Raw genomic sequence first — 138,737 nt, forward strand, 5'->3', positions numbered from 1 at the left:
GCCCAGAGGACACTCAGTATCCAAGTGTCCATTTTAAGCATCTTTAGAAGATTTTATATATAAGACAAATGCCCTTTCCCGTCTTAGTGCCACCAGTGGCCCATTTCCATGGGCTCTGAATGGAAAAGTGGAGAGTGCCAGTACTTTCCTCGGTCTTCCCTTCGTCTCCTTTGATGTGATTGTCCCTCCACTCCTCCCATCCATTTCACGGCTGTGGATGGATAGCAGAGGGCACCATGCAGTCTGGAGGCAGCCCTGTGTGAATCCGTGGTCAGTTTTTTGCTGTTGTTGGTTTGTTTTTGTGTTTTTTTTTTTTTTTTTTTTTTGGTAACTGTCCTAAACCAGCAGGTGTTTGGAAATTAGGGAAAAAATTAAATTCTCACCAATGGTTGCTGTTACAGTTAAATCAATAAAGATCTTGAGTATCACCTTGCGTTTTATTTGAGTTTGTAAAATTTCAGGTGACCTCCCATTTGGAGGGCCTTGACTGGTGAGGTAGGTGGACCCGGACGGTCAGTCACTTCACGTGTCTGTTCTTAGCATTCGTGGAGCACTTTCTTTGTCTATCTGGCCTTGTATATACAGCGAGTTGACGTGTCCCTTTCCTCAGCAGCTTGGTGGTGAACAGGTGCTTGGTGGAGCCGGACACGCCAGGGAAGGCCCTGTCCAGGAACCAGCCTCGCAGAAGCCCAAACAAGGACTTTTCCTCTTTCTGAAGAGGGCTGCCTGTGCCCCCAGGAGCACTTGTTAAGCATTCATCCCGTCTGGTCTTACACTAGGCTATGCTGCATGAGCATCCGATTCCTTGCTATTATTAATCCAGGAAGTCTCCTATTAATACCGAGAGCAAGAACTCCTGTCGTGTTCTAGGTGTGAACAGAGGTCCGCAGAATAAAACGGTAGACTCGAGGAAGCGTTCTCCCGTCGGGACAGCGTAGTTTCGTTCACAGGCGTCCGAGTGAGACAGCCTTGAATTCCAGGTGAGCTGCTTAGAGGCCTCATCCCTTCCAGCAGGATTCTCTGCTGTAGGCTAGGGTTAGGAACTACAACTTTCCGAGGTGGCTGTGAGGCTCAGCTAGGCTCACGGCAAGCGCTTAGCTTAGCTCAGGGCCTGCTTCGGCAGGAGTTCAGCAAAGGACTGGAGCTCAGCAAGGTTGGCGTGGCGACCAGAGGTAAGCCACTTGGGCCTCCTTTCCCTCAGGAGTGAGCTGAGTCTGGGCGTGGAGCCTGCAGCCACCGCCTAGCCCTGGACCTCTGGAAGGACTAAATCTTGAGGGGAAGATGGGGCCAAACTATTTTGGTAGCACTTCACGCATCCTTTACTTTGTCCAAAGGCAGGTAGGATGTTAACTTCAAAGGCAACTTAAGGGGGCTTTGCCCCTAAGAATGGAAGACTGGAGAAGAAGGAGGCAAACCCCTAATGGTGCTACTGGAGTCACAACCGCTTCCCACATCCTGTGTAGCCCATGCTTCTGCTGCTCTCCCTTTTTGTTGTCCTTCCTTTTCTCCACTCCCACGTGCCACCGGGTCCACCCGCTTCCCCAGCCAAGGAGAGCCAGGCATCCCATTTTCCCCACTCAGCTACCGGCTTAGCACTACTCCAAGTACGGTAGGCCTTTGGCTGGAGAGCAAGTTCAAATCCCTGTTCCTGTAAAGCCCCTCCCTGGCCCCCAGGTTAGGGCTCCGTTCTTAGAGACGGTATTTCCTCTGGTTCAAAGCCTTACTGCAGGGCCCAGAGCATGAAGCAGTGTTTCTAGGCTTGACTCTAAGTGCCTCTGGCCAGGCAGCAGGGTGACCTACTGCGGACAGGCCCAGTGCTGAGCTCCCAGCAGGGGTCAGCAAAACGTAGTCCACTCCTCTGCCTCCATCTACGCGCCTTGTCCCGTGAGGTTTGTTCGGAGTCCGTAAAGCTGCTAACTAAACACTCCCCACAAGCTGTGGCCACAAATAGCTTGAACTTTTGCTCTCCGGGCCCTAGCCGTAGAAGAAATGTTGGGGACCTATCTAGTGAGGAAGATGCTCTAAAGCCTTAGGATGGGATTTTTCCCTCCCAAGAACTTCAGTCTGGTAGCGAAATTGGGTCCAAACATTTGGTTCGAAAGGCCAGGCCTTGACCTAAAGGTAGGGGAGCAAAAACCTCGCGATTCAGGACAGTGTCCCTGGGGCGGCTTCAGAGACCAGAGCTGAGTTCTTGACGCAGCCACTCCTAGCTGTGGTCAGGCCTCTAGGCCGCCGCGGTCTCTCGCTTAGGAAAGCAGTGGGATGAAAGCTGGCCTCGCGAGGCCTCCCCACCTCTACTGCTTTCTGAGTAGAACCCGATGCGGAATCCTACTGTGATTCGGAATTGTGGTGAGGGCTGGTCTACTTCCACTCCAAGGAATGCACAGCTCGATCAGCTTTGTTGCTGAATCAGGGCTTCGAGGTTTCTCAAGCCCAGGCCTGGCTTCAGCTTAGCCAGCCGATGCTTAGGCCAGGATTACTACCTTGACTCCACCAAGGCTGTGGCTGAGTCACGTCTAAAGTCAGGAGGGATTCCCACGCGGTGGGGATCATTCTGGAGCACAGGGGGACAGGCTTCTTGGGAAAGAGCAGCAGAACTACTGTAAACTCCCATCCCCGGTAAAACGCCCCCCCCCCCCATCCCTGCCGAGCAAACAAAAATAGTCCGTTTTGGCAATGCTTAATGAGTCAACTAAAAGAAAAACAGAATCGCTGCCTTTGGGGTCTTTTTATCCAAGAGGCAAAGACACGCTCTGTTGTTTTTGCGGGAGAGCTTCCTATGAGAAAGCTTGGGTTCTTTCTGCTGTGCTGCTAGGCGGAGCCTGAAATTAAGCCAGACTTAGAACCCTGGGCTGATAAAGGTTGGATAAAGGGGGTACAGCAGGCCTCACACGTTGTAGAGGGGGATGGGGATGAGGCCCAGAGGACAGTCCAGGACCTCAGGCCTGTGGCGCTTCTGCACCCACTAACAGACGTTTTACAGGAGTGCATTAGGATCCATCCACTTTGATTTCACAGGAAGAGGTTGGGCAAGGAATTACTCGCCTGAGGTCACACGGCTTCTCAGTGGCTGAGCTGTGTGACCATAAGCCAAGTTCACCCGAGTCTTCGGCTACTTCACCCCTGCCGGATGGGAAGCTCCGGGGCCTCATTAACAGCACACAATGAGAGGCCAAAGTGAATTGTCACCAACTTTAATAGACTCGGATTGTGTCTGCCCGAGCAGGCTGACGGGGATGACTGAGGGCTCCACCACTATAGTCCAGTGTGGCCAGTTCAGAGTTCCTGCCTCTCCCTTCAAAGGCACCAGCTGGCCTAGGAGGATTTCACAATGGCTTTATTGTTTGTGCAACTCATTAGCAGAGACCCACTCCAGGGAGCCTCTGGACAAGGCCGACAGATTGCCACTGGCCAGCCTGAAAGATGCGGGGGCTCCCCTCAACCAGCCGGAGGCAATAAGAGCCAACTCTTTATTATTGTCTTTTAATTTATTTATTTTTTTATTTTTGAAGTAGGCTTCACGCCCAGCGTGGAGCCCAAAGCGGGGCTTGAACTCACAACCCTGAGATTAAGACCTGAGCTGAGATCAAGAGTAGGGCGCTTAGCCAAACCAACTTGAGCCACCCAGGCGCCCCTTGAGCCAACTGTTTTTAATTTAACACAGTGAACTCAATCTTGGCAGGGGTGGTCAAAGACCACTTTTGAGAATACGTAAAAGTTATAGATAATCTGTCCCACCTCAAAAATGAATGCACGTATGCCCCAACGTTTGCATATAATTTCTGGGGGTTCACAGGTTAAAAAGTCAAAGAACCCTTTTTCGCTAGTGCTTTTATTCACCACTGTCTCTTCAGTAAAGAGAAAACCCAACAAGCCTGCTTCCAGAGGCTTGCCCTCTCTCCTGACGGCAGCAACCTTCCTTTACAGAGTGGGCTCCTTCCTCCTCACATCTGGCAGGCAGAGCAAACTTCCCCCCACTCTCCTCATTGGGTTAGACGGCTATTGTGTCTTCTAGGACCTTCCCGAACCTTCTAGAACCTTCCCAGGGTACAGGCAAATCCAGCTCCCACCAGGATCTCCTCAAAGGCACCCACATTCTTCCACAATCATGTCTTTGTGATGGTCTAGAAGGACTCTGCCATTGTCCACGTACAGCATGCTCAACGGCTTGGTCTTCACTGGGGCACAGCAGGTAGAAGGGACTCGGTGGGGCTGGTATCGTTTCAGCAGGCTCTGGCGGGGGGGAAATAAGTTAAAGTCAGTTTCTGGGTACAAAAACAGAAGAAAATGGTTTTCGTAAAGGAATCAGCCTGCTAACACATCATAAAGTCTGACATGCAAAGTCTAACTTTACAGGCTGTTTAAAAAAAAAAAAAAAAAGGAGCTAAACAGAAGATTCTAAAAGCCGTCTCTGGGTAGAGCAGCAGCAAACTTAACATGTCCTTCTATTGTTCTAGCCTAGCGTGCCTACCAATTCCAAGAAACTCCTGGTTTAGTTCCAGAAACATGAAGCAAAAGCTAGTCATGTGGAAATTCTTGTGGGATTTGTTTTGTTGCCCAGAGAAGGGCGAATGGAGTCAATAGGAGAAAAGGTAACAATCCCTTGGCACTCTGGAACTGGGCCCTGTCCCTGTGGTCCAGCAAAGTCTTTTCAGATCCGAGTGTCACCCTCGATTTGCCAGTTGGGACTATCTGGATCTCTCTGCAGGCCCCCTTAATCATGCAGCAGGTAGGTTAGTGGCGAGAAGTCCCGGGAGAGGCTCAGGCCTCCGCCCAGGGAAGGTCCCACAGAGCTCTGGCCCCACCAGTGCTTCCCTTGCATGAGCTCAGCTCACATACTCCCCAGAGCTCTGAATCCAAATATTAGGGTCACGATGTTAGGCCCTCTTCTCTGTTTTCTCCCTCTCATTCTCCCTTTGCTTTCCTCCACCACCTTCTAGACCTTAGGCTGATGAGTGTGGCACCTGGGGGTAGCCTCGGGCCTTCTCTACTGCGAAGAAACCTCCTCTTTCAGGCAGCAAAAGTACAGTGGGTGGAAACAGTATTATGCCAACCATGGCCCCATAAATGTGGCCCCCATTTCATCAGGGAATCACAGACTTCTAGTAATGATAATACAACATCACACGTGCTGATTATCTGCCCACAGATGTACATGGGTATACGTATCGTCTCCTTGAACCCTACGACATTCCTGTGAAACACGGCATTGCCGTCCCCATTTCACAGGTGGTAAAACTGAGGCTCGAAGAGACTAAGCAATTTGGTCAATATCACACAGCTAATCTGTAGGAATCAAATCCAGGTTTATTCCCAAAATCCAGATTCTGAACTCCCTTTCCTAGAAATCCGGGCCGAGGGGAAGCTGAGACCTTCTGGTCTATACCCCGCCACCCCTAATTTTACGAAAAGACAAGGAAGAAGTCCTAAGGGAGGGAAGTGTTCGAGGTTACCCGGTGGGGCATGACTCCTCGTAGGCCCCTCTGAGGCTGGTGCCACAGGCCATCCCTATATCCCAGCACAGCAGCTGGCACACTGGTGGTGCTTGCATAAGTGAATGAATGAACAGCAATGGGATCGCAGAGCTCGAGTCCTGTCCCCCGATCCGGCAGTATGGCCACTTCTCCCGCAGAGCCCGCCGCCTCCCCTCCCCTGGCAGGGCTCCGCACCTGGATGTATGCGTGGTTGGTGGGATGGAACTCCTCCCCCACAGGGTTAGGACACTCGCCCTCACAACGGTAGGCGTTGTACTGCTTGGGGTAGATGATCCAGGAGCCCCATCCGATGAGGTTGAAGTCCACCTGGAACTTGACCTTCCGACACAGCTGGCTTCTGTCCGGCAAGTGGTGCCGGCGGTGCCTCCGGCCCCTCTCCTGGGAGAGCTGTCCCTCTCGGGCCCGCCAGGAGCTCTCCGCCTCCCACAGCAAGGTGGAGCCACCCAGCCGCCTCTGCTCCGGGGAGAGGTTCGAGTAGAGCACGAGGAGCGCACTGGCGACCGGCGGCACGGGAGGCCTCTTCGGACACTCTCTGGCCAAACTGGACGCCTGCTCCGCCAGCTCCCCAGGGTACTTCAGCCACTTGGAGAGAGGCCTGGTCACCTCCAGGACCATGCTGCCTGAGGAAAAGGTCATCTGGGACAGAGGAACAGTGAACGAGTCCATCCGAAGACGCTCCCGGCAGTCGGCTGGGTCCTGCTCCGCATCCGGCTTTAGCTGGTGCAAAATCTCGACGGAGGGCAGCACACCAGGGCGAAGGTCCACAGGGCCGGCCAGCTGCAGCCGGAGCTCGGCCCACACCAGATCCTCCGCTTGGCTCAGGAAGGAGAAGTCAAAAGCAAAGGTCCAGTTCTGCCCATCGGCGTGCACATCTGGGTGGGGAGAAACCAGGAAGGAAGCAGGATGAGTGGGGGCCCCCTGAACGCTCCCCAGAGCTCATGTTGCAGCCTTCACCTGACAGGGACCCTCTCAATCCTCACCACAACCCTACGAGTTGGGAATGTGGAGTCCATTTTAGTCCAATTCAAATCGAGGCTCAGAGAGGTTAAATTACCTGCACGAGGTGGCGGGGCCAAGAACTGACCCAGATTTTCCCAACCGCAAAGCCCACACTCCAAATCCCGGTTTTGCTGTTCCCGCTAAGACACCCCCCAGCCAGAGAACAGCTGGAGAACAGCGTTCTCCCTGCTCTTTGGCCACACCCTGAGCTTTCTGACCTAAACCCTGGGCTTCCCCTCACCCTGTGACCCTGAGCTCCCCAGACTCCATTTTCTCATTGGAAACGGTGGCCTGATTCACGGGCACGTGGAAAGGCCCCGAACCTTCTTGGGAGGCCCAGGCAACAGAAGCCCACGGCCGGCCACCCTCCCCTCCACCTATTCCTAAAGATGGAGGCAGAAACTTCCGGGGTTTTTGACCTCACACATAGGGTTCTGTAGGCATTCTAAGCATGACTTTGCACTGACCTGGCAGTTTTCCAGCCAGTGGGCTTTCCCATCTACCTGCAAGGTGCTCATCACCGCCCCCTGTCAGGTCATTCACACACCTGGGGCAGACACAGCCTGCACACACACAGCCCCCAGCCTGGTCCCAGCCCCCTCCCCAAGATGACAAAACCCAAAATGGATGAAACAGAATGCGGAAGCGTGTTCCATTCATCTTAGTCCCGGACTAATTTGGCCCAATATCTGGGAATAGCATGTATGTGTGCATGCTAAAAGTGACCTTGAACTTGTTTCGAGCCCAGTTTCCTCTCCTTTGCAATGGGAATGGTCATGCCCTGCCCATCTCGGCCTCATCACAAGCTTTCAGGGAATAAAGAGGGTGGACCGTCTGTTGCTAAATAAAAGTCAGGGATTATTCATTCCTTAGAATAAAAACACTGACCCTTTTGCGAACAGATCTCAAGGGTAGTGACGATCTCCGATTTGGGTCCACTCTGGGCAGACCGCACGACAGTTTCCTTTTTTTATTGCCTCCTAGAGCATCTTTGGTGAGATGATGTAAGTGAATTTCCCTGAGAAATCCAGCCTGCATTATTATAAGGAAGCAGTTTCCAGCTTCAGCCTCCTGGCAGCTTCTCCGAGCCCATCCCCAGAGGCTCTTCACTTAATTTCCACTTCCCTCCTCATTAGCACCTGTAGGGGGCAATAACCCGCCCCTGGCTAGCAACTCTCCCTGGAGGTGTGGGGAGGAGGCCTGCATTACCCATTGCCCACTGCAGCACCCCCTAGCCACCTGGGGATTCCGTGGGACGTGTAACAACTCCTGGCCACCTGCACCAGGAGTTAAAGACTTTTCATCTCAAGTATCCACCAATGGCCTTTTAGAGGAAGACATTCCAGCTCAGTGATCAAGAGCAGGGGCTCTCGTGCCTCCTGTGATGGTTCAAATCCTGCCACTTGCTGTTTAACACTGGGCAGGCTAGTTTCCTTCTCTGGGCCTCAGTGCCCCGCTTTGCAAAAGGGAGCCAGTGACAGTATCACCTCACAGAAGTGTTAGGATTCGCTGAGATAATGTGCAGAAAGTGTTTGGCCCAGCACAACCAACGTGCAATAGGTGTCAGCTGTCATCAACCACTTCCTTATTATTGCGGACATCCAAGGTTAGAAACGAAGGTGTCCAGATAGGTAGTGAAAGACCTGGACAGAAGAGCAAAGTCAGCCATTACCAGGATGGACAATGTGTATGGAGCGCTCCTTCCCAGTGGGGCGGAGTCTCTGACTCCATGACCCCACCCCCAGCTAAGGGGTCCTTGGGACACAGTGCTGATAGGTTCTCTTGGATCGGTCTCCGGTTCCTGTTAGGATAGGGGTGCCTAATCTTTTGGGGGTCACCGATGCTTGCTACAAGCCAAGAATGCTCTCCCCAGGAAAGAAAGCATCTCCCACTTCTACAGCAAATGTGATTTGTTGGTATCAGGTATCAGGAAAGGGTTCGTGGACACCCTGAAACCTATCCACGCAACTCAACAGAATCGGCCACACAGGCCCCAGGGATATTCTTGACCCGCGTCCAATTCTAAAGAAGAAAGTGGTTGGGCCCATGCCGTGGGGGTTCCCTCACCCTCAAACAGGATGCTGAGGCCGAGTTAGGATTCCGGGCTCCGTAGGAAAGGAGGGTGTGGGCATGATGCTAAGTGTCCACTCTACATTATTACAAACTAGCAGTTAATTGCCACTCATTGCTTCCCGGGCCAAGCATTGTCTCTTTGGATCCTCCCCACCATTATCACGGTTTCGCAGATGAGAGAAAACTGAAGATCGGAGCTGAGGCTGGCTCCACAGCCACAGACGAAGATGCAAACCCAGTTTGGTTAGACTCCAACACCCCGTTTCCCGCTTTACAGGTGCGGCATGACAGATAAACCCAAGAGGGAAAGGAGCAGTTAGACCATCCCTTCTCCACCTGTGTCCCTCCAGGCAGGCTCCTCTGGCTGCTTTCAAAAACTGAAACCAGTTCACAACACTGTGAATGTACTTAAAGTCACTGTACATTTTAAAAACAGTAAAATGGTAGGTTTTGTCATGTATATTTTGCCGCATTCACACACAAATGAGACAGAAGGAAAGCCAGCCCCCGGTTTTACAAAAGGGGAAACTAGTTCTGCAAGGGATACACCAGGAATTGGGAAGCAGGGTTTGAGGGAACTGAACCCAGTTTTCCAGTCTCCCAGACTCTCAAACCACCACGAACCTTCCGGAACTCTCCAGAAGGAGAGAGTGAACTGAAGAAGGGCACTCTCTGCCCCTTTGCCCAGCCTCCTCCCCACACCAGCTTTCCGGTAGAGGGACTGAGCAGAGCCCTCCAGTAATTTCCAAGCCCCTCAGGTTAGCCTCTCGGGTGTCCCTAAATCTGGCTGATCCCCAGATGACCCTTCAAGAGGGGTCATCGGCTGTCTGACCCCAGACGTGGCAGGCCAGGGAGCTAAGAGCCCCCACCCCCGCACCCGACCAAAGGGCTGGCGGGTGGCCAATTAGGTCAGATGATCGGATGTGGATTGCGCCCCAGCGTGGGGGAGGGCCGTCTGGCCCCAGCCGGCAGAGGGAGGCACAGGCCGGCGCAGGGCGGCAGGGGTCTGTCCCCGACCCCAGGAGTCAGGATGTGGATTGCATGGGGCAAGGGGACCCCGCGGAAGGGGTCCCTCCACTCAGCACCCACCTGTCCGTCGCGCCCGATGCCCAGAACGCCCTGCCCCGACTCCGAGGGTGAAACACCCGCGTCACCAGGGTCGCTGAGCGTTTCCCCCAACCAAATCTAGGCCCCGAACCCGGTACTACTCGGGACACTGGCACCTTCCCAGCCTGGACTCGAGTCCCCAAGCCTGCCTCAGTTCCCGACTTCGGGGCACTCCACCTCTAGTGCCGTATCTCTGAACTATAATCCCTGATGTTTGTTACGCGCTCGGTGCTGGGTTTCGAAGTTCGCGGTCAGCCTCCGGCATCCATTCACCCTGACGCGCGAAAAGAAATTCGACAGAACGTATGTAGCAATAATAACGACCACTTATTACCATGCCTGGTTTTGTGCTAAGCGTTTTATGTGCTTTGTCACCTGGCGCTCGCCACACTTTTATAAGGGAGGGACTGCTGTCCCCATTTCACGGAAGCGCAAACCGAGGCGCCCGGAGGTTACGTAGTTGAACAAGACCGCATCGTCGACTGGCGCAATCGGGCTCCCACCCTCCAGCGCTGCGCTCTACCCACCCTAAACCAAGGCCCAGAACGCAGGGGTCTCCGCCCCGGGGCCCTTCCCGATGCCAGAATCTCCTCCACCCGCCGACCCTGCGCGCCGAGCCAGTGCCGACGCCGGTGCCACCCCAGACCTGGACCCCCGATGCTCCTCCCTCCCAGCGCAGAGCGCCCTCAGCGGCGGGGTCCCCAGCCCGGAGCCACCCTCCCGCAGCATTTCCCAGCGCCCTTCCGGAGTCCCAAGGCGCCCCCGGGGCTCGGCGGGGCTGCGCAGCCTACCTTGCGCCTGCAGGCTGCGGATGATGTCCGCCCGGGGCAGCGGGTCGCGGTAGAGGCTCAGCATGTACGCTAGAGGGGACGGCGACGAGGGCTGCCCCCGCGTACGGAGGGGCGACGGGGCCACGGTGGCGGCGCCCGCCTGGAGCAGGGCCCACCAGGCGTGCAGGAAGAACCAGGGCAGACGGGGGGCTTGCATGGTGGGCTGGCTGGGGCCGGAGCGGCGCCTCCGCCCCTTTTATCCTGGGCCTTCGCTGCCGCCCCGCCCTCTCCCTCCTTCCCTGGGGGAAGCTTTGGGATCCTGTACCTCCCCCCCCCCACCCCATCCAGGGGGGTGGCCCCCAGAGGGACCACCTGCTGCGGGAGGGCCAGACCTGAGCCTGGGAGGGAGGAGACCCGCTGAGCTAGAGGAGCCCTTAGGTCCCGCGACCCTCTAGTTTGCCGCGTTTGAGGACCCTGGCACTCTGCTACTTTAGATACTCCAGGCCGTGTTTCTGAGGCCCTGGTAAACTCCTCACCCTCAAACTGGCAGGTCAGAATTGTGGCTTCCTTGCTCTGCCTTAACGTCGGATCCCTGCCCTTTCCTGTTTCTCCAAGCTCCAAATGGATGTCTGGCTCAACAGCAGCAGGTAGGGAATGACAGTGCATCCTGGAGGCTCTCAGGCCAGGTGAGGCCCCAGGCTGACCTGCGATGCTCCCCCCCCACCCAGCCTGGCCAAGTGCAGCCTTCCGGGCCCTCACCCAGATGGCCTCCTGGAGCACTCCTGGCCTTAACTGGCAAGGCCTGTCTGGATGGCTCTGGGAAACCAGGGGTGACGGTACTGGGAGTTGCTGGAACCAAGAAGGTGAGCTCCAGAGGAAGGCCCCTGGGGACCTGCCTCAGACAGGGATGGAAGTGTTCTCTAGAAGGCAAAGGGCACAAGTGACCAGGATGAAGGACACACTTCTCCATCAGAAAGGGGAAGTGTTTCAGCAGAAGCCGGAGCCCGGGGCATAGCTAACAGGGTGATCCCGGCCCCTGAGAGTGGAGCACGTGTGGTGGGCATCATCCCAGTGATTTCAGGAGAAAGGTGTGTCCTGTGTTGTCCATGGCCTGCAGTCCCTGTCTGGCCTGGCAGTTGCCCCCGGGGGACCCGGGTTTCAGCTCAGGACCTCTCATTTCCCTTTCTCTGGGCCCTGCTTTCCTCAGCTGCTTGGGAGTGATCCTCATGTGGCCTCCCTTCCGGGTGCCGTCACATCAGAGCTGGAACTACCTGTAAAGAAATATAAATCCCTGCCCCAGCTGTTTCCCTCAGCACAGGAGGGCTCCTCCTCCCCACGTCCTTTCTTAGCCTGGGCGACATTTACTGAAATGCTCTGTGCTGGGCCCACGTCCAGGCCTTTCACAGGACGCTCCAGCTCCAAAGAACCACAGGCTCGGCCCGGAGCAGGTACAGACAGTGGGAGGAAGCCCAGCAGGTTCAGCTGGGAGCTCCAAACTTGGGGGGTGGGGGGGAGGCAGGTAGCTGGGGTGGAGCTGGTCCACCCAGCAGGAAGGAACCTCACTGTCACCGGGAAGAGAGTGGGGGAGGGGCGGGGACAGGGAGGGGGAGCGGCAAACCATGGGACCTAGACAGTCTGCTCTACCAGCAGCTTTTAGTTCCGTAAAGCTAAGGACCGCCTTGTTTGTTGTGTTTTCACCATTGTACACATTACAGTTGGGATCCCCTTCGCTAAATGAGTAAATCAGGGAATGGCACTGTGTCCGGACTTGCCCGAAGACAAGTGTCACCCGGGGTGTTTGTTAAACTATTGACTCCTGACCTCTAGAATTAGAATTTGGGGAGAGGGCTTGGCCATCTACATATTTAACAAGCACCCCATGATCCTTACCAGACAACCTTGAGAACCTGGGTGGCCTGGAGTTCTCGTCACAGTTTGGACCCCCGCTCCCTGCGTTCAGGTTCGTCATCTATAAAACATTACTGGAGATCCTCCTTCCATACGGATTAAATGAAACCATTGTGAAAGTGCCTTGCGGACTCCAAACCCTGGTGTATTTGTAAATCCTTATGTGTGTGGATATTATTATGCTCCCTGGCTGTCATTCAAATTTCCCAGCGTGGGAGCTTGCCGGTTCTGGATTGTTGGTCCCAGCCCTCGAGTCAGACCCTTCCCCAGAGGCAGAAGGCAACCCTCCTGCGGGTTGTGAATATACAGATAAAAAAACAATGACAGATTGTGGTTAGTGCAAGGGAAACCCCTGACAAGGACATGGGAACCAAGAATGGCAACACAGGGGAGTGCCTATAGCTAGACAGAGGTACAGGAATCAGCCTCCCCCCCAAATCCAGAGCTCCCCAGTCCCCACGTGACCTAGAATCCAGGTGGTCCCTGTTTCAACAGGGACATTCAGCAGTCTTTACCCACCAAGGTTGGGAAAGGAACAACAAGGAAGATACATCTACTTCTCATAGTGGACCAGGAGCTCCGTGAAATTAAAGAGAACGCTTTATTCATCCTGTGTCCCTTGCACTACGTGACACATGGGAGGTCCTCGATAAACCTTTTAGCTAAAGTGAATGATTACAGCAACAGCTAACATTTATTGAGTGCGCAAAGCACTTGGCACTCCGCTAATCACTGAGCTGATTTTATCATCACCCCCGCTTCCGAGATGAGAAAACAGAGGCTCAGAAGAAACAGGGTAATTGGCTCAAGGCCACAAATTTACAGGTGGGAACAGCCAGTACGTGAAGGGCAGGTCTCTGCTTATCACCTAAACCGGTGCTTTGAGCCTTACTGCTTCCCCGTAGATGAGAGGGTGAATGTGTGCCTTGTACTAGGACTTAAAAAACTCTCAGTCTTACCTTTCCCAGGGTCCAGGAGCGGCAGACAGAGCTCCTTCCTGATGTGTATTGGCCCAGAGCCACGTAGGGTCCTGGAATCGCTCTCTGACCAGCAAGAGCCACTCTGTCAAAGCCCATCCGTCACGGATCTTTCTGCAGCTCCGGCACCCTAGAAGAAACCGAAACTGTCACCTCTTCAGGACAAAGGCTAACGGTCCTCCTTCTCATTTTTAAAGGGTATTTGTCCGTCCAGGATCTGTTTCCTGCAGGAAGGACCAGAACTGCCCTCTTCCCAGGCGGGGAATGACACCTTCTCGCTTCCCCTGCCCCAGACGGACTGGCCGACGGATTACCTGACCTGGGAGATAACCTCTCAGGGTCGTTCCAGCTGCCGGAGGACGGAGAGCAAAGTCCCTCGCGGTTCTTGAATGCTTTCCATCAGGCTGTTCCACACCCTTCCTCTACATGAGTAACATGTGTGGCATGGTTAAGTGCTGGGGCCGTGAGGTCAGGCTGCCAGGAGGCAGAGTCGGGATCCCTCTCTGTCACGATCTGAGTGTGTTAGACCAGTCACTGAGCATCTTGAAGCTTCTGCTTCCTCGGCTATGAAATGGAGATACAGGATAGGTAGTATCTCCTTGACAGGAATGTTGTAAGTAGTAAACGTGAGTAAAGCGCATAGTGCCGGTAGCATCTGGCAGTTTGTGGATTCATTCGTTGAACAAACCTGCTTTTCTTCCAGTGAGTCTACAGCAGGTTAACTGCAAAAGCTAGATTTTCTCGGGGGGCTAGGCAAGAAGGCATTTCAGGTCTGCACATATTTAATGAGCATTTTCTATGTGCCAGTGTGACATTGGCTATCTTACTTTCCCAGCACACCTCTGCATTTCATGTGCCCCTTTTTCTGCATGTATGTTTCTATCGTCCGCCCCTGGTGAACTGCTTAATTACCAACACACCTCTTAAAAATCCCTTCCTCGGGGTGTCTGGGTGGCTCAGTCGGTTAAGCATCTGACCTTGGCTTGGGTCATGATCTCACAGTTCTTGGGTTCAAGCCCCGCGTCGGGCTCTGTGCTGACAGCTCAGAGCCTGGAGCCTGCTTTGGATTGTTTCCTCTCTCTCTCTTTGTCTCTCATGCTTTGTCTCTCTCTCTCCAAAATAAATAGTAAACAATTAAAAAAATTTTTTTCGAAAGTCCCTTCCTCTGCAGACCTCTCACCAACTCCCCAGCAATTGAGCAGAGGACACTTCTAAGTATGACACTGATAGATCAGTTGCCCAAATTCTCTTCGGTGGCTGCCACTGGACTGTGAATTCCCAAGAAGCAGGGATGGCTCCTGACTCACTTCTCCTGAGGCGCTAGCCGCTGGTTCATGGCTGAACTTTGCTTGCTGTGATTTGCGGCATAGATGAATGAATCCAATAGTGGAAATGGTGGCTCTAAACACAGGCTCTTGGCTTCCACTGTGGCTCTCTGTGATCTGGAGATAGAGACCCCACCCTCCCCGCCCCCACAATGCCCTTGTTCCCCAAATGCACTCCAGCCCCATGGAAATACCGACCCTTCCCCCAAAGTACAAAGCCATTCTTCCTCAGTCCAGAGTAATTTTGCCCCTTCTTCATTCACACAAGACACTCCTGTTTATCCCAGTGTCCAGCTTAACGGTTTCCCCTTCCACAAGGGCCTTCTTACGTGGTCTCTCTCCCCCTGCAGGCTCTGATCCGAGCCATTCTCTGTTGAAGGTTGAGGTCCTCGAGCCCTTAGGAGTTTTCCACCAGGGAGCCTGCTGCCTGGCTCACTTTGCATTCTTCATCCTTAGCAAAGGGTTTGACGCTAAGTGGACGTTACAAAGCATGCCTGTGGCCAGCCTTGGCTTATAGCACTCTTTTGTCTACTCCCAACAATGTTTCACAACGTTTTTATTTAAATCGCCAACACAAAAAAATGCTTTAGATTTTGAATAAAATCGTTTTTGCCTCTTTTTAAAGTAATCTGTACACCCAACGTGGGGCTCAAACTCACACCCCTGAGATCAAGAGTCTCATGCTCTACCGACCAAGCTAGCCAGGTGCCCCTGAATAAAATAGTTTTATTTCATCATTTGAGAAATGGAAAGGTCTTGACCCTCATTTCAACGTGGCAAGTGTTCCCTAAAGCTGAACAGTAACTGCTTTCTTTAGGCAGGGTCTGTTCTCTACACGCCACAGTCCCCAGCTCTCCTTAACATACTACACCCATCTGCCCGGCCCCCGGGACATATGAGTTTGAGACCCCTGCTGTAGGTTGGATGAGAAAAAGACACTCTGGAATCAGTTAGGAAACACGGACTCGGGAGTTTTCTCCACAGGGACTAAGCCACAGACTGTGGGTACCCGGCCCAGGCTGGATAAGCTAGAAATAATCTGTTATTTAGTAAGTGCTTACCATAATGTGCTTGCATTATCTAATTTACCCTTCCTATCCCTGTGAAGCATACTGGATATTTACTCCCATTTCACAGGTGAAGAAACTGACATGGAGCTTGCTCGGGACGGAACGCCCAGCAAGTGGTAAAGCTGTGCCGGACCCTCAGTTATTCTGATCCTGGAAGTGATGCTGGACACGACCGCACCCAACACAGTCATTTCCTAGCCCCCTTGCACAGAGAGGCCTCTCCCTGCTTACCCCATCTCAGCTGACCTCCTGCACTCTGTCATGGCACCATGTTCCTTTCTTCCGTGCTCAGAAATTGATTTGTTCGGTGCTGTTCATTTTTGTCTGTTCCCTCCCGCTCTGGGCGTTAAGCCAGATCCACTGTCTGTTCAGTTCACCACTGAACCCCCGGGCTTGGCACAGTTCTGACACATGGAAGTGCTCAGTACGTATTTATTGAGTGAATACATTGAAGCCGATCCCTGGACTGGGGGGCACAGAGGTAAGATGGCAAGGATGGGGAGATGCTGCTTGATCCAGTGGCCACAGGTAAGCCCCACAGGTCACCAGCTTCCTCTGGTTCCAAGTTCATCCATCTCACTGTCCTCAGCATGTGGTGGTGGTGGGGGGGGGGATCATAGTAGATGTTCAATAAATGCTCAGTATCCCTCTCTTAGCATGCTGATGTTTTACATCAGCAACAGAATGCCTCCTTAGTGCTCCTGGCTCCTTAGGGCCACGATTCATGTTAGGGAGTCCTGTATGCCACCCTTTCACTTCCATTCTGTCTCTGGATCCTTTCACGAGCTGCGTGATCTGAGCAAGGCTGGCATCACCCTCGTAGAGGGGGACCAGCCTGACATAGTACAGCTGGTAGGGGCCAGGCCTGTCTGACTCGGAGTCTCATGCTCCCTCCAGCCCTGGCTCTCCTTCCCAACCCCTCCTGGGTAGAGCCCAGACTCAACTTGTGCTTCCCACAGGGTCAGGAGGTGAAGGCTCAGCCCGCCCTGGGAAACAAACAAAGAGACCACCAGGAGGATCCCTCTCCTCCCACTGGGAAGCTTCTCAGAGATTCCCACAGCCCAGCCAGCCACCCCTGCCTCCTGCCTCCCACCTCCCTATGTCCTCCTACTGAGACTCACTGGTGCTGAAATTGGGCTGGAGTTGGATGACACAACCTAGTCTGGGGCTGGAGAGCCTGTGCGAGTGTGTGTGTGTGTGTGTGTGTGTGTGTGTGTGTGTGTGTATGTGTGTGTGTGTGTGTGTGTAGGGCAAGGAAAAGAATCAGAACTAAGGGCAAGCACTCAAGGGAGCACATACTCAAGGGAATAAGGAGTGCTTAGGGAGTGCCCCCCGGGTGCCAGGCATGGGCTACGCTGAGAGATCTATGTGCACTACGACTTGGGGTCTCCCTAAACTGATCGCAGTAATCCCCTGGAGCACTTAGTAAAGATAAAGGGAGCCCCAAGAGTCAGGGTGCACTTTTAGTGCTCTTTGAAATGTTAACCACATCAAAAGTATAAATGATAGAAACTTACAAAAACCATCCGTTGATAAGTGTAATTATTTAAATTCCTCTTGTACTTATTTGGTTTCGTGAATTTTTAATAAGACATTTTAAATTTAATTTTGTCGTTTCAGTCAACATTTGCTATCTTCCAAAAAACACAAAATGAAAATTTCATTATTTGAAATTCAAAACAACCCAAATGTCCATCAGTGGGTGACTGGATAAACAGATTGTAGCGTATCTGTACATCGGAATGCTACTTGACAATTAACTGTTGAAACAGGCAATGAGGATGGCCCTCAAAATAATGATGCTGACTTAGAGAAGCCAGACAAAAGATAGTGTATACTGTTTGATTCCATTTCTGTCCCATTAAAAAAAATTTTTTTAACGTTTATTTATTTTTGAGACAGAGAGAGAGCATGAACAGGGGAGGGTCAGAGAGAGGGAGACACAGAATCTGAAACAGGCTCCAGGCTCTGAGCTGTCAGCACAGAGCCCGACGTGGGACTCGAACTCACGGACCGCGAGATCATGACCTGAGCCGAAGTCGGCCGCTTAACCGACTGAGCCACCCAGGCGCCCCATTTCTGTCCCATTTTAGAAAATGCAAACTAGTGATTGCAGAGAAGTGGTGCAGAATGTGGCTCAGGGGTTGTCTAGGAGGAGAGGAGAGACGGAGAAATTACAAAGGGGCACAAGGGAACTTGTGGGCGTGCTAAATACATTCAGTGTCTTGATTGTAGGGATGGTTGTGTAGTATGTCAAAGCTTACCGAAATGCACACTTCAAATATTTGCAGCTGTTGTGTATCAATCATACCTTACTACAGTTGTAACAATGGGGGCAGCTGGCTGGTTCAGTCACCAGAGCATGTGACTCTTGATCTCCGGGTTGTAAGTTCGAACTCCACGTTGGGTGTAGAGATTACTTAAGAAAATATTTTAAAAAAGGAAAATACGGTTGTGACGATGGACACAAACATAATAAACCTTTGAAATATGAACATTATTATTCAAAATCCGTGAGACTAACTACACATAAAAGAAAATTAAGCTGCAATGTTCTTTGTAAAGTTGTAGCATTTATGGTTCTGGAATAGAAGTGTATGTAACAGACTATACTTCCGCTAAACCTTAAAAGGGCACTAAGACTTTTGGAACATCAAGGTCCGCCAGCTCTATAGACTCACTTGGTGAGTCTTAATAAGTGAGATGGAAAACAGCACCATTTATTTCATTGTCTTTTTTTTTTTTCTTTCTCTCTCTTCTGTCTTTCCAGAAACCCACAAGCGTGGCGCTGCTGTCGGCTTTCTCTCCAATTGAGGGGTCTGAGGCTCAGAGGGGCTGGGTGCATTGTCGTTAAAAGCAGTGCTGGGATCCCGGTCCCGGGAAGTCTGACGTCAAAGCCTGCGCTTGGGGTAACTCAGGCAGGGTGGGGGGACTTGTATTTCCAAACTCCACCAAGCCCTGTGCCCCGTTAGCTGCTGACCACAAGGCTGGCCAAATCCCAGGCTGGTGCCTCCCCCACTCACATCAAAGGGCCCCAGACTTCAAAGGCAAGTTGAGGGGAGATGCACATACCTGGCTTTCCCAGGAGAGCCCAGGAGAGCTAATATGATTAACCAGAGACCCAATGGGGCAGGAAGAGTCTTCACGGAGCAGATAATTCAATGGAAGGAACTCGAAAACATTCTCACCCACCACCCACCCTCAGCATCTTTCATTCTGTGGCTACTAACACTCTAGACACCTGGGAATTAGGGGTGAGGTGGGGGCTGTACCAAATGTGTGTCCATTCCATAGACGGAAAAACATGCTGGAAACCAATTGTTTACCAATTTTGTGCCAGGCATAGTGCTGAGTGTTTTGGACACATGCCTCACATTATAGTCTGTAAGTGTAATTATTCCCATTTTACTGATGGAAAAACTGAGGCTTGGATGGCTTAAACACTTGCCCAAGTTCAAGTCGGTACTAAGCAGCTGAGCTGGTATTGGGGTCCAGGTCCATTTTGACGCTAGCGCTCATTCTCTATCCTATCATTTGGAAGAGGACAAAGAGCTAATGGGGTCTTAGCTTCCCTCCGGTGTCTTTCCTTCCGGTCTTTCCTTCACTCCGGTGCGAGGGCGACAGACACAGGAGGTGGCACTGTGCCTGACTGCTCACTCACCACATTCGCATCTTTGGGGGACAGGGACTGGGTAATCGTCCCCACGATTTGAGATGTTATAAATCTATAAGACCCCTCACATCCCCACCCCATCCCTTGGCTCCCCTTGTCCGTCCTCCCTGTGGACTGCACCCTCAGAACCATGTTCTTTCCCTACTGGGAAGATTTAAGATCCCAGGACCCTGTTTCTGCCTGTACCTGCCTCAGGTGCTGAGCTGCCCTAGCAGGGCTGAAGGGACTGGTAACAGAGACCTACAGGGCCCTGCCCTGGGCGGCATCCCTCCAAGAAACTCACGACCCTCAGGGGGCCTGCACAGGGAGAAGGTTTTGGTTTAAATTAGTACCAATTACACTTGTGGTAGTTTGCGGGGAGGTGAAGGGAGTTGGGACACCTAAGATCTCTCAGCTCAACCCAGACCAACATGGGACCTTGGCCAGGGCACATGGCCTCATGGAGCCTGTTTCTGCATTTGGCCTGGTTCCAGGGCCCTTACATCATGCCCCCTGTTACGCACCTCCTCTTAGGCTACGAGCTGCCAGGGGACCGAAGTCTCCTTTGACCCTGCACCCAGTGCCCTGTGTACAACGGGTGCTATAAATGAGGCCACAAAGGGCACTTTTCTTGTCAGAGAGCTTGCTTTCCCCATGAAGGTTGGTTGGTTGTTGTCATAGGGAGGTGGCCCAGGCAAAGGAAAGGAGCCCCCGCTTTGGAGGAGTCAAACCTGTGCCCATTAGCCTGAGTGCCTGCCTCTGGTTCGCTTCTGTGTTTGTGGAGAGGGTCTTAAAGGGATGTGAGGGGGCGGTCGGCCTCGCACGTCTGGCACTGTGCGGGTACAGCTGACACGCCCAGACGTCACGGCGAAGGCCAGGGAGTGAGGGAGCGCGGGCGCCCTGCGGGACCCGCTCCCGGGGCGGGGGAGGGGGGGAGCATGCCAAGGACCACCCCAGTGACTCTGCCAGCAGGCCCAGCTGCTGCAGTGTGCCAGGGGACAGGAGGCCAGAGGCAGCGGTGAGTGTCCCTCTGGGGCCGTTCTGGCGGGGAACGCTCCCTCCCCAAGTCCCAACCTGAGCCCGCTGGAAGCCGTGGCTGCCCTGTGGGTTCCGCCCAGAACTCGGTGCCCCCCTGGGGCATCTCCCCGGCCCTGCGGGTCCCGGGAGCCCCGCCAAACGGGGGCAGTCTGAGGTGAGCCCCTGCTTGGGCAGCAGGGGGGTCAGGGCTGTGGGGGCAGCTGGATGTGTGCCCCTCCCACTGCCCCATCCCCACCCTGGGCCTCTGTCCAGTAGCCTAATTCTCCTGCTGCTGGCCTGGAGGCGTGGCATGTACCTGCTCTGTGAAATGGGGCCGGCAGGATGAAGTCCTAGTTCAGGGCCATGTGCAGAGCCCCCGCTTGGTGCCAGGCTGGCTCTGGAGTGGGGGCAGGACAGTCAGGGTGGGTCACACACCCCCCACCCCCCTTTTGTCCTCTTCAGTGCTTCCTACCCCAGAAGCTGCTGCCACCCCTGGGCTCAGGGAGAGCAGGGGCCCTCCCCACTGCCCTCCAGCCACAGGGGAACCCAGGCGACAATAGCAGGTGCCGCACCGTGCCCCAGAGCACCGGAGGCTGACCCAGCGACAACGCGGGGTTGTCTCCGCTGGTGCTCACAGCTCTACAGGATGGGCCCTGAGAGGTCAGGCCCCTTGCTTGAGGTTATGGAGTTACCCTGAGGCCAGTGAAGTGTAAGTTTCAGACCTTTCTGAGGCTCCCCCTACCCTCTTTTGTATTTGTGCTTTTGTATTCTTTCTCTTAAAGCCTCCCTCCCCCAACAGTATGAGGCTCAGGCCCCTGCAACAAGTGATCTCTCTTGGGTACCTCCTCGGTCCGCTGGCCACCGTCACGCTGCCCAGGGTGGGTGGGGGTCAGGGACTAATGGAGATGGGGAGCCTGACAAGGAGGGAAGGGCACCCAGACCCGGTCAAGGGGCTTACATGACCTCGCCATGATTCTGGGCTTCCCGTGACTCCAAACATCCTGCCACCGCCTCCCCTCCCCCCCCCCCCGCCCCCTTTGCCGGCTGTGGAAGGAGCCAGCTTGGGCAGAGCCCTCATGTTTTCCTCATCAGAGGGAGGGGCGGGCATGACAGGAGTGGCTGCGGAAACCAGGGTGAAACGGGGTGGAGCAGAAGAAAGAGGTTCTGGAAAGCCGCTGGGTCCCATAGCCCTGCCAACGTCGGCCCCTAATCCCATCAGCGCCCTGACACCCCATCTTCACAGCTGCCCCCCACCCCCTTCCAGATGCTTCATCTTCTCCCCACAGCCAACTTGTTGATGGGTGCTGCCTCCCCACAATCCCTGCCTCCCGGTCACTCCCTCACCCCCAAGAGTGCCTCCCCCCATCACCCCCACCCACCGCGGAACCTGCCAAGCCTGGGCCGTGGGGCACGGTGTAGCCAAATTGGTTCTAGGTCATGATCTCACGGTTCGTGAGTTCGAGCCCCGCGTCAGTAGGACTCTGCTGTCAGTGCAGAGCCTGCTTGGGATCCTCTCTCTCTCTTTCTCTCTGCCCCTCCCCGGCGCATGTGCTCTCTCTCTCTCTCAAAATAAATACACTTAAAGAAATGACCTCCTTAGAGAGGCCTCTCCCCACCACCCTGTCCAAAGATGACTCCCCCTGACACTCCCTCAGATCCTCCTGTATTTTTCCCTCAGAGCCGCTGAGGCTACATCTTGACTCGGGGGGCTATTGGTTTATGTCTGCCTCCTCCCCCAGACTGTAAGTCCACCAGGGCTGGTGGGTTTACTGTCTGTGTTGTTCTGCATCTGTACACTTAGCACGATGTCGAGTTCACAGTGGGCGCCCAGGAAACACCCGTTGTGAGGGAGGCGAGGAGAGGCTGGCTGCTGAGGTTGTACCTCCGCCGTCTGTCCAGCAGGTGGCCTCCCAGGACAGAACATCATCAGCCCTCGCATTCCAGGATGCTCCCTCAGGGCCCAGGGCCCCCCAGGGGGAGATGTAAAAGGCAGGTGTGGGAGCCAGCCTGCCCTCTGTCCTTCTTGGACACTTGTGGCTCTGCATCGTGGTTATTTTTACCCACATCTCCTGCAGGGGGCTGGTGGCAACTTAAGCCAGAGACCAGATCTAACCCATTTTTTTTGCCTTGGTGACCATGCAGAGTTCGGTAAACCAATGACAAGTGGGAAAAGGAGGTGACTCGGTCTTGTGGAGAGGCTCTCCTCCCGATGGTTAACGTTAAGGCATTGGAGCCCAATTGCCTGGGTTCTAATCCTGGCTCTGTTGCTTACTAGCTGTGAGATTTGGGGCAAGCTCATTAACCAATCTGTGCCTCCTTTTCTGCAAAAGTGAGACTTGCACTTGCCACAGAGGGTCATTGTGAGACCAGAACGAGGAAATGCGTAGAAAGTATTTAGAATGGTACCCGGTGTGGAATCAATGCTCGGTGAATGACAGCTTTTATTATTTTTTTTTTGTTTAATTTTTTTTTTTTTTACATTTATTTATTTTTGAGAGACAGAGCGTGAGCAGGGGAGGGGCAGAGAGAGAGGGAGACACAGAATGTGAAGCAGGCTCCAGGCTCCGAGCCGTCAGCACAGAGCCCGATGCTTGGGTACGGCATACCCCCACCCCCCCCACCACGTCCCCCCCCCCCCCCCCCCCACATACACACACACAGGAAAAAATGCAGGAACAGCACTCAGCTCTTCCGGCCACAGTTCAGACAGGCCAAGGTGCCTCCCTTGCCAGGACAGGGGAGCCCAGCAGATGCCCTGTCACCTTCCTGGCACTGTGCCCCTTGCTCTCAGTGCCACTGGCTTGACAGGACAGGTTGCCATGGCAGCGGGTGGTGGGCCTGCAGGGGCACACTGGCTGGCCTTGGTTGAGCTCTCTGGCTTTTTAGAAGGGGCTGGCTTCTTGCCAGAGCACAGGCCCTCCTGCCGCCCAGACATTCATTTAGCTGGCTTGGGCAGCCATGGCCACACCCAGAGCCCATCACGTTTCCCTGCCCTGGAAACTGGGAGGCTGAGCCAGCCTCTCACTCTGGGTGTTTCCCCGGCCCTGGGCGCGGGCCCCTTTTGCCCATCCCTCACACTCTATTAGAAATGTCTGGCACGGGCCTCCTTTCTCTTGTGCTCCATGGTGAGCCCCTCGAGAGTTCAGGTTGTGCCCGGCACATAAAGGCCTGTCTTACAGGTTTGTAGGATGACTGAAAAAACAAAAAATGAATTCCCTCTCAGCACCTTCAAGAGAGTAAAGTTGCAGGACGTAATCTGACCTGCTCTAGAGATGGCCTGTTCGTGCCACAAATATTTATTAAGTGACGACTGCTGTCTGCCAGCCATTGCTGTGGGTGGAGTTAAGATATGAATCCAGATGGGCATGTTTCTGCTCTCAGGGAGCCGACATCCTAGTAGGGTGGGGAAAACATACACAAACAAGCAAACCGAGAAAGAGAAGCATCCGATGGTGATGGGTGCCGTGCTGGGGACGATCCCAGGGTGCATGGCAGCAGGGAGGGAATGAGTGGCGGCTCCAGGTGGAGGCCTCAAGGAGGCCATGTTTGACCCAAGGCCTAAACAGAAGGAAGGAAGTTCTGGAGGAAGAGCATTCTAGAAAGAGGGACCAGCAAGTGCAAAGACCCTGAGGGGGGATCTGCGTTGGCCCGTTTGAGGAACTAAAACAAGTTAGGCTGGAACTCAAGGGGGTGAACAAAAGAACACAATACAACAGATCTTACAGTCCCAAGCTGACGGGTTTTCACGGATGTGTACGTTCCTGTAACAGCGACCTAGATCAACACGTAGAACATGCCCAGTGCCCCCAGAAAGCTCCCTCAGGTCCTGTTCCGGTCAGTGTCACCCCTCACCCAAAGGTGACTACTCCCTGACCTTGACCATCACAGGCTAGTTTTGCCTGTCCTAGGACTTCAGTTCAGTGGAGGAAATCTGCTATGTTCTCATCTCTACCTGGCTTCTCTCCCTCATGGGGCGTCCGGGATTCATCCAGGGTATTGCATGTATGGCTAGTTCATTCATTTTAGTTGCTGGGGAGCTTTCCATTCCGAGATGACACCACGATGTGTTTATCCACTCTCCTCTTGATGGATATTTGAGTTGTTCCCAGGACCTTCTTGGTAGAGGCTGGGTCTCCTAGCTTTCATTGGCCTGACAGGTGCCCCGTGCTCCGGACTGCTACCAGGGAGGAGGAAGGGGCAAAGTGGCTTTGGGATTTTAGGGTCTTTGCCTCCCACACACTGGTCTTCCTGCTCAGAGCTTGGGGAGGCTTTTTGTGTGTGGGAGTGGGGTGTGTGTGATTTGTGATTATTTTCTTCATTCTGTGGGTTGTCTTTTTTAATTTTTATTTATTTTATTTTATTATTTTGTTTTTTGAGAGAGAGAAAGAGACAGAACATGAGTGGGGCAGGGGCAGGGAGACAGGGAGACACAGAATCTGAAGCAGGCTCCAGGCTCCAGGCTCCAGGCTCTGAGCTGTCAGTACAGACAGCCTGATGCGGGGCTCGAACCCACGAACCGCGAGATCATGACCTGAGCCGAAGTCAGACGCTTAGCCGTCTGAGCCACCCAGGCTCCTGGGTTGTCTTTTTTTTAAGTTGTGGTAAAATATACATAATGTAAAATTGGTCATTTTAACTAACCACTTTTAAGTATACAATATAGAGGCAGTAAGGTTATTCGCATCGCACAACCGTCACCGCCATCCATCTCCAGAACTTTCATTATCCTCAGGTGGAATTCTCTACCCATTAAACACTAACTTGCAGAGGCTTTCGGGATAGTGGTTTTCAGAGGGGCGGTGGGGGGTGGTCGTCCCCGAGTAACTTGGGGGAAGCCGAGAGGAAATGACAGAGCATGGGACGAGGGGTTTCTGGGGAAACCAGGGCCCCCGAGTGGGACACTCAACATGCCCACCTCCAAGACCCTGCTGGGGCTTTCCTGACCCCCTGCGCTGGGCTCTTTATTTCCTTCCTGCCTCATCCTGGCTGCTCCCTCTCTGCCCCTACAGAACGGAGGACATTTTAACAGTTGCATTGTCTCCTGCCAATGGCAGGTCAGCAGTGCACCCCCACAGGCCAGGAGGTGGCTGGTGGGCCCAGAAAGAGACTTGTCTACAGGTCTCTAAATGTCAAATGTCAGCCAGGTGTGAAGTCAGAGCCAGGAGACCAGCTTCCTGGGGGGTAGGAAGCCTGCTGAGTGGCGAGAGAAAGAACAGCTTCATTCTCTTCTTGCCCCCGCTTAGAAAGGAGCCTCCTGGGGCCTCTGGAGGTACAATAACACTTAAGGTCTCTCCTGGTTCTGGAGGTTCCCACCGGCTTTTGAAGGCCCCAGGGGTGCTAAGCCGAAGACATCTGGGGCTGGGGGGCATGAGATGGCTATTTCTCAAATATTTGAAAGAAAGAGGTACTTAATGAAATGTGATCCCATTTGTGAATCTGGTGGTCCCAAGGTGGGGGGGGAGCAGGACCAGTGAGGACCGAGGGGAGTGACTGGGAAGTGAGTGTCAGCTTCACATTAGGAGAAAGAAGAAGGACGTCCTGTACCTGTCACAGTTCTGCAGGGAAGGCTCCCTAGGGAGCAAGCCCCCTGTCCCTGGGAGGATTGCAGCCAGGGAGCAGTTTGCTGGCTGGGCACAGAACTCTGGAGTCAGAGGGGGCTAGGGGCCATTGCGTGAGTTCTTCAGTGTCTCTGTGCCTCTGTTTCTTCCGAAAATAAGGATAGTAATGGGATATCCTTTTCATAAGTGAGTAACGGGGTTGTGGGTACGAAGTCTAACACAGTGCTGAGCGTGTGGAATGCACCCAATGAAGGGCCCGGATGTCCTGGGGAGCATTCCGAGGTGAGGTGAGGCGTTTGGTTACATCCTCACCAGTGGTCCTCCAGCCCTGATGTTCCATGGAAGGGGAACCAGGGGGCTCATTCTGACAGCGTTCAGAGTTACCTGGAGTTTGTCCCCTGCCACCAAATGCACAGTCTGTCCACCTACCCACCACAGACCCGGTGTGAGCAAAGGGCTTTGTGTTTATGTATAAGACAAGAATTATTTACTCCACTTTACAGATGAGGCCAGAGAGGTCCCTGGACTTGCCCAGTGTGGACGTGGTGAGGCAGGAGCTAGGTTAGGGGCTCGGGTCTCCGCAAGCCTGGTCAGGAGCCTGAACACCCAACCTGTCTGGTCATGGCCCCCATCAAGCCCGCCCCTTGGTTTTCTGCTTGGTTAGAGGGGCTTGCCAGGGTGAGGGGCACCCGGCAAGGTTTTTAAGGAAGCTTCCTTTCTTTAGGTCTCAAGCGTGGATTTCCCTGTCTTTGTCCCAGGAGGAGCCCCTGCCCGGGAGCATGGCAGAGTCTGGCGTCAGGAGAGCCACCTCGGATGAGAGTCATCACCACCTGAGCCTCAGTGCTTCGGGAGGTGGGAGTGGCACCTACCCTTCAGGTGGGTTGAGCGCAACCAACATGAGAAATTCGAGAAAGCCCTTTGTAACCCCAAAGGCATTTTACAGGCCTTGGCTCCAAGCTTGGCCTATAGTAAGTACATCCAGACTTGATTTTCTTCCTTGTTTCCTCGGCCAGGATCACAGTGGAAGCACCGCTCTGCTGATCGCAGGCTTATATGCCGGTTATGAAGTTCCTAGTCTATGCCATGCCTCGGGCTGGGACGCAGAGATGAACAGAGCTCACGCCCCTGCCCTCGGGGAGGTCCCTGCCCAGGGGTGGAGGGGGCAGGCAGGCCGTGGCCAGTGGGTCAGGCCACGGGTGCCAGCCTTGAGGTGTGCCGCTCGGAGCTCCCTTCCAGAGAACTCGCTGCAGGACGCAGTAAGCTGACTGCCCCTGGCCGCCACACCTTCAGGATCCACAGCCACGTTCACACGGAGGCCACCGTCTCCCTGGGCCGCTCCCGGCCGGTGGCTGAGCCCAGCTGAGGCACCAGCGTGGGCCACGTTTGCCAGATGCAGGACCGCTTTCCTGGGCAGTCTTTGCTCTGGCCGTCCCTCGGCCTGGCCGTGATGCGCAGTGCGCGACGTGCTCGGGGCCTGTGCTGGGTCTTGGGCTCTTCCTCCCCGCCCTCCTTCCTGCGCCTCCTTTCATAGATGGCAGGCCTGCCCTGCGCTCTGAACACGCTCCCTCTTACTCCTGCCCCAGTCTTTCCCACGCCTTCCCCCCCAGGTGAGCTCTTGCATGGCTGACCTGGCCTTGCTGTCTGCTTTCCAGTGGGTCGTTTCTGACGCACAGTATAAAATGGCACATTCTCTTCTGGTAGCAGGCCACGGGGGACATCAGATGTCTCACTCGGTTGCTGGGTCGCGGGGGCCGCCAAGTATTGTGGTGGGGAAAGGCGAGCTTTGAAGCCAGGCTGCCCGGTGAGAAGCCCACTCCGCCCCTTTCCCAGCAGTGTGCCCTGGCCAGCGTAGTTCACCTCCCCGAGCCTCAGTTTCCTCATCTGCTAAAGGAGGCTACTCCTGCCTCCTGGGACGGAGGCAAGCTTGCAGTGAGTTAATATACGTGCTGCCGAGGCGAAGCGAGTTAATGCACACGAACAGTGGCACAGGGTGAACGGTTAGTGTCTATCCTTCCCGGTGGGAGGGAAGACTGTGCGGAGGAGGGGGCAAGATGCCGTCTCTGAATCTGCTGCCTCTAGTTCCAGAAAGCACCGTGGATTTGGGGGGCCGTATGTGCTCCTCTGAGCCTCGGCCGGCACACTCGTAAGGGGAGTTGCCATCACCTGCTGCCCTGTCAGCTGCAGGTGGGAATGTTGCATCCGTGCTAATGGGTGGGGGAAGGCCAAAATCTTCGTGCAAGGGCAGGCGACTAAGAGTTGGAAGGGACTATTGGAGCTGGAAGAGTGCCTCGGAGTTTATTGGCCCAGTGGTTCCCAAACACCAGACTCAACTGCGGCCTCAAAACCAGCCAGGGGGCTTTCCCAGTTGCCAGCCCTGGAAATCCTGGCTTAGGAGGACTGGAGGGGAGCCTAGGGGTCTGAGGTTGAATCTTTCTTGCTGGCGATTCCAACGCGCACACAGGCAGGCTGGGGAACAACTGTCCGGTCCTGGCCCAAGATTTACCCCTGACTGCCAGGGCAGTGAATGCCTGTGTCACATGGCCTGGGCCCCTGGGGGCGGTGGTGGTGATGGTGGAGGGGTGCCTGTCCGGGCCTTCCAAGCCAGCTGAGCTACAGTGGCCTCCAGTTTCTGTGAATATGCACGGTGTGCTTTTATGCTTCTGAGTTTGTTTTGGAGAGGAACAGCCTCTAAGGAGCTGGCCTGTTTCCCTGTGGCTTTGAGCTGCCCATGCCCACTGCCGGGTGCCTCCAAGACAGCAAGGAGACAGTGGGGTGGTGTCTGTCCCTTCTGAGAGGCCAAGTTCTAGGCCATTGTGGACACAGAAGGAGACTGGGACAGGTAGTGAGTTCCTGGTCTCTGGGAGCAGTCAAGCAGAGGCGGGGACCACTGCCTTTGGGGATTTCATACAGGGAGTCCTTCTGCATCCGGCAGGGTGCACTGCTTCACCTCTCAGCCTTTGTTTCTTTAAACCGCATTTATTACATCCATTGTATTCTGACGCGGGTAGGGAGGAAACCGTGTGATATGGAGGGGTTGCTTTAAGATACGCCAACAAGAACACCAAAAGAAAAAAAGAGACAACAGTAGAGGAAGCAAAATCTTGATGGTTGTCTATCTGAATGATGGGTACATAAAATCGAGTATACTAGTCTCCATCTTTGTTCGTATAGAAAATGTTCAAAATAAAAATTAAAAATGACTTAACTATTAGACTATGTCATAGACGGGGCGCCTAGGTGGCTCAGTCTGTGAAGCGTGTGACTTCATTCAGCTCAGGTCACGATCTCATGGTTTGTGGGTTCGGACGCCACGTCAGGCTCTGCTCTGACAGCTCGGAGCCTGGAGCCTGCTTCAGATTCTGTGTCTCCCTGTCTCTCTGACCTCCCCGGCTCACACAGTCTCTCTCTCAAAAATAAATAAACATTTAAAAAAAAAAAAAAAGAACACGTCATAGGTGCATGGGCTGAAAACGTCGGCTGTACCAAAGGCTAATGAGTGGAAGGTGAGTGGGCTTCCCATTTTGAGGCCCCAATTCCCCTGCGAGGGCTAAGCTCTCTCCCTGGAATCTACCATAGCCTGTCAGAGACGGAGCATGTGTATACAAATCTATGAGGTCATTTAAAAAATTATTTTAAAATAGATAGCACACACACACACACATTCATACCCTTTTTTGCAGCTCCTAAGTGCTAGAATATTAGACATTCTGTCCTACAGTTTCTTCTCCTGGCTCCCTCCCTCTTGCCTCCTCTCCTTCCTCCTTAACTCAGCCGCAGAGTTGAGTAAATAATTTTCCTGAACCCTCAGCACCTGATCATGATCGACGTAGGCAAAGCTTTTCTCGTGTGGTTCCCTTTGTTTTATTTTCCCTTTGTGTCATCCTTTTCCTCATAGGCACCCGTGGTAGAGTGTTGGATAGATGTTTTCGTGTGATGTACATATCCTCGCTTAGAGAGGCTACGGTATTTTTCTGTGTATAAGCCTTGTTACTTTCCATCGAGGGTATTTTGCGGCCCGTTGAGCTCTGCTGATGAGTTTGCCCCGGAACGCTGCATTTTCCACGCTCGCTCCGCATTTCTGCGTGTCCCCCTGGATTGTTGGGTGCAACTGTTGTGCAGGATTCCGTGGTTGAAATCCCCGTGGCTTATCCATTCCTCTCGAGACAGGCCCTGCACCGTCACAGACAACACTGCCCTGACCGTCCGTGTCCACGTCCACGTCTGGACTTGGCTCCCAGCTCTTGAGATCCTTTCCCATCGGCCCACATACCTCTGCCTTGTGTTTTAAAACTGCTGCGTGGTATTTTCCGCTTCCGGATGCTTGGTAGTTTATCTAGCCGATCCTCTCTCTGTCCACAGGCTTTTTGGTTGCTCCCAATCTTTCACCACTGCCAAGCGTGAATACCCTTGCACAGTTGTCAGTTGGCGCGTGTGTACAAATGTGGGTGAATTTCCCGCGAATGGAGTTGCTGTGGCAGAGTTTGTACATATTGTCCGACAGTGTGACAGTGCCCCTCTCCTGCCCCGCCACGGAAGCTGTCTTCTAGCCCGACGGTTCTTTGGGGCTCGGAGAGGGTGAGTGACGGGGCTGGGATGACACAGCTGGTGAGTGTTGACACTGAGACTGGAACCCCGGAGGCTGAGTCTCGGCTAGTGATCTTTCCAAGACACGTATTTGGCTGGCTCCTGGGTGTCCCAAGCTGTCCCTGTGTGTCCCAAGGACCTTCCCTGTAAGTCTGGGGGCTTCAGCCCCTCCTGGAACGTGTCTGGTAAGCAAGTGCTGCCCACTGGTCTGGTGAGGGGTCTGCCTAGGCGCTTGCCACATGAAGGCTTCGGGAAGATGCCGTGTCGGGCCTCTCAACCCCCGCCCTGCCCCCACCTCTCAACCCCCGCCCTGCCCCCACCTCCCCTGCAGCATCTTCATAAATGGTTCTGTCAGACTGAGGCATCCTTGGGAGCCTGAGTGGTGTTGCTTGGAGACAACTGGGCAACAGATCTGGGTTATTTAAAGGAGAGAGAGGGAGGGAGGGAAGGGGTGACAGCCTGTTTATTCAGGAATGCATGATCTCCCTGCTGCAGGGTTTGGCAGACCCCCTCTCAGCCTCCCCCTACCTCCTGCCTCATTATTCCCAGTGTGCAGGGCCTGGGATTCTTCAGTAAGACCCAGCAGAAGGCCACTTGGAGCTCCTTTCTGATAGCAGTGGGGGCAGGCGATTCTCTGTGTGTTCTAGGGAGGCACTATGCAGGTGCCGACTAGGGAAGGCGGAGGAGGGAGGAAGTGAAGGCAGACAGACGAGGTCTCAGAGGGAAACTTCTGATGATAACAGTAGCCACAGGGACTGTTATGTATTGGGCTTCCTCTCAGCTAAGTTTTGAGAGCTCTAAAAACCCCGTCAAGGGAGATGTGACTGTCCCCATTTTATACATGTAGAAACAGAGGCTCAGAGGTGCTCAGAGACTTGCCTGAGGTCGCACAGCTAACAAGTGGCAGAAATTGAATTCAAATTTGGGTTTGTCTGATGCCGAGGCCGGGGCAAATCACCTCACGCTGCCAGAGTTGGCAGAGCCCTTGCGGGGCCCCCGCTTTCATCCTAAGCTGAGCTGGGAGGTCATGCTGTGTCCCCCCATCCCCGCTCCCCCAGCATCCTGGTCCCACCTCCCCGTGTTGCAGGAAACACCTCACTCTGAAACGATCGAAGTACCTGTCTGCCTCTCCCTCGGTCTCTGAGCACCTAGGGTGGGGTAGGATCTTGCTTATCTCTGTGCCCTGAACCCAGGGTCAGGCATATCGTAGGTACTTAGAGAACATTGTCACATGGAGCTTGGATGCCTGAGCTCTGAGACAGGGGACAGCTCTCCTTGAGACAGGGTCCTCACCTTCACCCTGACACCTCTGCAGGGACCAGAGCACAGGGACCTCCCCCCACCCAGCTTTCTCTGCCCCGGTTGGACAGATCTGGGCTCTTCAGCATCTGCCTGGGGCTGGGTTTCAGATCTGCAGCCCCTCGCTGTCTTGCTGGGATCCAGCCCCGATGTTCTTGAGCCGGCGTGGTCTCATCAGCTGGGAGCCCTGTGAAGCACAGGGTCGGGTGGTGAAGGCTGCTGGGCGTGGGAGCCTGGGGTATCTGGCCCTATGTGGTCTGGGCCACCCCCCTAGAAAGAAGTTAACTCTTCAGTGCCCTAGCTTTTAGAGAAAGTACAGCTCCAACTGGGCTGTGGTGAGTAGGGAGGTGGGGGCAGAATGGAGAGGGACAAGGCAGGCAGGCTGTGCAGAGGGACGAGTCAATACGCGCGTGAGTCCTGGGCTTGTGCCCTAGCTGGCGTTGACCCCTCAACTTCCTCTGAACCCCAGTGCGAAGCTTTGGGGGACTTCTCGCGGCCCGCCTTCAAATTGGGCTGTAGTTTTCCATCTCACAACGATGGTGAGAAAGGCCACTCTGTGCCAAGGTGGTGCTGTATACTTTGACTTCCTCACCCTGCTTACGTCCAATAACCACCTGCTCAGGTAAGTGTCATCGTCACCCTTTTACAGATAAGGTACTAGAGGCTTTCAGAGGCCCCCATCATTTCTAAAATAGCCCTACCCGTACAGTCTTCGATACCGTTCTCTTGTATTATTTTCTCCATAGCATGAATCCCTCTGAAATGATCTTGCTTCCGGTTTTGTTTACTTGTTTATTGCACCCTTCACCCCCACCTTACTAAAATGTCAGCCCCACGAAGGCAAGATCTCATCTGTCTCATTCCCTGCTCGTGGCCTAGAACGGGGCTTGGCATACAGAAGGGGCTCTGTAAATGTTTGTTGACTGACTGACTGACTGACTGACTGAATGAATGAATGAATGGAATATTTGTTGAATGAATGAGCCAGGATTTCTTCTCCCTTTTCTCTTTTCTTCTGATGGAGAACTCTCTCTGTCGTCCTTGAGGAATGTTCTGGAAACAGAACCACCCTCCTCTCATATGTCCTGGGCAGTCTTCAGTTAGGCACTGAGTGGCACCGGGGGAGGGAAGGGAGGTCCCCCTGCCCTCAGGGGCAGAATTTTCAAACTGTAGGTCACAGGTAAAATCAGTTTTGTGTACTGCAATCAGCAAGAACAGAAACAGGACAGAATGCATGAGAAAGTGTCAGAATGCACCACACACAGGAGGCTATGCATTTTTTTGGTGAAACGCACACATTTTCAAGTCTCTGTAGAGCTGGTGGTCCCAGCGCAAAACATATTTCTTTCTTTGAGTATCAGTCAAAAAAGTCAGAACCCAGCGTATGAATTTCAGTCAGGAGAGATGTCATCGTTGAACCTAGACCCAAAAGAGGGTACAAGCAATAAAATGAATGACCTTGCTGATAACTACGATGCCAATTATTGAACATATATTCTGTGCCGGGTAGGGGTGCTCAGGTCCAGGGCCCTGCACAGAGGTGAGGGGCAAAGAGTCCTGAGCAGACAGAGATCCTGTCAGCAGGGAACGCTGCCTGGAGGAGGCAGAACTCAGTCTTGAAGAAGCCCTCTGCCCTGGCAGGTTCAGGGCTGGGTCAGAGCACGAGTACGGGTGACAATAATGGTAACAATGCCAATAGTTGACATCAGTGAGCTCTGGCTGAATGCCAGACACCCCTTCAGTCCTCCAGACGTTCCTGGGAAGCAGGAACCACTCCTATCATTTTACAAATGAGGAAAATGTGACTCCAAAAACGTGGGAACTTTTAGGTGGTAAAGTTGCTGAGGCTAGACCCAGGGCAAGTGTGCTCTGCCCCAAGCCCATGTCCGTAAGCCCTGGGTCGTGCTCAGAAGGGGCTTGAACGGATGAGGGGTGGGTGCTGGGTCCTGGAGAGGGGGCAGTGGGCCTGGAAGGCCAGGCAGCCACAGCAGGACCCCAGGCAGCCAGGCAGCGGGAAGGGGTCTGTGCTGGGTCTCAGCAGCAGATGCGTGATGCTGGAGGCTCAGAGACCGCCTGGCTCAGGGGGAGGGACCGCAGGCTCCAAGACGCCCAGCGATGCTGGTGGGCCCGTGTGAATCCCAGATCACGACCGTAACAGTGCCACGGGGAGCAAGGCGAGGTCGGCTCCCTGCCCTGACTCTGTCTATTCCCCGGGCCCAGCGTCCCGTGGCCTGCAGTGGGCTTGGCAGGGAGTGAGGAGCAGAGGAGAGCAGGAGGGTCTGTTTCTTGTCTTTCGTCAAGTCTCATCTCTGCTGGTTTGAACTCAGCTCCCCTACCTTCCGGCGAGTCATCTGTGCCTGTCAGGAAATAACTCTTGGCCTGAGTGTTCCCGTGGGGGACCCGGGGCGTCCACAGCTTATGTTTCTGTGCAGGGACTGAACGTGGGAGTTCTCTTCCAAGAGCAGCGGCGCCTCGCTCGCTTGGGCAGAGGGGGAGGCCACGGGCGGTTCTGGAAGTGTGAGTAGTGGCGTTCTTGGCTGTTCTTTGTAGCTTTGGGCTGGGGTAGGTTGGTTTGTGTGTGCGCTACACATATTGGCATGTGGACCCATGCTCACTTGTGTTGGACACTTGTGCAAACGCTTCTTCACATCTCTGCAAACGTGAGCTCACACGTGAGCAACACAAGCATGTACATATGCACGCACGAGTGCATACATTTGTACAGGGCCACCTACTGGGCCCTGCCATTCTCTAGTCGATGAAGTGATGTCTTGGGTGCTTGTGTGTGTGTGTGTGTGTGTGTGTGTGTGTGTGTGACGTGGGGTGGTGGCAGGGCTGGTGGGGGTGCCGGCAGAGTGGGCATAAGTCCAGAGCCCTCTAGTTTCTGAGGTCCTGTTCTGGGACCATCGATCCTTTCTCTGGGACTTTTGGGCTTTTGCTCTGAGCTTCCAGACCTCTCAGGAAGCTTCTGGAGAAGTTTGGGCCAAAAGAGTTGGAACAAGGGATTTTTCCCTTCTGCCTGGGGCTGGGGAGAGAACAGAACACCTTCTCTTGGGCATACCTAGGGCTGCTCTGTGTCCTTTCCTCCTCCTTCAGTGTTAAGCCCTTTCTCCCTCCCAGGCTTAGGATGGGGCAAATCTGGTCCTGAAGGCTTTCTTGTGGTTCCCACCCCCCCCCCCCCCCCCGCCGCCAGCCCCATGATCATCAGTGACTTGGCAGAGCCCCAGGAGCTGGGAGTGAGCTGGCGAGTCTGGGCGCTGTGGTCTGGATACAGTCTGTGGCCTGTCCCTGAAACACCTTTGAGCCCCCAACCCTTTACTTCTGGGGTCTACCAGCTGAGGCTCGAGGCTGTCGATTGCGGCTAGAAGGGCTTTGATTGCTGGCTCTCCTGGGGACACTTCTGCCCTGGGCTTTTCTGATTGATTCAACTAGAACACCTACTGTGTGCATGGTGAATACAAACGAATGAGTCCGGCACTGCGCTGGGGACCAAAGGACGGGTCAGAGCCAGAATTTTGTCTTCCAAGAGCTCAGTCTAGACCACTACAGCCCCCAGCACCTGTTGGACAGCCAGGGAGGAAGAGCAGTGTGTATGCACGTGTGCGTATTTGTGCGCCTGCGTGTATGTTTCTGTGTGCGTTCATGCTAGTGCTGGACCCTTACTTAGTCCTGGCCTCAAGGGGGCGTTATCCAGGAAGGCAGCATCCTCAGGATGGCAGCAGGGGCATCAGTGGGGAATCTGGCAAGGAGTGGGTGAGTTAGGCGCCCCAGCACCCTGGCTTCTCAGCACCTCCTTGAAGGAGAGCAGGCCAGCTTATGGATGAAGAAGTTGGGGATCAGAGAGTTTATGTCATGTTTCCCAGACCACACGGCCAGTAGACTGTGAGCCAGTTTGAGCCTAGCTTTGCTGGACTGTGACGGCTGTCAGATGTGCATCTCTGGCCATGCCTGGACTTTCTCCGCCCTTCTCACACATCTCCGTCGGGGAAAAGGCAGGCCTGGAGCCGAGGGCAAATCTTCCCTGGGCCTCAGTTTCCTCATCCACTAAAATAGGGATAATAACAGTACTTAGCTCATAAAAATCATCCAGGTGAATGAAGCATTTGAAAGGTGCTCGAGACCTGGTAATAGAACGACAAACGACAACCATTTCTTTCATCTTCATTTATTCCCAGGGCGAACTGGGGTGCTCTCTGTTCAGCCCAGCGCCCTCTTGCCTGATTTTGGAAAGAGGTGAAGACAGCGCTGCCTTCCTCCGGGGGAGACCTGGCTCCACCGACTGCGGCTCCAGCCCTGAGTGGGGGCGAGGCAGGTAGTGACAGGTGAGGAAGAAGGATTTCCCGTGGAGAGAGGGAGGAAGTGACTCACTAACCACAACAAAGCTAGTCTCCCGGAGAGGAAGCAGCGGCGGCGGGAGACTGAACGCACGTGGGGACCGGCGGGGGCGCCTGCGAGCCACCGGCCCACGTGGGCTGCTGGGGCATCGGGATGGGAGCGGGGGCACCTAAGGGGCGGGGCTTGTGCGTGTCACTGCCGACAGTCCTGGAATAGGGGCAGAGGGACCCCTTCCCTTCCAAAGTTTCTGCCCCACTCTTCCCTTTAAGCCTCTGGGAACTGAGGGGCGTCCAGGGCTTGGGAAAAAACCCACGACTGAGAGGACAGTCTGCTCTTTACGCCCGTTGACACTGCGGTGGCTGAGGCCCAGAGAGGTCAATCGTCTAGCTCAGGTTGCACAGCACTGTGGGGCATTTATTCAGGCTCCCTGATACTCATCTGGGTCTCACCGAGGCACAGCCTGGCTTTAAAAAGCAGAGAGGGGCGAGGGAAGCCCCGGCCTGCAGATCTCCCGGGGAGCTGGAGTTTGGGAGGGGGTGTGGCCCCGAAAGCCTTTGCTTCTTTCAGCCAGGGAGGCTGGATGGAGGCTTTGGGGATCTTCCAGAAGGAGCCGAACTAATGACAAGGGAAGAGGAACTGGCTTCACAGGCATTCTCCCCCGCCCCAAACTTTTCCTCCTAGCAGAGGGTGGGCGGGCAGAGGGAGGAAGCGGGGCCGGAGAAGGTGGGGCCAGCCGTTCCCTCTCCGCCCGGGAGCTGCGGATGCCAATCCGGACGCGGCTTGGGTGAGTGTGTCTTTAAATCCGAGCCCCCCGCCTCCTCGGCGGCTGGGGCGGGGGCTCGGGCTGGCTGGTGGGGGGGGGGGGGGGCGGCAGGCGCGTTGATTGGCGGCCTGGCCGGGTCCGCCCCTCGGCGTGGGGGGCGCGGGGCGCGCGGGGAACCGAGCTGCGCGCTGGCTCTGGGGCGCGCATCTCCCACCGCAGGCTAGCGCGGGCTGCAGTCCTCCTGGCCTCGCCTCTTGCGCCCGGCCTGCCCGCCTCCGGAGCCGCCTCTGCCCACGGATGGGCTGGGGAAGTTGGGAGGAGCGAGCCGGAGCCCGCGCCGGGCGCGCCCCGCCGCTGCCTGACTCGGCGCCCGCAGTCCGGGCGCAGCGCGCCAGCCGCAGGAGCGCGGATGCCCCCCGGAGCCGCGTGTTGGCAGGTACCGACGCGTCCGCACCCGGGGCTGGCGAGGGGAGGGCAGATCTGGAGTCCCCTGGGCAACCCCGGCCCGGGGGCTGCTCAGACCACCCACGCCCCATCCCCCGGGGCGCATGCCTCCTGGGCTCCCCGGCGGGGAGAGGTTCTGGGCTCCCATCCAAACCCGCACGGAATTAATGCCTGGGAGAGAAGCGGGACCTCAGTAAAGAGTGGGAGGTTACTGAGTCGTTTGCCGGGCGCTGGGCTATCTCCTCCCCCACGGTTTCCCTCGCACCAGGCTAAACGTGGGCTGGCAGCGCCTCCAGCCTTTGGGGCTAGGCCTGGGACACGGCGTCTGAGCCAGGCTCACTGTGCAGTCGGGAGGAGGGAAGCCGCCCCGTGAACTACTCATGGGGTCCCTGGGCTCATCTTTAAGGGGCTTGGGGCCCATGGAACTGGTTAGAAGTAAGAGGTCACAGTGGGCTTTGCTTCTGAGCCCCTTTGGCCCTCTCCCTCGCTAGGCCTGGGTCTCCCAGGAGATCCCCTTTTCATCTTTAGAGATTTTTCCTGAAGAGTCCGTGACTTGGAGGAAAGCAAAGTGGGGTGTGGGAGACCTGCTGCACCTGACTCTAAAGTAGCCAGGATGGCTGGAATGTGTTCTTATCTCCTGGGGAGTCAGAGACGGAAACAAGCTTCCTGGCTTCAAGAAGCTTCTGGGATTCTTTCCTCTCGCAACCAAAGGTCTAGGGACCAACTCTTTGGCTTCGGTGCAGAGCAGCTAGACCCAGTGTCTGAGCGCCTCTTAAATGCCACGCCCCGGGCTCTGCTGGGGAGCATGGGGGGATGGGAGGGTGCTGTCCTCAGGTGGCTCAGCCGTATGGGGAATACAAGACAAACATACAGGAAAGTTTGCTGTTATAGGCTTTCAATACCAGTCCCGGACTAATAATAATAGTTGAAAGCCAAGAGGCTACCCAGGATTAATGGCTAAATGAGTGACACAGGCTGCGATCCTTGGGGGAGGAGCTGGAATCCAGTTCTCATGCAGTCATATGCATGTGTTCAAATCTGTTTAAAATGTTCCAGCACCATTCCCATCCCTCCTTGTTACTCTGCTCATGGTGAGGACCTCTCACCACCTCTGTGGACAGGGAGCAGCGGGGGGGGGGGGGGGGGGGGGGTTTCAGGAGATTCTCTTGCTTGTATGCGCCCCCGGCCCCACTCTCGGACTGTCTTTCCCTGCTGGTAGGTTTCTGAAGAAACCCACTTGGTTTTTGGGGTCAGGCTGAGCATAGGACTCCCCCAGGTTCTTTGAGGCTTGTGAGATTTGAGGTCTAGGTCCAACCTTGTAGGAGGTTCCGAGGCCAGCAGGGGGAAGTCCTCACTTCATTTCTGAAGAGCCTCTATTGCTGGGGGCTGGGGATGTTGTTGGAAGGCTAGAGGCCCTGAGCCCGAGTTTCCTGTGGGTCCCCTTGCTGGCCATCAAGTATTGAAGTTGGGGTGATGGAAGTGGGTGGGTAGGGCAGGACTGGCTTGATGTGGGTGGTACCGGGGCAGCCCTGACCTCACTCTGAGGTTCTGCTGTGTCTGGGGCTCTGCCCCCCTCCCCCATCATCTCTGGTAGCTTTCTGCTCTCTGGAACAATTGGTGGAGGTGGCATTGTGCTTGTGCCCATGGCCTTGGGCACCGTTCTGGGAGAGGGCGTTGCTGAGCTCCCCCCCACAGCCGTGGCTGGCATTGTGAGCACTTGTGTGAATACACCCACCCGCCTGCAAACAGTTGGCACACACAGAGTCACCCGGGCACAGGTGGGGGATACTGGCGTGGGCAGAGATGTGCGCGTGCTTGGGTTTACAGCTGCGTGGGCAGAGACAGAGAGCAACTGGATGCGGACATGCGTGAAGACCCGGGAAGGCAACGGAAGTGGGCAAGCAACCCAGGGGTATAGACGGGTGCAGGGGCAGCAATGTGGACACGTGAACGTGGACCACACACGGGCCTCCGACACCGTATGGGCGGATTACACCTTCACGGGGACTCGAACCTCCCCATACAAAAGGCAGATGTATAATGGGCAGGCACATGGATGGCGGGCGTGGATGTGAGCTCACATGCGTGGACACGAGACATGGAGTCACATGGCAGTGACTCGAGTACCTGGGCAGACGTGGAGCTGGCTGTGGGCTCCCGGGGGATATGGGCACATATACCTGCTGAGTCACCTGACTCAGGACATGGACCCAGGTGGGTCTCAAGATGCAGTCGAGGTGTGCACTGTTCGGTTATCCCCGTGACTCCGTGCGGCAGCGGGAAGTTGTCCTGTTTAGGGTGGTGGGGTGCAGGTGATCTGTGGTGTGGTTTTGTCTCTAGACCCCCACTGGGGTTTGGAGCCCCCAAAGAGCTTGGTATTCTGTTTTACTCCGAGAGTCCTTTGACCTCCCCTCTCCCTAAGTTACAGGGCTGGGTACGTGCTGTAAGCTCCAGCAGGGCCTCCTCGAACCTTTGAGTTTCATCTTCCTGTGGTTTCCAGAAGTTTCCTCAAGTGAGGCTGTGTCGCCTGGGTAGAGGAGGAACCTGACTGGGGACTCTCCTTCTGAGCCCAAGCCTGAGGGTCTCTGGCAGGGAAGGGACCATTCTTTTTTTTTTTTTTTTTTTTTTAATTAATTTATTTTCTTTTTTTAGTAACCTCTACACCCAACATGGGTTCGAACTCATGACCCAGAGATCAAGAGTCTCAGGTTCGTGGTGCCTGGGTGGCTTATTTGGCTAAGTGTCTGACTCTTGATTTCAGCTCAGGTCATGATTTCACAGTTCATGAGACCTGCTTAGAATTCTTTCCCTCTCTCTCTCTGCCCCTTTCCCGCTAGGGCTCTCCCTCTCTCTCAAAACACATAAATAAACTTAAAAGAAAAGTCTCAGACTACCGACTGAGCCAGCCAGGGAAGGATCATTCTTAGGGGAGAGAAAGAGTAGACACACAGTGGGGTCCTTGGTGAGACCATTGCCCTCAGGTGTGGACTGCCCCTCCTCTAAACCCTGGGCCTGGACAGACAGGGAGGGGGGCCCCCACCTCTGGCTGTGGTCGCTTCCGCTCTGCCCAACCTGGAGATTGGGAGCCTGCTCAGAGTCTAGACGTAGCTTGACACTTAACTTACGTTAAGTGACACGTAACTTACTGCGTGACCCTGCGCGAGTTACTTAATGTCTGAATTAACTTGCCTTTAGCATGAAACTCCTCATCTTTAAAATGGGGCCAGTAACCCCTAGCCCTTGAGAGCGTTTTAAAGGTTAAATGGGAGAAAATCAGTAGAAGGCGTGTAGCCCAGGGTATGGCACAGAGCGAGTGTCCGTCAGCGGAGCCTTTGATTGCGAGCCTTCCCCTGCGGCCAGGACCCCCCCCCCCCCCCCAGAGCTGCTTCAGCAGGCCACGTGCCTGGGAAGGCTGGGCAGGCAGACACCTCTCATCTGAAAGCTGGAGGGCTTTGTCCTCACCCCTTGCCCACCAGCCACTCCTTAGCCCTGTGGGATCTCCACATGCAGGGTCAGGAAATAGCAGGCAGGGCGTATGGAAGCTTGGGTCTGCCGCCTGCCAGGCCTCTGGGAGGAGAGCCAGTGGTTTGCTAAGAATAGCCCCAAATCACGGCTCTGCCTCCCAGCAGGCAGCCGTGTGCCTCCCCAGTACGGGCCGAGCTGCAGGGCCTTGGATGTTTCTTACAACTGGCGCTCGGCACCCGGATGGGGCCGGGAGCAGCAGGCTCAGACTGGGAAGAGGTTCTGCTACTGTCCCTGGGTCTTTGGCTGGGACCTGGGGAAAGAGAAGGCCTGGGAAGCACTGGCCATTAGAGTCTCTGAGTTCCTCTTCCACTCAGAGCCTGTCCTAGCAACTGCTCCCGGAGCATCTTCCTGCCCGCCAGTGGATCTGTAGTGATGGAGAACACCGGTTTGGAATTTCGGGTCCTATTCTCACTAGCTGTGTGCCCCTGGGCAGCTCACTTACCTTCTCTGTGCTTGATTCCTTGTGTGGCAGGGTTAATGACAGTAACTCCCTTATAGGGATGTCGCAAAGATGAGAGGAAGATCTTTCATGGAGAGCCCTTGGGGTGGCATGTGGCTCATAGTAAGTGCTCAGTAAACATCAGGTGCCGCTGTCATTACCCTGATTCCTACTTTCTCAGCAGAAGGAGAGATGTGTGAGGCCAGGGTGTTTGAGCAGTGCCTGATGGTCGGAAGGCAACAGGGTACCTCTAGATTGGGGTTCCTGGCCCTGGGTTCAGTGCGAGGTGCAGGGGACCAAAGGTGAGTGAGACCCTGTCCCTTCTGGGTGAGAGAGGCACATTCATACGTTGTATCATACCCGACTGGCACCTTCCCAGGTCTGTGCCATCTGTGGTGGGAGCTGGAGGCAGCCGGAGGGAGTGGCCTGCTAGGGGGTGGGGCAGTGCTTCAGGTGGGCTTTGAAGGATGGCCGAGTTTGCAAGGGTGAGGGAAGGCTTCAAGCAGAAAGAGCAGCCCGTGCAGCGGTGTGACCGCTTGGCGTGTTTAGGAACGTGGACAGATCCGTGCACATGGGGAGGGGACCCGCACTTCGCATCCTGGCCCGTCAAGAGAGTCCTTGCATGCTGGGACCTTCTGTCCCTCCCACTCTGGGCTCCGAGGCAGCCCTGGTTTCCCTGTTAGGACACAAGCCGGAGGCCTCTCACTTTCCTTTTACGAATCACGTCTGCTCTCCCCTCAGTCTCCGGAGACCCTGCTGCCTCTTATAAATGCCTGCCAGCCCTCCCTGGGGGCGCTCGGTTTTGAGCTGGGGCTCCAGATGGTTCCTGCTTCAGGCACATGCTTATTTTTGCTCTTAGTTAAGATACCCATAGGTTAATAGGTCTCCCTTCTTGGGAATGAACTGAGAGCCTTTGAAAACTCCTTAGCTTTTCCTACGGAGCGAATGTCTGTCTAATAGTGGAATTCTGGGACCTTGGGAGGTGTTTTGTATATTTCCTATAACCGACGTGTGAACTGGTGTTAGCTCCGAGGGGTGCCCCTTCTTGGCTGGGGTTCTCTGATGAGAAAGACACAGGGCATCTGGGGCTACCTACATGCCCAAGGCAGGCAGTAGGGAGCATCTGGGAACTGGGTGTCTCATGCTGACCCCAAGGACTCCCAGGGAACTAGGGCTTTTGGAAATTCCAGGAGGGAGGGTGTGGTGTTGGGAGGGCCGTGGGTCCATTGCGGTGCCTCCCGCCCTCGCCCATGAGGAACGGCCCCACTGCCAAGGGATGGTGTTGGCCCCATGCAGGAGAGAGGTGGGTGCCCTCAGATGACCTTGGCCTTGCCAGCCTCTGCAGCCTGCCAAGCCCAGGGCCTGCCTGCCTGCAGGCTGCGTGGCTTCTGTCCAGCACTTCCCAGAGTGTAAGACAGGGACGCTTGGGTGTTTTGAAGATTGTTGGATGTTTAGAAAGCACAGAGGAGAGTTTCCCCTCCTCTTTTCTTTTCCTTTTCCTTTTCCTTTTGCTTTTGCTTTTCCGGGAACTGTAGACCCCATGAATAAGTTAACCCTCTTCTGCTGGTCCCAGGTGGCTGTTGGACATGTCCTCTTTGACTGCCACCCTGGAGTTACACTCCTTCCTCCTGGGGTCCCTGAAGCTGGTGCTGACCTCTTAATTCTCTGGGGCAGCCCTCCATCAGAGCCCCAGGGCCCAGCCAGGATGACCTCATCCAGCCTGGAACTGATGGGGGGACCTCTTCCCACCCACATCCTGGCCCAGCAGCTTTTCAGCCTTAGTATGATCATCTTCTCAGTGGGTGCTCACTCCCTGCCCCATTGGCAGCCCAGCTCACGGACTTTGGGGGTCTCAGGAGTTCCTAGGGGCTGCTCTGTTGGCTCACTCCAGGGCCTGTTGGGAAGTTCTGGTTTTCAGATGCCCCAGAGAGAAGGGCCCTCCCTGGAGATCGGGCCCCTTGAGGGAGGTGAGCAGATCTGAGCAGATCTCTCCTCTACTGGGCCCCGAACCAGGCCTGAGGCATAGGTGGATAAACCCTAGACTGGCATTTCACCGCTGCGTTTAAGCCCAGTTTCTCATCTGCAAAATGGGTGTAGTAATTTTTTCCCTCCCTACCTTTAAAAAAGTTTTTTTTTTAAATTGAGGTGACATTCACTAGACATAAAATTAGCCATTTTTTCTAATTTTTAAATGTTTATTTATTTTTGAGAGATAGAGAGCGATCGAACGAGCACAGGGAAGGGGCAGAGAGAGAGAGGGAGACACAGAATCTGAAGCAGGCTCCAGGCTCCGAGCTGTCAGCACAGAACCCGACACGGGGCTCGAACTCACGGACCGTGAGATCATGACCCGAGCCGAAGTCAGACACTCAACCGACTGAGCCACCCAGGCACCCCTAAAATTAATCATTTTCTTTTTTTTTTAAATTTTTTTTTAATGTTTATTCATTTTAGAGACAGAGAGAGACAGAGCATGAATGGGGGAGGGTCAGAGAGAGGGAGATACAGAATCTGAAACAGGCTCCAGGCTCTGAGCTGTCAGCACACAGCCGGATGTGGGGCTCGAACTCACGGACCGCAAGATCATGACCTGAGCCGAAGTTGGTCGCCCAACCGACTGAGCCACCCAGGCGCCCCAAAATTAATCATTTTCAAGTGTCCAGTTCAGCGGCCCGTACATTCACAATGTTGTTCAACCACTGCCTCTGTCAAGTTCCAGAACGTACCCATCACCACAAAGGGAAACCCGGACCCACTGAGCAGCTGCTCTCCTTTGTTTTACGAGTGTGATGCGGTATGTGTACCATGAGATTCGTGCACTCTATAAACGCACAGCTGCATGAGTGTTGGTAACTGCCAGGAATGTACAGCCACCCCCTCGGTCAAGTCTGGCATCATTTTGCCGCCGGGAAGGCCCCCATGCCCCACCTCCTCTCTTCACCAGGAAGAGGTAATGCCATCAGCGGTTTGCTGAATATCCCGGGTGTTTCTTCTGTGCCTCTGGGTGAATTTGTGTAGTTTTGATTTGGGCATGTAATTCGCCCTGGGGCCGTGGCCCTGGGGCCTGCTTTTTCACTCAGCTATTGGCCTTGGGAGGGTCCCAGCACCGCCGTGGGAGCTCCTTGCACACCCCCTGGGAGCCCAGGGCCCAGAGACGGGAGCCTGGGCCATGCAAGTTGGTGTCCCTCTGCCCCTGGCTCCGAGCTGGGGCTCAGCCGGGCTTTGGGGAGACAGAGTGAGGGCTTCCTGAAGGTGGTCCATTCAGAGCGGGTTTCTGGAGGAGGGAGGCGTTGGAACACAAGAGATCAGACTGTCCTGGGGGTGGGTGAGTTGGTAGCTGGGCATCTGGGTGGACGTGCATTCCTGCTTCCGTCACCACCGCCTCCCAGCCGCGGGGGCTTCCTCTTCCTGCCTCCTGACACGTCGCTGGAAGGATTAGGCCCAAGGAGAGAATGATTTGTTGGGCGATCAAAGATGGACTCTGGAGGCCTCCCTTCTTGTCACAGTGAAGATGCACCTTATTGAGGCAACAGGAACCCTGCCTTGGGTGTGGGGGTGGAAGGTGGGTGGAAGGTGGGGAGTCTGTGGCCTCCTGAGGAAGAGGGGCCTCCTGTGCTCAGATTTGCATGCTCCTGGCTCTACCTGATCCCAGCCAATTGGGTCACGGAGGCTCTGCATCTGTATTGTCATGCTTCTTTCCTTGACCATTGCCATCCTCGTATAAATGGGCCACACTCTGTGCATACTTACCAACATCGGTTGTTTTCATTGTTTTCAAGTTTTTCCTAGTTTAATAATTCAACATAGTGTCTCAGTACTGTTGTATGAAGTGAGTCCCGTGACATAGGAATCTTGAGTTGTGTTCCGATATGGGCTTGTCTTGTGATTTAGGATTTCATCTCAGCCTCCTTCTCTGAGCCCTTGGGGATGGTCTAGGGGGAGGGAGAGGGGAGTGAGCCTTGAAACTAACAACAGGTGGGTTTGCTGATTTCCCCTGTGATTTCTTCAGCTTCATGCTGCTCAAACCTGGGTAACATGTGGACCCTTCCCCCTTTTTAAAATCGCTTTTTGGGATATAATTCAGATGCCATACAATTTCACCAATTTAAAACATACGATGCAACTAACATGCCTGGGTGGCTCAGTCGGTTGAGTGTCCAACTTCGGCTCAGGTCATGATCTCAGGGTTCATGGGTTCGAGCCCCACGTCAGGCTCTGTGCTGACAGCTCAGAGCCTGGAGCCTGCTTCGGATTCTGTGTCTCCCTCTCTCTCTGCCTCTCCCCCACATGGGTGTGCACGATCTCTCTCTCAAAAATAAACAAACGTTTAAAAAATAAATAAAACATATGATTCAGTAGCTTTTAGTGTATTCGCAGAGTCCTGCCTCTGTCACCACCGTCTAATTATAACATTTCATCAACCCTAAAAAGATACTCTGTACCTATTAGTTGTCACTGCCTATCCCCAGCCCACTAGTCTACTTTCTGTGTCTATAGAGTTGCTTACTCTGGACATTTCATATGGAATCATACAGTGTGTGTGTTTTTGTGGACTCGCTGTTAAAGGAAAAGAAAAGCCTCACTTGTTGATTTAAATGTTCTTATTAGAACATAACTAAAATGTGTCCAGATATAAAACTAGATAGGAATGACTCAGGCTTACTTAGTTTCTGTGTGACCGTGAAACAAATATGAAACACCAATAAAACCAGAAAGCCAACCCATTGCGAAGGAACAGTGTTAATTTATTGGAAGGACGTAAGCTGCACCTGCATTGCCAGTGTTGTGTTGACAGTAGAGAGCCGGGACTCTTCTGTTTTCCCTTGCTTCTGTCGCCTGAACTTGCTGTACAAAGTGGCATTAATGAGGTTGGCTGCGTAATTCTGATCACTCACTTTAGAGCCCAGACTGCCAGTGAGTAATCCCCAAATGTCTGTTTCAGTAGTGTATCGTTTTGTGTCTGTTGGTCTTGGGAGGTCATGGAAGCTCTGCATCTGCGGAGCTTGTTTGAAGGGAAGGGTAGAATAGTGGTGTTCCTGGAATCTGCATATAGTAGCTCCTAAACCCGCTTCTTGTGGGGATCAGGCGTTTGGCACTAACAGGTGGGTTTTGCTCAGTTCGCACAGATGCTGTTGACATGAACATGGTCCCGACTCCTAAGAGGCTGGGCCTCTGGGCACATCCAGGCTGCCATGGGCTATGTATGGGGTGGCTCAGTTCTCCACCCCACCCCCTCCTCTGTTTGCACCACCACCTTTGTTTGTCCCATGTGCAATGATGTCATTTGGCCTTCACAGAAAAGGAACTCGGTTGTAAACAAACTTCAGCAGACTTCAGCCCCAAATGGCATGGCAGTGCTTGCTTACGAGGTCGCTCAGATGACCCAGGGCATGCTCTCATTACTTTTTAAAAAAAAAATTGAGGTGAAATTCACATTACACAAAATTAACCATTGCAAACATTTTTTCTTTGTGTTTATTTTTGAGAGAGAGAGAGAGACAGAGCGAGTGAGCATGTGCACAAGTTGGGGAGGGGCAGAGAGGGAGACACAGAATTGGAAGCAGGCTTCAGGCTCTGAGCCATCAGCACAGAGCTCCATGCGGGGCTCAAACTCACGAACTGCTAGATCCTGACCTGAGCCGATGTCGGACGCTTCTCTGATCGAGCCACCCAGGCGCCCCTTTTGGCTGAATAATGAAACCATTGTATGGACATACCACATTTCCACATGTTTTAATCCGTGTATCAGTTCATGGACATTTGGGGTGTTTCCACCTTTTGCCTGCTGTGAATGGTGCTGCTGTGAACATGGGTCTACAAGTATTTGTTTGGATGCCTGTTTTTAGTTCTCTTGGGTATATTCCTAGGAATGGCATTTCTGGGTCATACGGTAATTAATTATATGTTTAACTTTTCGGGTTTGATATTCGGCAATTAGATAGTGGTGATGGTTGCACAACATTGTGAAGGTACCAAATGCCACCGAATTTGTACTTTAAAAGGGTGACTTTTATGGCGTGTGAATTAAATCCCAATAAAAAAAGAGACCGAGCTCACAGATCCCAGAGCAGACATCCGTGGAGTCTGGATTGAGTCACGTTGTCAGCGCTGGAAAGCCCACGGTCCTGCGTTGCCTCCTGGGGTCCTGCAGACTTCCTGCGTGGTGGGGACATCGGGTCCCAGCTCCATGGTCCCTGTTTGGGGTGGTAGGTAAGAGCGGTAGGAACCCAGTGGGCCAGCTGGCCGCCTGCCCTCCACCTTAGCTCATTCCGTGTCTCTTTGGCTTCTCATTGACAGGTATTTACAGCAGAACTCTGTTGCCTCGGTTTCCCCATCTGTGAAGTGGGCCTGTGAGCAGCCGGCCTTGGCCGTGGCCCAGGCTCTGTGGGCAGGGGAAGCCTGGAGACGTGCCGTGCTGACTTCCCCTCTGGATCCACTTTTTCCCTCTCTGTCTCTCGTATCCCTTTCCCCACGGGCCTCAGGACCAGCTCGTCTTTCTTGGCAGGTCTCCAGGGCCTGCTGGTTTCTTCTGAGGCTGCTGCGGGGGACGCAAGACCGTGGCTCTCTTGTCTGCTGGGTCCTCACTGCACGCTTGCCTCCCCCCGTCTGTCTCATCTCGTTCTTTAGGCCAAACACCTGAGTCATCCATTCCTCTGTTTCTCCCACGCCTCCGCAGGCCCTGTCGGCCTCCCTCTCACAGCGGATCCAGGGTGAACCTTTCCCCTCACCTTCCCCACGCCGCTGGCCGAGCCTCCAGGGGCCCTGGCGGACTCCACACAGGTCCCTTTTCTTCCACCTTTGTTCCCCCCTCATTCCCCGACAGATTCTTCTAACGCAGCAGCCAGGGTGACCTTGTTAGGATGTGAAAGTCAGAGCAAGGCATTTCTCTGCCCAGGGGCTCTGGTGGCTCCCCATTTGCTCCCAGGGAGAGCCAGCGTCCTTAGTGTGGCCTCCAGGACATCCCCATCTAATACCCACCCCCTCACTCACTCTACACCACCCAAACTGCCTCATGGCTCCTCCAACCCACTGGGAACACCCCCACCTCAGGGCCTTTGCACAGGCTGTCACCTCCACCTGGGATGCTTTTCCTCCAGAGAGCCGCATAGCTTCCCATCCCACTTCCTTCAGATCTTTACTCAAATGCGAAGCCTCCCTTAGATACCCCGTCCAAAATCTCATGTCTCACCCCCATAACCCTTTTCTTTCTTATCACTGTCACCTCTCCATACACTATATATTTTACTAATTTATATACCATGTTTCTGTGCCTCCAGCTAGCATGTGTAAGGCAGGATTTTTGTTCTGTATTGTCAGCTCCTAGAACAAATTCTCCCTCCTAGGAGATGCCCCAGAAACATTTGGAGGATATCTGCCTGAAGAGGGCACGAATTAGCCCATTTTATAGATGGGGGAACTGAGTCTCAGGTTGACCTGAATCTAGTCTCTTGACTCCCATCCAGTTCAGTGTTCTTTTGCCGAGCCATGGTTTCTACCTCCTTCCCCCTGTATCCCTGTTTCCAGGGAAAGCCATGCTAAACCGTGTGGGTTTGAGCCTTTAAAGCTGCTCTTAGGAAGTTCACCTTGTTAGTATGGTAATTATGGAACCGACAGGTGTATCTCCTGGCATTTGTGCAGAAATGATGGCAACATCAGCCCCCATTTATGGAGGCTCACTCAGTGCTAGGCGCTGAGCTTCGCAGATTAGATGACTTTATTTCGATTTGAATCTCACAGTGTTTTGAGTGGAAGGAACTGTCATTGACCCCACTGTACAGACAAGGAGGCGGAACCATTTCATATGGGCAGAAGGGACAAAGATCGATAACTTCTTAAACCAGTAAAGATGTGGGGACACTGGCCCCCTTTTTTTAAAAAAATTTTTAATGTTTATTTATTTTTAAGACAGAGAGAGACAGAGCATGAACAGGGGCGGAGCAGAGAGAGAGGGAGACACAGAATCTGAAGCAGGCTCCAGGCTCCGAGCCATCAGCCCAGAGCCCGACGTGGGGCTCGAACTCACGGACCGTGAGATCATGACCTGAGCCGAAGTCGGACGCTTAACCGACCGAGCCACCCAGGCGCCCCAACACTGGCCCTTTTAAGCAATGCTGGTTGCTGGGCAAAAGGCTGCCGCCTTTTGGAAGATGGTGGAATCGACTACAGCTTTTACACGCACATTTTTATCTAAGCAGCGTGAATTCCGGTAGCCTGTTCTGAAGACGCAAACTGTCAGGGTGTGAGTCTGCGCACCAGGATTTTGTGGCCAGTGAGCTGGAGACCACATGGTCTCCTTTCAGTTCTGGGTTCTTCCCTCCCTCGGGGCATTTGCCCCTGCTGTGCCCTTTGCCTGGCATGCTTTCTCACGTGGCCCCAACCTTCCCCGTCCTCAGGTATCAGCACAGACCTTCTGTGACTATGGCACTTAAAATACATCTTTTCCCCACCTCGCTCGTTGCCTGTCTGAGCTTCCCAGTCCCGCATCACAATGTACACGGTGTGTCGTGATTGTATTTCTTTGTTGTCTCCCTCCGTCTCTGTCTCCCTCTCTTTTCTCTCTCTTGTTGGAATGGATGTCTGTTCCATGAAGGGGCAGGACCGTGCTGGTTGGTTGACACGGAGGATACTTAGTGGCCATTAGCTGAAGGAGTGGTGCTACAATGAAATGGCGTGCCAGCATTAGACAGACAGGGTTGGGGTTCTGTGTACGAACTGGAGGGGCGTTTGTGTTGTCTACTTAAGGGGGAAGAAACCTTGTAGCTTACGAGGTGGGCTTAGAGGAGTATGGAAGGGCGTAAACTTTCTCTTTATAAATCCATCTGTCTTGGACAGCAAGTACACATACTTATGGAATAAAAAAAGCCTGGCCAACAACAGGAAAAGAAATCAGAGAAGGAAAAAAAAAAATGTACCCAGAGGGAGCATCAGGATTGGAACCCCGGCCCTTCTGCCTCCCAGGCCACATTCTTCCGCACCACCCAACCCTTTCCACACACAGACTCTCTGTATAGCCTCAGTACACTCTTCAGAGGAAGGCAGAGTATGAGTTACTAGCTGTTTGTATTTCATTCTGTAAATCAAGATCTAATTTACAGACAGGAAGTCAGAGCATAGTTTGATGGATTGTTACAGGTGTATCACCTGGGTGACCCCCTATCCAGACCAAGATGTGGAACATTTTCAGCACCCTGTAAGGTTCCCCGGGGCCTCTTCCTGGTCAGCGGCCTGTCCCCATGCTCTCAAGTGCCCTCCCGAGGGTTAGTCTTGCTCGCTCTTGCATTTTGTGTAAATGGAACCTGTGAATATGAACTGTTGTTATCTGGATTCTTCTGGCTTCTGTCTACGTGAAGTCTGTGAGCTTCATCTGCGATGCTGCAGGCCTCGGCACGTTGTCCCTTTTCATTGCTGTGTAGTATTCCCCCGTATAGGCGTACCACCACGTGCCGATTTTTCCCCGAGAGATGGACTTCAGGCTTGTGTCCGGCTTTTTGTGACTGTGAAAAAGGCTGCTGAGCACCCCTGCCTGTCTCTTGGTGGACACACACACACACACACACACACACACACACACATTTACTTCTCTAGGATGTATGTATTCCCAGGTGTGCTTGCTGGGTGCTGGGATAGAAGGCTCATTTTACCAAGAAGGAGGTGAAGGAGACTTCAGAAGATCTGGAAGGGGGAAGGGACTTGCTCAAGGGGACACAGTGACCCAGGCCCTCTCACCCCTGTTCTTACCTACCTCCCGCCCCCAGGGTGCACCTGCTTCTCAACCCAGCCCTGTGGGTACGGTTGTCCAGCAGGCGCCCGTGTCGGGGGTGGGCCTCTGGAGGGTCGTATTTCCAGGTCTCCTTACACTGGGCAAGCCCACGGAGTTCTTGCTCATGCTCCTCCCCCCCATCCCTGGCCCTAGAGATGGTGGGCAGGCCACAGTTTGCCTTCCTTGGTGGTGGGTGCTGGGACCGATGTGGAGCTATTGTTGTTTATTGGATGCTAGTGCCTGAGGCTGGCCAGCTGGCCGGGCACAGGCTGGGATTGGCATGTTTGGGCTACCCTGGCATTTTTGGCCTGGGAGTATGTGCACGTGTGAGTGCATGTGCACACATGCACACACGAGGTGTGAGTGTGGCCCTGCATCTCACACTCACCGTGCTCCTGCCTCGTGCAGACCCCATCTCGTACTGGGAGGAGCCTGGCGGAGCGGTTTGGGCTGATCGGTGCACCCCTGACTCGGGCCCAGGAGGAATGCGTGTGCCTCTTTCCTCAGCACCCACCACCTAGGTCTCTGATGGCATGAGTTCCCTGGGAGGTGGTGCCTTTAGCTCTTTCCGTGCCTGTCCCACCTCTTGACCCTGAACTATCCAAGGGCAGGCACGACAATTAACATGGGCATCCACAAAAGCAGTTTTTTGAACAAGCCCTTTTTAAAATTAAGATAAAAAAAAAATATATATATATATATATACCATAAAGTGTGCCCTTTTAACCTTTTTTTTTTTCCTTTTTGAGAGAGAGTGTGCACAGGAGAGAGGCAGGGAGACAGAGAGAATTTCAAGCAGGTTCATGCTCAGCGGAGAGCCTGATGCAGGGCTTGATCCCACGACCCTGGGATCATGACCTGAGCCGAAATCAAGAGTCAGACGCTCAGCCTCCTGAGCCTCCCAGGCGCCCCCACTTTTAACCATTTTTGATTGTACAGGTCGGTCGTGTTACGTACGTTCACGCTGTCGTGCAGCTATCTCCACTGTGTCCAGAACTGTTTCCTTTTCTGAAACCAGACTTGGTGCCTGTGAAACGCTGACTCTCCACCACCTCCCCTCCCCTGACCCCTGGCAGCCATCCTTCTATTTCATGGGGTATTTGCCCTTCTTTTCTGGCTTATTGGAACATTTAGCATAGTATTTTCAAGGTTCATCCATGTTGTAGCACGTGTCAGAATTTCATTCTTTTTTTTGAGGCTATAATTGTTCTTTTGAGCTTATTTTTTTTTTTAATTTTTTTTTAGCGTTTATTTATTTTTGAGACAGAGAGAGACACAGCATGAACGGGGGAGGGTCAGAGAGAGGGAGACACAGAATCTGAAACAGGCTCCGGGCTCTGAGCCGTCAGCACAGAGCCCGACGCGGGGCTTGAACTCATGGACCGCGAGATCGTGACCTGAGCTGAAGTCGGACGCCTAACCGACTGAGCCACCCGGGCGCCCCTCATTTGAGCTTATTTTAAAGGTACCTTAGATCCTCTGGGTTGAGGGAAGGTGTCAGCTTGATGGTGGGAGTGGGAACAAATAATATTTATTCGGGGCACCTGGGTGGCTCAGTTGATCGAGCGTCCGACTCTTGGTTTCGGCTCAGGTCGTGCTCTCACGGTTCATGGGATCAAGCCCCACATCGGGGTCTGTGCTGATAGCATTGAGCCTGCTTGAGATTCTGTCTCTCCCCCTCTCTCTGTCCCTCCCTGCTCCCTGTCTCTCAGGATAAATGAATAAATTAAAAAAAATAATATTTATTCACACTTACTAGGGGCTGGTCCTTCCCCCATGTTATCTCATGTAATCCCCACCACAGTATTATCCTCGGTTTACAGATAAGGGGATTAGGCTCAGAGAAGTTGAGTAAGTTGGCCAAGGTCACACAGCAGGTCTTAGGCCAGCCAGGATTGGAGGCCGGGTTGGCCTGTCGGCACAGCCCATGCTCCGCATTCCCGCCCCCAGGGCAGTGCCCAGGTCAGGCTCAGAGTCATTTCCTTGAATGCTTCTTGTCACCTCTCCACAGCTGAGTGTGGAGCTGATCGGTGCCAGCTGGTGCTCAGGAAGCAGTGGCAGCGGCCCCTCCTCCCTGGCCGGGTCCTCGTGCCTGGGCCCCAGCTTCTGTTAAAACCGCCTCTGTGAAGCAGCCACCCTGGGCGAGGCAGGGGTCTGCGGGGATGTGTTCCTCAGTGCCCCCCCCCCCCCCCCCCGGCACAAGGCTGGCAGGGGCCGCCGGGTCCAGGGCGGGTGATGGCAGGATGTCACTGTTGGCAGGACTTTCCCTGTACGAACAGCCAGCCACCAGGAGCTTCTGGATCCAGAGGATAGATAAACAGGAAGAGGGAGAAACTTAAAAATATTTTTCTTCCCCTGCTGTGCCCTGGTGTTTTCTCCCTGCCCTGCCCTTGGTCGTCGCCAGAGGCTTAAAGTGGCCGAGTTCTTCCCCCGACCAGGAGCCGCCCAGAGGCCTGGAGAGCCAAGCAGGCGGGTTTCAGGTCTTAGGGTTTCAAGTTTTGTTTTGCCTGGTGGGCTGGGATGAGCCTGGGCGTTAGGGCCAGGCGGGCCCGAGTTTGAATCCTGGCTCCGCTGTTCCTTTGCCGTGTGATCTAGGCCAGGCCACCGGCCCGGCCGTGGGGCGGAATGGCGGTGATACGTGGCCCGCGGGAGAGTCTGGAGGGATAGCACAGCGGTGGGTATTTGTTGGGCGCTGGCTGGCTGTGTGTGTGCAGGCGGGCGTGTACCACGAGCACTCTCTCTGTTAATCCTCACGGCCCTCAGAGCAGGCCTGGTTCTTGTCTTCATCTGACGGATGTTGGAGCACAGAGAGGTTGAGCGTTTCTGTCGAGATCACACCGCTGGCGGTGGCGGAGCTGAGGCTGAAACATGGTCTGTGACCTCCGCGCCCTGCCGTGCTATGGTCTGGCGTCACGTACACAGCGAGGCACACGGTACCATGGGTATCGCGAATTTCTTTCCCTTCTCCTGTACAGAGAAACCCGGTGTAGTTGGGGATGCGGGGCGGTGGGGTGAGGCCTGCGGAGCTTTGGGCCCCAGTGGTCCCGGAGTCATATCTAGCCCTTGCTGAGGTGGCTCACCATGTGTTGCCTCTTCCAGGCAGCCCTCTTAGGTTGACGCAGGGCATCATCATGCAGCTCTACTGTTGCCCCGGTCTGGGCAGCATGTCTCACCCCACAGAGCAACATCCTGACTCTCTGGCACAGTCCCCGGGTCCATTGAGGCTCACCCCAACCCCACCCCATCCTGTATTCTGGCCTCACAAGTACCTTGATACTTCTAGGAGACTGCACAGTGCCAGGCATTTCTTCCTCCATGCTGTTTCCTCCGTGCAGAATGCCCTTCTTGTCTGTCAAATGTTGCTCATCCTTTAAGGTCCAGCTCGGCGGTCTCCTCTCCCAGGAAGGCTCCCGTGAGTTCCTGACCCTGAATTAACATCTCCCTCCTCTGTGCAGCTCAGTGTAGTGGGAGAGGTCCTAGAGTCCCTGTCCTGTTGTCAATCTCTGTGAGCCTCAGTTTCCGTATCTGTGGACTGGGGATAAAAGGAGTGGGGGAGAGGAGAAAGCCAGGATTTTCTCATTCCGGCCTGTGTGGACTTGGCTAGAGCCCAGTGAGGAATGGCCCTCTTAGGGTTAACTCCTTGCCATGTCAGGGACGGAAGCAAGGGCAACAGAGGGTGAAATGAAGTCACTTCCCTGCCTGGGGGTCTGCCATGTGCCTGGCCTTCTGCATAAATCCTGTTTCCTCCTTGGCCTCCATGTGCCCACCCACTCCTGGCTCCCATGACCCCGAAGGTCACCGGCAGGTGGGGCTCCCGATGGAATGTTGGCCTGTCATTCATCCGGCGAGGTCACTTCCTGTCTGGATCAGCCGTCCACCTTTCCTGCCATAGCCTTCCATGTAGAGGTTTCATGGGAGTGATGGGTGTGGGTTTCAAAGGAGGCTACCTGAGGTCAAGTCCAATGTCCAGCCTGCACTGTACTCTGGGGGGCATTTCCTTGGGGGGCTCTGTGGGCATCCCCTGGGCTGTCCCTCAGGCTCCTGGGCCTCCAATTCTTCCTCTGTGGAACCTGGGGGGAGGGGCTGTGTGTCAGAGGAGCTCAGAGCACTCACTGGGTCAGGCCAGGACATCCATGACCTCATTTAACCCTTTCTCCGCCACAGGGAAACAGGCTCAGGAGGCGGCCCAGGCTTCTGGTGGGGGACAGTGCTAGGGTCCTCGCAGGTCTTTCTGACTCCGACATCCAAATGATTTCCATGGGAAGGTGTTGAGCTTCCCAGCAGTAGCAACTCAGGAGAACCCTCACTCCTGTGACCTTTTTCTGTGGGGTCCGGGGCTCTTCTTTTTTCTATCAATAGTATATGTTCATTCTAGAAAAATCAGAGAAAATAAACATAGGCAGGGAGATTAGGGGACCCATCCATGACTCCAGTGTCCAGGGATAACTATGGTTCACCATTCATGTTTGGAGATTTATCCTTGCGGACATTTCTCGTGTGTGCGCGCGCGCGTGTGTGTGTGTGTGTGTGTGTATGTGTGTGTACCCTTTACACTGTATCTTTTTTCCCTAACTAAACACACAATAGATACTTTCCTATGTGAGTGAGTAAACTGTTACTTCTTGCATTTGAAACGTTTAAATTGGAGTTGACCATGCACAGAAAAGTACACACATCCCAAGTATATAGCTTGACGATTCTACAAAATGAGGAGAGCCTCCCCCAGGTCAAGGAACGGAATTTTTCCAGCACCCGGACCCCTGCATGTCATCACCATCCCCTCCTTCCTGCCGCAGATGGGACACCTTGTCTGAGTTTTAGGGGAACGGAATCATATAGTATGTGCTTATGTTGGCTTTTTTTCACTCCACATTCTTTTAAGTGACGTGCCTCAGACACTCTTTCCATTTTAATGACTGCATGATGACGTCCACGATACATTGGACTTTGACCGCTGTTGATGTGAAAGATGTTTTGTCTTTGGCTAATGTAAGCAAAGCTATGTCGGACAGTTCTGTGGCCCTATCTCTGATCGTTTCCTTTGAATCAGTTGATAGGAGATTTGCTGGATGTTCTGAAGGTATTTTAGAATTGTTGCCAGATTGGCCGCTAGGGGGCAGTGCTAGTTTGCATCCCGCCAGGTTGCTTGGGAGAGAGCGGACCCCAGGCCCCCATGCTGGCATTGGGTGTTTACCTGCTGTTGTGCCTGTGATACCATGACAGGCAATATGTGGCATTTCATGGTTTCCAGAGTTCAAATTACAAGTTAGGTTGAACATCTTTTCCCTCACATTTACCGTCCATTTGTATCTCTCTTCTGTTGGGTTGTTGGGGTTTTCTGGGTTTTGGGTTTTTTTTCTGTTATGCCCTCGAGATGTACTTGTTTTCCTGTTTGAAAAAAGGTACATTGAATATGATAAATAATAGAAATATGTCAAAACTATCTTTATCCAGTTTGCCTTTTGCCTTTTCAGCTTTGTGGTTTTCCTGTGTTGGTTAAAAGCTGACCATTTTTAAAAGATTTTTATAAGTAATCTGTAGACCCATCGTGGGGCTCAAACTCATGACCCTGAGATCAAGAGTTGCAGGCTCAACCAGGTGCTCCTGCAAATCACTTTAATGTGCAGTTTAACAGCAGACACTTGGGTTCTCATATCTGCTCCCGCGTTCAACTGTTGTGATACGTTGCTTCGATTGAAGTATGTGAAGAAAATCCAGCTCCACACAGATAGGTGGTTGGAAAAGGAAGGAGCATTTTATTAGCCTCTGGGTATTTTCTTTTGACACTACGTAACAATTCAGCATGTGATAGTTTCTTACAGGTCGGTTGAAATGCAGGATCTGCAAACATATTAAGGAATTTTTCGTATTTCATTGCATTAAAAGCCATGGGACTATCTTGCATTCTGAGTGGATCTTTTTCATTTTTTACTTTTCATTAAATTTTTTTTAATGTTTATTTATTTTTGATAGAGAGAGACAGAGCGTGAGCGGGAGAGGGGCAGAGGGAGGGGGAGACACAGGATCCGAAGCAGGCTCCAGGCTCTGAGCTGTCAGCACAGAGCTCGACGCGGGGCTCGAACTCACGAACCGTGAGATCATGACCTGAGCCGAAGTCGGACGCTCAACTGACTGAGCCACCCAGGCGCCCCTCTGAGTGGATCTTTGACACAGGTGTGATTTTGTAACGTCACATAGGGGTCATTGGGAAAATATTGGTTCCCTGGGTTATACCTATCTTCCAAATTTGGACGTTTCGGCAATTTTCAGAAATTACATACATTAACATCGTCCCCCATATCATCGCAAACTCTTTGTGTTTTGAGAGGCTGTCAGACTCACGGTGGCTGATGCAAGTTTTCCAAAACTCTGATGTTTCCCTTTAAGCTCAAACTTGATCATTGGCAACAAATGCCATTGGTTGCCTTCCTCGAAAGGACAGGCTTGCCTGGTTCATTTTTGAGAAAATGTCCGCCAGATACCCAATTCAGAATAACCCAATTCTGGCGTCTGTCTGTCTGTCGGCTGGTTTTCTGTGCACAAAGAGGCTAGTTTGGCAGACAGCTCTGGTGGGCTCACAAGTGCCGTCCCCCCAGACACCTGTCGTACCCCCACACAGCCCAGGTACGCACCGTCATCACACAGAATAGTAGCGAGAAGACGCGTACGCAAGGCTGAACTTCAGTGAAATGAGCTCTTCTGCTTCATCCAGGACCTCCTTAGGTGACACTGGCATGTTCTGTCACTGTGAGTGACTCGGGCAGCCTAGTTCACGGCCAGTGTGCTGCCTCTTGCTGAGTTTTACCTGCTGCCGTGGCTTTGCCTCCATCACTACAGTGAGACAGCGGTGATACCTCGGAGCTGTCCTGAGAACAGCGTTGACCTTGTGGACTCCTGGAAGGTGTTAGGGCCCCCGGTCCTGCAGGGCGTGCCGTCGGAGCTGTGGACCAGATGGCAGGTGAACGGCCTCAGCGCAGTGCTTGGGCCCGTCTGGGGCTCCGGGACATCGTGCCCGCTGCCGCCGTCATCCTCTCCCCGCTAACAGACCTGAGGCCGCACCTCGGGGGGTGGTGGTGGAGATGTTAAGCCATTTGGGGTTAGAATTTCGTCGTTTGTGATTTCAGATCCTGGTCAAGCTGCTAGTGTGTTTGGTCCTCAGGAGTGAGTGAAGAGCCCAGGGGACTTCTTAGGGACCCCGCTTTTCTTGTCCCTCTGGGAGGCGGGGGGAGTGTGAGTCAACGGGAGAGACCCGGGGGTCTCAGCCAGGCGATTCTCCTGCAAGGGTGGGGTCTGTTTCTCAGACAGGGGGCCCTCAGAGTCGTCCTCCCTGCTTCCTGGCCTGAAGGGGCCTCCACAGCCTCTGGCCTTCATGGCCCTTCCTCACGAACCTCCTCCCAGCCCCCACTTTCTTGGGGCCGTCGAAACGTGGCTGCATTTACAGAGTGCCTGTTGCGTTCTGGGCCCGGTACTAAACCCACCTGTACCGTCTCATTTATGCGCACAGCGTGGGCACCCACAGAACCGATCTTTTGGTTGGGTGTTGTTGTTCCTGAAAAATCTGTCCGGTTTTGTTCATTCGGGTGGCTACGTTGTGCCAAGCCCTGAGATGCCATCAGAGGCCAGCCCCCGCCCTGGCCTGGGGGGCTTCCGGGTGGCAACAGCCATGCTGGGATGTGGTCTGGGGAAGGTGAAGGAGGCCTCCTGGTTCAGGGATGGGAGTCCGCGAGGCAGAGAGAGCCAGTGGGGCAGGAAGACGTGGAGTGCATGAATGCGAGGCCGGTGTGTGACCGGCAAACTTCATTTGCGGCTCAGCAAGGAAACTGACATCTGTGCGGTCACTGGAGGAAAGCTGACTGGGTTGGACTGATTGAGAGATGGGGCAGCCTTGTCCTGGATGGGTCATTTTAAGAATTTTCAAAGGCCACAGTTTCTGCCCTGCATAGACTCTAGAACACCCCACCCCAACCCCCTGGACTGTAAGAGGCACCTCTGCGTTATTCTTATTTTTGTCATGATTGCTAATTATTTGCAAAGGCCCGTTGAGATGTCTGCTCCAGGGATTGAAAGAATTTCACTTTGGCTCGAGTTTAGAGAACAAGGGTGGGAGTTGGGGAGCCGTAGGCCGAAGGGGAGGCTGGGTGTGCTTGGGGGGAGTCATGAATTGCTACGTGGTTCCTCCTTGGGTCTAAACTGACGTCTTTCATGCTGACCTGTCTCCTCTGCTTGGCGTGTTCCCTTCTGGGGAGCCGGAGAGCTCTTCCTCGGCAGGGTCTTTCCTGGCCCTGGGTGGACATGCTCCGTGAAGCAGATGGGCAGGGAGGTGCAGAAGAAAGGCGTAAGGAGACGCCTGGACCCGGCCCTGCTGTCGACTGTCCCTGTGACTGTGGGCAGTTGTCTGGTCTACTCTGGACCTCAGTTTTCTCTTCTATAAAATGAGAGGAACAGACTGGGATCTCAAAGGTACATCTGACTCTGAGATGCATGTTCGTGAACAAGGTGGATTTAAACTGTGTGTCGTGTGTGTGTGTGTGTGTGTGTGTGTGTGTGTGTGTGTGTGTGTGTTGGGCGGGACAAGGCCCAGGGCAGGTAGGGGCTGGTGGGAGCCCCTGCCCTGGGTACAGACCTGAAAGTTTTATCCTCCCCTCCCCCGCCCCCAGCCCTCCCCTGCCCCACCCTAGGGGACCCCTGTAGCAGGGTGACTTCCTTCATGTTTGTTCTGCAGCAAAGGCAGATGTTTCCTACAGCTGGCCACTCAGCCTCCTGCCCTATTTTTAGCTCCATTGTTACCCATCCAGGGCATCTGGCGGCCTGGGGGGTGTATGACAGGCTGTGGCCCTGGAAGCGGTTTTCTTTTCTGGGTCCAGCATGTTCTCTGCCTTCTACTAGGTCCGTGGCTTAAGTTTCCTTCCTCTAGTGGGAAAGCGAGGGTAGCGTCGGGAGAAATGGGAGAGGGTGGCTGGGTGGTGCATGAGAAAGAGCCCGGGCTGTGGAACCAGAGGCCTGGTTCTGTTTTTATGTCATGCAGTAAACTCTCTGAGCCTCAGTTTTCCCGTCTGCTAAATGGCACAATTGCCTGTGCTTCTGCTTTTCTCGTAGGATTATTCTGAAGCTGAAATGGGACTGTGAATGTGGAATTTATTTAGGGGAATGATATTTGGGACCCACAACTATTGTGGGTTTAGCCCTGTGGCAGCCCTGGAGGAGCACTGGTCCAGAGTGGGGAGGTGAAGCGTGTCCTTACCAAACCCCAGGCCAGGGAGCTCGAGGCTAAGGTTGCTGGGGTGCAGGCTTGGAGAAAGAGGGGCATTTCCACTGGACGTTGACGGAGGGAGTGAGGGGGTGAGGGTGGGGGGGTGATGTCTCTGGTTGTGGGACCAGGGAGGACAGATGTAAGGGGGCAGGGAAGGGCTGGATGTGCCCTGGGAGGTCCGAGCAGGAAAGGGCTTTGAGCGTCTCCGGCCAGCCGCTCTGGAGCGGTCGCTGACGAGGAGAGGCCCCGTGCTGGGTCTGGAGGCAGGAGGGTGTCCATCTCTCTTCCTGAGCTGGCAGCCAGCCCAGGGGCTCAGCTCCTGGCTGTACTGCGCACTGGGCTATATTGCACGTCGGACTTTCACAAAGGATCGGTTTTATACAAAGGGTTCAGCTGCTAACACTGAACTTGAGTTCAGTACTGGGTTGTACTGAACTTGAGACCTCTCGGAAAGCCCAAGCTGGAGAGGAACATCTACCAGTGCCTTTGCTGCTCTGTACCGTAGGCCATCTGGGACCGGGGGTTGCCTGGAACTCTGGGGATGTGCAGGGTAATAGGGGCGGTGAGGGTGGGAAGAGGGGTCTTGAATGCCAAGCAAGGGAGTATAGACCGGAAGCTGCAGAGGTAGAAGGATGGGGACAGACCCCAGACCTGGGTCCCGGATCTTCATGGCTCCTTGAAGAGATGCTTCAGGCCCCTGTGGCATTCCTGGAGGTCAGAAGTGGGGTTCCAGCCTCAGTTCCCACTGGCCCTTTGGGGCCCAGTCCCTGGAAGCAGCGAGGAGAGCGTCAGCAAGGCCCTGTGTGGGGTCTCAGGAATCTCTAGGTTTCTGCTGACCCTGATATGCTCAAATGCCCAACTTCTTGGAGCTGAGCAGGAGAGCATGTCCGGGCACTCTTAACCCTGTTCTCCCCAGGGTCCTCCCCCCCAACAGTCCCAGGTGCATGGAACCTGGACGTGGACGGAGCTTCAGACTCTCAGGAACAGAATGACTGCCCTCCCAGAGCTGACTGGGCCTTCCCTGGGAATTTTTACATTCCCCTCCTCTTGCTCCCCATGAAAAATCCAATAGGCAGGGGCCCTCCCATCCAGATAATACCTTCTTATTTTCCGGGAGATCTGCTCCTCAGTAAGGCCCCGAGAGGGACACAGAGAGACTCCACGTGGGAGACACTTGCATTCTCTCTCTGCCTTTTTGGAGCAGTGGAGGCCAAGCGTCTGTGTAGAGCGTGGAACAAACAGTTAGTTGCTTAGAACTTTCTAAATCTCTGCAGCTGACTCGGGGAAGGTTGCTGCACCACACCGTGTAGCCATCAGCGGTGCCCTAATTGTCTCCTCAGCTGCCCCGCGGGCCTCGGTGGCCAGAGCTGGTATCTTCTGTATCCCTTGAACCCCCATACCCCAGCATGGGTTGGGCTCACAGGCTCCCGGCGTCGCTCTGCCTGACTTTTACCAGCAGGGAAACTTGAGGTTCTCCTGCAAAAGGGGAAAGAAGTAAGTTCTGTCTTGTTGCCATGTGGCACGTGGTCATTGAGGGTCAAACCTAAAAATAATGGAGTGCATTAGTTAGGATTAGATTTGGCTGCGAGTAATAGGAAAAGCCAAATGACCGTAGTTTACACAAGATGGAAGTTTATTTCTAAGTCCTGTCCAAACCCAGAGCTTTGCGGCCCACGCCTGGGGTGGTGGTTCCACTCCATGGATTCCTTGGGGGACCTTGACCTCCGCCATTCCGAGGCGGTGGCTTCATGTGCTCGTGGTTCCAAGATGGCTGCGGAACATCAGTCATCACATCTGTGTTCCAGACAGCAGGATGGAGGAAGGGGGGGAAGGGGGCTCAGAGGCAAGGTTCTGGAACTTGCCATGGGACACTGCCCCTTATGTTCCATTAGCTAGGACTAGTCACGGGTAGCTGCAGGGGAGGCAAGGAGTGTCCCCCTGCCCCTCATCTGGTTTGTTTCATACACACGGTGGGGAGGGAGGGAGTGGAGGCATTGTGAGCATTTTGGTCAAACTTGAGGACGTTCACAGGCTGAGAAGCTGGTCCGGCACTTCAGGGACTGATGGTCTCTCCCAGGGAGATTTTCCCAGGGGGGAGTCTGTCCTGTCTTGGGACCAGAAAGCCACATGCCCCAGGGCCAGCAAGAGGGAGCAGAGAAGCCCTCTAGAGGTTAGGAGGCAGCCTGGTGGCAGTGGTCAGAGTAAGGGAGGTGGGCCACGCTCTCCTGAGGGGGTCAGGGTCTGCCCAGGAAGTGTGGCCTGTGTCTGGGCTGCTGGGGCCTGAGCCAGAGGACAGACTCCCTCACTGGAGGTGGCCCGGAGGCCAGAGGACTCACAGACCTGGGGAAAATACAGAAGGGCTTCAGGTGCTGTGACACAGGGGGACAGGATGTTGCCCCAGGGAGCCCTCTTCCACCCCCTTGAGGACAGGAGGGCCCCAGGACTGCCTTCCTGACATGACACCCTGTGCTGGCACATTGCTGACATTTGCTACATTTGCTCGTGTGTATTCTCGTTCTCTCTCTCTCTCTCAACCATCCAAGAGTGACAGACATCAAGGTGCTTCCCCTCTAGACGCTTCTGCCTGGGTCTCCTAGGAACACAGTATCCACAGTATGATTAACTTCTTTATTCAACATACTATCCATATTCAGATTTTCCCCATTCTGGCCCCCAGAATGTTCCTTATAGCCTTTCCTCCCCTCCGCAGTCTGAGCCCCCACAGAGGCAGAGCTTTCTGTCAGGCAGAGCTGACCCGCATGGGGAGCTTCAGAAGTGGGGGGGCTCCCCAGGCCTGGAGGCAGGCAAGTAGGGGTGCCGGAAAGAACCCTTTTCCTTCCTGAGGGTCCCACATTTCAGAAGCCTCAGGGGCCATGCTGGAGCATGTGGTGACAAGTGCGAAGGTCTTTGCTGGCTGCAGGGCAGGCAGGAGCCCCTCCTCTGCCTTCCACCTGTCAGGCGCCGACAGCTTCTCCCCCTCACAGAGGGCAGGGCTTCCCCCCCCACCCCACCTGCGGCCTCTCCCAGCTTTGGCACCCCATCTGCAGTGGGACCTGTGCCCCTTGCTGGCCCCCACTTGCCACAGCTTCTCAGCTGGCTGCCCAGTCCCTCTGCCCACGCTGTCCACTCCCGGCTCCAAGCCCACCCCAGCGTGCCGTCTCTGGGTGTGACAGGGGTGACCTCTCCCTTCCAGAACTTGGGCCCTCAGAGGCTCCCTGCTGTTTGCAGGTGGAAGCCCAGAACTCAGGGCCCACCCCACAGGGGCAGTCCACCCGCTGAACATTCCTCCACTCTCTGCTTTTAACTTTTAGATCTTGTTTTCCGTTTAGAAAAAAATAAAAGCAGTTCAAAAGCATACAGTTTAGCAGATAAAGGTCTCCTGTGATCCCGGACCACTGGTGGCTTTATTTTATGTTTTGCTCTCCTAGTTTTCAAGAGGAGGCTGAGGGAAGGAGGCTGTGGAGGGATGGGTTTGGGCGGCCCTCGGAGACGTGAATTGAGGGGCTGGGCCTTGCAGCAGAAGCCAGGCGACTCTGCCTCTACTAAGCAGTGGAGCCTCGGGAAATTCCTGTTGGTGGCCCTGCTTAGCTGCCTTTTCTGTAAAGTGGGGACGCCTGGGTGGCTCAGCCAGTTAAGCGTCCGACTTTTGATTTGAGCTCAGGTCACGATCTCAACGGTTCATGAGCTCAAGCCACGCGTCGGGCTCTGTGCTGACAGCGTGGAGCCTGCTTGGAATTCTCTCTCTCCCTCTCTCTTTGTCCCTCCCCTGCTCTCTCTCTCTCTCTCTCTCTCTCAAAATAAATAAATAGACTTAAAAAAATAAAGCGGGGGTCATAAACCCTATGTTGCTTCTTTTGAGGTTGTTGACAATAGCGAAGATAGAAAAACCACAGACACGAAAAATCCCACCAGGCTGTACGAGGTGGAGTAATTTTCATGGGAACATAGATGGTAATAGGCAGAGGGCAGTGGGGTGGGGTGGGGGACAAAGACACAGCTGAGGAGCATGGTGGGGGGAAAGGGGACGCCCTAGGTGAGGAGCTGTGACCTTTGTCCAACTTTGAAACTATTACAAATAACTATACTTAAAAAAAAAAAAATTTCCCGAAGTAATCATGCTCATTGTAGGAAATTGAGAAGCGAGGGATAAACCAGAGGAAAATGAATACCTCCCTGAGTGCCCCCACTCAGGAATAGGCACCATGATGTCTAAGTAAACACCCTTCCTGTCATCTGTGTCCTCTTGTTGCTGAGTGCCACCCTTGTCCCCATCAACGACGGGCCAGGCAGGGCGGGGAATAAAATAGAGCTGACATGTTCTGTGATCCTGTGTGCAGCTCCTCCCTTGGGCCAGGCAGCTGACGGAGCCAGGAAGGACACGGGATGGCCCATGCCGGGAACAGCATGCAGTGGAGGGGAATGGAGCGTTCCGTCTCGTGATGCTCATAGTGGGCTCTGGGTGTTGAGAGGCGGAGGTGGGTGTGTAGGCAGGGGGGGCTTCCTGGAGGAGCTGGGCTTTAACATCGAGGGTTGTGTGGAATGTGGGAGGGTGGGGGGGCGGTGAGGAGGGCCGTCCAGGTGAGAGGAGGATTGGGTGGGAGCGGCTTCTCTCTACACCCTCTTGTGGAGGACTGTGACCTGCTTCTTGGTGCCGGGTGCCCACTGCCCTGTGAGGCCCGGAAGCTGCAGGTGCCTTAGGCTGGTCATATGTTCATCTCATAAATACTTCCCGAGCATCTGTCGGGCCCCAGGCGCCGTCCTGGTGCTGGGGCCACGATGTGGATGAGTCAGGCACTGATCCTGCTCATCGAGGGAGGCTGAGGTGACACCCATAACCCCGTCAATGAGGCAGTTAGGAAATAAAAGGGGCTCGTGGATGGACAGAGGTTGTGCGGGCTGGTGTGGGCAGACAGCATCACCAGGGGCTCGGAGAGGCCTCCCTGAGGAGGGACATCTGAGCCAAGACCTCAGGAAGGGGCAGCCATGTGAACAAGCTGAAGAATGTTCCAAACAGAGGGGTGGTAGATGTGCAGCCTTCATGAGGAGGAGTGGGCCTGGGGCGGTGGAAGGAGGGGGCTGTGGCCAGTGGCTGGAGGAGCACAGAGGTGAGGACACAGGGTGAGTGAGGTCAGAGGGTGGGGCCTCCTCACCAGGGGTGGGGTCCGGATGTTGCAGTGTGCCCGGAGGAGATAACATGACCTGATTTAGGTTTTTGGTTTTTTTTTTTAAATGTTTATTTATTTTTGAGAGAGAGAGAGAGAGAGAGAGAGAGAGAGCACACGAGTGCGCATGAGCCAGGGAGGGGCGGAGAGAGAATCCCAAGCAGGCTTCATGCTGTCAGCACAGAGCCTGATGCAGGGCTCGCTCTCACAAACCATGAGATCATGACCTGAGCCGAAATCAAGAGTTGGGTGCTGAACCAACTGAGCCCCCCAGGTGCCCTGATCCTTCTGGCTGCTGCATGGAGAATGGATTGTGGGGGCACAGGGAAGGGGACACCGGCTGGGGGCTGCTCTGCTTGGCCCGCTGAGGAGCTGGCGGCCTGGACCTGGTGACAGCAGAGGTTGGAGGAAGCTGGAGGAGGGCCAAACCATTCTTCTATGGGGACAGTTCCAGAGTGGGCAGAGGACTTGCCCGAGGCCACAGAGCAGGGCTGTCCTGATTCTTGATTACAGCTGGAGGACGCCTCCATAAGCGGCCCACCAGACAGAGGGAAATGGGGAGTTATGTCTGTGCTAACTGTGCGTTACCAGGGAGGACACCCCAGCCCCGCTGGAGGACTGCTGAGCCCAGTTATTCCTCCAGACCTTTCCTTTTATAGGCTGTGTCTGGGTGAGGCCCCGTCAGGGAGGTTCAGGTCCAGCGGTGGCAGGGAAGGGACGTGGAGAAGGGGGAGAGAGAAGTGCCTTGAGGATGGGGCCCTGGGGGAGCCCCCCGCTGCATGTCTGGCTGGCTAGGTGTTGCTTCCGGCATACTTGCCAATTTCATCCTCCTACAACCCAACCCGGGAGGCCCAGGAAGGGTCCTCCTGTCCCCTGTTAATAACAGGGGAAACTGACACGCAGAGAAGTGAAGCCACGCCCCCAGAGGCGCTAAGGAGTGGGGCCCGTGCTTCACAGAGTCAGAACCACTGTGTCCCCAGCGGGGTGCCAGGCCATTGGCGAGTCACTTACAGCTTCCGTGAGCCTCCACTTTTCTCTCTGTAAGTGGGAACGCTGACACTGACTTCCCAGGCGTCCTCGTGCCTGTAGTAGAATTATTTTTACCTGCAGCAGGTGCGGGGCTCGACTCTGACGACCCCGAGCTGGCCGAGGGGTGCCCTCCGGCCCGCAGAGCACCGAGACCCAGCAGCACGGTCCAGTAGAAACGTAACGTGGGCCACCTGCGTCATTCTCAAGAGTTATGTTAAGAATGTGAAAAGAAGCAGGGGCCCCTTGGGTGGCTCAGTCGGTGAAGTGGCCGACTCTTGATTTCTCAGCTCAGGTCATGATCTTAGGTCGTGAGTTCAAGCTCCACGTTGGGCTCAGCGCTGGACATGGAGCCTACTGGAAAAAAAAAAAAAGAATGTGAAAAGAAATAGATGGACTTAATTAAAAAAATTTTTTTTTAACGTTTTCATTTATTTTTGACACAGAGAGAGACAGAGCATGAACGGGGGAGGTTCAGAGAGAGGGAGACACAGAATCCAAAACAGGCTCCAGGCTCTGAGCTGTCAGCACAGAGCCCGATGCGGGGCTCGAACTCACGGACCGCGAAATCATGACCTGAGCCGAAGTCGGACACTTAACCGACTGAGCCACCCAGGCGCCCTGCCCATTTTTTTTTAAGATTTTATTTTTCTGGGTGCCCCACTGGCTTAGTAGAGCATGTGACTCTTGATCTCAGGGTTGTGAGTTCAAGCCCCACATTGGGCATGGAGCCTACTTAAAAAAAAAAAGTTTTATTTTCAAGTAATCTCTACAGCCAACGTGGGGTTTGAACGTACAATCTGGAGATCAAGAGACACATGCTCCACCGACTGAGCTAATCAGGTGCCCCATCTTTTGCCCATTTTTAATTGGATTTCTTGTGAATTTGGTAGCAAGTTGTAAGAGTTAGCCCCTCTTTTTTGGGAGGGGACTCAGGGTTAAATGAGATATTCTATGTCAAGTGCTTTGCTCCAGGAGATCGACCCCTTGGCCCTCTTGGGGCCTCCTCTCTACAGTCAGGGTCACTAGAGGCTAGCTCAGGGGTCTGTTTAGATCTGCCCCCCCCCCCCCAAGGCAGGCACAGGCATCACACACTCCTGACCACACACCCTGATTTGACTAGCATAATTACACGTTTGTACGCTATCTACTCAACGTTATCTCCCTGTGCTCACAGCAGTCTTCCCCTTTGCTTCAGTCTAGAGTCAGTGTGGCCCAGTCAGGGAGCCCTGGAGTGGGGAGGCAGGAGCTCTGGGTTTTAATTCTGTCCTTGTGAGTTGGAGGACATCACTTTCCCGCTCTGGGTCTCCATTTCCTCGTGAGTAGACAGAGAGGGTTGGACTTGTTGACCTCCAGGGGTGTAGCCGGCTCTGAATCTGCTTTTAGGGGCCCGTGGTGACAGTCATTTGTGTTGGCTCCTGTAGGCACATCTTTTCCTAAAGTGGGACTTGAGATTTTGCGAGGGGGTCTCAGGTCCATCCCGGTGGGCAGGGAGGGCAGGGGAAAGGACAGGGCCAGGTGGTGGCTGGGGTCCATAGCTCACATGCAGCTTTCCGCTTCGGTCCCAAGAGCTAAACTGTGCTTTGGAAAAGCCCGCGGGGTTTGCCAAGCCTGAAGGTCACGGCTGCTGCACCAGGATGGGGCAAAAAAGGGGGGGCTTGTGAGCTTTGGATTAGAGATGGGGAAACTGAGACCAGAATAGTGGCGATCCAGTTCTACCAAAAACTGGATGAAAAGAAACAGACTTGGACTCACGGGGTGTTTCAGGCTGTGGCCTTGGGAATCCGCTCTTGAACCTCTCGCCTGTCCTCCCTACTCCAGGATCCAGAGTGGTCATCTGCAGCACCCCCTTGGCTTGAATACCACCATTGACGAGAAGCTCATCACTCCGCAGGCTGGGCACTTATGCTGTAGCATCAGGCGGGTAGTTGACGAGCCAGAGCTCATATTCCAGCTCCTAAAGTTGAATTCTTCCTGGGGAAACAAGGTCACCTCTCTGCCAAGGGTTCCAGACATTGTTTCTTTTTTCTCCAGAATGACTGGGTGTGGAGGCTGGAGGGTGCATGTCTGTGTGGGGGACTTTCTCAAACGCCGTGATAGCTGTAGCCCAGATGTTTCCGTGGCTTCTTTAGCTGGCGGCTGAGGGCTTCTGTGGGAGCAGTGGGTCCCAGAGTCCTCACTCCCTCCGTGGGAAACCATGCATCCCTCCACCTCTCTGGGTAGGCTGTGTCTGGGGTGCTCTGGCAGAGCATGGAGTGGATGAGTGGGGGTCATACAGATCCAGGAGGGAGGGAGGGGGCAGTGTGGGCAAGCTCCTTCTCTCAGGGTGAGCTGTGAAGAGGCAGGGAGGCAAAGCAATGAGGAGCCCTTCCCAACGCCACCACTCACCAAGGGTCAGCCGTCCTCCTTTGAAAATGGACAGTGAGGCTGGACCTTACAGGGTTGTTGGGTGGTTGGTTCTTCGTAGATGCTTCAACATGTTAACAAACAGGAGTAAAGGAGAAGGTGAAAGAGTTCCTGGGTTTGGTGGGACATACTCTTCCCTTAAATTAGGATTTTCTTCCTTTCTTTCCCTTTCTTCCTCCCTCCCCCTCCCTCCCTCCCTCTTTCTTTCTTTCTTTCTTTCTTTCTTTCTTTCTTTCTTTCTTTCTTTCTTTCTTTCTTTCTTTCTTTCCTCCTTCCTTCCTTCCTTCCTTCCTTTCTTTCTTCCTTCCTTTCTTTCTTTCTTTCTTTCTTTCTTTCTTTCTTTCTTTCTTTCTTTCTTTCTCCAAGAATCCCTAGCAATCTGGCAAAAACTCACAGACCCCCTTTTCAGACTGTTTTCAAGTGCACAAAATATATGGGATGACAGAGGGAAGTAAGTTGCATTCAGAGAGCTATCAAAATACAAAAAAACAAATTGGTGACATAATAATACAGGTTGTTAGTTGTTATTGTATTAACTAGATCACCTAGTAGGTACATTAAGGTTAAATTTTATTTATTTACTTTTTTAGAGAGAGAGTGAGAAAGCACCAGAGGGGCAAAGGCAGAGGGAGAGAGAGAATCTCTGAGCGTGGAACCTGACACAGGGCTCGATCCCACGACCCTGGGATCATGACCTGAGCTGAAACCAAGAGTCGGACGCTTTACCGACTGAGCCACTCAGGTGGCCCACTGATGTGTCTTTAAAAAATAAAATTTGGGGCGCCTGGGTGGCGCAGTCGGTTAAGCGTCCGACTTCAGCCAGGTCACGATCTCGCGGTCCGTGAGTTTGAGCCCCGCGTCGGGCTCTGGGCTGATGGCTCGGAGCCTGGAGCCTGTTTCCGATTCTGTGTCTCCCTCTCTCTCTGCCCCTCCCCCGTTCATGCTCTGTCTCTCTCTGTCCCAAAAATAAATAAATAAAAAAAAAACGTTTAAAAAAAAAAATAAAATTTGGGGGCACCTGGGTGGCCATGTGATGCAGCCTACCTGTGAGCTCTTTGGCTCCCGTGTCCCGGGCTCTGCAGCACGGTGGGGACGGCCTTCACGTCGATCGAAGGAAGTGCTGGGCTAGTGGAATTCTTAAGAAACCATCCAGGCTCATGGACCACTTCTTTCAGTTTCCCTCACACACCCCACCTTCCCCATTCTCCCCCCAAGCAGAAGTTTGAGCACCTGGGACCCCAGCAACTCACCCTCCCCCTGTGCTCACCGGCACAGTAGGGGTGGGACCACCGGGACTGCCGGTCTTGGGAGCCAGATCCACGTGAATCTGGAAGAGCCTTTGGGGCCATCCCGTCCCTCACTGTCATTTTATAGATGGGGACGTGGGGAAGTTGCCCGGGGCCCCTCAGCACGTGGCCAGTAGGATGAGGCCCCTGTGCTAGTTAGCAAGCCGCACTCCAGGCAGGGTGGGGAGGTTTCAGGGGAAGAGTGTAGAGCGGGAAGCCTGGGGATCCCGGGGCTTCACCCTCCTCTAGACTGTTTGGAAGCAGGTCAACTTTCAAAGGATATTGTCCTTCCTCCACCTGGGAGCCTACAGCTGTGCACATATGGCCTTCTAGGGCCCCAGCTGGGGCCTGGCGTCATCCGTGGAGCCCGTGAAAAACAGGGGTGGCTGGGGCTGGAGCTGTGGGAGTGGCGCAGGGTAGGAGGGGTGGGGGGGTCAGTCACAGCTCAGCATGAAGGGAGCCGGGCCTGGCCGTGGCCGGGCAGCCGTGATCAGCTGCGGCCTCCTGTAGGCCCTTCCCGTGTCCCGTCACCTGTGCCCTCGTTTGGGACAGCTGCCCATATTGTTGTTGGAGGAGGCTGTTCCTATCCGTGCCTCCTTGGCCCAGACTGTCCTGCGGGGTCTGGGGAACTTGGGTGAGCTGTGTTGGGGGCCTGCCACAGCAGGTGAAGTGGAGAGAAGTTTCTGGCTCTGGGGCCCACTTGTGCAATCTGAGCAGCCTGTGTTTCTGTTTAGGAACGGAGGCTCATCCCCTCCATTTTTGACAGGGGGGAGGGGGAGGGGGGGCAGGGAAGGAGACAGAGACAGGGAGGGAGGGAAAACTTGGACCCTGTATGATGGGGCTCTCATAAACACAAGGTGTGCGTGTTAACAAGGCTGTCACATGGCTGCTGGGAGTTTTCAAGGATGACAAGGCTGGGCCGGAGGGAGAGAGGCAACCCTTTCCCGACAGGAGAGGGACAGGGACAGGGACAGGTGGTGGTTTGGGAGGGTTGGAGGAGGGGTGGATGAGTCTAGTCATTCTGTCTAGGTGGTTCTGGGGAGGGGCAGCCTGAGTACTCCCCAGGGCCGGGGGGAGAGAAGGCACAGTGAGTTCAGCCTCCAGACTGACCCGCTGACCCCTGACTGCCATCCCCTTCCTGAGGTGCTACTCCCGGTTTTGAGACGGCGGGCAGGGGGGGTTGCACCCTCCTGTCCTGATCCTAGACCATCAGGTTCACCAGGGCCAAGGGCTGCTGGACCCTCGGAGCTCTGCGAGCCTGTCTCCCACGCCTTCCCTTTGGGCCACGTAGAATTCCCGGCCCCTTGCCTGTCCAGCAGCACTGTGGCTCTCCAACCGGGGCCAGGCCCTCTCATGCCCTCTAGCAGCCCCTCACTGGTCCCCAGCCGCTTCCCCAGCCATTCTCTCACTTGTGTTAAGTGGGCCTTAACTTTATTACCCAGTGTTCGGAGGAGAAAAAAACAAAAGAAGACACAAATGAGCCATAATTGCATCACTTGGTGATAACTCCAAATAACATCTTGATGGGTATCTCCCAGATTCTTCTGCTGATACGCCTTCATGAATTAAAATGGGATGGCAGCCAGTCCTTGCCTTGCAGCCCTGTTTCCTAGATGTCTTTCCAAAGCCATCATGATGATGTTTTTAGTGGCCAGTTAGCCTTCCGCCTTAGAGATGTCCCGTACTTTACCCAACAAAGCCCCTGTTGTTGGCTGGAGGTTGTTTCCTGTGTCTTTTGCCAGCCAACACTTCTGGGAGCGACCCATCTTCGAAGCCTGGTTTTTGCATACGTCCTTCAGTATTTCTCTGGGAGACAGCCCCACCAGGGGAATCACTGCATCTAGCAGGTGTCCAGCCTGCCTCATGCAGGGCCGAAGCCTTGGCCGTTGATGGTGGTATTGATGACCGTGATGTCAAGTTCAAGGGCCTGGTGCTCCCACTAAACCCTTGATCTGCTGAAAGCTCATGTTGTCCGGATGTCCCCAGCCTCATTCTGTGATATTCATGCCTAGAGTGTCTTCCTTCACCCTGTTCCCATCCACATCCTTCAAATCCAAGCCTGACTTCCCTCTGTACCTGCTGCCCCCCTCCCCTCCCCCCACCCACCAGTCTTCCCACTTCCCCGTGTCTGGAGGGCCTGGCCCAGTCACTCAGAGCCCTAGGTCCTGACCTGGTGTGGAGGGTTATCCCCTTCCTAACAGTCATGTTTTTGCCAGAGGAGTGTAACTGTAAGGGGTCAGGGGCCGTGTGTTTATCTTTTTATGTCCGTCACCCTCCCAAAGCAGCAGCAGAGGGCCAGGCACATAGTAGGCACTCGGCAAACGCGTGGAAGGCAGCACACCTGCCCTCTGTCTCCAGCTACAGGGAGAGCTGGCGCTCGCTGGGCCTCAGACTTGGCGTCTATGCAGGGGAGGTACAGGTGGGCCAGGTCCCCTCCTGCTGTGGATTTCCCCACCCCTTCCTCCACCACGTGCCCTCTCATCCCACAGGTGTTGGGGCCTGAGGCTTCCAGCAGACTATGGGTACAACGGCCAGCACAGCCCAGCAGACGGTTTCGGCGGGTACCCCCCTCGAGGGCCTCCAGGGCGGTGGCCCGATGGACGGTCAGCACTCACCCAGTGTCCACTCCTTCCAGACCACAGGCTTGCACAACAGTAAAGCCAAGTCCATCATCCCCAACAAAGTGGCCCCCGTCGTGATCACGTGAGTGGCGGGGGGGAGGGTGGGGGGAGAGTGGCCGTGTCCCCAGAAGACATGCCTGGAGGGGTGGTGGCATGTAACGTCTAGTCTACAGACTGCCCTCACAGATGAAGACACTGAGACCCAGAGAGGTTGCGCAGTCGGTCTGGAGTCACACGGCAAGCGAGTGGCTGGGCGGGTCTCTGTCGAGTGTCTCTTGGCTCGTGTTACTTCTCCTGTCCACAGGGCTTAGAAGCATGGTGAGGGAGGAATGGCTGTGGGGGTGGGGTGGGGACACCCTTTTGAAAATCATTTGTGGCTGAACATTTTCAAAGGGAGTTGATGTACTTAGACGCATAGAATTTAGACTTTTATTTTTCCGCAGCTCGTAATTACGGTTCAAAACTGAGGTTAATACCAGGTGGTTAAAGGGCTATGGCTTGAAAGGCTGGGAGCTGTTGGTCAACTCTCTTAATTAGGTCCTTCAGGCACAGTCCCGGAAGAGGCTGAGGGTTTGTTCCGGCACCACATTTTGAGACCTCTGGATACACTGCATGCATCCAGAGGAAGAGGGCCAAGAAGGGGGCTCTGCAACCCTGCCTGCCCTGTGGGGTCACTGAAGGAGGGGGTGCTGTGAACCAGAGGCCCGGGGGCAGAAGAGGCATTGGGTCTGTCTCCTGGTGAATCGGGAAGCCTTATCTTACGTGGACTCTGCCTCTGGGCCCCTCCAGGATGCAGGAAGTAGGACATGATGAGCTGAGGGTGAATTGTGTTCCACACACAGAAGCTGGGCAGAGACCCAGCAGATGGGACTTTCTGTGTAAGGAAACCCGAGGGGTGGGGATGATAAATCCAGCCTGCTGGCCTTGGGGCCTGACAGGAAGATTGTCATAATCCATTGCTGTGCTCATGATCAGGGGAAAAGAAGAGATGTTGCATACAAGAGACTCGACGTGTATTCTCTCTATCAGAGGTGACACATCTAGGTTTGGCCCTTGAGGGGCGGTATAGTAGACGCACATCCTGGGCCTTGCTCTGTGCCCTTGGGCAAAGCATGTTCCCTCTCTGGGTCTCATTTTTCCTATCAGATTATGTGGGTTTTGACGTACAGAATATTTAACCAAGTGGTATAGCTCAGGAAGGTCACGGGCCTGCTGTACAAATCTGCCACAGTGGGACTATGCATGCCTCCTGGAGTCAGCGTGAGCACAGCATCCCTTGGGTTGTAGTGTGTTTGGGTGCAAGGGATCTTAGAGATCATCCGGCACAGGGGCTGGTGAACTGTGTCCTGTGGGCCAAATCGCACCTCGCATCCGTTTTTGTGAATAAAGTTTTATTGGAACACTGCCGTTCCTATTCATTTATATACTATCTGTGGATGCTTAACACTTCAGGAGCAGAGCGGAGTTGTTGCAACAGACACTGTGTGGCTCACAAGCCAAAATTATTTACTACCCAGTTCTCGATACAGAAGGTTTGCCGGCTCCTGATCTAACACGTTTCCGATCAGATGTGAAAACTGGATCTAAATACCCCAAACCGAGCTTCTGGGGGTAGAGGATTTGTCCAGCACGCGGTGAGACGAGGCAGAGCTGGGAGAAGGATCCCCGGTCTCTTGACTTCTCGTCGAGTGCTCCCCTGCCCCAATCATTCCTCCGCCCTCCCTTTCCTAGGTGCAGTTCCTTCGTAGAGAGCAGACGCCGGGGCCCGAGTGCCGGGAGGCCGTCTCACTGTCATAATCAGCACGGAAGCGTGTTGTGTCTTGAGGGCACAGACCCGCCCTGGCTTAGCATATGCAGAAATCTGGTTTTGTACCCCTGGGTTTTGTTTGAAATGGCCCTGTGCGGAGGTAGCGGGGCTACTAGTAAGAATTATTGTATCAATAGGCGCTTACTGTGCCCAAGGCCCTTGGCTGAGCACTGCCCACACAGCAGTGCACTGGATTCTCACAGCAGCCCTAGGAGCTGAGAATTACTGGAAACGGAGCCACAGAGAGAGAGTGAGGAACTCCAAAGCCAAGAAATGGCCGAGTGGTGGAGCTGGGTTCGTGCCCAGGTCACGGAACCCCAAAGCCAGAGTCCTGAGCCACCTCACCGCGCTGCGGGCTTGTTCTCAGAGACGGTGGGGGCGCCAAGTAACCCTCGAATCGGAGACCTTAAACAAGGCCTTTCTCTCTGCACCAGAGTCCGGGAGGTGCGCCAGGCTGGAATGGCCACTTTGTGATCAGCTAGGCTTCTCCTCTCTCGGTGCCCCACCACCATCAGTATCTGCTTCTCACCATCTCTTCTGGACGCTAGCTGGGAGGAGAGAACGTAGAGGCACCCACCTTCCCTTTAAGGGAGTGACCCAGAAGTTGCCCCCAGCACTTCTCCTCATATCCTATTGGCCAAAACTAAATCACATGACCAGCCTAGCTGCAAGGGACGCTGGGAAATGTAGTCCTCAGCCGGATGGCCAATCACAGTTCCAGGCTTCTGTACAGGGGACACCAGGCCGCCTCTGCCACAAACTTGTAGCTGCCTGGGCTACAGGGGTGGCCTTGTTGAGGGGTCTGGTGAGGGTGGAGGGTACCCTGATCGTCAAGGTTTTCTGACTTGGGCTCCATTCCGCCCTGGCAGGTACAACTGCAGGGAGGAGTTCCAGATCCACGACGAGCTACTCAAGGCCCATTACACGCTGGGCCGGCTCTCAGAGGCCACCCCTGAGCACTACCTGGTGCAGGTGAGGTCAGACCTGCCCTTCCCTCCCCCGGCGGCCTTCCCCACCCCCATCCTGTCCTCCTTCCTCATAGGTTCCCTCACTCCTCCTTCCCCCCCACCCCACCCCCTCACCTCCCACCGACCCCGGCCCCTTCTCTGCTTCATGTCCTTACCCCACCCTCCGGAGTCCTCACCCACTTCCTCTCACCCTCTGGTGTCTGGGGTCACTGCTCTTCTCTTCTGCCAGGTCCCTGCCTGGCCCTCGCCTGCCCGCACCCCTCCCTCGGAGCAGCCGGAAGAATAGGTACCGGGCCTCAGACTGCTCCCCTTGGCCTGGGCCCTCAAATATCCCCTAGAAAGCGAGGTCCCCAAGGACAGACGACTTTTCATTTTTCTGGTTTACTGCTGTAGCCCCCAGCCCCAGAACGGTACTTGGTTCTAGCAATGTAGGTGCTCAATAAATAGTGAATGAGTAATCATGCCGATTAAGCTATATTTGTTGAAAGAGTAGCTGGGATTTTCTGGCATTTGGAAGAACTGGTTCCGTTTCTGATCGGTCAGGCAATGTCCTGTGGGTCGTACTGAAGGCAGGGGCCTGGACAGGTGATGCCAGAGTTCATTTGTGCCCAGGAACGAACCGTCCTGGCTTCTCTTGCCCTCCCCACCTTCTACTCAGCAGTCATTGCATCCATTCACTCCAGCTGGGGAGGGGAGAGACCTGGGCAGCCTCAGAACTTCAGGACCTTAGGAAGGAGCTAGTTTAGTCTTCCTCTCGCTGATTCCTGGGGCCCCAGCTGTGACTCCCTGCTTGGGCCCCTTCTCCATGCCCTTCCACTGGCTGAGGGAGACATAGGCCTTCCTCCTGGAGAGCTTTGGGCCCCACCCTAGAGTCAGACTCCGTTTCCTGCCGCAAGAGTGCCTCTCCCTGCTTTCTTTCCTCAAGGCCTGGCTTCGATGCTGCCTCCTACATGAAGCCTTCTCTGATTCTCCATCAGGAGGAGCTGTCTTTCCCTTTCCCATGCTAGATGAGACCCTTCCTGGGATCACAGATGGTCACATATTTTGTTTGTCTTTTCCGCAAGTCTGCAGACAACTTGAAGACCATGTCCCCTGCCCCATCTCCCTGCTCTTCATCCTCTGGGGCCTGGGACAGGGCTGTAGAAGATGTCCCTGAGCCATCTGAGTGACCCCTCGTGTCTCTCCCCCTGCCAGGGTCGCTACTTCCTGGTGCGGGATGTTGTTGAGAAGATGGATGTTCTGGGCACCGTGCAGAGCTGTGGGGCCCCCAACTTCCGGCAGGTGCGGGGTGGGCTCACCGTGTTCGGCATGGGGCAACCCACCCTCTCCGGATTCAGGCGGGTCCTCCAGAAACTCCAGGAGGATGGACACAGGGTAAGTATGACTGCTTCCCAGGCAGGGTCTAGGCCCCCAAGTCTGGCAGAGGGACTCCTTTGCAACTTCAGAGGTTCTGGAGGGGCCCGGCCACATGATGGTGGCTGGTGACCCAGACCAGGCTCTGCCAGGCCTTGAATGCCATGATGATCACCGTGGTCAGCATGGTTGGGAAATTCTGGGTGAATATTTATTGCCCTGTAATGTGTGGACACGGGAGGCCTGAGGTCAGAAGCCCCTTACACACCCCACTTTGAGAACCTTGGAGAAGTGAGAGGGTGACAGGGTGACAGTAGGGTCCAGGTCATGACAAGAGTCACACACACGTCAACCCTATGAAGGTGGGGTGGTTGCTCCCATTTCACAGGGGAGAAAACCGAGGCCCAGAGAGGATAAATGACACAGCTTATGAGTGGTGTCCCCAAGACCCGAACTAGACATCTGGACTCGAAATGGCAGCTTTTAATGATTCCTCTTTCCTGCCTGAGGCCGAGCTGGGGTTTTGAGTGTCTGCAGGACAGAGGCTGAAGGTCCACTGTGATTTCAGGCTCAGCGTGGGCAGCCCGAGTCTGATTTGACCTGGGATAGCTGGAGAGTCCGCGAGTGAGCCAGAGTCGGGTGGGGTGTGAGCCCCGTGCAGCTCGCGTCTTCCCAGCTTGATGGCAAGGCCCACGGGGAAGGGTCTGGCCGCTTACCTCCCTCCGTGTGTGAGGTGTTCAGTGAATGATTGCACGGGGGACGGGGAGACATCATTTTTTTCGCCTGGTGTGTACCGAGCCCTTGGCTTATCCAGGGCTTTGCGCCAGGAGCTGGGGGGATGTGGAAATGACCAGGATACCGTTCGCTTGTAAGGAACCTGTAGCCATGAAGGGAGACATACGCACTGATAATGCTAGTATGAAGCAGGAATTAACACCATGGCTTCGGACAAAGGGCTGTTGGCCCCGAGGAGAGGGAGAGGCGTCGGGAGCAGGTGGCCTTTGGACTGAGCTTTGCTTGGGGGGGGGGGGGGTGGGATTCATGTCGCAGGGAGAGGGTGGGGTGACGGGCGCTTGAGGAGGGGGGCACAGCCTGCACAAAGGCACAGGGGTGAGGCAGCGGGTCGGGTGCCCGTGCCGGGTAGTGGCGACGGCTTCCTTCCTCCTTCGGCTCCTGGCAGGAGTGCGTCATCTTCTGCGTGCGGGAGGAGCCCGTCCTGTTCCTGCGTGCTGGTGAGGACTTCGTGCCCTACACACCTCGAGACAAGCAGAATCTTCGTGAGAACCTGCAGGGCCTTGGACCTGGAATCCAGGCAGAGAGCCTGGAGCTGGCCATCCGGAAGGAGGTGAGGGTCAGTGGCTCGGAGGAGGCCCTCCCCACCGGTAGGCCGCAGGCAGCTGAGCTGGGACGCTGACCCCCAGCCCAGCTTTGCTGTCCCCCACTTTCTCCCTTGCTTGGGCGAGCAGCTGTCTGCAGGGCCAGCTCACGGGAAGCCAGAGGAATGGCTGGCTGTTCCCGGCTCTGTTTGCCTGGGCTCCTTTCCCGCCCTGCACACCTCCTCCACACTCAGCACCCTCATTTAGCCGAGGAGTGCCAACGCTGAGGTTCAGCCCTCTGTGAGCTGTGAGGCCCGGGTGAGTGTCTCCTCTCCACGGGCCTCTGTCTGATTCTGAGGGGCCTCTGTTCTCCTCCGTCACGACACAGAGGCCCGTCAAGGTTCCTGAGGCTGTCGACACACCCACCGCAGAGGTGTGGAAGTGGAGTGTGCGGTCACGGTGCCCCAGATGGGCGGGAACCTGGTTGTCCCCTGTCTCCCTGTGAGGCCTCGTGTCCTCTAGCGCCCAGCTGACTGCGCGCCCCCTGTCCTTCAGTGTGATGGCTTAGCTGATTCCTGCGGCCCACTGGGAAGGGCACTTCCTCCCTGGCCCCGGTGGGGGCCACGTCACCTTCGTGTAGTGGCCGCCCTCAGGCCACTGGCCACCCCCATCCCATCAGGACTCCCAGAGCACAGAGCACCTGTGGCCAGCTAGTTCCCGCCGGGCGAGGAGCAGCCGATCCGGGGCCTCCATGTGGTCTACTCACTCTATGGCTCGGCCAGGAAGGCCGGGAGGGGCCTGGAGGTCAGTCATGGCCCTCTGGCCCCCACTCCTTCATCTAGATCCATGACTTTGCCCAGCTGAGTGAGAACACGTACCACGTGTACCACAATATTGAGGATCTGCTGGGGGAGCCCCATGCTGTGGCCATCCGGGGTGAGGACGATGTGCACGTGACCGAGGAGGTGTTCAAGCGGCCTCTCTTCCTGCAGCCCACCTACAGGTACTGAGGGCCGGTCCCGCCTGGGGTCACCAGATGACTCGGGGCCACACGGGAGGCCAGTGTGCTGGGCATGGGTGTTCTCTGGCCGTGCTCTCCAGCTGTGGCCTCAGTTTCACCGTCTGCAGGTTGGGCGGAATTCCCTACACCTCTCTCTCCCACAAGAATGCGGGGGCGGGGGGATGCCCAGGGTGGGTGGCCTGCCTGATGGGTTTCTCCCCCTCACCTGGCAGGTACCACCGCCTGCCCCTGCCAGAGCAAGGGGCCCCCCTGGAAGCCCAGTTTGATGCCTTTGTGAGCGTCCTTCGGGTAAGTCAGCGTAGGAGGGGGTGGTGGGAGCACGGAGTAGGGACAGGTCCCTGGAGAGCAGGTCTGTGTCTAGGCCCTGTCTCCATGGAGATGCTCAGGGCGAGTGTGGCCTCTGGCTTTCCTCAGAGGAAGGCTCCCTTCTGTGTTGTGTAGGAGGTCAAGTGTGTGTGTGTGTGTGTGTGTGTGTGTGTGTGTGTGTGTGTGTGTATCTCTGTGTGGGGTGTGTGTGGGAGTGTATATTCTCTAAGGCCAGCCAAGCATTGATGGTCTGAGGGACTGGGCTCTGGGCAGGCTCAACTGCTAACTTGCTGTGTGAGCTTGGACGAAATCACCTGACCTCTCTAGACATCAAGTTACCGTAGCTAAAAAATTCTTATCTGTAGGCTTCTGAGCTGATGTTTCCTGAGTACTGGTGGTGTTTCTTCTCCAGCCCTTTCGGGAGGCCACCTTATTTAATTTGCATCTCATGGGGTGGGGGGGTTGTTAGATATAGGCCTGGCCCCCTGGGCAGTCTCACTTCCAGGACCAGCTCGCAGGGCCGCGCTCCCCAGGGGCAGGTGGGAACAGATCGGACTTTGAAGTTTAGTAAAAGAGGCTGAGCCACCTGCCTGTCTGGGCCCCCCTTGCCCAAGACTGTGGGGCAGGGGTGGGCTGATGTCACGACCCCCTCCCCTGACTTGGGCCCCAGCAGAAGGGGTTTTCAGGTCCCCCTGTTGCTGACGGTCATGGTCTTTCCCAGGAGACCCCCAGCCTGCTGCCGCTCCGAGATGCCCATGGGCCTCCCCCTGCTCTCCTCTTCAGCTGCCAGACAGGCGTGGGCAGGACCAACCTGGGAATGACCCTGGGTACCCTCATCCTGTTTCACCACAGCCGGGCTGCCTCGAGGCCGGAGTGAGTGTCCCAAGGGGCTGCAGGGATGAGTGGAGGAGGGGGCAGGCTGCCAGAATGCTGGGGACACGTCAAGGACCCAGGGCCAGAGCTGGAGATGGGGCATGTGGGGTTCGTTTCCTGGGTTGCCGCAGACTTGCTGAGTCACGTGAAAAAAGTCGCTTGACCTTTCTGGGCCTCAGTTTCCCCAGTAGGGAAAATACTCCTTGCTTCCTTCAACCTGAATGGGGAGGAAGACTTGGAGCCTGTAGCCCGGTGCCCCTCAGCGGCCACGTGAATGGAAGCGAGTCAAGAGGAGGACAGGAGTCGAAGCCTTTGGGAGCACTGACCGTGCTACTGACCCCTTCCTTGTCAGGGCTGTCCCCCTGCAGACCAAGCCACTGCCCATGGAGCAGCTCCAGGTGATCCAGAGCTTTCTCCACATGGTGCCTCAGGGCAGGAAGATGGTGGACGAGGTGAGTGAGGGGGCTGGCGGCCGGGGTGGTGGAGGGGCCTTCACTGCTCCCCTGCTGGGCTCTCTTCCTCCCCTGACACCTCCCCCTTCTAGGCAAACCGTTCTTTCCCTTTTTCTTCCCGTCTGTCTCCGCCATCTCCCCCGCCCCGCTCCCTCCCTGCTGCCCTCCCCTCCTCTCTGCCCGGGTCGGGGCGCCAGGTGGACAGAGCCATCACCGCCTGTGCAGAGATGCATAACCTGAAGGAGGCCATCTTGGAAAACCAGAGGAAGCTGGAAAGTGTCCGGCCAGCCGGCCCAGCCCAGGTGAGGCACAGAGAGGGTCTGCTTTTGCCTGAGTCCTGCAACCTCATTTTGGTAGGACTATTGACTGGTTTCTTGCCGACGGACTTTTCCTGGTCGCTTCTTCTCCCAGAGAGGAGAGGTGTTGATGGAGGAGCTGGGCCTGCAGGAAGGACGGACAAGGAAGAGTGGAAGTTTACTTTCCCTGGCCAGGTCTCCTCGCTGCAGAATAAACAGGATGGAGGAAGCGGCTGCTGGCGGGGGTGCCTGGGGCCTCTTGGGCCCAGAGACTTCCCAGACTGCTCATGGCTCCCCCTGCAAATCGGTCCCTTGCTGTGTCTTTGGGGAGGCCAGGGTTTGGTCCAGGGCGCTGCTTCTGGAAGAGCGACGGGCCCTGGGCTGTCTCCGCGGCCCTGTCCCTACGCTCTGGGGAGAGGGGGTTGTCGTGACAGTGTTTGCGCACAGCGCGTGGAAGGAATCTAAGGCCTGCAGAGACTGTTCCTTAACACTTAAAAAAACGTATCTCTTCAAAGCAATAGTATAGTATAGAAAATTAAGAAATTAGAGAAGGAAAAGAGGCACCCGTCATCCCTGTGCGGCTTTGGGGCTGGCTTCCTTCAATGTGCTTTGTGATGATCTTGTGTGGGGGCCCGGGGGACGGTTTGTGTCCTGCTCATTGCCTTTCCCTTCACTCTCTCATGCATCCCTGCTCATTGTCCTCGAGATGTTTGCTGGCTGTGTCACTTAAGCCCATTGGGTGGCTCAACCATTGTTGGCCGGGGGTGAGCAAGGGCACGGGCTGTGGCCTGACCACCTGGGTTCTGGTCCCGGCCGTGCCACCTACAGGTGTGTGGGCGTGGGCAACCTGCTTAACTGCTCTGTGCCTCAGTTTCCCCACTCATAAAACAGGGCCACTAATCATAGCCACCCCATAGGGTTGTTGTGAGGACCCACCAAAGTAAGAGCCATGAAGCACTTAGCAGGGAGCCTGGCACAGAGCAGATGTCCCTGGCATGTCACCTGCCGTGGTTTACTAATCGGCCCCTCCTGTGAGACAGTTGAGTTGCTCATCAGTGCAAATTCTTTTGCATCAAGATAACTTCGTGAAAATGAAGCTGTTCTGTATTTAGGTTTTTCTCCCTTAGTCTAGATCAGAGGTTGGCAAATGACGACCCATAGGCCAAATGCAACCTGCCACCTTGATTTTGTAGATAAGTTTTATTTTGTTGTGTATTTTTTTCGAGAGAGCATGAGGGAGCATAAGCAGGGGAGGGGTAGAGGGAAGGAGAGACTCTCAAGCACGCTCAGTGTGGAGCCCAACATGGGGCTCGATCCCATGACCCTGGGAGCATGACCTCAGCCGAAATCAAGAGTCGGACGCCCAACCGACTGAGCCAGCCAGGCGCCCCTGTTAAATATGTTTTATTGGAACATGGTCTTGCCCGTTCATTTCAGGACCATCTGTGGCACAGCTGGAAGAGAGACCCTACAATATTTACTGGCCTTTTATAGAAATAGAAGTTTGCCGACCTCTGGCCTAGATTCCCAAAGATGGGATTAAATGTAATCCAAGGGCATGACCTTTCTTTCGGGCCTCCATGAATCTCGCTTGCCCTCCAGAAGGTGGTACTGACCCAGCAGGAGAACCCTGAGATTGGAGGGTGAAGAGAGGGACCTGGGATTCTCTCTGACACCTCCCTACCCAGAGCATGCTGGGCTGGGCTTAGGACATTTGTTTGGGGACCCAGCTCTCCCTGCCCACAGCTGTGTGACTGAGCAAGTCACTTCATTTCTCAGAACCTCTGTAAAGTAAGGATAATGATAATGGCCCCCTTGGAGCACTGTTGTGAGGGTCTTTCTGTTTTCTTGTGGGGAAGGTCACGGTTCTTAAGGGAGGGCCTCTGGTTACAGAAGGGTGTTTTTATCTACTTGTTTCTTCAACACGATCGTGCACGGCCCCTGCAATAGGGGTGGCCTTGGTGCGAATGGGAGTGGATCCCAGCCTATTTCTGGGCGCAGAACCTGTGGGGGAGGCTCTCTGCTCCGATAGCGGTAGTCCTGGTGGAGTCACCAGCGGCTTCCCCGGGGCCACAGATGAATCCCAGCAAGTGGGATAAGGTTAGACGCTTGGAAGAACTTCCAGCCTGGCAGAACTGTGTCATAAAGGGAGGGGAGATTGTGTCCTGGGGATTTCAGAGGCTTAACGTCTGCCCTTCTGGGGGTGGGAACGGGGTGGCCCCAGGAGCCCCCTCTTTACCACCGGCCCTTCTTCCCCATCACCTCCTCTCAGGGAAGCAGCAGCCAGCATGGTGTCCGGCAGAGGGCGCTGCAGAGCCTGGAGCGATACTTCTACCTGGTCCTGTTTAACTACTATCTCCATGAGCAGGTGGGGCTGGGGAATGAGTGGACCCACAACCCCTTCTCCTGGGGTCCCTCCAGGCCTCTCCACCGCGGTGACTGGCATGGGGTCGCCAAGGACCCCGATGGGGTGGGGGAGGAGCATGGGGACGTGTGCGCTGGTCGCAGAGGAAGGTGGGTGTGGGGAGGCAAGGAGAGACCAGATAGAGTGGTGGTCCTAGAGCAGGTCAGGCAAAGAGCGGGCCCACCTCTCTCTGCCCTGGGTTCGTCTCTGTACCCTTAGGCAGGGTATCAGAGCCTGGAAGGATCTTGCTTTGGACCTCCTGGTCGTCTCTCTCCAGCCTCTCTCCCCTGCCCTGGACCATGATGGATGTCTCTTGGGGGCTCCCCCACCACAGGGCAGGCTGGGAGAGTTTGGGGTGGCCTCGTGCCCCTGAACTCCCATCTCTCTCTGCCTTGGGCTGCAGTACCCGCTGGCCTTTGCCCTCAGTTTCAGCCGCTGGCTCTGTGCCCATCCTGAGCTGTACCGCCTGCCTGTGACCCTGAGCTCAGCGGGGCCTGTCGTCCCTGGGGACCTCCTCACTAAGGGCTCTCTGGTGAGTGTGGCCGGCTGTCCGGGGACGTAGAAATGGGTGTGGGCTGGCCACGGGGCCGGTGCGCCCTCGATTCCTGAGGGGTTGGGTTGGTTATACATTGGTCCCCTTCACAGGAGGCAAAGGGGTGATGGCCTTTGGGGTGGCAGAGTCCTCCTATGGGTGACGTGGGTTGATTTCAGGCCCCAAGAAGCATCTGCCGCTTTGGCCATTGCTGTGGTACCCTCTCCTCCTCCGCAAACCCAGGTGCTTGGGACAGGGAGTCAGGAAACCTGGTTCTGATGTCTTTGCCACCGGCCTCTCATCTTTGAGCCTCACCTTCCTCATCTGGAGGGTGGCCAGTATCGCTCTGCTCCTTGCCAGGGTGGTGACGAAGTTCCAAGTGTGCAGAAGTGCTTTGTAAACCGTAAAGTGCTGCTCCCAGCCCGCCTCTGCCCGCCTTGGGCCAGGCCCTGAGTCTCAAGGCAGCTGCTGTGGTCACAGGCTTGCTGCTCTCCCCACAGGGGGTGGACGACCTCATCTCCCCAGACGCACTCAGCACCGTCAGAGAGATGGACGTGGCCAACTTCCGGCGGGTGCCCCGCATGCCTATCTATGGCACAGCCCAGCCCAGCGCCAAGGTGGGCACCCCAGGGGCCCCAGAGGGCTCGGGGGAGAGGGTGGAGCCCTTTCACTGATGGCCCTCCTGTCCACCCAGGCCCTGGGGAGTATCCTGGCCTACCTGACCGATGCCAAGCGGAAGCTGAAGCATGTCGTGTGGGTCAACCTGAGGGAGGAGGCCGTGTTGGAGTGTGACGGGCACACCCACAGCCTGCGGTGGCCTGGGCCCCCCATGGCCCCTGACCAGCTTGAGGTGAGGCCGTCCTGCCTTCTGCACAGCCCTACCTCGGACCCTCCCCCGGCAGGGTCTTCAGAAGGTTCCATGCTCCTCTTGTAAGATGGAGAAACTGAGGCCCCAGGAGGAGCAGACTCAGGGAGGGGCTGATTTAGGACTCCCATTTCGGCCATCTCTCCCCGCCTCTGGGTCTGGCTCTCACCCCTGAGGCTCAGGGCAGGGCTGCTCCCCAAAGCCGGGACTGGTCCTGGCCATGGCAGGCTTTGGCCTTCCGGGGTGGCCTGGAGGCTGCCTCGGTGGCCTGACCCTCTGTCCCACCCTCCCCTAGCACCTGGAGATCCAGCTGAAGGCCCACCTGAGTACGCCTCTCCCAGGCACGGGGGGGCCACCGACCCGCAGGTTCCAGACGTGCCTCACCACACGGGAGGTCTTCGCCCAGCACTGTGGGGCCTACCCCGGCCTCACTTACCACCGCATCCCCGTGCCAGACTTCTGCGCCCCCTGCGAGGAGGTGAGGGGGCTGCGCAGGCTGGACCTCTGTGGGGCAGAGGAGGCCCTCTCCCGCCTCCCCTCTGGCCCGGGCCTCGGCTGTGGGCACAGCTCTCCTGGGGGCCTGGGGGCTCGTTCAGCCTTCAGATTTGGCCCAGGTGGTTTATTCACAGCTTCGCGTCTGCATGTGCTTGTATGTGCGTGTGTGCTTATTATGTGTTGCAGGTGTTTGTGGCGAATGTGCGTCTGTTGGGGAGGCGTGTTTGGAGCGGGTGTGGGTGTCACTGTGGAGTGTGTGTATGTGTGTGGTGGGTGTGTTCGTGTGGAATCTGCGACGTTCTTCTGGTCTTTACCGGGGGATACGTGGAGAACGTGCCTTTGGGGAACCGTGTGTTGTCGTGTGGGTACGGGGTTTGTGGAAGAGGGAGCTGCGGAGTGCTGGTGTATGACCAGGGTTGTGTGGGCGTGGTCTCCGTAGGGTTGTGTCTTTGCAGGTGTCTGTGTGGTTTGTGTCTTTAAGGTACGGGGGATGCATCTGGGGGGGGGTGTGCCTGCCACTTCCGGCATGTGGGTCGCTGTGCGATGTGTTTGGTGTTTGGTGATGTGTCCGTGCGGAGTGTGTTCTGTGCCGGGGGTGTGTGGGGACTTCTGATGTGTACCCTGTAGTAGGTGGTGGCTGGGGCTTGGATTCCCTGCCTCTGTGGGTCTGGTGGCCCGTAGTTTGTCGCCCCCTGGTGGACATGTGGTGCAGTGCTCTGCTGAGGTCAGACCCCTGCCCTTGGGCTGGGTCAAGGGTTGGGCCCTTCCCAGGGAGGCAACAGGGCCAGGGCCTGGGAACACAGCTCATGGGAGTGGCATACACGTTTTGTGTCCTGGCAGTGTGTGTGTGTGTGTGTCTGCTCGCATGTCTGGTCGTGGCGCCTGGGGTAGGGGTGACGGTACACAGGGGTGTGGCCATTTACGTGCACGTGGTGAGTTGGGTGGTGAGCGCACAGGTTGTGAGCCTGACCCAGAACCTGGCACGGGGTATCCCAGGACAGCTGCTGGGATTTGCCGTTTGGGGGGGGGGTAGGCCATGTTGGGAGCCTGCGGCCTCGAGCACCTGCCGACTTAGCCCCTGGTCTCCCCACCCAGGATTTCGACCGACTGCTTGAGGCCCTGCGGGCTGCCCTTGCCAAGGACGCGGGCACCGGCTTCGTGTTCAGCTGCCTCAGCGGCCAGGGCCGGACCACGACCGCCATGGTGGTGGCTGTGCTCGCCTTCTGGCACATCCAAGTATGCATGGCCTGTCACGTGTGGATGGGGCAGGGTGGGGCTCGGTCCGGGGACGCTGGCTGTGGCAAGAGGGTGTGGGGGGCAGAGACAGGGCCTGGCGCGGTCCTGGAGCCTCTCCCATCAGTCTTGGGCAGAGGGCACGTGGGGCTGGCAGCGCCCCCGGCAAGGGGCTCCCCACAGCGGAGGGCGTGGCCTGGACAGAGGTGCTCCCTGTACTAGCAGCTGTCCTCCCTCAGGGCTTCCCCGAGGTGGGCGAGGAGGAGCTTGTGAGTGTGCCTGATGCCAAGTTCACCAAGGGCGAGTTTGAGGTGAGCATGCCCCAAGGGGCCCCCGGGGGACGCCTGGGCGAGGGGAGAGGGCACGTCTCACTGGCAGGTCTGGGGATCCTCAGAGCTCCTCTTCATGACATCACCTTCTTCCACCTCATCATCTCCGTGCTCCCCTGCTCCCATTTCACAGTGAGCAAACCAAAGCACAGGTCCGCTTGGCTCCGGGCCCTGGCCAATGGCGATTGGAGAAGAGCAGGGTCAGTCTAGCCTGGCCCTGCTGCTGGGCTGCTCCGCCCTGGGGGGGGGGGCCCTGGCCACCATCTTGTCTGGGTGACACCGACGCTCTCTGACAGGCACTTGGGACCCAGCTGTGGCTGGTGACCTCGATGCGGGGTCAGGGCCTGTCCTGCCCCACCCCTGTTTCAATCCAGGGCACTGAATGCATAGCCACTAACATTTCTAATTTAGTCAGCCCTATATTGTATGCTTGCCACGTGTCATCAATTCAGACACCCTGCAAGTAGGTGGCTGTGTCCCTGCCCTACAGACGGGGAACGTGGAGCTCAGAGCTGGCATGTGGCTCTCTGGCATTGGTGCTGTGGTCGGCTCCCGCCTGGTTGGCTGGCCTCCTCACGTTGCTCTTGCCTTGCTGTCCCTGCTGTCCTGTCACCCTGGCCTCAAACTTGTCAAGCTCCCTCAGCTTCTTGGCCTTTGCATATGCTGTTCCCTCTCCGGAAACTCCTCTTTTCCTTCCCCTCGCTGATGTGCTGATTCTTAGATTTTTGTGTTTTTTTAATTGTGGTAAAATATACGTACGATGTAATTTACCATTTTAACCAGTCTTAAAGCGTACATTTGCAGTCGTGCACGTTCGCATTGTCGTGCAACCATCGAGTACCTTCGCATTGTTGCGCAACCATTACCATCATCCGCCTCCAAGACTCTTTCTTCATCAAAAACTGACCGTCCCCACAAAACAGTAACTCCCCATTCCTCCCTCCCCTCAGCCCCTGGTGACCACTGTTCTACTTTCTGTCTCTATGGATTTGGCTGTTCTAGGTACCTCAGATAAGTAGGATGATAGAGAATTTCTCCTTTTGTGTTTGGTTTATTTCACTTAGCACAGCATGGTGTTCTTGAGGTTCCGTCGTGTTGAGGGTCTATTAGAATTTCACTCTTTTTTAAGGCTGGGTGGCATTCTGTTGTATGTACAGACCACATTCTGTTTATCAGTTTATCTGTCGGTGGACACAGGTTATTTTCACCTTCTGGCTACTGTGAATGATGCTGCTCTAAACAGGGGAGTACAAATATCCATTCAAATATCTGCTTGCACTTTTAGAAGTAGAATTGCTGGATCATATGGCAGCCTGCTTAATTTTTGAACAACTTCCGTACTGTGTTCCGTGGCAGTGGCACCATGTTACACTTCCACCAGCAAAGCACCAGGGTTTTCGTTTCCCCAACACCTGTTGTTTTTTGTTCTGATAGCAGCCATCCTGGTGGGTGTGAGGTGGCATCTCACTGCGGTTTTGAGTTGTGTTTCCCTAATGATGAGGGATGCTGAGCATCTTTCCATGTGCTTACGGGCCACCTGCGTGTCTTCTATGGAGAAGTGCCTGTTCAAGTGCTTTGCCCATTTTGGATTTGGTTTGTTTTGTTGTTGCATTATGGGAATTTTTAAACGTATTCTGGATATCAATCCCTTACCCGGTATGTGATTTGTAAATATTTCCTTTGCTTCTGTTGGTTGCCCTTTGACACTGTTGATAGTGTCCTTGCTTTTGTTGCCTTTGCTTCTGATGTCATATCTAACAAATCATTGCCCAATGCAACATCATGAAGCTTTCGTCTGTAGTTTCTTCTAAGAGTCTCATGGTTTTAGCTCTTTGTTTAGCTCTTTGATCTGTTTTGAGTTAAACTTGCATGTGAATATCCAGTTTTCCCAGCACTGTTTCTTGGAAATGGACCTTCAGGTGGCCCTTAGTGTGGGGTGAGCCTGGGGCTGGGGGCCCCACCTACCCTCCTTGGTTTTCTTGGTGCTCCTCTGGCCCCAGGTGGTGATGAAGGTGGTGCAGCTGCTGCCCGCTGGGCACCAGGTGAAGAAGGAGGTAGATGCAGCCCTGGACACAGTCAGTGAGACCATGACGCCCATGCACTACCACCTGCGGGAAATCATCATCTGCACCTACCGCCAGGTGAGCCTCGCCCGGACCCAGGTGTCCTTCCCCATGTGCACGGCCCGGGTTGTGTTTGACTGGGTGTGAGGTGGCTAGGGATCCTGGGGGACCCTCCTCAGTTCTTAGTTATTTCTTCGCCTTTTGCAAGTAATCTGTGAAATGGAAACACCTCTGCCCCAACTCATCCTGGCTTGACTTTGGAGTGCTTGATGTCCAGCACCGGCGATATTCAGAGTAACCGCTGCTGCAGCCCTGGGACCAGTCACGGTGTGGCCGGTCAGAGCAAACACCCTGTCCTAGACCCCTGTGGTACTGGGTGTTAACCCTTCCGTTCCTGGGTTACGAGGGGCACCGAGGGTCTCGGGCAAGAGTCAGGTTGGTAGATGGGGCCACTCCAAGGTCTTGGCAGGTGGCCACGTAACCACCTGTAGGGAAGCTGTTCAGTGTTTTAGCAGCTGATGCTGCCCGGCTGCCCACCTAGGACCTGTGTATGTCTGTGCTGCCCGGGGCTGGCCCCAGATTGACCTGCTCAGTTAAAAATTCTGTTTGAATAACTCTTTAAGTTATAAGAATTAAAAGGTGGGGGCTCCTGGGTGGCTCAGTCAGTTGAGTGTCCGACTTTGCCTCAGGTCACGATCTTACGATTCATGAGTTCCAGCCCCGCATCGGTCTCTTTGCTGACGGCTCAGAGCCTGGTGTCTGCTTCGGATTCTGTGTCTCCCTCTCTCTCTGCCCCTCCCTCACTCATGCTTTCTCTCTCTCTGCCTCTCAAAAATGAATAAACGTTGAAAATTTAAAAAAAAAATTAAAAGGTTGGGGTGCCTGGGCAGGTCAGTTCAGTTAAGCGTCTGACTTTTGATTTTGGCTCCGGTCATGATCTCACAGTCATGAGATCAAGCCCCCAGTGGGGCTCCCCACTGGGCATGGAGCCTGCTTAAGGATTCTCTCTCTCTCTATCTCTCTCTCTCTGTGTCTCTCCCTCTCTCTCCCTCCCTCCCTTTCTCCCTCACCCCCTCTCTTGCCCCTCCTTTGTGCATGCATGTGTGTGCACGCTCTCTCTCTCTCTCAAAAAAAATAAAAAGTCTCCATGAAAGTACAAATTTTATGAAAAATCCAGAATTTCAGCCTATTTAGAAAAAAATGTGTCTTTCAATTAGTTGTCTGCAGGGCTCTGTCATATACAGCCCTCCTGGCCCAGTCATAGGACTTGACATTACCTTTTGGTAACCAGGCTCACCCGCCCCCCATTCCAGAGGCCAGGATGCTGCTGACCTCCGCTGGGGGAGGATGAGGATCCCTGAATCCCATGCAGGGCTTCCTGGTGGTGGGGTTAGTTGTAGTGAGAAGTGGTGGGTGGGAGCAGAAGGAAGATATAGAGTCATTCCCCAGTATGGCCACCAGGTGGCCATAGTGAGCTGGGCCTGGGCCAAACTCAAAGGGCCTGAAGAGCAGGTCTTCATCTAGTCTTTTTCATCCCTGCTGCACATAGTTTCACATGGGAGCTTTAAAACTTACCCATGCCTGAGTTGCATCCCTAGAGAGCCTGATTTAGTAGGTCTGCTTGGGGGGCCAGGGAGTGGGTCCTTTTTTTTAAGTTCCCTAGATGCTTGCAACGTGTAGTCAAGGTTGAGAACCACATAGTCTAGGCAGAAGTCCCCAACTTTAGTGAGTTTCAGGATTACCGGGAGGGCCTGTTTAAAATGCATGCTGCTGAGCTCCTGTGCTGAGTTTCCTATTTCGTAGGTCTGGATGTCTGGCAAACTCTCAGATGACGCTGATTCTCCTGGTCGGGGGCGGGGGGGGGGGGGAGGCGGTGAGGCATACGAGGGATCTGCTGTAATACTGTCTCAGCCTCTTGCTGTCTTTTTTTTTTTTTTAATTTTTTTTTAACGTTTATTTATTTTTGAGACAGAGAGAGACAGAGTGTGAACAGGGGAGGGGCAGAGAGAGAGGGAGACACAGAATCCAAAACAGGCTCCAGGCTCTGAGCTGTCAGCACAGAGCCCGACGCGGGGCTCGAACTCACAGACCGTGAGATCATGAGCTAGCCGAAGTCGGACGCTTAACCGACTGAGCCACCCAGGTGCCCCTCTTGCTGTCTTTTTAATAAAAACTTTATTGAGCTAAAATTCACATACCATACAAACCAGTTATTTACAGTGGGCAGTTCAGTAGCTTTTAGGACGTTCGCAGAGCTGTGTAGCCACCACCACAGCCAGATTTAGGACATTTTCATTATTTTTTAAAGCAACTTCATACCCCATTTCCCCACCCCCACCCCAGCCCTAGGCAACCGTGAATCTACTTTCTGCCTCTGTGGATTTGCCTCTTCTGGACGTTTCATAAAAGAGGGATCGTACAGGGCGCCTGGGTGGCTCAGTCGGTTGAGCGTCCGGCTTCGGCTCAGGTCATGATCTCACGGTCTGTGAGTTCGAGCCCCGCATCAGGCTCTGTGCTGACAGCTCAGAGCCTGGAGCCTGCTTCAGATCCTGTGTCTCCCTCTCTCTCTGCCCCTCCCCTGCTCATGCTCTGCCTCTCTCTGTCTCAAAAATGAATAAAAAAAACATTAAAAAAAAATTAAAAAAAAAAAAAAAGAGGGATCGTACAATACGTGTTCCTTTGTGACCCGCTTCTTTCGCGGAGCGTCATGTTTTCAAGTCTCAGCCATGTTGTCGCATGGATCACCATTTCATTTCTTTTTATGACTAATATTCCATCGTGTGGATACATCACCTTTTGTGAGTCCATTCATCCAGTCGATAGACGTTCAGGTTGTTTCCCCCTTTTGGCTGTTAGGAATACGATGCTGCTTAGACGTTGATGTACAAGGTTTTGTACGAAGACCCTTGCACTTCTCTTGGCTATATATACCTGGGAGTAGCGCTGCTGGGTCATGTGCTAATTCCCTGGTTAATTTTTTGAGGACCTGGCAGACCATTTTCCAAAGCGGCTGTACCATTTAACATTTCTCCTAGTGATGCGTGAAGGTTCCCGTTTCTCCACATCTGGCTAATTATGGTGGTGGTGGTGATTTTCGTTTTCATTTGTAGCCTCCCTTCTGGTGTGAAGTGGTATTTCATGATGGTTTTGGTTTGCATTTCCTTTATGACTAATAACGTTGAGCATCTTTTCACGAACGTATTGTCCATTTGTCTATCTTCATTTTTTTTTTTTTAATTGTTTAATGTTTATTTTAGAGCGAGATTGAGAGACAGAGCATGAGTGGCGGGGAGGGCAGAGAGAGAGGGAGCCGAAGGGTCTGAAGCGGGCTTGGCACTGACAGCAGGGAGCCGGGTGCGGGGTTCGAACCCACAAGCCGTGAGATCATGACCGGAGCTGAAGTCAGATGCTTAACTGAGTGAGCCACCCAGGCGCCCCCATTTATCTGTCTTCCTTAGAGAACTGTCTCTTCAGATCCTTTGCCCATTTAAACATTTTTTTTTTTTTGTCTTTATTGTTGACTTGCAGGAGGTCTTTATTTATTACAGATACCAGTCTCTCATCAGGTATATGATTTGCAAAATTTTTCTCCAATGGCTGCGATTAAAATTCTTTAGTCTGTCTTCACTTTCTTGATGGTGTCCTTTGATGCATGGAAATTTGACATTTTGACTTATCTATTCTTTCGTTGTTGCTATGTGCTTTTGGTGTCATGTCTAATCATGAGGATTTACTTCTAAGAGGCAAATAGTTTCTTCTAAGAGTTGTATAGTTATAACTCTTACATTTAGTCTTTGATCCCTCCTGAGTTGATTTTTATATATGGCATGAGATAGAGGTCTAGTTTCATTCTTTTGCATGTAGATAATCCAGTTGTCCTCGTACGTGTGTTGAAAAGACAATCCTTTCCCCACTGAATGGCTTTGACACCCCTAAAGAAATCCACTGACTTTTGAAAATGTGGGGGCTTATTTCTGAACTTTCAATCCTATTCCATTGATCCATTTGTCTGTTCTGTGCCAGCACAACCCTGTCTTAATTACCATAGTATTGCAGTGAATTTTGAAATTAGGAAATGGGTTCTCCAACTCTGAATTTCTTTTTCAGATTTTTTTTTTTTTTTTTTTTGGCTATTCTTGGTCCTTTGCATTTCGAATTTTAGGATTACAGCTGAGATTTTGATGGGGATTGCGTTGAACATGTAGGTGACTTTGGGAAGTATTGCCATCTTAACAATAATTACTCTTTTGCCTCATGAACATGAGATGTCTTTTCATTTATTTAGGTCTTCTTTACTTTTTTACGTGATGTGTTATAGTTTCCAGACTGTAAGTTTTATACTTCTTATGTTAAGTTTTATTCATAAGTAGTTTATTGCTTTTGTTCTATTGTAGAATTGATTTCTCAATTTCATTTTTAGTTTGTTCATTGTTATTATATAGAAATACAGTTGATATTTGTATATATATTTTTTAGTATTATTTTTTAAATGTTTATTTATTTTGAGAGACAGAGAGTACGAGTGGGGGATGGACAGGGGGAGAGAGAATCCCAAGTAGGCTCCATGCTGTCAGCACAGAGCCTGACATGGGGCTCGATCCCACAAGCCCTGAGATCATTACCTGAACCAAAATCAAGAGTCAGATGCCTAACTGACTGAGCCACCCAGGCGCCCTGATATTCGAATATTGATTTATCTTACAACCTTGCTAACCTAATTCATTAGTTTTAATACCTTTTTAGTGAATTCTTAGAATTTTCTATTTATAAGATCATGCCATTTACAAATAGAGATAGTTTTATTTCCTTTCTTGTTTTAAAGTTTATTTATTGGGGCACTTGGGTGGCTTAGTCGGTTGAGTGTCCGATTTCGGCTCAGGTCATGTTCTCACAGTTTGTGGGCTCAAGCCCCCCATCAGGCTTTATGCTGACAGCTCAGAGCCTGAAGCCTGCTTCGGATTCTGTGTCTCTTTCTTTCTCTGCCCCTCTCCTGCTCACGCTCTCTCTCTCTCAAAAATAAATAAATGTAAAAAAAGAATAATAGTAAAAAATAAAGTTTATTTATTTTAAGAGAGAGAGAGAGAACATGAGCATAGGGGAGGGGCAGAGAGTGAGAGAGAAAGAGAATCCCAAGTAGGCTCTGTGCTGTCAGCCTGGAGCCCGACTTGGGGTTCAAACCCACGAACAATGAGATCGTGACCTGAGCGGATATCAAGAGTGGGACGCTCAACCGACTGAGCCACCCAGGCACCCCTACATCTTCCTTTGTAATTTGGATGGCTTTTATTTAATTTTCTTGCTCAATTGCCTTGGTAGGTCCTCCAGTAGAATGTTAAATAAAAGTAGCTAGAGCAGACATCCCTGTTCTGTTCTTGGCCTTAGGGGGCAAGCTTGCAGCCTTTCACATTAAGTATGATGTTAGCTATGACCTTTTCGTAGATATTCTTGTCATCTTGAGAAAGTTCCCTTCCATTCTCAGTTTATCAGGGTTTTTTTTTTTTTTTTCATGAGGAGGCGTTTTAATATTATCAGATGCCTTTTCCATGTCTGTTGAGATGATTATATGGTTTTTGCTCTTTATTCTATTGACGTGGTATATTACTTTAATTGGATTTTGGATGTTAAACCAGCCTTGCATTCCTGGGTTAAATCCGACTTGGTCATGATGTGTATCTTTTTACGTTGCTAGATTTGGTTTGTTGAAGATTTTTGCATCAGATTTGTAAGAGATACTGGTTCGTAGTTTTCTTTTTCCTTTGATGTCTTTGTTTGGTTTGGCAGTAGGGTGATGCTGGCCTCATGGAATGTCACTGTCTCACTTTTGCAGAGGAGATTGACACCTAGACCAGAGAGAGGCCATCATAAGAGCATTAGTCAGCTCGGGCGGCCACAACAAAATACCACAGACCACATGGCCTAAGCAGCAGAAACTTATTTTCTCACGATGTGAATGCTGGAAAGCCCAGGATGAAGGTTCTGACCGATTTGGTTTCTAGTGAGTGCTCTCATCCTGCATGCATATGGCCGCCTTCTCATCATGTCCCCTTATGGCCTTTCCCTGGTGCCTGTATGTGGACAGATAGCAGGGAGGGAGAGAGAAAGGCATGGGCCTTCTGATACCTTTTCTTATAAGGACACTAACCTTAGAGGTCCCAGGACTGCAGGAAGAGCTAAAAGCCACCTTAATCCCAGTGGTGGGGATTTCACAGGACAGTTTTAAAAAGGGAAGGACCTTTCTAAAGGTTGCCAGTGTATAACCTTGTTAAACGTATCCGTTTTCAAGAAAAGGAAGGAAGGAAAGAAAGAGACAAAAAGTTTAAAAACCTAACTACCATCAAATGTGGTTGGCATTTCATAAAAGAAAGGATGTTTTAGTACCAGAAAAGTAGAATGGACTTTATCTCAGAGTGGAGAACATTCCTTGAGCAGGTTTGCATTTCTAAATTCCTGTGGACTCATGAAACCGGTTATGGACCCCGATTTGGGAATCACAGCTTTTGGCAACCGGGCCTCTATGTCCTTTAGTCAGAAAGGCAGAACACCTCCTTCAAGGTCACCCTGCGCTTGACCTGGCCGGACCCAGAGCACGCGTCCTGCCTGAGGTCAGGCTGGCGTGAGCTGCTCCAGCTGCCTCCAGATTAGAAGGGGCCTCTGGCCCGCTCCGTGCATGCGTGTGGACTCTGGAATGGAGTTCATTAAGGAAGTGGGTTAGATTGTTCTGGGCTGACTGGCAGAAGGAATGTGGATGTGGGAATGGGAGGGGCCTGGGTGCCGACAGCCTCTCTGACCGCCTGCGTCCCCACCTGCCAGGCTGCATCAGTACTGCTTCCTGGCAGGGCTTGGCTGGGCACAGGAAGCGTTCAGCTAATGGGGGGGCTCTGAGGACCCCTGCAGGGCCGGAGCATCCTGTGATGTTCCTGGAGCTTCCAAGTCCCCATAGAGACCCTCAGATTTTAGTGCTAAAGGACTTACAGAGCATCCGTCTCCTCTGTTTGCAGATGAGCTAGAGAGTGGGTTGTCTAGGGTCCCCTGTGAGTTGGTAGCAGAGCGGGGATAAGACACAAAAATTCTCACTCCTAGCCCCAAGCCCCTCCCCTGACCACGTCACCTTTCACCTGAGGGTCTCGGTCCCTGTTGTCCCTGGTGGGCTGCAGGCCTCACTACTTGAAGCTCCAGAAAGGCAGCTGCTTCCTCTACCCTTTCCCTCCCGTGGACTGACTCCTCTAGAAATGGGCAGGTGCATCTCACCCTTGGTACCTGGCTGTTTATTTAAATTTATTTTTAATGTTTATTTTTGAGAGAGAGAGAGAGAGAGAGAGAGAGAGAGAGAATGAGCGGGGGAGGGGTAGGGAGAGAGGGAGACACAGAATCCGAAGCGGGTTCCAGGCTCTGATCCGTCAGCACACAGCCAGACAAGGGCCACGAACCGTGAGATCATGACCTGAGCCAAAGTCAGACACTTAACCGACTGAGCCACCCAGGCGCCCCAAGTACCTGGCTGCTTATTTAACACAGCAGGCCCTGGGGCGCCTGGGTGGCTCAGGCGGTTGAATGTCCGACTTCAGCTCAGGTCATGATCTCACACTCTGTGAGTTCAAGCCCCGCGTCAGGCTCTGTGCTGACAGCTCAGAGCCTGGAGCCCGCTTCAGATTCTGTCTCCCCCTGTCTCTGCCCCTCCCCTGCTCATGCTCTGTCTCTCTCTGTCTCAAAAATAAATAAAAACATTAAAAAAAAATTTTAAAAATAAACACAGCAGGCAGGAGGGCTGTTTGTAGCTTGTTATTATAAAGACAACGTTAGACCATAGTTTCAGCTCATGGACACTTTATCTTGTTTGCTGAATAGTCTTACATCGTCATCATATTTCATGTTCACAGAGTCTGTAGAGTGGAAGCACCCAGTGTCACCCGCCGTCCCCGTAGAGGTGGACTGTCACATCGCCCCCCGTTGTGCTCTGGGTGGGTGATGCCACATTGAACTCGCAGTGTGTGTTGCTCTTTAATCAGTGCAGATAATTTCTGTAGGCTGATGCTTAGAAGTAAGTAAGATTGGTGATGGAGTCGGAAGGTCAGACCTCAGTTTTCTTTTAATTATTTTGGAGAATTTCAAACAAAATTTCAAAACTGGGAGAGTGATTTCATAAACCCTTGTGTGCCCACCTCCCAGCTTCAGGAATTATCAATCAGGGCTAGTCTTAGTTCACCTAAGGTTCCTCCCCAGCCCTCTCCCTGCCCCCCCCCCCCCAGATTATTTTGAAACAAGTCCCAGACCTCCTGTTACTTCCTCTGCCAGTATTTCAGCAGGTACCTTAAGGGGGGGAGGGATCTTTTATTTTTTTTCTATTTTTTTTAATCTTTATTTTTGAGAGAGAGAGAGAGAGAGACAGAGTATGAGCAGGGGAGGAACAGAGAGGGAGACACAGAATCCAAAGCAGGCTCCAGGCCCCGAGCTGTCAGCACAGAGCCTGACGCGGGGCTCGAACTCACGAACTGTGAGATCGTGACCTGAGCTGAAGTCAGACGCTCCACTGACTGAGCCACCCAGGTGCCCCACTGGGGAGGGATCTTTTAAAAAAAGGTCATTATCATACTTAAAATGACAGTAGTTTCTTACGATCTAATACCTGGTGAGCGTTTAGATGTTCTCACCTGGTCCCATAGAGTCTGTTGGCCTTGGATCAGGATCCAAACAAGCGCCACAGCTCACATGTGGCCGATGTGGCCCGTGGAATCTAGAACCGCTCTGCCTGCTCTTCTTCCCCTGAAGTGTGTCTGCTGAGGTAACGGGCTTGCTCACCGGGCATCCCCCAGTCTGGACCCTGCTCGTTGCACCCCCAGGTTTAGCTGGGCCATGTCATGTCGCAGCTCCTGTGCCCCCTGTGTCGCCGGGTGGAGCCAGAGGCTCGATCAGATTTGGCTTGGTTTCGGCCAGCAGAGTCACAGGGGTGCTGTGTGCCGCCACGTGGGCTCAGAAGGCCCCGTGGTCTCTTCTGTGACCTGGCAGCTGCAGCTGCTCGTCCCCTGCGCTCTTTACTTCATTGAGGGTTTGCAAAATAGTGATATGCTGGCTCTCGCGTTCCCTCTCCACGAATTAACTGCAGTACTTACGGAAAGATACTTGGCCGGGGTGCAGGGGAGGCAGGAAGGCAGGCCCTGAGCTTGGGTTTTCACTTGATTTGCTCCTGTTCAAAGGAGGTTTGGGAGGGGCTTCTGTAAAGCCAAGGGGAAGGCTGTTGGGGTTGGTGAGCCCTAAGGTCCCTCCAGAGTCGGATAGACCTGTAGTCGGTGATGAGGGTCTGAGTGACCTGGGTGGGCCGGGAGAAGAAAGATGGAGGGGCTCCTGGGGGGAGGCTGGGAGTTGTTAGAGGCCAGTGCTGGAGGCCAGGGGACCCAGCCCCCATGTGTCCCCACTGGGAACCTGTGTGGGAGGCACCCCCAGCAGCGGGGGTACTCCTGGCTCAGTCCTTACTCTGTACCTGTGCCTGATGAAGGGCAGACCGTAACAGTGCCTCCATTTTGTATCTGAGGAAGGGAGGCACTGGGCTTGCCCAAGAACCCACAGCTGGTGGGTGGCAGGAGGAGAGAGAGGCCCCAGACCGACTCTCAGGTCACATCCACTCCAGGTGCCACACGGCTTCCCAAGTCGGAGGCAGTTACACTTCCCTCCCACCTCAAGCCCTGCTGTGGGGGAAAAGAACAACTAGAATCCATGATCCTTGCCCTTGTATTCCCAGCCTCAGAAGGCCGGAGGGTAGGAGCGAATCCCAGCCTCGGGTCACAGGTATAGGAGTGGGGTGGGGGGGTGGGACCAAAGCTGCATACACATTTTCCATGGAGACAGGCCTTGCCTGGTGTCCTAACAGTCTGGGCCGCCCTCTCTGCCTGGGCCTGATTTGGGCTGCCTGGCCTCTGTGGGTTGCAGCTCAGTGATGCCTCCCCCATTCTCTAGAGCGTCAGTGACAGTGGGTCAGGGCCTGATCAATCCTATGCGTGTGAGGGGGCCAGAATGCTCAGGGCATTTAGAAAACCACCTCGAAAGGAAAAAAAGAGAAACCTCTTTGAACTAAGCCACTCCTTGAGGTTTCGATAGAGGTGAGAAGGCTGGGCCCCAGGCTGAGAGAATCCAAGATGGCCACCAGCCCACGGTGGTGACACCATATGGTGAATTAGTTGTTTCCTGCTGGGCCTGGAAAGGGAAAATGTTTGTGACAGAAACCAAGGTCAGGGCTCCTGGAGGAAGTCCTGCTAGAATCATTAATGCCAGCGGGCCTTTTGCTTAGCCTTGGCTGGTGACGTTAATTCTTAGTGTTCTGTATTTAACACAGTCTAATGTGTCTCCCTTCTGTCCCTTCAGAAAGAGTTTGAAGAAAAGCTGAGATAAAAGCCCCGCAAAGAGAAAGAAAATGTCCTTTGGTCTCAAGTTGAGATTTATTTTACGAAGACTGTAGTGCTTTCACTTGGAGCAGTGCTTTTCGAGTTTTCTCAGAACTTACTTTTTTGTCTCCTTTGGTCCTCAGAGCCGCTGGTAAGGAGATGACAGTGGGATTTACAAGGCCCATTTTACCGAGGAAGGCACTGAGGCCTAATGACTCTGTGACCAGCTTGAGGCAGGACCAGAACCTATCTCCCAACTCCTCTGCCTGTGTTCCTTTCCTTCTGGATGACCATGACCCAGGAGGCAGTTTTATTGTGGTGGAAAAAGGAGGGGTCGGCAGGGACGTCCCCAGGCCCTACTGCAAGGACGTCCCCAGGCCCTACTGCATGCGCCGGCCCGGGTTGGTGCAGAGTTGCCAAGAGGTCAGAGACTGAGCTCAGTGTCCCCAAAGTCGAAGGTTATTATCTTACGAAAAATATAGAGTGAGACAGTTTTGGCTCTGAGCCCCAGGTGGGGTCTCTCTCAGTCTCTCCAAGACTCTGGCTTGGCCAAAGCTGTTCCCTGGAGACCTCATTCCAGTAGGTAATGTGTCTCCGGGGCCAGGGCCATGCGATCGGAGCCACCCTGGAATGCCGTGTGCTGTCACATAAAATACGATGGAGGGAAAGGGTTGCCTCCTAAGGCTCTTTCACACTCAGCCCAAAATTGAGCCACTGGGTCATCCAGCGGCTGCCAGAACGGGGAGAGGGTGTGTGTGTGTGTGCTGCGTGCGTGTGCACATGCGTGCACGTGTGTAGGGCCCGCGTTCTCAGTAGCTGAGACCTCTCTCGCTTTCCCTTCCTCCTCGCTGTGTGGCTGAGCTGGAGCAATTTGCACCCTGCAGGGGCGTTTCCCGGTTTATGCAACAGCAGGCATCCACAGAGCCGGAGCCGTGTGCCAGGCTTGTTTCTAAGTGCGCACCCGAGGCTTGGAACTCGCAGTGGTTTGGGAGGGGTACCCACCTCGGCCGCGCCCACTCCACGTGCACGAGCCGCTGCCTCCGTGCGCACGGCTGTCGTTGTCAGGGTCGTGGTTGTCACTGGGGCCGCCTCTTTCTGCTGCTTGTCTCTCTTCTGCCGTGCAGGGTCTCGGCTCTGAAACTCTGACCGCAGGCCCTGCCTGGCCCACCTCGGGCTCTGGAGACGCCAGTCTAGTGAGCAGATAGATGGGCGGGAGGTTGAGTAAGTCCTTGTACGATGAAACAGGAAAACTCGGCCCTGCCTTCCTTATGCCTTCTTGTTCTTTGTCCACACTGCCCGTCTGCCAGGAGAGGGCAGTCTTCTCTAGCGACCTGAGGAGCCCTGGGTGTGGGTCGGAAGCCCTGAGCTCTAGCCTGGCCTCTGCCAGCAGCTCCCTGCACGACCTTTGCCACATTGCTTTGGCCTGCCCGGGCCTCTCCTGTGCCATCTGTCACCTGGGGTCACTATTGCTTCCCCTACCTGCCTTGAAGGGTGGTGATGAGCACCAGCCGGGGTACTAGGTGAGGTGGGAGCGGGTGTGCAGGGGGTGGTGGGCAGCGGCGCTGGGACACCTGGCCAGCCCACTAGGTTATGTGCAGGGCAGTGGGCTCCTGAGGGCGGGGACCATGCTTGGCACTGAAGTGCAGAGCCCGGCTAGGGGTGAACAACCTTTGGTGAATGAATGACACACACAGAAGCCCATGGTGCCAGGTTTAGTCCCTTCCTGCTCTGAAAGTACTGAACAGGAGGTGTTCTTTGGAAAACCGGTTCCTTGTCTATGGGCCGAGGGCCGTTCTCTCCCTTCTTGGGAGTTACAGAAAGCTTCCGCGTGCTTGACGCCCCAGGACAGGCCTGAGGACAGTTTGCAGGGACTCATAGAAAGCCCCTGGAAGCAGCTGGCACCGATTGCTTGAGGGCCCATGTCCGACAAGGAGTGGGCGGTGTGTTGAACTTTGAGAATGATGGGGTCGGAGCTCTGGGACCTTGCCCTGCAGCGACGAACCAACTTTGAGGGCTGTCTGTCCAGCCCGGACTCTGCCATGCCCGCCTGCCCAGCCCTGCTTCACCTGGACAGCAGAGGCCACGGGGCCATGGTCGTTCCAACTGAGTGGGTCGGGGGAACGGCAGCAGGGATACTCGAGTAACAGGGGTGTTGTCTGGCCCGGATTGACTCAGGCCCTGAGCCTGGCCCCACTTGTTCCCCTTGTTTCTCTTTTTGGGTTCCGTTTGCCCGGCAGCCTATGCTGTGCCCAGCTCTCCAGGTGACCCTGACATGTCAGTTCACCTCTTTGACCTTGATCTCCCCTTCCGGAAAGCAGAGGGGTTGATCTAGGTAACCCCAGGCGGTCTGTGATTTGGGGCTTAATAAAAACGGAAGATAGACCCGTTAGTCACTGACTTGGCAGACGTTTATCGCATACCTTCCAAGTGCCGGGCACTGTGCTAGTCCTGGGCATACCTCAGAACGGGGACGCTCCTACCCTCGGGGGACCCACGCTCTCTGAGGGAGACACGTGAGGAACAGCATATGAGTCAAAGTCACGTTGTGTCGGGTAGCGATACGTCTGTGGGCGTAGGGGGTTGCAGTCTTAACATCCGATCTGGGTTAGGAAAGGGCTTGATGAAGAAGGTGGCATTTGCACAAAGATCGGAGGGGGTAAATGGGAGAGCCGTGCTGACATCCAGACAGAGGGATATGGCAAGTGCAAAGGCCCTGAGGTGGGGGCTTCCTGGTGTGTTGGAGGGGCAAGGAGGAGGAGCAGGGAGGGGCAAGAGAGGAGGTCAGCGGCCACGCGGACAGGGGGAAGGCTGGATGGGGCCTGGTCTGGGATCGATCATCCAGGGACGATCACACAGACGTTGGTTTCTCCACTGAGTGCCAGTGGGGGCCTGTGCAGTGGGTTGAGCAGAGGAGCCGACTTAAGATTCTAGCAGGATCACTCTGGCGCTGTGTTGAGAATAGGTCTCAGAAGTGGGAGGGAGGGTGGCCAGGGAGGCCAGACAGGTGCTTGACTTGAGGTGGTGAGAGGTGAGCTTCATCTGGGAGTGTTTGAAGTGGAGTCAATGAGGTGCCCTGACTAGCTGGATGTAGGGCCGAGAAAGGGCGAAGGTAGGGAGAAATGCCAGGCTTTGGGCTGAGCAGCAGGAAGGATGAGCATTAAGACGGGCAGACACGCGGGCGGGCAGATTTGGGGAGACCTCAGGAGGTTCGCCTGGGACATGCTCTGTGAGTTTGAGAAGCCAGATCGATATCCCCCTGGAGCCCACAAGCAGGGGTAGCACGGCAGAGTCCGGATTCCCGGGGGTGGAGGTGCACATGTGGGGTTCCCAGTGTCCTGCCTGGAATCCCGATTCCAGATGGCACTGGAAGTGTGCTGACCCACCAACCCCTTGCCTGCTTCACGCCTAGTCTGAGCCCTGACACTGACATTCAGGGTGGTGGGGAGGAGGGAAGGTGGGAGCCTGCTTAGAGTCCGGTGCCTGCCCCCAGGCTTGTCTTCCAGACCGATCGTTCCTTGGGGAGCAGAGGAGGCCGAGAAGGGGCTGGAGCACTCAGAGCAGGCTTCAGGAGAGCCAGGGCTCGGCCAGGGCCTGAAGGGACGAGTGGAGCAGGGCCAGGCCTGGTGGAGGAGAAGGGCTTTCCAGGCAGGAGCAAGGCCGGGGGGTAAAGGTAGAGAGGCAAGAGTGAGACAGGGTGTGGTTGAGCTCGACTGTGGCGAAAGGGCCCAGGGCGGTCAGAGAGCTGAGCTGGGTGTTTGTAATGCCTGTCCCAGACGGGAACCCTGGCGTCTGGCCCGGCCTCATCTGCAAAACGGGACGTCCCTCTTCTTTCACGGGGTTGCTAGGAGGGCAAGTTAGGATCTACAGTGAGCTCTGGGTGTGATGTGCTCAGTCTGGCATGTGGTATGTAGTCGGCCCCAGACACACCTGGGGAGGCACAGCAGCCCGGCCTCCGTGGGCCTCTTCCTTGTGGCCCAGCAAAGAGCAGAGCTTCAGGGGAACCACTGCCTGCCACGCTGGGCCCACGCTGAGGCTGGCCGACCTCAGGCTGGAGAGAGCTGAAATGCCCAGCACCCCGGCCACCTTTCCGAGGCCTCTTCTATTTTAGGGCTCAGGCCCAGTGGATGAGGAAGCCTTGTCCAGCTCCACCACAGCTAATGACAGCCTGGCCGGCTGGGCCATTTAAAAACGGTGCCACTATTTTTACCGACAGGAGGTGGCTGGCCTCTCCTCCTCCCCAGATGGTGCCAACATGGGGTGATTTTAAGGAAACCAGGGCCTTGATGGGAAGATGGGTCATTGTCCCAAATCATAGCCTGCGATCATGCAGGAATAGCCCATGGCACCTCGTGGGGGGGGGGGGGTTGTCAGTGTCACCTTTACTTGTGGTCCGAATTTAGAGATAATTCTACCCTACTTACCAGTAGGGCTCAGAAGGACACTCAACCTCTCCACCCTGAATATTCCTCAGACTCTGTCCCCTCTGGTGTCTCTGGGAGCAGCAGGCCTCTGTCCCCATGGGAGCGGGGGGGCTTGGAGAGGATAGGGCTTGTGTGGCTCTGCCCCCGGGCCAACCCGTGGGCCAACCCAGAGCTGAGGGCTTCTCATGCCTGTAGGATGTGTCGTTAGAGCTCTCTAGCTGAAAGCAGTTTAAAATGGTTCTTGCCTGGTGGATCTGGGGGTGACTTCCTCTCCTTTCTAAGAAAATGTCGAGTAGGCTCCAGGGATGGAGATTGGGAAGGGATGGGGTGATGAGTGCCCAGTGCGGTGTAGCACGGAGTAACCACTTAGGGGTTGGCAGATGGTGGTGTATTGGCCATACTTTGTATCTAGGTAGAAACTTCTTTTAATTTTTTGTCCACTTCCTGATTTCTTTTTTTTTTTTAATGTTTATTTTTGAAAGAGAGACACAGAGCACGGGTGGGGGAGGGGCAGAGAGCGAGGGAGACACAGGATCCGAAGCAGGCTCCAGGCTCCGAGCTGTCAGCACAGAGCCCGACGTGGGGCTCGAACTCATGAACGGTGAGATCAGACCTGAGCTGAAGTCGGACGCTTAACCGACTGAGCCATCCAGGGGCCCCTCCGCGTCCTAATTGCTAAGCAAAACTGCACTTTTTTGAGCCCCTGGTTGGTTGGTCCTTAAAACAAGGCACCTGTCTTTCTCTGCTCCATTCATCTTCCTGCAGCAGCCATGGGGCCATTTCCACCCTCACATCCGCCAGAAGCCTTCAGTGGCCCCTTTGTCCATAGCATCAGGGCCTGGAGTGGCTTCCACACCCTATTCTGGGCCCCAGCCTCCCCTGTTGCCCCCTTCCCTGTCAGTCTCCCTTGGACACACCTCACTCTCTGACCCCTTTCCTCCCCCTCTCAGGGCACCTTCCTGCCCTGCTTTTTCCCAACCCACCTCTAATATATCACCACCTTTTTTTTTTAAAGTGTATTTATTTATTTTGAGAGGGACAGAGAGTGAGTGGGGGTGGGGTGGAGAGAGAGAGTGGGACAGACGATCTGAAGCAGGCTCCAGACTCTTGAGATGTCTGTCAGCAGTGAGCCTGACGCGAGGCTCAAACTCCTAAACTGAGCTAATGACCTGAGCTAAAGTTGGACCCTAACCGACTGAGCCACCCGGGCACCTTTTTCGATGCCCGTCCTGGTCCAGCCCCCTGCCCTGCCTTGGTCCCCTGACCCGGTTGCTCTGGGTGCTCTGCAGTTGTCCTCTGCCCCCCACCCAGACTATGGGTGCCACTGCAGGCAGGGCCTACGCACGCTTCCTCTTCCTGTTGTAGCGCTCTCTCCTGCTCCAAAGATCACCGTGGCTCTTCATGGTTTACAGGTGCACCTTACGTGCTCTAGCAATTCCACCTCCAGAATCATGGGGGCTGACAGGTGAAATGGCAGAACTGGGACCAGAGCCCCATCATGTCTCCCAGGGAGTCAGAGCAGTGGTCGTGGGCCCTCCCTGCTCTGGGGTCCCATCCACTGCCCACCCTCCACTCCTGCCCCATCCCTGGGGACCCAGAGCTCCCTCCGGATGGTGTGGGTGGGCTGGCTGTGCAAGTTTCCGTAACCACTTGCTCCATCCCAGGAAGGCTGTTACCTGAGGCAGAAGTGGGGGGTAGGGGAGCTCAGGCCCTGCAGACGGTCCCCCTCCAGCTCCTGGTTCTTGGGGCTGTAGGTCATGTCATGTCTGGGGCCTTCCTGCGGCGGCCCGGAGGAGACACACTGGGCTGAGCTGTGTCCCCGCGAGAAGGCTTTCAGCCATGGCCCGGCTGTTGGGAGGCCGCCCTTCCTGGTTCCCGGAGGCCCTGGACTGGCTGTGCGCCCTCCCTCAGATGTTTCTGGCACCCGAGGGAACGGCCTCTGAACTGCATCTTCCTGGAGCACAGAGAGCTGCTCTGGGCCCTGGGTGGGGGCCTGGAGGGTGTGGGGTGAGAAGGGGCGGGGGGTGAGATGAGGTGCCGTGTTCCCTCTCCGGAGCTCAGCCTCCAGGCTGGGCTGCATGTCTGTGGCAGGTCAGAGGAACAACTCAGACCTGGTGGCAGGGACACTGTCCAGCGGGGGAGCTGACTCTGTATGTCTTGGGGTGCCCACCGATGCCCATGCCAAGAAAGCCTCAAGAGGACCCCATTTAAGTCCCCTTCCTCCTAAGCATTAGCCTCTTGTGAGTCTTCTGTTAATAGGTCACTCCTACCCCCAAACCTTCAGTGGCTCCCCCCATGCTAAAGCCATGGTGCTATACCCTGGCCACAGAGAATCACCCGGGGAGCTTCTTGGAACCCTGATGTGTAGGCCCACAGGCTCCCATCTGATCGGTCTGGGCTGGGGCCCCAGGCATCTGCATGCCAGGGTGGGAACTGGGCTGGAGTAGAGGGTAGGCTTCCACACTTGGCTGCCAGTCCAGCTCCCCTTCCTGTCCCCTCACACCCTCGTTCCAGCCAGGCCAGCCCCTTCCAGTCCCCACCTGCCGGGCACCGGCCTCACCTCTGCACCGCCCCACAGGCTGCTCGCTCTCTCCGCCCACACAGCCCAGCCAAATCCCACGCTCTCTGGGAAGCCTATCTTTAATCATGTGGCTGTCCTTTCTCTCCCCAGCATGTCACCTGGTGCTGTTCTCCTAGAAGCTGCCCAAGGTGGCTCGTTAAACAGATTGATGTCCCTCCACCCAGTGCACACACAGCTCTTTCTCCCCTCAGCCACCGGATCTCTTGTTTATCCCCGGCCCTGGTGGCCTTTCTGGGATCTGTCCCAGCCTTGCGGAGGGTAGGGCCAGGGCCGAGGGCTATATTGACTCCCCTCTGCCCCTGATCCTGAGCCACTTGAGGAATGGGCGAGGAAGTCAGCAAGGGACTGGTTGGGGTCAGAGGCCAAGAGGGGGGTTCCCCTCCCAGACAGCGATACACTCACCTGCCCGTGAGCAGCTGGAGGCCACGGAGCCTGGGCCACGGGGGTGTGGAGGTGTGGGGGGTGGGTGAGGCCGTGCTGCATCCACAGTCGGAGCCCTGACGGCTTAGCCTTGCCATCTGTTGTCCTCTCCTGTAACTGGGGTGGTGCCCTTGGCCTTGCTGTCTGAACCCCTTCCTCCTGTCCTGGTGCTGGTGCCGAGGGCAGCCGGGGTGTGAGCGTGTGGTGTGTCTGACTCCCACCCCGTGCCGTCTTCCAGGCCAAAGCGGCCAAATCGGAGCCGGAGGCCCGGAGGCTGCAGCTTCGGAGCCTACAGTACCTGGAGCGCTACGTTTACCTGGTGCTCCTCAACGCCTACCTCCACCTGGAGAAGGCCGACTCCTGGCAGAGGCCCTTCAGCGCCTGGATGCGGGAGGTGAGATGCGGGGGGGTGGGCATGGGGCTGAGGCCACCCCTCAGGCACCCGTACTTGGCGGGCAGTCGGGAAAAGCTGGATGAGTGAGTGCTGGAGGAGGAGGAGGGTGAGCAGGCGTGTGGGGGCCCTCGGTGTGTCCCCGAGGCTGACATTCCCCGGTGCTCCATGCCCATTGTTGCGTTCACCCCTCACCTGTGCCCTGCGAGGGGCAAGATGGTGGCGTGGCCCCTGCCGCCTTCCAGCTGTGACCTCGGACAAGCTGAGCCCTCTAACCAGCAGTCCTCAGCAGTAAGATGCATCTTGTTACTGTCCGTGCCACCTCAGGACGTTGTGGGGGCGGGGGGGGGGGGAGTCCATGAGACATACCCGGTGCCACCTTCTGGGCCCTGGGTAAGCGGGGCTGCCTTACGTGGCCACTCTTACTCTCCCATTGTACAGAGGAGGAGACTGAGCACAGAGTAAGTACCGCGTTCATGGTCAGCACTAGGGCCAGTCGGTTCGCTGCAAAGCCCACCGTGTCTGGCCTGAGACACTGCCCTCTCGTTCAGTCTCCGCCGTCCCTCTCTCTGCTTGGCCTCCCGGTTCTTGTAGTTCTTCCTCCGGCTTGGCTGGTTTTGGGGACAGAGCTGCTGCCTTGGCACCTCTAGGTCAGGAGAGAGGCCTCCTCCCCGCGCTGGGCAGAGCAGCCTGTAATTACCCCTCCGCCCGGATGCCGGTCTCTCCTGACCTTGCCGGCCTGTCCTGATGGTTCTAATCCGGACTCGAGGCTGGAGTTAGCTCCCCTGGGGCAGGCGGGGCGGAGAGTGGGAGCTGGTGACCCCGCCAGAGTAGGCGTAGGAAGGGCACGGGGGCTTAGGTAGGAGTGTGGGTGAGGTCAGAGCTGCGGGAACAGAGGCAGAGGGACCATGGCAGTGGCTGCTGGCTGCTGGGTAGTTGGGCTGAAGGCAAGCCTTCAGGGTGGTCCTTGGGCAGATGTGTGTTGAGTCAGGAGCCCTGATCGGGGGTGGATCACACCAAGTCCACATCAGGGCCATCCTCCTGAGCAGGACTGGGCTCGGCTTCCTCTTTGGACCCCTGGGTGGGATGGATGGAGGTAGTGGGGGACTTCAGACACCTCTGCTTGGGCTCCGCTTGGAGAGTAGAAATTGGGGGAACCAGGGGCTGGGCAGGAACTTGATCCCCTCCCCAGCTGAACCTAGGTGGCTCGTGTTGGGGGCGTATCAAGGAAGGAGAGAACTGGTCCAGTCCAGCGTGTGGGCTCCAGCCTCTGGGGCCCTCAGTCCCTCCATCGTGGGGATGAGTGGAGCGTGGCGGGGGGAGGGTTGCCTGGGGACCGTTGGTCTGAGTGGAGCCTGAATCCTCCCCATCTCCAAGGATGGTGGAGAGAGAAGGGGGCTGGTTGTTGAGTGGGTTGAGTCTAGTGCCGGGCCCTGGGCTGCTGGGCCCAGGGCTGCATGGGGAATGTACAGGGAGCCCCTAGCCCGCCCTCCTGCACTGAGGCCTGCGGTGGACCTGCCTGGTTCACAGCCCGAACACACAGCCACAGGGCTGTCGCTGGCTCCTGTCTCCCTGCTGCCTTCTGTGCCCCTGAGCATCTCAGTGGGAACATCAGGGCGGCACAGGCACAGGGGCACTTGGCTTCCTGCGCGGCTGTCCATTTCCTTACTATCTGCTGGGTGCTCTCTGTGCTCTGTAGCCTTCCATCATGGTCCTGGGAGGTGGAGCCTGTTGTCCCTGTTATAAGGGAACTGAAACTCAGAGCGGCCATTGGCGGTCAAAACACAAACTTGCTCGGGTCGCTGAGCTTGGGGAAGGCAGCGCTGGGCCCCAGGCTCACCTGTGTGTTTTGGAGCCCAGTGCAGGGAGGAAGGTGTGGTGATGTGGGGGTGGGGGGGGTGACCTGTCTCCCTGGGAACTCCGCCCCCATCTCTGCTGTCTTCCCCAGGTGGCATCAAAGGCTGGAGTCTATGAGATCCTCAATCAGCTGGGCTTCCCCGAGCTGCAGAGCGTGCAGGACCAGCCCTTCTCCGGGCTGCGCTGCCGGTGGCAGGAGCGGAGCCACGGCCTTGAGCCCGCCGCTGCTGGAGACTTCCTGTAGGAGGTGCTCCCCCGCCCCTGTGTGCCCCCTCCCACAGGCGTGCTCCAGGTGCTCCTCACTGGGAGCCGTCCTGAGGAACCCATTCCCCAGCTTCCCGCAGAGACTGGAGTGGGGTTGGGACCCTTTTTTAAGAAGAGGTTTTGATAGGACAATTAGTGCACAGGTATACTTGTAAACCACAGGCACACAGGCCCGGCGTGTGCCTTGCAGACCGAAGATGGCTTCCAAGGAGCTCAGTCCCCAAGTAGCCACCAAACGAAGCCACGCTCCACTTGCACGCATGCGCTTTCCTCTCCCGCTTCCGAGCGGTCCTCACAGCCTCAGGTGCAGAGTCCGGTTCCTTCTCTTGCTTTCTCTTGCTGCCCTCCTGCTTGGCTTCTCCCCTTTTGCTGCCTAAGCACTGCCCTGGGGCCCCTGGCTCCCCAGGGAGCGGACAGGGCTCTTGGTGGACTGGTCACTTTAATGGCAGCCTCACCCAGTTCCCTGGCCTCTCGTGCCCCTTCTCCTTCCTTCCCCTTGTCCGTCTCCTGGGGATGGCAGGACTGTGAGGGTCTCCAAGGAGCTGGAAGGGAGGGGTCCTCTCGGGAGGAAAGAGCTTCTAGAAGGTGGATGCGGCCCCGGGAAGAGGCCTGCTCCGTTTCCCGGGCGCCAGGGCGGGAAGGGCTGAGGAAGCCAAGCTCCCAGCAGTGGGTCCTTCTGTGCTTCTTCCCTGCCCTGGTGGCCTAGATGGCTCCAGTCCCCATCTGCTGCAGCAGGAGCCCCGAGGACTGCTGGGTGACCCTGAGGGAATGGTGAAGAGGGCTAAGGAGGGTGTGAGGGCTCACCTGGGTTGCAGGCCATCCGAGCTGAGGACCCCCCCGAGCTTCCCTCCAGAGGGAACAGAAGGGGCTGGTGAGCAGGAGGCTGTCCCGACAGTGGGAAGGCCGCTGGGAGGGGCGGGAGGGCACGGCCCTGTGGAGTTGAGTCTGGCTCTTGCTCTGGGGACTGTTCTCCGCTGAAGCCCAGGGGCCGGGCGGCCTGAAGGCTGCCTATGCGGCCCTTCCTGGTTGGGTGCGTGCGCTTCTGTGGAAAATCAGGCGGATGTGTCTCTGTTCCCATCTCCCTAGCATTGGAAGGAATTGGGCCGTCTTGGCTGAAATCTGCGAAACTACTGTATGTCCATTCCCTCCCTTTTCAGATCTGTCAGGTTTGTTGATTTTTGCATATATTAGAGAGTTTTGATTTCTTTGCAGACAAGGTCTAGAGGAGGGGTCAGAGCTCAGGCTGAACCGAGAGGGATCCTTTGTGTTTTCACGGTTGGCCCTGACTTTCAGCTGTGCTGGGACCACTGGCCGGTCACTGCGCCTCTCTGCCTCAGTTTCCCCATTTGTAAAATGGGAGAATAATACTTGCCTACCTACCTCACAGGGGTGTTGTGAGGACTCATTTGTGACTTTTTTTTTTTTTGTACAGAGCTTTTGAGCATTAAAAAAAATGGCTAAATGTGAAATGTGCCCCGCCTGCTGATGTCTGTAGTGTGGGGCAGATGTTACAGACGTGATACAGCTGTGGTGGGTGGGCAAGGTGAGTTGAAAGCACCAGCCCTTAGTGCTCCCAATTCTTGGAGAAGGTAAGTTTTTCCTGACATCCCTCTCCTTCCTTCACATCCTTCATGCGTTACCGTCTCACTCAGGATGCCCAGGGCTGTCCAGCAGCATAATAGGCTAATTCATACTCAGAGGTGAAGGACTGTTGTGTTCAGAGACATGGAGCAAAATGGAATCTCAAGGGTTATGATGGAGGGTGGACCTCAGCCTCTACTCCCTCCTCTCACCCCCGCAGGCTTTCCTTGGCCCCTTCAGGCCCCCAAATGCTCAGACACAATTGCATTGATTAGTGTGTGATGAAGAGGCAGTGAGGAGAGTGAGGCGGAGAGCAGACCCCAGGCTTTCTCCCCACGCTCTCCCAGGGTTAGGGGAATGAAAGACCTCTGGGTTCTAGTTCTGAGGTCAGCTGGGGGGTGGTCAGGATGGAACCCAGAGCCCCATGTGCTGGGGTAGGTGATCTTCCCAGTCTGGGAGGGAAGGCCTCCTGGGGTTACCTCCCCGCACAGCAGAGTCCAAGGATGCCCCATGTGGCTTCTGAACGTGAGTGTGGAGACATGCACACCAGAGTGTGTGTGTGTGTGTGTGTGTGTGTGTGTGCACGCGCGCGCGCGCCTGGTGGGGGAGGGGCGCTTCTTTGCCTGGGGTACGAGGGTCTGGGTGGGGGGATACATACGCAGGAGTGGATGGTGTTCACGGGAGTGTCCCCCCGGGTACCCTGTCCTCCCACTGCCCCCTGAGGGCCTGGCTCCCGCACCCTTGCACTGTTTTCTTTCCCAAAGGCTTCCGGGGCTCCCGGGGGGCCTGCCACACCAGTTTGTCCCTGTGCCCAGACCAGACGGCCTTAGGTGGGACCCTGCCTAGCTTGGAGGTGTACCTGTGGGGGCCGATGAGCACACGCGGGCTTCCATACATAAGGGTGGGTGTGTAATTTGGAGATACCTGAAAGTGGGCTGTGGGCGGTGATTCGACAGGTACAAATTGGTGTGTGGACAGGGACAGCCCACCTTCCGGAGCCTGTGGCATTTCAGGGAAGAGAGTGAACGAGTCATGTGCACTGGGTATGGCGAGAACGGGTGTGGCACGGGGTGCTGGTAGACAGGAGCTGTGAGGTGGAGTACAAGGTCAGAGTTCAGCCTGGGGCCCGGACTTCCACCGCTCTCTTCTGACAGAGCTTCTAGAATGAGGAAACAACCGAGGTCGTGGAGCCTGCGGGCATACTATGCCTGGAGTCAAGCCACCTCATCCCAGGACCCCACGGCACCAGTGATCTGAGCTCCTCCTGACCCTGTTTACCCTCCCGGCCTTGAGCAGACACTAGGAATGGGCCATATTCTGTGCAAGAGGGGCCCCCAGAGGGCCTTTGGTTTCCCTCCTCATCCCAAGAACCAGTTTAGGATGAACTGGAAAAATGGAGTGCCCGCCCAGAAGTTGCTGACAGGTCTTCCCTGCCGTGTCCAGTAGGGGACCCCCAGCTGCTTCTGCAGAATCAGCACTGTCGTATCTTTATATTGGTTTTACCTCACAAAAGGCTGTTTGCCTTTTTTTTTTTTTTAATGTGTATTTTTGAGAGAGAGGGAAAGAGCACGAGCGAGGGATGGGCAAAGAGACAGGAAGAGAGTGAATCCCAAGCAGGCTTTGTGTTGTCAGCACAGAGCCCGACGTGGGGCTCGATCTCACAAACCGTGAGGTGATGACCTGAGCTGAGGTCGAGAGTCCGACGCTTAACCGACTGAGCCACCCAGGCGCCCCAAGGCGGTTCATTTTTTACTCACCTAGGTAAAGCATGATCAGCTGCTAGTTGTGAAAATTCGAGCAGTATCTTTGTTCCCCCAGCCCCCACTCCCTCTCCCACCCTCTGGCTCTAGAAGACACCCGTGTCCCTAGAGCGGCCCATGCTGGTTGGGCCTTTCTCCTGGCTGCACTGTCCCTGGCTGTGGCATTCCCTGAATACCATGAGACACACCCCTTTCTCTGCTCAGGCAGCAGGAGCGGTTTGGGCATCCATACCCTGGCAGTTGGATTGTGGACCACCTTGTGTCTCTGAGTCTCCATTTCCTCAACTGTGAATGGGATGCTTATTTGGAGGGTGAGATCAAAGTTAATGTAGGGTACGAGACCCGGAACAAAGGAGCCCGGCTGAGATGCCACCAAAGAAGTGATGTGGACACAGGAGGCTCCTTAAAAGTCAGGGACGCTGGAGCCAGGAGGCAGGTAATGCCAGGGAGTCAGGGGCCGGTGGCAGCCTCCAGCTCTCCGTCCGGGTCTCCTTCCCTCCTAGAGGAGCTGGGACGAGGGGACAAAGGCACTCCTCGGTGTCCCATGCAGCTGTTCTCTGGGAAAGCCATGCTGACTTCTAAATGACCAGAGCGGGTGTGGGGCAGCCTGGTGGGAGGGGTGGTGGGTGCAGGTCAGGGAGAGGCCTTGGGAAGGGCTGACGTGGGGGTGTCCTGGACGAGGCCAGCCCTGGGGGATCCCTGGCTGAGCTAGTGGACAGCGTTTCTGTACGTTTGCTCACTTGGATTAGGGCAGACCACCCGGCTTCTAGAAAGTTTCCCTGCCTTTGGGTGGCCAAGCAGGGTTGGGTCAGGAAGCTCCAGGGGCCTCTAGAGCTGGGCACCTTCTGCCCATTGTGGTGCTTCTCCAACTGGCAGCCTTCCCAGGGCTCTTCCCGATGCTCGGCCCAAGAGCGCCTCAGGCCACACGGCAGCGTGGGGACCTTCCTTCCTGTTCTCCTTTCACAACTGTCAGACCCGCATCGTGGGCCCATCCGAAGGCCCTCCCTGCCTTCTTCCCCTCCTCCTTTATCCTTCACAGGGAGTTCTCCAGTAAATCTCTCCTACATCTCATCCCTTCTTGGCGTCTGTCACTCTGAGGACCTGATGACGCACCCTCACTTTTGTCTTGGCGCCCCCCCCCCCCGCCCCCACGAGAGCAACTGCTTTGTCCCCTCTTTCTGGTGACGGTCAGCTTTCTCTTGGCTCTGGAAAAATGACTGCCTGTCTCCAACTTCATCTGTTCCATTTCCAGCCGGATTCCACTGTCTGTCTCTTGTACTGCTCTCCCGTCTCACGTGAGGAGCCACGGGTCCTGTTGACAGGGGGCCGGGAAATCATGGCTCAGTCTTTGAGGGTAGAGGGGTGGAGGAGAAAGAAGTTGGTACCCCTAAATCTGCATAGGGCGGTGCAAACTTCTGGTTATTTTCTAAATAAGAGGGCTGCCCATTTCAAAGTTTTTGGATACGCCCCCTCCAGTGTGTCCCCTGGAAATGTCCTACCTGCATTCCCAAGGAGCAGGTGACGAGCCTACTGTTCCTGCTCTCGTCAGCACTTCCCGTTGCATTTTTTAAAAGTTCTCGCCAGTTTGGTAGCTCAAAATACAGCATCTCATACTGGTTTAATTTTATATTCCTTTTAAATTGATAGTACGCGTGAACTGTAGTTCATGGATATTGGACACTTACGTTCTCTTTTCCGAATGGTCCGTGTCTTTCGCCGACTTTCCTTTGCGGTGTTGGTCTCTTTCTTCCTGATTTGTAAAGATGGTGACCCTTCATTTCCCATATATGCTGCATTATTTCTAGCTTTCAAATATCATCAGACGCACACGTTCCCTTAGAGGGAACGTCCTCTCCATTCTGCTGTGGCCTCCGTCTACACTGCAGCCAGTCCGTCCTCAGATCAATAACCTTTGCTTATTTTATTCTGTCCTGTAGGAGAGTATTTACTTTGTCAGGCATTGTAGTTGGCTTTGTTGACGGTCATCATCCCATTCAGCGCTCCAACAATACCACAAGGTGGTGGTATGACCCGCATTTTATGGATCGGGATACGGAGGCCGGAGGGCATCTGATTCCAGGCCTTTGCTTATTTCACAGGTGGGTGTTGGAGCCAGCAATACCAGAATCCTCTTTGGTACTGGCATCCCCTTTGACATGGTCAGTGATTGGAATCCTTCTGGAAGGGTGCCCTAGCTCTCTTCGGTTGGGTGGTGGAGGGGTTGAGGGGGACAGAATGATTTCTTTGAAAGCCCTCCCTTAAGGTCTTGTGGTTCTTGGACTTTATGCTGTTCAAACCCCCACGTACTTTCAAGAGGTTCCCCTCAACACCCACAAGAAGGCTTATTTCCTGTGAGTCATGGTGACAGATTTTCTAAGACATGGGCCTTTTAAGTGTCATCTCGTACCCCCCTTAGCTTATTCTTTCCTTTTCCTACCCTCTGCTCACATCACCCATGCACAAGGCCTAGGTGACAGCATGTCTACGCTATCTCAAAGTAACTGTCATTCTCTCTTTGAACTAAATGAGGCCATCTTCTGGGCTGAATTAAACACCCAATGGCTCATGACGGCACCCGCTTCCCCCTTTCCACTCTGACAGTTGAGGTCACTGACCTTTTTTAACTTTTGCCGATTGGATAAGGAAAAAAAACAGTCTTATTTTTATCTTAAAATGACTTTTTCAATTACTAGTGAGATGGAACATCTTTTCACATGTTTATCCGCCCTTTGGGTTTATTCTCTTATGTGTTTATTTTCGTACTAGGTTGTCTTTCTTAAATTAATATGAAAAAATATGCATAAATGTTTAGTATAATCTGTTTAATTCCTGGATAGATAGGTAGATAGATATACAACAAATTCTTTTACCCAGTTGGTCTGGGCTTGCCATTATTTATTTTTGAAATTTTTAAAAATCTAGCTTTCTACCTCTTTTATTTTTAGTATTTTTTATTTGAGAGAGAGAGAGAATGTGAGTGGGGGAGAGGGGCAGGGGGGAGAGAGAGCATCTTAAGCAGGCTCCACACTCAGCACACAGCCCGACGTGGGGCTCGATCCCACCACCCTGGGATCATGACCTGAGCCAAAATCAAGAGTCGGAGGCTCAACCCGCGGAGCCACCCAGGCTCCCCGGAGCTTGTAGCCATTTTAGAGGGTACTTTGTCACAGGGAAGCTGTACGTTATGGTGCAGTCAGATTTAGGCACCTTGTATCTTGCCCGGGTTCCGGCTGCCATCTCCCCATCCCATCCCATCCCATCCCATCCCATCCCATCCCATCGGCCTTCTGTCTTTCAGGGATGCGTAGCAATTTCTGACCTCTTCTTACCCTAGCGCTGGCATAGAATTTTCCAAGGGATACACTTCTTATGATATTTAAGGACTTTGGATAAAGGGAAATCGGGGCGTATCTTTAATTTTAATATTTAATTACAAATAGTATATACCATGTGCCTGACGCTGTGGCATTTAGGGCCCGGGCGGAGAATGAATGGCGGCCTTAGCTTGGATTGTGATGAGGATTGAATGCAAGGACCATACACAGGGATGTGGGCAGGGTTAAGGGGACCAGCTAGGAGTGGGGAGGTACCCAGGAACTACGCGGGGGCAGGTGGTAACCGGCCCTGGACCTGAGTGGGGCGAGGGGCAGCGCAGCAACACCCGAACCTGCTACAGACATCCTCAGGGGGCCCTGGGGACCATCCAACAGGAGCTGAGTTGGGGGGGGAGCAACCACGGCTAGAGCAACTCCACTGAGCACAGGGCCGGTGGGGGTGGGGTAAAGGCCCAACTTCTCTCTTCTCCCATCTGCTCACCTGTCAGTGCGTCCCTTTGACTGGCAAAGGTCCCAGCAACATGGTCTGTGGGGTCAGCCTCCAGAGATGGGGAGCGGCGGGGAGAGAGGAACAGAAAATAACCAGCACAGCTTTCTTCCAAGCCCCGCGTGGACGTCACCCCTCCGGTAGCTCTAGGACAGCCCAAGGAAGTAATATTTTCTTGCTATTGGAACTCCCTACTAGAAACTCCTTCGCTTCTGGAATATGGTCCCTGAGGGACCTTGCACTTCCCCTCAGCTGACCTCTTCACTGAGCAGTTGGGAGATCTGAGACTTGAAGGGCAATCCCTCGGCCAAGGTGACGCAGGGAGTCAAGGGCAGAGCCAGCACGCCGACTCCCTGCCTGGTGCTCTTTCTTTCCCCTTCCTTTCTAGACCCACCAGAGCATTTAGATTGATGCCAATCACTAACCCAGAGCCTGGAGACCCAAAGAAACTGCCTTTCCTAAGAACCTCCCTGAGTCTGTGGGTGCCTATCCAGACCCTCACTTAAGGAGCCTTCCTGCTTTCTTCACGGAGAGTTCCAGGGCTTCAGAGGCTTGAAGCTGCGTGTAAAAGTGTGTTTATACCGTTTTCTTGGGAGAGGATCCAGAGGTGACATCAGGCTCTCAAACGCAAAAACGGTGAAACCCAAAAAGGAGGGGGGGCTCCATTTTGTGTTCTCTCCAGTGGTTCCCCAACTTTTTTTCTTACCTCAGAGGCATATAGAATTCTCAAAAGAATATGAGGATGTAAAATTCTGCAAAGTAAGCCCATTAAAAAGAAACTAACCACTATCACAACACTCCCATATCATAAAAGGACATTTTAACCACCCCCCCTCCCAACCAAATCAAGGACAAATTCTTGGGAGGGGGGTAGTGACAGGCCTTGAAGTAGATAAAGGGGCTGTAACACACTGTCCTCCTGGTCCCTTGTTGTGCTCTTTTGTCCTTGACGGAAAGTGGCAGTGTGGCTCTGCCTTTGGAAAGCTCCCTTTGCACCTTCTGCACAGAGAGGCAGCTGCTTAGAGCCTGTGTCCTGGAAGCTGCAGATAGTTCTCCCGAAAGGCACCTGCTGGAGCTGGCGGGGCATGCGCCCTGTGGGGTTCCCGGGTGGTGTTTCCTGGGCTTTCCAGGTGGGGATGAACACGGGTGTGTTTATGAGTTTCACAAAGGGAGGTCACGTGCTTGTCCGTTGGGCTCAATTTTCCCTCAAGGGTTTTGGGAGAGGCCCTGAGAGGCTGGAACAACTTGCTGTCCCCAACCCCTTTGGAAGGGAGACCCTGTTGGGGGAGGGGGGCCGTGGAGGCCACGAGAGCGCATATGTGGGGGCCATGCACGAGGACCCCACTCCCTCCTGGTTGCCTGCGTCCCTCCCTCCCTCCCGCACTAGGCTACTGCATTCCAGACAGGCCCTCGTCCCTCCCACCTTGGATGCCATCAGGTCAGCGTCAGTGCACTGGCTGGTGTTCTCTCCGCCCCCTCCCCAGGCCCCTTCTCTCCTTGGCTGAGGACAGGCAGGAGGACCTGGCTTCATACAGAGATTTTTCCAGGGAAGTTTCGCTGAGAAGGAAAGTTGGCTCCCCCACCAGGAGCGGGTCTCCTGAGAGCAGTGAGCTGTGGACCTGGGTCCTTATGTCTCCAGGAGTGATTCCTGAGCCAACAGGTACTGTTGGGCAGCCGATACGTGCCTGACAAACTGCTTCAACCGTTCCAACCTCAGTTTCCCGTTTTCTAAATGGAGATAATGCTCCCCTGACCCTTGATGCCCTCTCTGAGCTCTGGCAGGATTCCCCAACTGTCTGCACAATCGGAGGCAGGACAGGCATCGGCACATGAGCGGGACCCCTTTGCGATGCTGCTGCACCCAGTGTGTCTGCAGGTGCTCCCGCATTAGGTCCCACGGAAGCACGCATGTGATCTGAAACCCTGATTTAGCTGCTAGCATGTCAGGGTAACCGGGCACTTGGAGGAGAAGCTGGTCGCTCAAGGTCACTTAGCAAGTAAGGACGTAGCAGCCCACCCACGCGTCTGTTCTGGGAGGGCTTCGGGAATGCTGTTCAACCCCCATGGTACGAAGAAGGGCCCTTTTGCCCAGTTTTGTCGATACGACAAAGACAATAAACAAATACTTTTTAGAAATAGTCGAGGGAGACATAATTAGGGAAGAAACGACCGGAATGTCTATATCACTGAGCCTTCGCAAGGAAATCCCTAATATTACTTTCAGATATGCTACAATGATAGTTGAGAATAAGCTACTGTATGACCTGGCTGGGGCCCCTGCAGCACCTGCTTTGAGTACCAGGCAAGAGGCACAGGACTCACTCATAGTTTATAAGCTAATTTGCACAGTTTGCTTCATAAGCACATCTGTACAGTTTAAATGGTTTCCAAAGGACTTGAAAGCAGTTTGGGTTCTTAACAAAGTGATGGAATTCCCTGCCATCTCATCTGCCCTGGGAACTGGTTCTGCAGACTGTAGTTTTGTTTTGTTTTTGAAATCACGAACAGATGTTGATGTTTAGACTGCCGGCTCCAGTTAAACACAGGCTTTTCTGCTTCTCCTCTGCCCAGCTTGCTGTGTCAGGGGTGGGAAGGGGGGGGCTCTTGCCGGGCTGGAGTCCTGTCCCCCGGGCCCTCTCCCTTGAGCTACCTCCAGCGAGGCAGGGAGTCTCCTGGGAGGGGGAGGGACAGCCTGTGGGAAGGAAGAGAGTGGGGTCAGCATGCCCAGGACGATGCCCCACTCAGAGAGAGGCTCGGCCCATGCACGCTCCCTGCTTTTCCTTCAGGCTCCCTAGAATTCCCAATCCAGCCTTCCTTACCCTCTTCTGCTCCAGAGGACGGCCAAGGGAGCTGAGGGTATGGCTCGGTGAGTGCCCCAGGCAGGGGAACCACGTATGTCCCTCGTTCTGGCCCCCGGAGAGCCATACGCAGCCTGTGGGAATCATTCCCAAATGCCAAGGAGAGCAGAGGGGGCGGCCAGGGTAGGCTGAGAACCTAGCATTGCCAGGTGGACCAGGGCAGAGGGAGTGAGGAGCCGGAGAGAGAGGGGAACCCCCGATGAGCCCTCTGTTCTGACTGCAAGGAAAGGAGAAATTTAGGGCGGTGCGCACCGCTTCGGGTCTGCGGTAGCCGAGGGGTCGATGCCGAGGGAAGACAGACTGGGAGGGGGCGCTGGGGGCAGGAGCAGGACATGTACTCTGGACCATTGGCAGCACAGTCCCTGGTTCAAATCCCACCTTTCCCGGCACTAGGCAACGAGGAACACTGGACAAGTCATAACACCTTCCTTAGCCTCAGTTTCCTCATCTGTGAAGTGGGGCTCTTGGGAAAGTGAAATGAAACAATGCATATTTACACAGGGCCTGTCCCATAGCAGGCACCTAAGAAATGGCAGATAAAGGCAAAAGCAACCCCCACCCCCCGCCGGAATGCCACCCTCACCTTGACGTTTATTATGAGCTGGTGCCTCTTACACACCTATGCCTGAGGCCAGAGGCACCTTGGCTGGCTCTGGCGGGAAGTCCCTTTCTCCAAATACATCGGCTCTCCATGCCTCCGTGGGGCAGTGGGGCGGGGGGCCTGTCTGTCTCCAGGGGGAGCCCCAGAAGGTGAGGATGGAGGAACTCACAGCTCCCCACAGCCCAGCCTCAGCATTCCTTGCCTGCTTTGTCAGGAGCCTTGCTCCCTCACCTGCCCCTGGCTCATAGTCCTTTAGGGGCAGAAATAGACATCAACATTCATTCATTCACTCACCAGTGTTTATTGAGCACCTGCGATATGCCCCCCGCCTGTGATAGGGCTCTGGAGCCTGTTAGGATAAGACAGAAAGACTTAGCATGCTAGGCAAGAGAATCCCGCAGCCCAGGAACAGGTGCCCGCCCGTTCAGCTTTGTGCCCCTGCCCCTGCCAGGTGGGGCCCAGCGCTCTGCAGGGGGAAGGCGGAGTGGTGGGCAGGGCTGGGCTCTTGGCACCTGGGAATGCTTGGGGTTGCCATGGCCCTGCCATGAGTGTAAGGATGGCCTCCTCGGGGCTGGCCAGCAGAGCTGGATCTGTGTTCGAGTTCTGGTTTGAACACAGCAAGGTCAAGGCAGAGGCTAGCTAAGGGGCTAGTGGCAGGCTATGGAAACAGTCTGGTGGGTTGTCAAAAAGTTAAACGTGGACCAACCACGTGACCCGGCATTTCTGCTCCTCGGCATGTATCAAAAGTAGCGAAAGCAGGGACTCAAAACAGATACTTGTGCCCCGATGTTCGTAGCAGCGTTATTCGCGATAGTGGAAATGACCCAAGTGCCCAGGGACAGAAGACTGGATGAACAACGTGATGCATACGTACTATGGAATATTATCCGGCCATAAAAGGAATGAAGTCCTGACACGTGCTCTAAGGTGGACGGGTCTTGGGAACATTCTGCTTAGCGACAGAAGCCAGACACAGAAGACAGACGTAGTACGATCCCATTCATGTGAGGTTCCTAAAGTAGGCAGATTGGAGACACGGGATAGGGTAGGCGTTACAGGAGGCTGGAGGAGGGGGAGTTATGGTTTGATGGGTACAGAGTTTCTGTTGGAGATGATGAAAAAGGTCCAAGCATAAGTCGAGGGGAGGCTCACACGACGTTGCGGGTGTAAGGTTAACGCGGGTGTTGGGGGTTGACGCCACCGAACGGTGCACTTACAAATGGCTAAAGTGACAGATATCATGGGGAGCCTGGGTGGCTCAGTTGGTTGAGCGTTCAGCTTTGGCTCAGGTCACGATTTCATGGTTTGTGGGTTCGAGCCCTGTCATCGGGCTCTCTGCTCTGAGCACCGGAGGCTGCTTTGGATTCCCTGTGCCCCCTCTCTTTCTGCCTCACTCCCATTCATGCTCTCTCTCTCAAAAATAAACATTAAGAAAAAGTGATGAATACGATGCTATATATATTTTATGACATTTAAAAAAAATTTTTTTTTAACGTTTATTTATTTTTAGGACAGAGAGAGACAGAGCATGAACGGGGGAGGGGCAGAGAGAGAGAGGGAGACACAGAATCGGAAGCAGGCTCCAGGCTTTGAGCCATCAGCCCAGAGCCCGACGCGGGGCTCGAACTCACGGACCGCGAGATCGTGACCTGAGCTGAAGTCGGATGCTTAACCGACTGAGCCACCCAGGTGCCCCTATTTTATGACATTTTAAACAAGCGAGTGGCATACAGAGGTGTGTCCCCTGAGAGCAGCCCCCGAAAGTGGGTCCTCTTCGGCCCCTCTGATGCATGAAGATGCTTGTTGAGACTGTTCTGAACACACTCTCGACCTTTCGGGAGTCAGACCATGGCGCAAGTGGAGCAGGTGTGGAACAGGGTGAGGGGAAGGCCCTGGGCTCTCTGGGATCCGTCGTTTCTAAAATGGGGATTCATGCATCCACCTCACGGGTTGCTGGACAGATTAAATCACTAATATGTGTCTGCTCCTTAAAACCCCACAGTAAGTGCTCAAGAACATTACTTATTAGCGTTTCATTTGTGGTGTTGGTGAGGGAAAAAGAATGGAAGCAAAGAGGCAAGGAAAGGCAGGGAGGTCTCAGTTACCCCATCCTGGAAGATGGCTCTACAAAACAAAATCACATGAAGTCCCTCCCATTGCTGTGGGAGAAGCATAGGCGTGGATGGCCACGATGCCCCTGCTGGGTCACCTTCTCTGCCAGTGAGTGGCAGGACCTTGGGCAAAGGTCCCCAGTCCTAGAGGTGCTGATTCCTGCGAATGTGGATGGGACGAAAGGGGGACAAAGATGATCTCGGGGAGGAGAGGGGGGAGGTCAGCCTTGTTGCGGGATGGTTGAGTCCCACGGGGAGTTTGGGCTTCCCAGGGGCAAAGCCGGTGTCCTGACAGCGAGCTGACGTCACTGCCCTTTTAAGAGGAAGCTGGGAACCAGCTGTTGTGCAGATTAGCTGTGAGCCCAGATGTGCAGTGGGAGCCCCGCAGTAAACAGATTCCAGTGCAGCCCGCAAAATAACAGCAGCCGTTCTGGGGCTGGCCGGCTGGGTCTCTGGAAAGAGGAAGGCAAGCCAGGCAGGGCTTCTTCCAAGCATGGGGAAGGTGGTGCTCAAGGGGTGTGCCCAGGGGCATTCGGGGTGTTGGACCCACCCGGCCATGCCCACCGAGGGCCGGGGCCAGCGCCCCCCCCGCCTCCATCCAATCTGGAAAGTGGTGCAGAAACCAGTGTTCTGGCCCCTGTTTTACAGCTGGGGGCCCCGGGATCTGGAGGGGTTGGTTTGTGTGATCACGGTGTACTACAGAGAAGGGATTGAGGTTGGGGCTCAGGCTCGGCTCAAATTCAAGGTTCACGTGACAGGTTTCTGGCTAGCCTGGGGTCAATGAGTGGCTGAGATCATTTCATTTTGTGGCCTGGCTTGGCTGCTCTCGGGGGTCCTGTCCGTAATGGGGGTTGATCTCTCTTTGTGTGTGACGCTAATCCCACCCACCCCGTGAGACTCTCAGTTCACCAGGCCCACTCTCCCAATCCCGAACGGTGCCAAGCCAGGCAGGTGCCCGGTCTGGCCCCTGCCTGTGTGTGGCTGTGGCAACCTCGGCTGGAAAAGGCCTCATCAGGCAGCAGGGTGGCGGGGGGGGGGGGGCGTGGAGAGGGATCCCATGAGCAGGTTAAAGGGGCGGGTCTGCCCTTCTGGGGTCACAACCTGCCTCGGCCGAGTGGGCACCAGCTGTGCCCGGAGAAAGAACTGCCCGGCCGGAGCCGGCTCAGGTGTCCCTGGGGCCGCTGAGAAGTGAGAGGCCTGGGTGCGTACAGGGAAGGGCTACCCATCAACTTACCTCCAGGCTCTCGTTTGTGTTGTCACTATCAGAGAGGGGGCGGCTGGGCCACCGGACGGTGTGTGGTCCTTTAGTGGCAGCCTCACAGAGGGAAGGGTAAGGGCAGCCACTGCCGGCACTGGAACCAGCCTAGGGGTTGGTCCTTCTGCCCGACCGAGCTGCAGACAGAGGCTTTAGACATCCAGAAACCCTGATCCGCTACTAGGACTGGAGGCGATACATGTGGGATGCGAGGGCTCACAGTGTAGAGCAACTACCTCTAGAGGTGATGAGCCTCCTGCCTCTGGGAGAGTTCAAGCACAGGCTGGAAGACTGGCGGGTTTCATTTGCTTATTCGTTCATTTATGCCGCCGATCATCCATCCAGTATTTTCCAGGCATCAAACTTATGCCAGGTGCTGGACAGGTTGATTCAACTGTGACTAAGATAGAAATGGCCGTTGCCCTTACAGTGGGCCGTGACCTAGACCTGGAAGCCAGGGAAGGCTTCCTGGAGGAAACTACCTTTTTTTTTTTTTTTTTTAGTTAATTTATTTTTGAGAGAGAAAGCACGGAAGGGGCAGAGAGAGACAGAGAAAGAGAGGGAAAATCCCAGCAGGCTCTGCACCGTCACTGTGGAGTTCGATGGTGGGCTCAAACTCACGAACTGTGAGATCCTGACCTGAGCCAAAGTCGTATGCTTAACCGACTGAGCCCTCCAGATGTACCAGAAACTACCTTTGAAACTGAACCCTGAAGGCTGAGAAGGACCTAGGGTAGAGATGAGTTCCAGAAAGAGGAGGCAGCATGTGGGAAGGGCTAGAGAGAGCATGGCCAGCAGAGGAAGCAGTAAGCTCAGTGATACAGGGCGAGGGCAGAGTTGAGAGCGAGGTCAGCATGTGGGACTTGTTAGCGAGTCTGGGCCCTACAAGGAGCGAGTGAAGAGTTTTAAAGATATTTTCTTTTTAGATTTTTTTAAGTTTATTTATTTTCGAGTGAGGGGGAGAGAGCGAGAGCACAGGAGGGACAGAGAGAGAGGGAGACGGAATCCCAAGCAGGCTCTGCACCATCAGCACAAAGCCCGATGTGGGGCTCGAACTCACAGACCTGTGAGGTCATGACCTGAGCCGAGCCCAAGAGCCGGACGGACGCTCAACCGACTGAGCCACCCAGGTCCCCCATGAAGAGTTTTAAGCAAAGCGATGATGTAATCAGATGTGTGTCTCAGCTCGTTTCTCCAGAGGCACACCTTGAGACAGGGATTCCCAGGCAGGTAGTTTATATGGAGAGGTGATTCCAGAAAATACCCAGTAGGAGAGGAGGAATTGAGACCGGGAAGGAGGCCAGCCGTAGGTGGTGAGGCAAGTCGCCGCTGTGGCCATGGCAGCTTAACCCTGCTGGGGAACCCTGGGAGTCGGCGTAGAACATGTCCCCCCCAACCGGCCGCGAGGGAGCTGGACCATTTATACGCCACCTGCTTCCCATCGGCCGTTGGGTGAAGGCTGTTCTGGGACGGGTGGTGCTTGGACACGGGCCCCGAGCACCTCTGGCTTCTCCAGGGGACAGGTGCAGTGGGCCCCGCACAGGCCCTCCGGCAGAGCCGTGGGCCACGGGAACGTGGGCTGGGTGCCTGCTCCAGGGCGGCTGTTGGGGGGGGGTGGGGTTGGCCCCGAGGAGCGGACAGGAGCCCAGCGATCAGTGAAGAGGCTGCAGGAAGACACGTCCAGGAGATGTTGCTGTCCCGGAGAGGCTGTGGTGATGAGCACCAGGGGACAAAGGTCAGCGTGAGGAAATGCCCGGTCTTGGTGGCAGACGTGGCGGGATCAACACTGGGGAGAGGATGTGCAGCCTCTCAGAACTGTAAGGGCCCTGCACCTCGCCCAGGGCCCTCCCCGCCACCCTCCCCTCCCCCCCCCCCAACTGCCTGTTCTCCAGCAGGTCCCCGTGGGCTCACACACGCCAGACCCTGACTCAGCCTCCAGGGCAGCAGGGCCACACCTCAGGGACCACGCAGGTGTCTGCAGGGAGATGAAGTGCTGTAAAGGAATCATTTAAAAAAAAAAAAAACAAGCAAAAACTGGGCCGTGCTCAGCGCCAGCCTCAGGTCCTAGGAGAGATCACCAGGGCCTAAGAGGGGGCATGAGAGAAAAGCAATGCAGCTGAGCCCCCCCCGGCTGGATGCCAGCCTGCTCCCCCTACCGTCCTTCATGTCCACATCTGTCTCCCCCATCAGACAGGCCGGAAGAGGCCAGACGCTGTGCGTGGCTGGTGGACGGGACCCGATTTCCAGACGGTGCTCCGTAACCCTGTCTATAACCATCCGTGAAACGATGGGGCCTGTGGACGGTCCCAGCCCTTCGGTGCTCCATGCCCTTGGGAAGGGGGAGGGAGGTGCTGGGGACAATTGAGCAGTGCTTCTAAGGCCAGCAGAATGGGGCGGGCGGGAGGCTGGGAAAGGGGATGGGGGGGTTGGAGTAGCCAGGGGAGAAGACAGGATGCCGTGTCATCAACCAGGGTTTTTGTTGGCCAAAAAGAGATGCTGGGTCTGGGTGAAATTAGTAGAAAAGGAATTTAGCTCTAACCAATGACCGATGGGAGGTGGTGTCCTGATGTCCACCTCCCTCCACCCCGAGCTGGGATGACCCTGAGGTGTGTGTTCATTGGCCACTTGCTGAATGTGGGCCGCCCTCCCCTCCCCCCCCCCCCCCCCCCCCGCCAGGCTTCCTGAGATTGCCTGTCACATAAATCACCTAGTTGCAAATCCTAGGCTCACTTCTGCTTCTGCCAGGACCCCACACGGGGGGCGGGTGCATCCCACAAGTCCCGTCATGTGTCCTTTCCTAGCTGCAGAGGACGAAGGGGAAGCAAGAATCAGGCATTTTCAGCCGCAGGGAGTGGGAGTGGCTCGCTTCTCTTCTCGGCGATCAAATCCCACAGACCGGGTGGCTTACAAGCAGGAGAAATCTACGTCTCACGGTTCCGGAGTCTGGAAGTCTCAGCTCAAGGTGCTGGCGGATTCGGTTGGGCCCGTTTTCTGTTTGTAGAGAGCACGTTCTCATGTGCCCTCAGACGGTAGAAGGGCCTGGGATCTTGGGGCCTCTTTGGTAGGGGCTCTATTTCCACTCGTGTTCCCTCCCAAAGTCCCCCCCCCCATCACCTCAGGGACTATGATTTCAGCATAGTTGAGGGGACACAAACATTTAGACCATAGCAGAAGCCGATGGCAAATTCAAATTATAATAATTTCCGGAAGGTCTGTTCATAAAGGGCCCGTTTACAAAGGTGTGGGGAGCTGTGGAGAAGCATAAGCCTAGTGTGACAACTCAGGATTAGTCCGGTGGGGGTCTAAAGGATGAGAGAGGGTGCGGTTGCTGGAACCCAGAAAGAGGGGGACAGGCAGAGGCCTCCTGGGGAGGAGGAGTGACCCGGCTAGCCCATGGCCACCTCACAGGGGAGGGGAGCAAACGCACTCTCCGTGCCCGCATCTCCTGCCCACTGACAGACGGTGCAGACAGATCGGCGTCCCGGGCCAGAGCAGGGCGACGGCGTGGGGACAGAACCTCAGAAGGACAAACGGAAGCTATCTGGCATGGCACAGAATCTCCGGAACGAACAAGTGGCCTCAGGTGTGACAGTCTCCTATTGTCTGCGTGGGGGTAGAAGTGAACAATGTCATACTGGGTCTTGAATTAGGGCTGAGGGTGCCAGAGCTGCCCCTCAACATCGGGCCGTTCCTTGTCCTTGGTCATCTGACACCTTTTCACCAGTCTCTCCAAAGCTGTGCGTGCCCAGGACTCAGAGCCCCGGCTCTGCCGGGAACTTCCGTAACCACGGTTCCGTCCCTCCCTCTGGGTCTCAGCTTCCCTCTGTGCAAAACCAGGAGGGTTAGCAAGATAACCTCTCAGTACCCTTTATGTGGCACCGACCTTCTAGAAAGGCTTGTGGCCCCCTGCCAAAGCATCCTAAGATGGGAGTCAAATGAAGAGTGTCCTTTTGGGGAAACCCAGGCCCAGGGAACAAAGGGATTGCTGGAAGTCAGTGATCATGTGGGCACGTAAACAAGGCTCCCCTCTTTGGTTGGGGCTGTCCCCTGGGCCGGGCCTGCCCTGCCCCGGCTCTCCCCAAGGGATATGGCCCACACCCGTGTTTATTTTCAATTAGTGCAGCAGCCAGCATGACGTTTCAAGATTTTTCTGGTGCTCTTGTTTGTGTGTGTGGCTGTGAACGGAAAGGTGTAAAAATGTTGGCTTCCACCAGGCTTTTAGAGGCAGCCAGTCCCTCCTGCCCTACTCGGGGATCCAGGGTGAGAGTGATATCACTGCTGAGCTTTTGAGAGTACAGGTCCACCCAAACCTCAAAGGGCTTCATTTGTAGGGAGTTTCAAAGAGAGTCAGGAGGCCGTGCCAGCAAATCTGAGCCCCTCTGACAGCCGCCCCGCATAGCCAAATCCTGCTAATTCTGGGAGGCAGGGATCTTGCCACCCACCCCCGAGGGCCCGAGTTCTATAAGGCCTGTGTCCCAGGCGCCCGAAACAAAGACCACTTCATTCGACGGTGCAACCGGAGACTCGGGGGCTTACCGGACGCCAAGGCCAGGAAGCCTCGGCCACCACCTTGTTGGAACCACCGCCTTCTTCCCTCGAACTGAGCGACAGGCGAGAGAGAGCCCTCCGCCTTTCAAATGGGTTCTGTTGAAATTACAGTTTTCAAACCGACGGCTCTGGGTCAATCATGGCCCGCACACACGTTCTCTTTGGCTTGGGCCATGTTTGGCCCTGTAGGTTTATTTTTATTTTTATTGCTTCTTTATTTTTGAAGGAGACAGAGAGAGAGAGAGAGACAGAGCACGAGCGGGGGGAGGAGCAGAGAGAGAGGGAGACACAGAACCCGAAGCAGGCTCCAGGCTCCGAGCTGTTGGCGCAGAGCCCGATGCGGGGCTCGAACTCACGGACCGCGAGATCATGACCTGAGCCGAAGTCGGACGCTCATCCGACTGAGCCACGCGGGCGCCCCTGGGTTTATTTTTACAAAGGGAGATGCATTGCCAACAATCAAAGAAGTGAAGTTGGGGTTTCTGGTTGCTTTCAGAAACTGGAGGACCTGCCAGCCCCGGACTCACGTTCCTGCACAGGGATGCTTGGCGGGCACACAGCCTCCGGCCCCCTCTAGATAAAGCATTTGCTCTTCAGCTCCACCTGGTCCTCGCCATTTCCTGATGCCTCCCGGCCGGGACCTGAGTGTCTGTTGCCTCTGATCACTGAGCTTGTGCTGCTGTTTCTTGAATTAAGAGTTATGAGGGACGCAAACTCTTTGGGGTCCCCCCCCATTTCCAGCCAAAGTGGAAACCTGCCCCAGGGCGAGCTGCCTGTCCTAGAGGATTGCTGATGTGGAAGTTGGTCTCCAGGACCACGTTCGGGCCCCATCCTCCCCTCTGCCACAACCGTCACCGTCGTGGTCAACGTCACGTCATGTTTCTTAGTCCTCTGTCAGGCTGTGCAGGCATGAGGCAGGTCCAGACGGCCCTTGATTTGCCGGAGGGGCAAAGCTTGGTGCGTAAAGACGACAGACCAAGGAGAGCAGCTGGGGCGGGCAGGGTCAGACCCGACTCGATGAAGGACTCGGCCGCCAGCAAGGGCTGCGAAAGGAAGCCGTGCAATGATACCAGGTAGCCTGGGAGGAAGAGTCTCCTAGCCAGCTCCTGGCCTAAGCGGTGGCCTGGCGCCGGCTCATTTCCAGGGCTCGAGAAAATCAGGAGGCTAAGGCAGTTTGGACAGCAGTCTCAGGGCCGGCCTGTGAATTCAGCCACTTCACTGGGGGACAGCGCGGGGGTGGGGGGGGGGGGACGTAAGCCTCAGTTTTCCATCTAATGGGTATATGAGCATCGGTCCTGGCTCCCTCTGTGAGAACCCCTTCAGGCCAGGCCCACGTGTCCTCTCGAGGCTGGCTCTTCTCACCACACCGGCCCACTCCGGTTTCCGGGAAGCTCCCCCAGAAGACCGTGGGGGGCATACTCCAGGCAGGTGGCCCCCTTCAGGTGAGGCAAGCACTTGGCATGGTAGGAGAATCTCAGGTGACCGTGGGACAGGCCACACCTCACCTCGTGCAAGCCAGACCGTGGGTTCTGGTCACAGGTGCCGAGGAGGTCATCGTCCCAGCCGTGGTCTTGGTCCCAGACCTGCACCCTCAGGGGCCCCCCCGTGGACAGGATCACGTCCCCGAAGTCCAGCCGCGTCATCCACTTGGGGTTGTTATCGTTCCACACTGTGCTCACTCTCAGCTCCTGGCCTCCAAAGAAGACCTTCAGGTAGGCGTCCGTCCTAGTGAAAGAGTCTCCCCACAGGCCTGACGCCTGGAAGTTCATGACCTCCAAGTGGGCCAGGCCCCTCTGCCGGGGACAGCAGTCCTGGTTGGTGACCGCTGAGCCATGGCAGACACACTGGCATGGGTTGTGGGGGCTCTTCTTCTGCCCCAGGGGGCAAGGCCTGCTACAGTCCTTCCAGCGGGCCCTGTCCATCACGTACTTGCTCACGGCCTGTCGCAGGGCCTCCCGCCGCGGGTCCTGGCTCTCCAGGAGCACATGCAGAGGCTCCAGGGTATAGTCCACCAGGCTGGGTCTGTCCAGCAGCGAGGCCACCCAGGCTGAGAACTGCTCGGGCCCGGCCTGGTCTCCAAACAGCAGGTCACTTACGGAGGTGTGGTGGCCACCAACTATTTCAGAAAAGCGCTCCCGATAGGCCTGGTGGAAGGAGGTGGTTATCTTGTGGTGCTTCTTCTTCTCCTCACAGGCCTTAAATTCCGATGAAGAGTCGGCACGGCCACTTATGCTGACCTGGGCCTCGACGGCCAGGCAGTCCTCCACCTCTTTGGCCCCGAGCCCGTCCAGGGCCAGCTCACAGGTGCGCAGGGCGGTGAGGGCCGAGATCCGGCCGCCCAGCTCCATGGACCGGATGAAGTGGGTGCCGTAATTGGAGATGAGCCGGAGGTAGTCGGCCTCGGTGGAGGTGTTGAAGTCAGGGGGCAGGTCTCTGACGACCCTCTGGAAATTGGGGTGGAGTGGGGGGGAGTGTACCAGGTGAGAGCTAAAGGGAGAGAGAAACATCAGATGGCCAGCGGTGGTTAGTTTCCCCCTCGGCCATCCCTCAAGGTTGCCCAAGGTCACGTGGAACTAATAGAGAGCTGGAACCCAGGCGGCCTGGCTCCAAGCCCGAGCTCCGAACCAGTGAGCTGGCGGCGAAGCCCATCCTGTCTGTTGTCCCTTGGTAACCTAGGTATGCTGTATAGTTATTTCTGCGTGTCCTTTCCAAAATAAGGTTTTCTTCTTTCCTTCCTATTTTCTGGTTATAAAAGTGACGATGCTGCACCGATGATGACCCTCTAGCTTTGGAAACTAGTCCTGTGGCCTTTGTCCATCTGTCCCCTGGATTGGGTGCCTGACTACTCTGGCCACACGGGAAGATGGCACCCTGTCTCACTGTGAGAGGAATCAGGGTGGTTGGCTCGGGGCCTCCACGGAGACCATGCATTTCTGGGGTGTGGGACCTACATCCCTGAGGGCTGGGGCTGTGACCGCTGTTGTTTGGTGCCGTGGCCCGAATTCCCAGCACAGAGCCCGACACGTGACAGCCACAAATTGTGGCTGAACGTGCGAATGAGGCCCAGCGGTGGGAAGTCTCCTGCCAGGTCTCCTGCCCACAGGACAGAGGGGACTCAGTAGATCTGAATGGCACCGTGTTGGACGTCTTAGCATGGCCTTGCTTGCTTCTTCTCCGCCTGTTCTCTCCCGGGGCTCTTCCTGTTCAGGGTCACCGGGGAGGAGGCCCGAGGGCACCGTACCAGCCAGTGTGCAGGTTCCTCCTGCTGGAAGCAGCCTCCGAGTTCCCCCCGCCACCATTCCAGGGCTCCCAGACCACTCTGAGTTTCCCACACCTTTTCCCAAGCCCCTTCTCACCCCCCCCCCCCAGCCCCCACCCCCCGCGGCTCTCACCTGTAGAAGCGACATTCCACCAAGTCAGTGCTGAAGCTGTACTGGTCGTGGAAGGTCTTCTGGGCCGCGAAGTTGGCCATGTGGGAGTGCGAGCCAGCCACGGTCACATGCATGTTGGCGCTGGGTTTGGGAGACACGTCCAGCCCCACCCGCCAGTCGTTGCGGATGTTGCTGGCTGCTTCCCTGGCCACGGCCTCGGTGGAACTGGCCTTGGCCCTGACCACTTGGCGCTGGCAGCCTGAGCCCTGGGCGCGCCAGTCAGTCAGTGCCAGAGGGAGGCGCTGAAGGGCGCCCCGCTTCAGGACGTTGTGGCAGAGAGTGCAGGTGCCGTCGGGCCGCAGGAAGCTCTCTGTGTCCACCGGGAAGGAGCCCGAGCGCCTGAGACTGGTCACGTCCACGCCCTCCCCAGCCAGCATTGAGCCGGGCACAAACGGACGGTTGCGGCGGCACTCGGAGCGGGCGGCCGTGTGGCAGGGGGCTGGGGCGGGGCGGGGCAGCAGCAGGAGGAGGAGGCCTGGGAGGAGCACACAGGCACCCATGGAGCTTCGGAGACGGGGGCGTCTGGGCTTCAGGAAGCTGTGGGCAGAGGTACGGAGGGTGAACTGTCAGGCTGTATGGGATGGAGAGGGAACGCGCTATCTCCGAAGTGACTGAGTGTCCGAGCCGCGATGACCTTTGCAGACCTGGCCCATCCCCCACGTGTACGGATGGGCCCAGGATGGGAAGTGACGCGCCCGAGGTCACACAGCCAGGAGGAGCCCCTTGCTAGGGTTTCATTATTTAAGGCCTAACGGGGGATCCAGATTGATGGCTTTGTCCCCAGGACCACAGATGCTGCTTGTGGGGACGGGGCTCTGCACGCAGAGGAGGGGACAGAGAGTAGATATAGCAAACTTGGGGAGGGACCTGGGACCCTAAAGAAGCCCGGATTCTGGAGAAGTGTCACGTGGGCCCCAGAACAAGCATGCTTTTCCCGCCCCACCTCTCCCACTCTCTGTCTGTCTGTCTCTCTCCCACGAGGCCCTTAATGGGATTGGATAAGAAAAAACGCACTGCCCTTATTCTTCCCACCTTCCCTTTGCGGTCCACTCTCCAGCCTCATGGGACAGCCGCAGCCTGAATTCGGATGTGCCTATGCCCTCGCATCCCGTGTGGGGAGGCCCGGCAAGTCCCCTCTCCAGATCGCCTGGCGTCCACACCTCCTTTGGCATCGCCTTGCCCTGTGGCACTCAGGCAGTGTATGTGAGCTACCTATGTGTTGCCTCCTATCAGACAACCATAAGCTAGAAGCTTCTTCCCTGTTTTGAGGTGGCTCGGGAGCCTCACGTGGGCCTGTTTGTAATCCGGGGTCTCCAGGCCCTACCCCTATCCAAACTGGACGCCTCAGAAGCCTCTCCCTTCTAGCACCTGCCAGGGACCCCAGCTCCTCTGAAACATGGGGACTCACCCACAGGAGTCACTGGGGTGGTGGGGTTCCGGCCCCAGAGAGATAAATGGGAGAAGGGCAATCTTTCAAAGGCCCTCGGGCCATCCCACTTAGGAGGCCCGTATGGTTTGTAACCTTAATCCATGGAGCTCCGTCTCCATCCTGGTCCTCCTCGTATTCTCTCCCAGGGAGCCTCTTTCCAGCTTTCTGAGTGGCTCTCCCCGACAGCATTGGACGGGGCCTTACGGACGATGCCTTGTAACCTCTCCGTTCCCTATATGAGGAAACTGAGGCCCAGAGTGGGCATGAGGATGCTCGGCGAGTCAGTGACAGAGCATAGTCTCGCGGGTCCCGGCACTTCCTGCTCCATCAGGCTCCTCCCCAGACAGAGTGGCCTCACCCCCGCGCCTCTCCATCCCCATCCGGGGGCTCCCAGCCTCCCTGCCACCCACCTTCCTCCCTACCTGGAGTCCTGTGTTGAGACGCTCCCCCACAGACACTATCTCCCCGACGAGAGGCTCCTGAAATGGTGGTGTCAGCCCCCGGGGAGGCTCACCACACAGCTCATCACCCAAGCCACCGTTCACATCACTTCTGCTTCCTGCCCCGCCCCTCCAGCTGTGGTCACGGGTCCCCTCTGCTCTCCCCTCCCGCCAGCACCCACCTTGTGCTCATCTCCTCATCCGGCCTTTCTGACAACCCTCAGGAAATGAAGCCGCGACGGCCAGTGTCTCATCCAACAAGTGGAGTTGCCGGGGGCGTGGGGGGCCTGGGCAAACAGGTGAGGCTTGGTGTGGCGCTAACACAAGGACTTTGAGCTTCAGCTCTGGGTTGCTGAGCAGGCCGGCAGGGCCCATTCCCCTGCTTCTGATCTACGGCATCACATAAGACACGTAAGGGGCGGTACAAGGTAGGAGCTCACCGCCGAGGCTTAGGAGCCCACGGCCTGGGCCTGGGCCAGCTCAGTTATGCTCTCGCTGTGTGGCCTGGCAAGCTACTTTGGCCTCTCTGTGCCTCAGCTAGAAAGGGAGATCCTTGTAATGCAGACCCTACGGGTTGTGAACAACAGGGGGTTACTATGGGTGAAGTTCTTAGAACCGTGCCTGGCCCTGAGCAAGGGTGACCATTCCCTCCTCCCCAAACAGGGGGGTGCGAAATAAACCCCCTGGCCCACTTCCTAGCCACACCTGCATTCCAGCCCGGCCCGGGCTCTGAACCCCAAACACTACTCCAGGAGACGGTTTCCTGTTCCCCCCTTTTGTGAGGCAAACTGGTGGCCACACCGGTCCCCAGCCCCTCCCCAGCCTTGGCCTGAGGTCGCAGCCACAGGGTGGGGGGTGGGCCGAGGGGGAGGGAGATGTGGGTGGGGCCAGAGGCTTGGGGTCTTCTTCATCCTTTGTCCTACCTGAGGTCAGGGTGAGGTGAGGTTTCCATGGGTCGAGTGACTCACAGGGCAATTTCTGGGGGCCAAAATCACACTGGTCTGAGGTGAAGACAGCTGGGTAAGTGGGGGACTGTTCTCAAGAGTTCATCTTCCAACCGTGTACGTGACAGGAACAGATAGCCGCAGGCCCCAGACCACGTGTGACACCGTGGGGTTCATCCCTTGAGTTTGTTGTACCCCCCCCACCCCCCCCCACCCCCCCCCCCCCGCCGAATGCCTTGCTTTTACGGGAACAGGGGCTCACGCTGCCTTCTCGGAACTCGGCCCCGTCTCCTCCCCTCCGTGCCCCCCTCCAGAAACGGCGGCCTCCTGACCCCCTTCTCTCTGCGCCTTGTTTCAGAACAAGGGCATAAACAGGAGCCAGGTAGTTGTTTGCATGACAGCATGAAGACATATATTACGATCTTTGGAACTTTTGAGAGACTGTTATCCGGTAAGTGCTATTGTGAATTAATATTTCTGGAGTGGTATTCAGAGAAATGTACGCCATTTTTATAAATGTAAAAGGAATCATGATTAAAATAGATTGACCCTTCTCAAAATCAGATATTCAGAGCGAAATTAAATTTAAACACGGGGGGACAAGGCCCTCCATGTTGAATAATACCGATACTGTCGCAGGAATAAAATTATGCGTCAGCCTTTAAGGAACGGATCGGGACACGATCCATCGGGAAGATAAAAAAATGAAAAAGTATTTAGAATCTAGTCTGGTTCAAAACATATCTGTCGAACGCCCCCATATTATTGCTGCTGTCTCTTCACATAAAAATAACGTGCAAATAACTTCAAAAAAAAAAGGGGGGGGGGTCAGGCTGCTGAGGCTGTGAGTTTAGTCCTGTAGGAAGAGACAGGTGAGGTAGAGGGAACAGATTCTAGTCTCAGCTTCGCAAGAAACTTGCCGCGTGACTCTTGCTGGTAGTTTTAACCCCTTTCCAGGTTAGTTTGCTCATCTACAAAATCAATGGGAGGACTCTGGGATTTCTAAGAATCCTTAGATTCTTGATGACGCGATGTGCATTTAGCACCTTTCGAGTGGCGTGTGAAGTCGCTACTCTCCACGAGAGCCTGGTGGGGTCGGTCCATCAAAGAGCAAGGATGTCGTGGTGGTCTACTGTGACCGTTTGGGCCCCTGTGACGGACGGCAGTTCTCTCCAGATGACGCTTAGAATAAAAAGGGACTAAACACACTTTTGCGTCTGATGCCTGTCTTTTTTTTCTTTCAACGTGTTTTTTTTTATTTATTTATTTATTTATTTTTGGGACAGAGAGAGACAGAGCATGAACGGGGGAGGGGCAGAGAGAGAGGGAGACACAGAATCGGAAACAGGCTCCGGGCTCCGAGCCGTCAGCCCAGAGCCCGACGCGGGGCTCGAACTCGCGGACCGCGAGATCGTGACCTGGCTGAAGTCGGACGCTTAACCGACTGCGCCACCCAGGCGCCCCTGATGCCTAAGTCTTAATAAGAGCACAGTTTGTTCAATTGCCAGACTCCATCTATACGGTTTATGTTAAAAAATGTAATTCATGGGGCACCCGGCTGGCGCAGTCCGTTGAGCGTCCAGCTCTTGATTTCGGCTCAGGTCATGATCCCAGACCCATGGGATTGAGCCCCCCTGTTGGGCTCCATGCTGAGTGTGGAGCCTGCTTAGGATTCTCTCTCTCCCTCTCTCTCTGTCTCTGCCCCTCTCCCCACTTGCACACTCTCTTCTTCTTAAATAAAAAATAAATAAATACACTTAAAAAAAAATAAATAAATGAAGTGTTCCAAACCGCAACATCCACAGAGACAGAAAGTAGACTCGTGAGTGAGGAAATGAACAGAGACCACTAATGGGCACAGGGTTTCCTTTTTGGAGTGATGAAAATTGATCATGGCGGTGGGTGCACAACTCTGAATATGCTCAAAACCACTGAATTGTACACTTCATTTATTCTTTTTGGCAGTTTATTTATTTATTTTGAGAGAGACAGAGGCAGCGCAAGTAGGGGAAGGGCAGAGAGAGAGGGAGAGAGAGAGAATCCCAAGCAGGCTTCACGCTGTCAGCTCAGAGCCCGACGCGGGGCTTGAACTCACAAAACCGTGAGATCTCGACCTAAGCCGAAACCAAGAGTCGGATGCTCAACTGACTGAGCCACCCAGGTGCCCCTGACCTGTACACTTTAAATGCTTGAGTTGTATGTGAATAATACATATGTATGTATATGTATATCTATATATTATTTGAATTGGGCTATTTGTCTTTTTGTTGTTGATTTCTAATAGTTCTTTATATATTTTGGATTGAGACCCTTTTCAGATATATGATTTGCAAACATTTTCTATTCACTCCCTTCAGAGTGTCCTTGGAAGCACAAATCTTTCTAACTTTAACGAAGTCCAACATTTCTGTTTGTCCTTTTGTTGCTTATATTTTCAATGTCATACCTAAGACGTCTTTGCCTAACCCAAGGTCATGGAGATACACTCCTATACTGTCTCCTAAGAGTCTTACAGTTTTAACTCTTACATTTAGGTCTATGATCCACTTAGAATTTATTTTTGTGTTTGGAAAACGGTCCGACTTCATTCTTTTGTGTGTTGGTGTGATTTGGGGGTACATTTTCCTAGGGCTACAAAATATTTACCTTTGACAGAAAAGCTCCATGGATAGTCTACACAGAATGCACGAGGAAGCTCCTGACCCTGACTGCGTCCACTTACATAAACTCTACCTCCTCCATGCTCTACGCATATGAACCATAATCAGAGAGGTCCTTCGACAACACCAGTGTTTATACTGTAATTATTGTGCCTATTTTAAAGATACCAGATGCAGTCCCAGTGGCATTCTGTTCCTCCTGTGATTATTCTCGGTTTCCTCTTCTTCCTGGGTTCTTCTTCCTCACCAGCCTGATGTGTTGCTATGGTTATGTGGTTTTCCCCTCAGCCTCACGAAACGACCGGAGGGGTCTTTCCTCTGCTTCCATTCTGTGGAAGAGTCTCCAGAGATCGGCACCCAATTTTTGTACTTGGGCAGATTTTTAATACCGAGTCCGTATCTTCAGCAGTTATAGCTCTGTTTGAGTTTTCTGGCTTTTTTTTTTTTTTTTTTTGGTATCAGTTTTGGCAAGTTACATGTTTCTAGGAAAATGTCCCATCTGTCTGAAATTTCACCATTGTGGCCATGACATTATAGTTGTCTCTCACACTCCTAGAAAAAATGTCTTTCTGAATCAGTAGTCATGCCCCCTATTTGATCACAATTTTTTTTTATCATTGTTTCTCTCTCTCTGTTTTTAGATGAGTCTGGCTAAAAGTTTTTCTATTTTTTATTAATTTTTTCAAAGAACTTGCCCTTGGCTTCATTGATCCTCTCTATTGTATCATTATTTCCCATTTGATCAGTTTCATTCTTACCTTTTCATTTCCCTCCTTTTCCCAGTATTCTTTGGGCTCTTTCTATAGGAGGAGAAAACTATAATTAGTTTTCTTTTACTAACTTCTTGAACTGAATCCTTAGCTTAATTTTCTTTTCTTTTCTTTTTTAATGTAAACACTTAAGGCTCTACATTTCCCCCAAAATCTTTTCTACTGCCTCTCGATAGTTTTGGTGGGAAGTATTTTCATTATTGCCTGGTTTCTTAATATTTTCCAAATTTTCTTATGATTTTTCTTTACCTTGTAAGTTATTTAAAAGTATGCTCTCTACATTTTCAAGAAAATGGTTTTTTTTTTTTTAATGCTTATTTATTTTTGAGAGAGAAAGCACAAGCAGGGGAGGAGCAGAGAGAGGGAGACACAGAATCTGAAGTAGGCTCCAGGCTCTGAGCTGTCAGCACAGAGCCCGATGCGGGGCTCGAACTCACAGACCATGAGATCATGACCTGAGCCAAAGTCGGATGCTCGACTGACTGAGCCACCCAGGCGCCCCAAGAAAATGGGGTTTTAAGTACTATCACTTGATTAGTGATTTCTGATACAGTTGCACTGTAGCAGGACATGTCTGTCTGTATGACAGCCATTCTTTGATGTGGGCTGAGATTTTCTCCGCGGTTTAATAACTGTTTTTCGTAAATGTTCCTGCATGCTTGAGAAAAATACCTGTTTGCTGAGTTTTTGACGCAGGGTACTATGTTCAAATCTATGATCTTTTCATATATTAATTACTGGGAGAATCAGGTTAAAATATCCCATTGTGAAGACAGATTGTTCAAGAAAGACCTGTAGATTTCACCCTGCAGCGAGAGTTCCATCAACTTTGGCTTTCTATGTTTTGAGGCTATTTTATTAAACAAGCTTAGTATCGCTTTGTTTTCCTGGTGAATTAAACCCTTTAAACTTTTTAAATCCCAAATTATGCTTTTCCCTGGGATATCAGTTTTGTCTGATGTTAACAGAGCTATCCCAACTTTTTTTTTTTTTTTAGCATAATTATTTTTAGTTTTGGTAAAATACACATAACGTGAAATTTACCATCTTAACAAT

At 54.7% G+C, this 138,737-nt stretch overlaps 3 protein-coding genes and 2 long non-coding RNA genes across 8 annotated transcripts; 3 read left to right on the top strand and 2 right to left on the bottom strand.

Moving 5' to 3' along the window:
• Nucleotides 1-3,984: 3,984 nt before the first annotated feature.
• On the bottom strand, nt 3,985-10,808 carry NODAL (nodal growth differentiation factor). The gene is made up of 3 exons (XM_027062182.2): nt 10,466-10,808; nt 5,670-6,367; nt 3,985-4,233 (listed from the first exon to the last, which is right to left on the bottom strand). The coding sequence occupies exons 1-3, from the start codon at nt 10,659-10,661 to the stop codon at nt 4,081-4,083; spliced, it is 1,047 nt and encodes a 348-aa protein (XP_026917983.1). The 5' UTR covers nt 10,662-10,808; the 3' UTR covers nt 3,985-4,080.
• Nucleotides 10,809-16,987: 6,179 nt separating this feature from the next.
• Nucleotides 16,988-30,158, top strand: LOC128312649 (uncharacterized). The gene is made up of 4 exons (XR_008292197.1): nt 16,988-20,394; nt 20,856-21,102; nt 26,676-26,827; nt 26,965-30,158. It is a non-coding gene; the product is annotated as an uncharacterized LOC128312649 (long non-coding RNA).
• Nucleotides 30,159-36,009: 5,851 nt separating this feature from the next.
• On the top strand, nt 36,010-111,598 carry PALD1 (phosphatase domain containing paladin 1). Of its 4 annotated transcripts, none has more exons than XM_053206858.1 (20): nt 36,010-36,156; nt 72,720-72,933; nt 75,528-75,630; nt 76,821-77,000; nt 78,160-78,324; nt 79,138-79,298; nt 79,529-79,604; nt 80,344-80,495; nt 80,848-80,947; nt 81,145-81,249; nt 83,516-83,611; nt 84,051-84,179; nt 84,680-84,796; nt 84,874-85,029; nt 85,340-85,522; nt 86,635-86,775; nt 87,012-87,083; nt 89,102-89,242; nt 107,198-107,353; nt 109,299-111,596. In XM_053206858.1, the coding sequence occupies exons 2-20, from the start codon at nt 72,749-72,751 to the stop codon at nt 109,449-109,451; spliced, it is 2,571 nt and encodes an 856-aa protein (XP_053062833.1). In that variant the 5' UTR covers nt 36,010-36,156; nt 72,720-72,748; the 3' UTR covers nt 109,452-111,596. The 4 variants fall into 4 exon arrangements, with proteins under 4 accessions (XP_053062833.1, XP_026917985.1, XP_053062834.1 ...); XM_027062184.2 differs by lacking the exon at nt 36,010-36,156 and adding an exon at nt 36,869-36,953; XM_027062183.2 differs by lacking the exon at nt 36,010-36,156 and adding an exon at nt 37,056-37,368 and having other exon boundaries at nt 109,299-111,595.
• Nucleotides 111,599-112,990: 1,392 nt separating this feature from the next.
• On the top strand, nt 112,991-117,550 carry LOC113600101 (uncharacterized). Its single transcript, XR_003421056.2, has 2 exons — nt 112,991-114,911; nt 117,023-117,550. It is a non-coding gene; the product is annotated as an uncharacterized LOC113600101 (long non-coding RNA).
• Nucleotides 117,551-128,173: 10,623 nt separating this feature from the next.
• On the bottom strand, nt 128,174-133,433 carry PRF1 (perforin 1). Its single transcript, XM_027062188.2, has 3 exons — nt 133,290-133,433; nt 131,400-131,975; nt 128,174-130,494 (listed from the first exon to the last, which is right to left on the bottom strand). The coding sequence occupies exons 2-3, from the start codon at nt 131,936-131,938 to the stop codon at nt 129,366-129,368; spliced, it is 1,668 nt and encodes a 555-aa protein (XP_026917989.1). The 5' UTR covers nt 131,939-131,975; nt 133,290-133,433; the 3' UTR covers nt 128,174-129,365.
• Between the last annotated feature and the right edge of the window lie 5,304 nt (nt 133,434-138,737).

Source organism: Acinonyx jubatus, chromosome D2, assembly GCF_027475565.1.
Source record: "Acinonyx jubatus isolate Ajub_Pintada_27869175 chromosome D2, VMU_Ajub_asm_v1.0, whole genome shotgun sequence".
Lineage (NCBI taxonomy): Eukaryota > Metazoa > Chordata > Mammalia > Carnivora > Felidae > Acinonyx > Acinonyx jubatus.

What these genes read in the sequence shown, in the direction of transcription:
- NODAL (XM_027062182.2), bottom strand. Translation starts at nt 10,661, where the DNA reads ATGCAAGCCCCCCGTCTGCCCTGGTTCTTCCTGCACGCCTGGTGGGCC. An exon ending in CCGCAGCCTGCAGGCGCAAG is followed by an intron (nt 6,368 to 10,465) that starts GTAGGCTGCGCA and finishes CTCCCCACCCAG; the next exon opens with ATGTGCACGCCGATGGGCAG. An exon ending in CCAACCACGCATACATCCAG is followed by an intron (nt 4,234 to 5,669) that starts GTGCGGAGCCCT and finishes CCCCCCCGCCAG; the next exon opens with AGCCTGCTGAAACGATACCA.
- PALD1 (XM_053206858.1), top strand. Translation starts at nt 72,749, where the DNA reads ATGGGTACAACGGCCAGCACAGCCCAGCAGACGGTTTCGGCGGGTACC. An exon ending in TCCAGGAGGATGGACACAGG is followed by an intron (nt 77,001 to 78,159) that starts GTAAGTATGACT and finishes GGCTCCTGGCAG; the next exon opens with GAGTGCGTCATCTTCTGCGT. An exon ending in CCTTTGTGAGCGTCCTTCGG is followed by an intron (nt 79,605 to 80,343) that starts GTAAGTCAGCGT and finishes GGTCTTTCCCAG; the next exon opens with GAGACCCCCAGCCTGCTGCC.
- PRF1 (XM_027062188.2), bottom strand. Translation starts at nt 131,938, where the DNA reads ATGGGTGCCTGTGTGCTCCTCCCAGGCCTCCTCCTCCTGCTGCTGCCC. An exon ending in GTGGAATGTCGCTTCTACAG is followed by an intron (nt 130,495 to 131,399) that starts GTGAGAGCCGCG and finishes CTCTCCCTTTAG; the next exon opens with CTCTCACCTGGTACACTCCC.